Here is a 121,896-nt window from a genome sequence, read left to right as displayed (position 1 = left end):
TAACTGACAGATTGCAGTTCAGAGGGCAATAAGAAGTGGGACCTGGGGGCTTGGAGGAGACAGCTATTTATCTGTTTGTTCTCTCTCCTACCTCCTCCTGTTCGTTCTCTGATTGGCTCACTTGTGGATCAGCTAGCACTCTTGGATCAGTGGACATGTGCTTTGCCTCCTTGGAATTCAGGATTTAGGAAATCCACAAGAGATCACGTGCTAGAGTGATATAAAGCAGTGGCCTTATTTGTGAGAATGCTATTAGGTTAGAAGTTTGATTTAGGAGACCATCATGTTGAAACGTTTGGGAGAATGACCTACTGGCTGTTTCTCTCAATTTCCATTAAAACCTCCCAGGCCTCTATTCCCTCTCAAGGATTTTCACTCCTTCCCAGTTAAAAATACCATGTTTTGAGGGAACAGGGAGTAAGTGGTGCTGACTTCCTCATTTTCTCTGCATCCATCTCACCCACTTAAATACACCTCGGCATGCCTACTCTCTTCTCACATGTAAAATCTCCTCTAGTCCCCAATCCCAGGAAAAGCAGTCTTGTGTAGCTCTAGCATTGAACCCACCTATTTTCCACGGTGCCCACAACAGCGTTGTGACAGTGTGCTCCCTGCACTCTATCTAGCCTCTATGAAGGTCAGGCTTTTGTCTAAACTCTGTATTCCACCTGACTTGGCGCCATGGTGTCTGGTCCACACACAGGGGCTCACCAAGGAGCTGTTGTGTGAATGTACACCAGCACAAAGAACTAAACAATAAAACAAAAGAAATTTATCACTTTAGTTTGCTTGAAAATGCTCAGCGTCTCTTACCTTTGTTGTATGACCTATTATAGCTTTTGACAACTCTCAAACCCTGTCTGGGATGTTATAGTTCTCTTAAATAACAGACAAAACTGTAATTTTATGAATATTTAATGGGACAATATCATCCAGCTGACTTTATCACAATGGGCATTTAATAAAAGTTTTGTCAATATTGTCTTTAATTTGTTTAAATATTTATGAACATTACTTTTTTTTTTTTTTTGGTGATGCTGGGGACTGAACCCAGGGCCTTGTGCATGCAAGGCCAGCACTCTACCAACTGAGCTATATCCCCAGCCCCATGGACATGACTTTCAAGAGAACCCATGTCTGGAGTTATTGTGGACAGCTCGTGTTGGTGTGGTTTTAGCTGCGTGGTGGTTTATCTTGTTTTGATAAATTCCTCCAGAACTGTCTGCAGATGCTCTGGAATCTGAGTAGGAGTTCTCTGGAACTCTTTTCTGCTCTCTCCACCTTCCAGTAACCCAGATGAGATTGAAGTATCAGCCGCGGTGACCTGGGAACTTTCAGGTCTGCAGTCGGGGTCACAGTTCGTCATCTTCTGATATGGAATCCAGGTAATCCGTGTCAACGTAGAGGAGGAATCCAGAGAATAAGCTGTCTGCCCAGCCTGGGTCTGAGAAGAGGCCATTCTGGTCTGTGAAGAAGATCTCCAGCCAGACTTCATCTTCTGGCTGCAGGTAGATGACGGTGGACCCTGAAGCCACGTCGTGGTTCCCGGTGTTGGCATCGAAGGTCTTTATCCGGTATTGCCCATTGTGCACCAGCCCGATTGCCAGGTGCTTATTGGCCAAAGTGATGTCATAAGAAAAGTAGTAGATGCCTGGGAAAGCACAGATGAACTTTCCTGTCGCAGGGTTGTAGTGCTCGCCCTCGTTGAAGAGCACCTTGTTAAATATGATAGGTATCCTTTCTTCGGGGTAGCTGGTGGTGATGCCGACAGAAAAGGCGGATTTGAGCACGAGGCTGCCACATCTGCACACCCCAGGCAGCCCTGGGTCCCCTTGGTCTCCTCGGTCTCCCTTTGGTCCAGGAGGCCCAACTGGACCTACTTCTCCTTTCTCTCCCTCTGGTCCCATGGGTCCTTTCTTCCCAGTCTCTCCTTGGTCCCCTTTTTCGCCAGCAAGACCCAGGGGTCCCGTCTTACCTCTCAGACCTTCAAAGAGAGTTTATAGTTGAATTAATAGTTCTTCTAAAGAGTCATGAACAGCATTATCTACATGGTCCCAGCACACCAACTTTGTCTTTTCAGTCAACCTTTTAGTTAGTTAGTATTACTAACTAAAAAAATCCTCTAAAAAAATCACTGATACACTGAAAATGAAAACAGAAAAATTTCATCAGAATTTCAAGTCTGTTTTCCTGAGAATGTTACACCTCATTTAAGACCTGTCTAATTTTAAAATAATTAACTACTATTTTGATGATGATGGATCACCTGTCATTCAATTATTCCAATCCAGGTACCGGTCACTGTCTGAAGAATTCAGTGAGCACAATGATATTTTTCTCCAGAGTAGACTCATAGGGACAAATAATTCTTATAATCTATTTAGTCTCATGCCCCATACTATTTCAGTTAGTTTTTTTAACAAAATAATGAAAGTTAAATTTGCTTATGTTTATGAACCATTTATCATGTGCCAAGAATAGCATTAAGAATTTTATTTGCTGTATTATCTCATTTAAATATCATACAACTCTATGAACTAAGAATAATTAATACTTCAATTTCAGATGAGAAAGCTGAGCTATGGAAAAATTATTTTGCTCAAGAGATAGAGCTAATGAGTGATAGAGCTGTGATCAGAATGGCATGCATCCTGCCTGACTCTGGAGACTGAGTATCCCCCAGGGGCAGTGGCTAGAGTATGAACTGGTATGTAGTGTTAATATGATACAATAACCAGAAAACTATGACTGCCACCACCTTGCATTAGTTCCTTTGTGGAGAGAAAACTGATGCTTGGAGCTGTGACGAAACTTGCTTCTGTGGCAAGGCCAGGGCTAGAGTCCAACCTTAATAGCCTGATGATGTTTCCCGGTCCTCAGAATGCTTCTTCCCTTTAGGGTTGTACTCAAGAATCCTAATTCTGTTTGGCTCTGCTCCTATATGGCTGTTTTCTCTTAGGGAAGCCCATTAATTTAACTGGGAAGGACATAATAACTATGAAAAAGTTCTCAACAAATTTGAAGTTACCGTACAAGATTATTTTCTCTATGTCCAAATTGCTGTATCTACAGATCAGCTACAGGTTAAGTGCAGAGACATGGTGATCATGGCTTAAATAAGCAAAATACACTTAATTTTAAAGCTGTGAAGACTTAATATTATAAAAAGATGTTATTCAATTTGTTCAAAAAGCTCACATGTGAGACAATTCAAGAAGGCTCAGAGGTGAAATGATCAGAGTATGAAAGGCTTAAACCCATCAGTGGATTAATCCATTGATGGATTAATTGGGCAGTAACTCTAGGCAAGTACAGTTACTGGGTGTGACTGGATTAACAGGCCACTGAGGCCATGTCTTTGGGGTTCATGTTTGGTCCCTGGTCAGCAGAGCTCTCTCTGCTTTCTGCCTGTCAGGTTCTGAGCTGCTTTCTACCACGCCTATCCACCATGAAGTTCTGCTTCACCTTGAAGCCCAGAGCTACGAAGCTGGCTATCTATGAACTGAATCCCTAAAACCATGAGCCAAAATAAACTTTTTCTCTTCTATGTTGTTCTTGTTAGGTCTTTTGATCAGTGCCCTGCAAAAGCAGACTAAAACACAATTGTATGGCCAAATCCATTTTATAAGTAGTTCTCATATCATGATATTTTCCCCAAATTTCCAAAATATCCAAATTATCAGGATATCTGCAATGTACTTTTGTAGTCAGAGAAAATATATTGTTGACATATAGTTTTACTTTTAACTGTGATTCTGTTCTTGAGAACTTTTATGAATGTAAATCTTTTTATCTTTTTAAAATTTTATTTATTTATTTGTTTGTTTTATTTTTATGTGGTGCTAAGATTGAACCCAGTACCCCACACATGCTAGGCAGTGTTCTACTATTGAGCTGCAGCCCCAACCCTTTTTTAAATCTTGGTAGTGCTTTGACATCATTTATTTGGATGTTATAAGTACATCAATGTGTGAGTTTTGATTTGTTTTTCAAACAAATTAAGGCAAAGTTAACAATGAAGCATTCTGGGTAATGCAAATTGGAGAAGAATTAAAGCTTTGCCTTTAATATATCAACTATTGTGATTTAATAATTTTGAAAAGTGGCTGTTGGCAATTTATGCTGCACAGGATGCAAACAGTGAATATGACCTGTACTTGGTGGGTAGGACCAGCGTTCTTCCTGATCCAGTCCTGCCTCCAGCTGAAGATGGTTTTTCTTGTTAAGTTGAAACTCTAGTCCCAGCCAGAGCACTCTGATATTTATTTCTTTGAACAAGGTCAGAATAGTCTGATCTTTCTATGTTTGATTTTTTTTTGGTAGAGATGGAACATGAACATGATTTTATTGTTAAATTTACTTTAGACTCAAATAACTTCTAAATTGCTATTTTATTTTCAACAGGAGCTTAACTTTTTCTGTCTTCATCATTGATTTTTTTTTATGTATTAGTAAAAATTTTTTTGGTCTCAATAACAATTTTAACCATACGATTTCATTAAGAACTCAAATCCCCCTTCTTCTATGATTTTGGGTACATCACTCTCGATTTTAAATGCTGCATGTTAAAAAAAAAAAAAAAAAGCAGACCTAAATCTACTTCAAACTTAGTGAGCAAAGGAGTCAAACTCAACAGATCTGGGATAAAACCCACTTTAGCCATGGATTAGTTAGGTGCATTTGCTCTCTGGCTCCATTTTCCTAGTAGTTGAAGTGAAGGTTTGGACTGGATTGCTTAAGTCTCATCCTCTTGAAAATTCAATGAGGCCAGATCGTAGAGACTGGGATGTCATTTCACAATGCTGCACATGAAAAGATCTCCACCACCTCCATGCCCGGATGTCCTATAATAATATTGAGTTAATGTGCTGAGCTGTTGGGGTGATGACCTTCATGGACTAATCATAATAATTTATAGTAATTCTTTTTTTGTGAATGAAGAATTTGTCCATGTGCCAGAGGTCTACACACTAAGAGCAGAAAGAAGGGCTGAATCATTCTCCCTCTTCCTATTGAATCAGATATATGCTCAGATAAAGAGAATTATGGAGTAAGGGTTAGTCTATGCTTAGGTACTGAAGCTTGGACAGAAGCAATTTCTTTTTATTTCTCCATGAAATGTACTTACCTTGATTTCCTCTTCAGGGCCATTTTATCCATCCATCCATCCATCATCCATGGATTTATGCATGTACGCACACATCCATCTAAAACATTCAATATTGGTTGACCATCCACTATCTGCCAGTCATTGTGACAAGGGCTGGGTGTGACATTGGCACAAAAATCACGTGCCCCATTCTCAAATTAGCTGTTATTATCTTAAAATCTTTAAATGCAGGTCATAGATAAGCTAAATGATACCTTAAACCCATACAGTAAACTAGAATGAGGAATCTGTTTCATGAGTTAGTTCTAGGGCTATTTGAAAATGTTTTTTTTTATGGATTTGCATTCAAATTAAATGAAATGTGAATATGTTACAGTAATTATTTCTATAGACCAGTGAGAGAGACAGCTACTTTTTTACAGATAATTTATGATTTAGTATAATCAGCTCTGTGTTTCTAATTTAGGGTAGAGAAGTTGAACAACAACAACAAAATACCCTGGTTCCACCTGGACTTGGTTGGGGTGGATGTGGTGGGTGTTCACTAAGAGTGACCAATGAGAAGAGACTTGTGGTGTCATTAAAGGAGAACCAGGGAGCAGAAACCCCCTATGCCAGTTTCAGCTACATTAATCCTCAAAGTCCAAGGGTGTGCTCCCATAGTTTCTACGGGGAATGCCTCTCTTTCTTGCCTTTCCTTTTGGAAGTGTTACATAGCCATTGCTCATTATCATCATTGCAAATTATAATGGTGGACATCAAATACTAGATTTAGAGTTCTAGATGAGTAGTAAATTCTTAATGAAAGGTCATTATTTAGACACAGTATAATTACGTGTTCACATATTGGCCTCCCCTACAAACATGTCTGCTTTTCAGAACATCAACAATGTATTATTCATGATTTTGTTCCAAGGGTCCTCAAACAGATGCAATTTTGCACTGTCCACCTCCTACCCAAGGGGACAGTTGGTGGTGTCTGCAGATATTCCGGTTGTTGCAGTTGAGGGCATTCAGGTGATACTGCCCAAAGGCCTACAGTGCACAGGACAGCCACCCGTACAAATAAACACTGATCCCCAAATGTCATTAATGCAGAGGCTGGGAAACACTGTCTGGAAAAATATTGTATACTAACAGGTGCATAAAAATTTCTGAGTGAATTACTCATGGGGACATGGAAGAATAGATGGATTGATGCATTTGGGTAGATAGCTAGCCTCACAGAAGGTTGAACTTGTAGCAATTATGAACATTTAATTTAATTTGAAATAACATTAGAACTACCTCATGAAGGAGATTAAGCATTTCTAGCTTATTATATGGCTTTGGATAGTCACAGTTTCTCTGGTCCCATATTTGCAGATCAAAATGTAATAAATAATAACAGTTAACATTTACTCTGTTTGACCCACATGGCAGTTATCCTGTGGAGTGTTTTGATTGCTTCATTGTCCTAAACTTCACAGTTACTATTACCAGTTCACAAATGAGGAAACTGAGGCTCCAAGAGTTTATTTGCCTAAGGGTATTAAGTCATTGAAGGAGCCAAGATTTGAGTGTAAGTCCTTCTGGCTCCAGTGCTTGATGGTTTAGCCACTACATGGTTAGTCGGAGACAGAGTACACCAAAAGGGTCACTGACACGAAACTGCAATCCTGTTGTTACTGCAGGATTTCAAGGACACTCATAATCTTGGCTCAGTGATAACTTAGATTCATGCGTTTCCTATGGAAGCCTTTGAAAAATTCTACTTGAGCTTGACATTCAAAGTTCTTTATTTGATGTTGAACCTTTACTAAAGTTTTTTGTCTAATCCTGAACCTCGCTCATAGGTCTGACAGTATTGATTTGCCAAGTATTTTTTACATGGGAAATTCAGAAATGAATTATTAGGCAATAACTGGAATATACATTATGGTTCTATTTCATAGAACTCCAGTAAATCAGATGCGGTGATTAGATAGAGGCATATATCTTAAATCCATTGACTTTTTCCTTCCTCTTTTTGGTCCTGACTTTTACACTCAGAAACTTGTTTTCAAAGATTGATTCTGAATCCTTTGGAGTTAACAGAGTCTCTCTAGAATTTCAATTTGGTTGACTTGGAAGGACTGAAGAGTCTGGCAAGTTTCCCGGACCAACTTATTTCATGGGGGGAAAAAAGTGAAAATTACCGAAGGACTAGGGGACAATTGTGTTGCTGCAAAGTGCTACAAGAAATCTATGCTTTAACTGCTACAGGACAGGTGGGAAAGCGATGAGCTAGGAAAGGCTACTGCCCTTTTGGTATCTCCATCAGTGGTCAGCAAGATGGCACCTGTGTGTCTGGCTCTGATTTCTGCCTCTACTTAGTTTGTGCTTCTCCCCTCCTGTCCATCTGTCTGTCTATCCATCCATGACCTGTGCATCCAGACATCATCTGGAGCTGGAATAGCCAGGTGGTTCCAGGTATCGGATGTCTGAGTCCACCCCATGAGCAGTGCCTGTCCATCTCCACTGTTCCACTCAGCCTTGGTGTGGCTCAGTTTCCTCACATGCACGATGTGATAACGTCTACCTGAAATAGTCGTCATTACCATAAAGCAAGGATGCAGGTGAAGATTTGAGGGCAGCACCTGAAGCATGATAAGAGCTCAGTGCATTGTTAGGACTAATGAAGTTGAAGTAGAGAGGGGGACTTTAGGGGCAATTCCCATGAGACGAAGCAACAGAGAAGGTGGGGGGCGGTAAAGTGGGTGAGGGGAGTGGAGTGTGTGACATAGCTTCACCGTCCGTTACCTGCGGTGCCCTTTTCACCTTTCTCTCCTTTCCGGCCATCTCTACCATCTCTTCCTGGAAGGCCGATGCGACCGTGGGGCCCCGGGGATCCGTTGGCTCCAGGGGGGCCTGGTGGCCCAGGTAAGCCAGGGATGCTGCAGATGTATCTTGGGGAGTAGCTGTCTCCTTTGACCTGATTGCCCCGAGGTTGTCCACTTGCACAGATGGCAAAACTTGTGACGTAGAGCAAGACAAACATCTTTGGCTCTGGAAGAGAAAGACACACATCAGTGACCCCTTCCAGGAGGGGGTTTGGTGTGGCTGACTGTGCTGGAGCAGGGGAACTGGAACTGACAGCTCTCACCTTTTCACACGTGTGTCCCCTCATAGTTCCATTGAAAATGACATTATTGATGTGGAATCTCAGTGTCCCACACAGGGGTTGGTGTAGAGAAAGGCTGGATTAAAAGGTTTTCCCAAAATACATCACTACATTGCGTTTATTCTACAGAGTCAGGGATAGACTTTGAAAAATGATGCTTTCATTTTGCCAAAGAAAAGCATTTTTTAAAAATGGAAAATTAGAGATGCAAATGAATAAGATAAATATTGGCACTATTCTCATCACTTAGAGATAATTACCTTTTACTCTCCAATATATACATGATTCTAGTATTTTTTTGTCTATGCCATCGATAAAAGCAATAGGGTATCACTCCTATAATTCTTCAACCTTTTTTACTTTACATATGAACATCTTCTTATGTCAAAGGTTATTCACAGCATTAGCCAGGTGCAGTGGCACATGCCTGCAATCCCAAGGCTTGGGAGGCAGAGGCAGGTGGATCACAAATTCAAAGCCAGCCTCAGCAAAAGTGAGGCACTAAGCAACTCAGTGAGACCCTGTCTCTAAATAAAATACAAAATAGGTCTGGGGATATGGTTCAGTGGTCGAGTGCCCTGAGTTCAATTCTTGGTACTTCCCCAGCCCCCGATAAAAAGTTACAACTTTAAAAAATATTGCTTTTGTCTCTACTATTTTATATATATGTACAGATGCACATATATACCCCCCACATATATACACATAGGCATGTATACATGTATATATATATATATATATATATATATATATATATATATATATATATATATATATACACATACACACACACACACACACACATATGTATGCAATTCCCCATATAGACATTTGTTTCCAGTGTTCTGCTAATGTAAACAGCATATCAGACATGTTCTAACTAATCTTTGCATATATCCATGATCATTTTTTTGTAAAAGTTAAAGCAGGAGCAAGGAAGAGGCATTTGCAGGAAAACCATGTTTTTCACTTGATAATCATGCCTAATGCCAATTAGTGTTAATTGGGGTACTGTGCATGTCCTGAGGGGAGTCTCAAACTTTAATTTAGAATCTGCAGGATATAATGTCTTGGTGTCCTATTAAGCTGTTAGTACTGGGGGTCAATTAAATAGCTATGTGAAGATCACCATTAAACAGGGACAAGAGTGGGGAGGGAAAGGGAGAGAGAAGGGAAATTGCGTGGTAAAGGAAGGAGACCATCATTGTTATACAAAATTACATATAAGAGGAAGTGAGGGGAAAAGGGAAAAAAAACAAGAGAGAGAAATGAATTACAGTAGAGGGGGTAGAGAGAGAAGATGGGAGGGGAGGGGAAGGGAGGGGAGGGGGGATAGTAGAGGATAGGAAAGGCAGCAGAATACAACAGACACTAGGATGGCAGTATGTAAAAAAGTGGATGTGTAACCAATGTGAATCTGCAGTATGTATAAGGGGTAAAAATGGGAGTTCATAATCCACGTGAATCAAATGTATGAAATATGATATGTCAAGAGCTTTGTAATGTTTTGAACAACTAATAATTAAAAAAAATTTTAAAAAAAGCTACTAGGGGAAAGCTCCAAAATAAATAAATAAATAAATGGCTATGTGAAATTAGACCACGCATGTGCCACATGCTCTGAGTGAAGCGAGCGGAGGTCTCTTTGGCTCCAGTGTGGTAGGATGTGGGTTTCCCTACATAAGGCCTGAGAACGGAGCAGTTATTAGCATGGACCCTGGCACACAGGTTGAGGGTTGGGGAGGGGCGATGCAGGCTATGGAGACCTGAAGTTTTAGGCCAAATGATCCTCACAATAAACAGTTTCTTGAGAGGTGGTTCTGGTTTTGTGTAAATGGGGAGTACGTGGATGGTTGAACATGATATTTTTTTTGTACTTCTGATTATACAAAAGAATGGGTTTCCTAGTGGCATACTTGTATAGGCAGAAAACATGTTCTATCCCATCCATCCCCCTACTGGCTTTTCTATTTTCCCTTCACCTTCCTCCTAATCCCTTTCCTGTTCTCTGATGGTCTCTCTGGACCTGGGCTTTAGCAGGAAATCTGTACAGTGCTTGATCTGGACTCTACTCTCCCAAAGGAAATAATCATGAAACCTGAGATAAGCAATTACATAGTTGTTTTTTTTTTTTTTTTTTTTTTTTGTACCAGATGTTGAACCCAGGGACGCTTAACCACTGAGCCATATCCTTAGCCCTTTTTATTTTTTGAGACAGGGTCTCCCTAAGTTGCTTAGGGCCTTGCAAAGTTGCTGAGTCTGGCTTTGAATTTGTGATGCTCCTGCCTCAGCCTCCCAAGCTGCTGGAATTATGTATGTGCCACTGTGCCCAGCTTGTTATTTTTAGACAGCCACCTCAGAGAATTTAACCATATACACCATGCCACTTTTATGGTACTTGGGGGTAAATTGCAACATCCAAAGGCTAGATTTAGAAATTTTCCAGAGCATAGGAATGACAAACTGAGAAAAACACAAAATGCTCCTGAGATTTTGAATTAAGACAGATTCCTAGAAATCTTATTACTGAAAAGCCAAAGTCACTTATCCAAATAGAGACTCCATATTCTTAAACAAATCTCAGTGTTATCAGCCTTCATTCTTCCCTAACAAATTAGAGAGAATGTCTTTGCCGTGTTCTGTCTGCTAGGCTTGACATACCACACTGTCTTAATCTGATTTTTGCTACTATAATGAAATACCCAAGATTGGGTACTTACAAAGAAAAGAGGTTTATTTAACCCATAGTTATGGAGGCTGAATGTCCAAAATGCATAGTGCCGGTTCTGGCGAGGACCCTCTCAGCTGCATCACTTCAAGAAAAGATGGTATCGTGGTGGGAATGCAAGTGAAAGGGAGAGATCAGTTGGCAGGACAGGAAGCCAGAGTAACAGGGAGTGGCCTGTCTTGTGACTGTGCACTGAGCCCCTCCCCTTAAAACTCCCACCACCATTCAGGACATAGCTGCCAACACATGGACCCTGGAGACACACATCTAAACCATATCCACATCATGGCAAGCACTATCCTATGGCTCAAATGGTTTTACAGTTGTTTCTGACAGCCCCAGGGTTCCGATAAAGACACCAGCACTTCCAAGCAAGCTGCAGATGAAGGAAAATTGTGAGAACATTCTAGGCACAATCCTTGCTATAGTCAAAACTAGACACATTGATTAAGTGGCCTGTTCCTCTCTCTTGTAAATGACTGATCATGGAGTGTCGCAGTCCGGCTGCAGCAAAATAACCAATAACAGGGGGGGGGGGGAGTGACGAGCAACTTGTGTAGATTGATACATCAGGACGAGCAACTTGTGTAGATTGATACAGCAGGAGTGGGAGCCGTTTATTGTAGGACAACAGAGGTATTTATACATTCCACACAGCTTATCTAATTAACATAAACTAGATACAGCAGTCAACCACTAAGGAATCTCCACACTTAATGGCTCGATGGCGTTACTTCACAAACCACTCCCCCTGGCATTTTGCCAGGCGCCATCCAGACTTGTTTACAGACTCTAACATTTTCCCTTTTTGTTTAATTTAAATAACGACCACAGTGGTTTTTACACAAACACCACAAACAATCTGCTGCAAGCAGAAGGGGAGGATACAAAATGCCACAATATCAAGCCAATTGATGACTCTATGTAAGAAGCCCTTGGAAAAATTATACCAGCAATGACACCATTAGCAAAGATACCGAGTTACAATTTGTTGTAGATTACAGTTTGTTGTCTCAGTCCAGGTAAAGCAGTGTCTCAATAGATTAACTCACAGTCCAGGTAAATCACAGTCCAGGTAAGTTCACAGTCCAAGTTCTGCAGGCAGCTAGCTTGATCCGAAGTCTCCTCTGGTTCTCAGCAACACTGGAAATTCTTCCACCTTCATCTTCACCGGCACTGGGACAAGGCATGAACTCCGGCAATGATGCTAAAGAAAATCCTGTAGTATTCCAGCAGGCGCTAAGAAAACAACCTTCTGAACAATTTAGTACATTATCTCAAGGTTTTTTACATTTGAAATAAGCTTTAATAGTACTCATTACTCATTAGCTTTCAGGTGTGGGAGAACCATTGTAGTTACTGGCCTTGCAAATGATCAAACTTCAGGGACGCTGGTAGCGTCCTTTGTTGGCTGTAGCATCCTGTCCCGGGCAGCCCCAGATGGCCCCGGGGAGAGTCTCGGACTCAAACTGCTTCCCGGCACAGGGAGCAAGAGCCCAGAGACTGTGCCTCCAGGTCAGGTCTAGATTTGGGCTCCTGGCACTGGAAGAGCCGGCTTTCACCGCTTGGAAAGTCCTTGCTGCGCCATGACCGGCTCCTGCAAGTGGCAACCACCGCCCCATTCTGATTCACGCACCCTCCGGTAATGAAAAGTATTTAGTAATAGCCTTTTGCTGCAACTTTTTTCCTGATAATCCTTCTTCTTCTGAACTTTTTTTTTCTTTCTGACTAGAGTTCCTGGGCTCTTATCAACACATGCCCTAACTGCTCTTGGTTCCTCTGGGGTGCCTCCTTCCCTTAGTAATTTACCTCTCACCCCTTCCATATTTTTATCACAAAGACAATATAATACATCAAGACAAAACAAGACATAAACATACTGTATCAATCCTCTCCATTTTCTCGAAATGGCCATTTTTTCTCTCGCCCTATTTGTCTAGGGACGAGCAGATTTGCTCCTGTCCTATCTATGGACGGGCAACTTTTTTTTTTTTTTGTCACTTACCCCCAAGGGTCCCGGGGCTCCCTGTATGGGCCACCATCTGCCGCAGTCCGGCTGCAGCAAAATAGCGGGGGGGGGGGGGGGGTGGGGGGGTGGGGGGGGTGACGAACAACTTGTGTAGATTGATACAGCAGGAGTAGGAGCCGTTTATTGTAGGACAGGAGCAGTATTTATACATTTCACACAGCTTATCTAATTAACATAAACTAGATACAGCAGTCAACCACACTTAATGGCTCCCTGGCTCCACCTCACAAACCACTCCCCCTGGCAAAATGCCAGGCGCCATCCAGACTTGTTTACAGACCTTAACAATGAGGGGGCTCCAGAAGGAATGTGAAGGTAGAGAACTTCTGAGGCCTTATGGAACAGATGGCTATAGGCCGAGGCCAGGAAGTGGTTTGAAGAAAGACTGGGAATGATCTGGAGGAAGGTGCCCTGGGCAGTGATAGAGAATACAACAAGGCCAATAGTTGTGTGTGGGGGGGGTGTCTGGAAGAAAATCTCAGTAACATCTAGTTGATAATGGACAGAGGAAGCAGAAACCTAAAAGATATGCTTACAGGAAAGAATATTGAACATCACCAATAGCCAGGCAATAGGTGCTCAAAGACGGATAAATAAGAGCAACTGAAATGAACCTTGAACCAATGGGTTGCTTTTCTTTGAGAAATGCCCTGGTAAACTGTCGGCACCAGTCTAAAAGCACGTCCCCATTAGGACTTTCTGAAAGGCTCTCCCGATGATTATCCACTAACAGTCCTTATCTGACGCAGAGGCACAATGTGTCGTGAGGCCTGACGGGCAACGATGGCCTGATGATGAGTGTCAGTCCATTCTTGGGACTCAGTTCACGCAGAAGGAAAAAGGATGCGGGTCATGATGGAAAGCCACAGTGGCCTCTCCCACGATGGCTGTCCACTTCACTTAGGAGCCAACAGCTTCGTGTTCCCTGGTAGCACGGTGTGTGAGGCCCCCTAACTCCCCTCTCACTCTCCAGTTCCAGTCACAGTGGATAACCTGGGGCTCCCAAGGACACCGGTGCCTCTGCCTCAGGCCTCCACATGTTTCTTCCCTCTGTGTAAAGCCCTCTTCACCAAGATGTCCATACGGGGCTCCCTCCCTCCCCTCCTTCTGCAAGTCTTGCTCAAATGCCACCTTTTCATGGAGCCCAATGGTTTGCACCTTGTTCACGATGCAATCTGCCCCCCACCCCAGCCTCCCTCTTTCTGCTCTATTTTTCTGTCTCCATTGTGCCCACCATCGAGGACTCCTGTCTTTATTTTACACTGCGCATTCTGTCTGAGGGAATGGAAGCTCCCCGAGGGCAGAGCTCTTTGTCTTAGTCATTAATATGTCTACCCGCCTAGAACAGTGCTTAGTACAATAAACCCCAGCCGGAGGAAGTGAAGACTTTTTGTGGGGATGGTGTGAGTTTTGTTGAATAAAAAGTAGTGAGGAATTACGGAGGAGTATGAAATATTATAAGAGAAAGAGAGAAAAGAAGATTTCAAGAAGGCTTTCTGGGGTCTAGTGTCCCCTTTCACAGTATTTGAGGAATAAAGGACTTGAGTTGTTTTGCCTTTAAGTCTATGGTGTTTAAAAATATACAAAAAGCTCTTTTTTTTGGTATTTATAATATGGGCACTCTAAAATTCAAAAGAAAAGGGGTATGAAATGACAAGTAAATCTCCTCTTATTTTTCTGTCTTCTCAAAAGTTTCCTCCCTGAAGGTGGCGACTGTTGTCAGTTTCTTGTGTCTTCTCCTTCCCCGTGTTTGCATCCTCTGTACCATGTTCTGCACTTGGCCTTTTTGCTGAGCTTCTGTATGGGTATGCAGAATCATCCCTTGGTGTCCATGGGGGATTGAGTCCATACTGTCCAGCCCCCATGTATACCACAGTACAAGATGTTGGTATATTTACCTATGACCTATGCACCTCCTCCTGTGTACTTAAGTGTCTCTGAATTACCTATAATACTTAACACAATGTAAATGTTATGTAAGTAGTTGTCACTGTATTGCCTAGAGAATAATAAGAAAAAAGTCTGTATGGGTTCAGTACACAGTTTTCTAAAATATTTCTGATATGTGATTAATTGAATCCACAGATGTGGAAATTGTGGATGTGCGAGGCCGACTGCGTGTATCTGTACTGGGTAGACAGCGCTACCTTAGACCCTGTTATTTTGGTGTCCATAGAATATCCAAAATATGTTATATTTAAGTAGTTGATGGACAGGTAGAATATTTGTTTTCTTCTGTTATTCTAAACAACAGTGCACTGAATATTTATATTTATCTGTCTGTACATGGTTCGTGACACACAACAAGAAATTTTCCCCAGTTTGTCTTTTCACTTTTTTCATGTAATTAAAAAAACATTTTTATTGTAAAAACATTTTTTGAAGTCAAATTTATTGTGTTTAGAAAGCTTCCCCCACTCTAAGGTACTAAAAGAGTCTTTCTCTTTCTCTAGGGCTGGGGGTATAACTCCTATTGTAGAGCACTTGCCTAGCATGTATGAAGCCCCGGGTTCAGTCCCCAGTACTGTGGAAAACAAGCAAAATATGCTTTTCTTTCAATGCTCATCTCATTTTAAATTTTTTTTTTAGTTGTTTGTAGACCTTTATTCTATTTATTTGTATGTGGTGCTGAGAATTAAAACCAGTGCCTCACACATGCTAGGTGAGAACTCTTTCACTGAGCTACAACCCCAGCCTTCTTGTTTCATTTTGTCACCTTCAAAAAATTTTACTTGTTAGAATTTTTTGATTAAAAACTCAGAGGTAGGGATCCAGGTTTATGTTTCCAACACCTTGTCTGGAACAATCCATCCTTCATGGAACGTCCACTGCTCTGCAGTCAACTTGATTATTTTGGCTGGAAAGGAACCATGTGTGTCACAGCTTTATAAGCATTATAATAACTTTAACAGCTTTACAGAGAGATAATTTGCACAACGTAAAATTAACTGACGTATACGATCAATGCACACCATAATCTAACTTTAGAATATTTTCAAAATCCGCAGAAGAAAGCAATACCCATGAGCAATCACTTCTCATACAGTAAGCTTTAAAGCGTTCAATTGAATTATGCAAATTTATGCAGAATATGTGCTACATAGTTAAAGTACAATATTTCCACTTTCATGCTCCTTTGGAGTTAGAAAATCGAAGTTCTGGAAATAATGCTAATCTAGAACAGATCTGTCCTGGAAGCTAATTGTAAATGACTCTCTGTCCGATTTTTCTGTAGGGATAATAAAGTAACAAGTTTTTAAAACTTTAAACACATATTTGAAACACACATACATGTATACATACCAGAGCTTTCATGTTAATGGGTGTTCTGAATCTTTAAGACAGGGATATAGCATATCGTGTTTTGTAAACTTTTGTAAGTAATAGAATCTTTTGTTCTTGCTAAACTAGCCATGAAAAACTCTTGAAGAAAAAAATACTGATTAAATCAATGCAAAAATTGAACTCCCCGAAAGAGTGTTCAGAGATTGGAGTCCCTTTATAAATAGCCCATGTCTTTTTTCTTCTAAAAATAAAAGATGCTGTTTATGGAAATGTAAAATGGTGCTACTTTGGTGAAAAACAGTGCAGTGAATCCCCAACAAAATTAAGTATAGGATTAACAAATGTCCAAAATTTCTCTTCTGGATATGTATGTGTACATATATCCAAAAGAAGTAAAAGCAAGGACTCAAACAGATATTTGCACACCCACGTCCACGACAGCACTCTTTACAACATCCCAAAGGTAGGAGCAACCCAGTGTCCATTGATTGACACAGCATGATGTATTCACAGAATGAAATATTATTCAGACTTAACAAAGGAAGGGAATTTCAATACATGTGACAACATGGATGGACCTGGAGACATCGTGCTATGTGAAATAAGCTATGCGAAATGACCAACACCACATGATTCTTCTCACATGATGATCCCAGGCCAGCCACATTCACAGGGTCAAACATTTACAATGCTCTGTGGTCCTATCTAAGGTCATAAAATGGCACAGCCAGGATTTGAACTCAGTTCTTTTGTCTCCAAACATGAACTTTCTTCTACATCATGTGAAGGAGACTATAGCAGATTACTGCAAGACAAAGGTCCGGACTTGATTATGAATTCAAGCTGAAATGTGCTTTGCGTGGAAGTCAGAGGAAGAGGTAGGCCACCGAGGAGGGCCGAAACAGGATGTCTCCTTGGCCTCTGACCCAGAGATTTCAGGAGATCAGGCCTGGCCTTCTCTGCCTGCCTGACAGGAGCACTGAGCTGGGGACAATGCTGGGAACCTCCGCTGTTTATGCCTCCGCTCCTTCTGTATTGCGACCCCTCAGCTTCTTTGGGGCTGCAAGTTTCCCCGCAGAACTGCCTTTCCCGTTTGAATGAGCTCCCTCCTCCTCCTGGCACTACTCGGGTCCCCCAGGGCCACACAATTGCCTTTGCGTTATGACCATTTCCTGCTCATTTTCCCAGCAAAATGTAAGCTCCGTATCATTGACAGAGAAGACTGAGCATGGCCCACAGGAGAGGCTCTACAGGGCTGGATGAAGAACATACACATCCATCAGCCTTTCTTATCAACAGTTCATGATTTATAAAGTCTTGGCTATCTCCTGATAAGTGCTCTGATGTACCGCAGTAAAACACTCTGACACCTGCCAACAGTTTATGATCTACAGAGCAAGGCTAAGATCGTCCCATTCTCCCAGAGACATCCGGGGGCAGGTTGGACTGGGAACCAGGATCCAGAGACCACCGTCTATGGTCATGAAGCGAGCTGCTGACCAGAGATTTGGAACCAGAACTTCAGCTTCCTGGATTCTCCTAACAAAACCACCTGTTTAATAAACTAAAAAGCTACCACTATGAAAAAGGCCATTGTACCCACATTCACCAAAATCCTATAAAAGAATAAACACCATACCGTGCTCTTGGCTGGGGAGCGGCTGCAGGGTGCTCAGAACACTGGGACAGAGGATTCTTCATGAGAGCTCGGTGAAAAGCTTGCTTTGGTACCAGACAGAATAACAGGTCCAAGTTCTCAAAGATTTCCAAATAGTTGTGCTAAAAATAACCTTCCCGCTTAGTCCCAAAGAGCCAAAGGCCCTGGAAGTCATTCATCCAGCGAGGCTCAACTGAAGGACCAGTTAAAATTATGGTTTTGTTTGGGACAAACCCTAAGTTCCTGCTCCCCATGACTGGTAAGTTTGCAGGCTTCCTTCTCCATCTCTGGGTGTAGTGGCCTCTTTTTCAGATCTGTTTACTTCATTTTTCCCTTTTCATTTGTTTTCCGTTGAGTGGATGGTTCAGGAAAAAAAATTACTCACTGCCTGGAAATTATTTTTTTTAACTTAGAGAAAAAAAAGTCATTTCCTATTCGAGAGTGTTTGAGGGGGAATCTTTAGATTCTGGACATAGGATGGGGTTTCATAGAATAACAGGGAGCACTGTCCCTAATCTTGATAAATGTGGCAGGAAAATGGCCCTTCAATTCTATGTGCTGCAGAAAGAAAGAGGGTTGAGCGCTGCGTGATGTTTTCTTTGTTCTTTGCTGAATGGAGACAATGATTGAGTATTTTTAGATGACTAATATGTCTTTGTTCCTACCGAGAATTGATCATAACAACTCAAAAGGCAAAATGATTCTCCAAAGCCTAAGCCTAGTCATCTTTGGTGCAATCAATTTCTTTGTTTCCTTCTGATATGTATTTCTTATATTGCCTTGGCAACCGCAATTCATAATTCATGATGTCATTTAAGGAAATTAAGTGACTGAAAAAAGCCTCATTTTTATCTTGCTTTCTCACTCATTCTTCTCCAGCAGTGAGATCTCCAAAGGAAAGAAATGTTCAGAGAAAGGGAAGTGAACACTGATCACAAATCTGAACAAGAATTTTAATGGGCTCTCTGTTCCGATCAGCTTTATCCTGCCCTAGGTATTCACCCTCCAATCTAGAGGAAATGGTCTTTTTGAATTTATTGGCTCTCAGAATCTGAATGCCAGCACGGCATGTAAGACAGTATCTTGAGCATAAGAGCCAGTCATATATGCATTTTTTCTAAATTAGAATCTTCATCTTGCAGAGTACTTGGTTGGTTTGTCTCATCCTCAAAATAAAATGGTGACTCTTACTTATTCTAAGCCTCCTAAGAGTGCTTAAATCTCTCTAACAAAAGTTCTGGTGACAAATGTCAGCTACAGGCAAGCTTGATCTCAGACGGCCCAGCCTATTTATTTATTTGTTCATAATTGATGACTTTAATGGACTGTCCTCATTTTATCTCTAGGATAGCACAACATCTGTCCAGGACCCCAGATGATTATTGACCAACAGAAAGCAGATGTGCCCCATCTTGCTACCTTTGCTTGGCTAAGTGTTGATGCAACTGATGGGTTCGCATTTGCTTTTTTTGTGTTATTCACAACGTCCACAATTTCCCCCTCATGTTGCTTACCACATTTTAAAGTTATTTTTGTTAACATGTATGAATTGTGCATACTAGCGGGGTTTGCTGTGACTCTTGATACCACACACGCTGACCAAATCCGATTTTCCTTTATCACCTTCCCCTGCCCCACCCTTCCCAGCATCCTTACTCACTATCCTACATACATGTCAACACACTTCTGGTGATAAGATCTCTTGTGTTGTTCAAGTATCGCGGTATTTTGTTCTGCAGTACTTGATATTTTCCTTGAGATGAAAATTATTTTTCACCTCAGCTAACCTGATATAATGTATGTCTTCCCAAATGGGCTTTTCTTTCCAGAGAGAATGAACCTCTGGACTGGTCTTTTAGAGCATTCGGCTTGAACTGGTCAGTGTTCACGTCATTTGGTTATTTTCACACTCACTCTAGACGTGGAGGTAAGAAGCGTGGGTAGGACAGCTAGTCCAGAAACACGGGCTTGGGGTCAGTCTCTGTTCTCACCTGCTACTGGCCCCGAAGTCAAAGTCTCATTTTCTCTTTCTTGAGAAGGTTTTCCTTTTGAGTTTGTGATCTAAGTTTGGTGGCCCTTACTTGGATTCTTATAGTTTTCCTATAACTTTACTGACTTTTCAATTGAATCTAGTTTAAGTCATTTTGATGCAGTCAACATTCCCAGAGTATCTAACAAGTGTGCAGGGAAACCAGCAAGAGAGAGAGAGAGAGAGAGAGAGAGAGAGAGAGAGAGAGAGAGAGAAGAGGGGAGGGGAGGGGAGGGGAGGGGAGGGGAGGGAGAAGGGGGGAGATTTTTCAATGTCTTTGGTGTAAATACTACACTATGGTCACTTTCAAGTTTTCAGCCTCAAATTACCAGCCTGACATCTACTGAATGCAAAGATGGGAAGCTATGTGCAGAACTGGCCCTTACTAACTGGTTTTAGTTGGGCCAGTAAATTACTGATCTCTCTCTCTCTCTCTCTCTCTCTCTCTCTCTCTCACACACACACACACACACACACACACACACACGCCACTTTGAAAAGCACGATATTATTTTATAAAGATGATTCTAGCTGACCTATAATAAGCACATACAATGTGCCAAGATGTTACAACCATTACTTTCTTTAATCCTCACCACGACCTGTGGAGGTGTGTGATCTTCTACCCTCCTTTCCCGGATGAGTACTTCAGGCCTCCGAGCGGGTTCTGTATTTATTTCCTCCCTAGGGTGTTGTTGACTTTCCAATTTCCTGCACCGAGACAGCCTGCCACTAGTTGGGCTGCCCCACTCTCTCCCCCTTAGGAGGTTCACTGGGTTCTCTTAGGAATCAAAGCTCTTCTTTCTAGTCTCAGAGCCTCGCCTGTATCTTCTCCTGGGCTTCAAGTCCTTGCTGAGCATGTGCACCCCACACCCCTTTCTCCATCTGTTTATATTTATCTTCCTTTTGTATCATTTCCTCCAGGAAATGTCCTTGCTACTCTTGGGCAGGTATGAGGCTTCCCTTAAGTCCTCCTCAGTGTGATCTTGACCTCTCCTATGCACTCTGGCTCACTGCTTCTTAACTAGATCTACTGAATTTCCACACCAGTGGAGTAAGTCTAGGCATTTACATCTCTTAAAAGCCCAGGGGGTGATTCTGATGGGAATCCAGGCTTTGGGGGAATCTGAGTCCCATCTACTCTGTTTTTGTTTGTTTGTTTGTTTTTTAAGAGCGAGAGCGAGAGCAAGAGAGAGAGAGAGAGAGAATGTTTTAATATTTATTTTTCAGTTTTCAGTGGACACAACATCTTTATTTTATTTGTATGTGGTGCTGAGGATTGAACCCAGCGCCTCGCGAATGCCAGGCAAGCGCGTTACCGCTTGAGCCACATCCCCAGCCCCCTACTCTGGTTTTAATGGTGTCCTGCTTGTTAGTCTTTCCCAACCAAGGAGTTTCACGGATATGAATCTAGTCTTCTTTGTCTCTCATTCTGTTATTTTATTCATCGACTTATCATACATTGATTGGGTTGCTGCCAAATACCAGAGGTTGAATGCTTGGTCTTAGAGCAAAGAGAGAGCCCTTGTAGAAATAGAAATAAAATCTAGAGGGTAAGACAGGCATGCATCAAATAATCACAGAGCCATGTTTGATAGGATATTAACTGGGAATTCCCATCATCTTGGAATTTCAATTGAGGAACCAAAGCAGAGAAAAATGAGCAATCAATGCCACCCATCTGCTTAGAACTTATGAAAAATCAACTGGATTTGACATTGAACATTATCCACTTTTTTTTTTTTTTTTGGTACCAGGGATTGAATCCAGGGGTGCTTGATCACTGAGCCACATCCCCAGCCCCTTTTTATTTTTTGTAGGGACAGGATCTCACTGAGTCGCTTAGGGTCTTGCTAAGTTGCTGAGCCTGGCTTTGAGCTCACGTTCTTCTTGCCTCAGCCTCCTGAGCTGCTGGGATTACAGGCATGTGCCACTGCACCTGGCAACCACCATCCATTTTTAAACTACATTAAAAAAAACCCCCAAAACTAGAAATTCCAAAAGGATGAGCAGAGAGTTGTTGGCTGATGAAGGAGTGTTGAAGCGTTTCTCCTTTACGTCCCAAGTGACAAGGACTGCAAGGGAAGTCACTGAAAAGATTGGGGGTGCCTTCAAGAAGAGAACTGCTTATCTCCTTGCCTCGCAGTGTGGGACGCGAGCTGCACTGTGAAGCTGAGGGCCTTGAGAGCCTGTGGCTGTCGCAGGATCAGCGCAATGTGATGAAGAAGTGCTGGGGAGCTGGGACCCACCCCCAACCTCTTCTGTGGTCATGCCAACTCAAGTGTTGTGAAGGCAGAGGCTGACTGGAGGAGAGAGCAGGGCAGGGGTAGCTGTCGGAGAGCCAAGTTTCCCAGGAGTTAGATGGTTCTGAGGAAGGAGACTGAGAATGGCCCATCCAGACAGAGCCCCTTGAGCCAACAAGAAGCCCTCCCTGAGGGAGGAGGCCACTGAGTACGTCACTGAGCACAGAAGTCACGGCCATTGTGGGGCCAAGCAGGCTATCAATCAAACAGTCTGTCACTCACATCAGGGAAGTGTGCCACATGGGGGCCACCTAGGAAGCCTCTGGAGCCCTGTGAAAAGGCACATCCTGAGAGAGCCAGCAGTTCAGTACCTGGGCAGCCAGGGGAGGACCATGCAGGTGGCATTTAGTGAGGAATCTGGTCACTTTTTTCTAGTTCTCCTGTGCTCTGATCTGAGTTGCCAAAGGTAGGAGAGGGAGGAGGGCAGGAGGTGAGGGGGGAGTGAGGGGGGAGCAGCGCACATCCAGGCTGCAGCCACAGAGCGGGCGGCTTTTGTATTAGATGTGCAGTAGGAGTTTTGATTTAAATCTGTCTTTTTAATATCTGAAAATTGTCCTTGTAACTGAGAGTTACCAGACAGCTAAAGAATTTGCCTGAGATGTCATGGAAGGGCAGGGCAGGGCAAAGAGATCTAACAGAGTTTGACTAGGACAACTGATGGGAGAAAGATGAAGCTGCTTCTTATTTCTATCATATGAAGGATGGGGAAGGTCATCTGATCGCTGGAGAATCTTTGGAGAGTGCTGTGAAGGAGAAGTGCAGGGCGTTCCAGAGTGTTCAGCAGGGAAACCCAGTTGAACCTATAGCTAAGAGAACACTTGCTTAAAGAAATGACATCTGACCTAAAATATCAAACAGGAGTGGCATTGATCAGGCCAAGAAGCAGAACGATGCCTCCAGGTTGAGAGAATGTCCCCGTGCAAAGGCCCTGAGGTGGAAGAGGAGGTGTGGAGTGGCGGCCTCTGGGAAGGAGCAAAGAACACGAGCCCGGAGAGAAAGTGTGCCTGTACCTGGTCAGCTTTGCTGGACGCAGAAGGTTCTGGTCTTATCTTGGGGTGGGTAAGAGCCCTTGAAGGACTGTGAGTGGGTTTTATGGGTCAGACTGTGCCTTTCCCTTAGTGCTGATTTATAATAATGAGGATGATATAAGCGCAGGTAGTGGCAGCTGCCACCCTCCTGTCTTTCCGGGATGACTTCAGCCAGCTAAACAGAATTGTTTTGGCTTCTGAACCTGCTTTCATTGTAGGGAAACAGGCAGGTTCTCGTGTGGAAAGGAGTTTGTCTATTAAGAATGGGGCAGTGAACCCACTCACGGAATGTGCAAACATCCCCATACTGTGTTCCAGGTGCCATCCCGAGTCCTGGACTTGCAGCCTTGAGGAAGGAAGACAGGAGCCCTGTCTGAATCCAGACATTAAGGAAGGAAGGGCCTTTCAAGACCTCTGCCTGCTCTTCCCAGTTCACAGATGGTGAGAAGTGACTTGCCTCATGTTGTATTTACCTGCTAAGCCAGAACTGGAACTCAGGTCCTTGCATGATGCCCAAGACTCTCTCCTCCATTCAGCACAACCTCCCATCAAACCTGATTCCTAGCTTCACACATAGAAGACACTTCAGAGTTTCTAATATGCATAGATCTCCATTATTATGAATAACTGAGAATTAACGTCATCCCAGATCATAATACTTGATCCTTGTCCAAAATATCACTTTTCATATCTTAAAACACAAGAAACTTCAACAAATCACAGGCAATTTCAAACACAGAGAGAAACGGACATAAATAGATGAGTTCGCACGAGCCCCGTCTCCAGCTTCAGTGGTTTCCCAAGCATGACACTATTCCACTGACACCCTGAATGTGTTAGTCCGGTTGTCTCCTTACACTTGCATCTTGTATATTTTCAAGGAAATTCCAGACATTGTGTCACTTAGCCCATAACTATTTCTATAAAAACTAGAAATTTTTATCATCCTGGATAATAATAGAGTGATTGACACCATACAGCTTCCTTGGCCCTTCCTTTTAAGCAAAAATGAAACGTTTGTGTTAGATACTCAATAGGAGTTTTGATTTAGATTTGTCTTTTTAATATCTGAAAATGAGTCACAATAGACCAATGAAATTGGTCTGAGAGTTACCAGAAAGCAAAAGAATTTGCCTGAGATGTCATGGAAGGGTAGGGCAGAGAGATCTATCAGAATTTGATTAGAACAATGGATGGGAGAAAAATGGAACTGCTTCTTATTTATATCATATGCAAGATGGGGAAGGTCATTTGATCAACTGGATGATCTTTGGAGAGTGCTCTGGAGGAGAAGCACAGGATGTTAATGGAGTGTTCTGCAGGGAAACCCAGTTGAACCTATGGCTGAGAGAATACTTGTGCACTCAAAGTTCTGAGATAGGATTTTATGTAGTTGTCAAGACTTTTCCGTGATGTTTTCAGAGTGCAGGGAGAATTCTCTGATGACTTGTTATAGAAATTCCAAGAGGAATCGAGTGCATTACAGGCCTATCTGTGCACGGTGGATTTTGGGGAAAGGACGTGGGTGGAGCTAATCTTCAATTCCCCAACACATTGAGGACTGGTGATGTGACTGTCAGGGTTTCCAATTTTTGTTTTTACTAATAAAACCTGTCATGAGTGTCTTAAGATTGCTTAAGAAGCACTAGAGAACTGGCGCTGTTTTTAAAATGTTAGGTCATCCCAGAACCTTGGAATACAAGGGCTAAGGGAGACCCGAATTGCCTTCAGAGGTGATGGCCAGGGAATCAGGTCCTGGGGTGTGGGCAGAAAGCGGGCATTGCTACTCCCACCTCCCTGCTGCACAGCCACAGAAAATAGGGGCAGAGCGAGCACCGTGCAGGAAAGCCAGGAAGGCAGACCACGAGGAACAGCACCCCTCAACTATGCTAGCTTCAATTTGCCCACTTTCAGGAGAAATATTTGGTGTTGTTTTTTTTCCATATTGATGGATTTAATATAAAAATAGATGATGGTCAGACATCAAAACAGAACTCTGACCCATCATTTTCCCAGCAAAACAAGCCCTTATTTATAATAACAAACTCAGAAGGCCAGCCTGCTGTAAGTTAGACTTGCAGAACATCAGATTGCCACCTCCCATAACAATCCAGGAAGCCAAGCAATAGCTTCTGGAACGATTCTTCCCAAACAGCCAGGAATTGATTGTCAACTGACCATTTCTCTAATTTTTATCCCCACTTCCAACTCAAGTTCAACTGGAGAAAACCAAATATGTCCCCCTCACCAGTCACCCAAGGGCCCCACTTCTGGTTTGCCACCTCCGGCTTCCCCACATCAACAGCCTCCAACCAGGGCATGGTGGAAGCCTCCCTTTTTTTTCCCCACGACATTTCCCCCACTCCTCTGTCATCTTTGAGTCTCAGTGGCCAACTCCCTTGCACAGAAAGCTCTAAATAAAGAGCTTTTCCTCATTTGGTTGATCTTTGCAACACAGGTATCAGCATGTCCTTTACTTCATTTCTCTATTTGTGTTAATCTCCAGCAAGGAAGATGAAAACTATTTATTGGGGACCCTAATCCATGTGAGAAAGCCAAGCTCTCCTTTTCTAGGGTTTGGAAACTGGTAGGGGAAGCCAGACTTTTGTACACGAATTACACCTGACAGAGACCCAGGTACAAGCATGTGGACCATACAGTGAGCTCCTCTGAGCAGTAATCCCATCTGATTTATCTGTATGTCACCCGTATGGTGCCAGAGACTGGAATCAGCAATGCTCAATCCAAACTCTAATCTAATTCTAATGCTCCTCTAATTCGAATTAGGTGCCAAAACACAAGCAAGAAAATTAGTCTGTAATGCTGAGTGGATTCTGGAGGCAACCATTGAGGAGTACGTATCAACAACCAAGTGATAACACCCTGGATTTTCCATCCCGTTGTCTCTTGGCTGACATCTTGTGATGGCCTCTTTACTCTCTTTTCTGAACTTGGAGAGTTTTTTTGCCTTCAAGTTCAACCTCTAGTTTGTTGTTAAGGTGAACTCAAATAGCAGGCATTTGATAAATGAATATATGCTAAATGAATTAATAATTATAATTAATAATCACTTCCACATTTGAAATTATTCCAATAATTAAATACATGCTGATTTTATTTGATCAAGAGGAAAAAAAATAAATCTATGGTGACAAAGAATATGTTTAAGCAAATATGTGCAAATCTATTTGCCAGATTTTATAAATAGATCACTTAAGGTTTGTGTTGAATTTAACCTCCTTTATAGGTAGCTCCCATGTTAAAGTGTTCACAGATGCCTGATTTGAAGATTTCTGACGGAATTTTCAACTGTATTCTAAATAAATGAAATCATTCACAACCGTAGTGATCATCATCAAAATGTGGACATTGGAGATGACAGCTGACTTGTATTTAATGCTATTGCCCTTCAGGCGCTATGCTTCTGTTTTCCTAGGGGCTGTTCATACGCTAGCCTGGGAATCCTGGCCACTTAGTGAAGTAGGTCTATCGTCTTCTTACTGCAGCGAGGCCTCCAATGTGAGCTCCATGAGGACAAGATCCTGAGCAGCTCCTCAAAAGAAGGACTTGTTCACCACGAGATCAGTGCAGGGATCCCAGGAAGCTCTCCTCAGTAACCACTGGATGATTTTTTTTTACTCCCTTTGCACCTCTACATAAATCACAGCTTCAGGAGGGTAAGGAATGTGTCCCAAGGCACACAGCTGGTCACTGTTGGAGCAGAGATGCCAAGTGGAACTTTCTAGGGTCCCAAGTTTCCATCATAGTTGCTTCTCCTGAAGTGTCCAGCTGAGCTGTGGGTGGGTCTGAACAGCCAAGAGATCCTTCTGGGGTGTTCATTCTGGCCAGGGTCCAGCGAACGGACTTGGGTGAGACAAAGAGAAAGGAGGGGAGCTTCAGGGGGCCAGCCGCTCAACTCTGGGTGATGTCCCTTCATGAGAGAAAAGAGAGACACTAAAAGCAAAGGATGACTTGAGATCTTATCCGCGCCTGGAGAGGAAGTAGGCAGCTTCTGGCAGCCAGCTAACAATAACCTTCAGCTTGTTAAGAATAACAGGGAGCTGGCTCCAGGGCATCTCATTATGCAGAACTTGGCCTGGGGCGAGTGCAAGGGGAAATCATAGAAGGTGCAAAGGGAAAGAGGGCTCTTGGCCAGCACGTGGGTGGCATTGGTTGAAATGGTGAGACTCACCTTCCTCCTGGGTCGCCACAGCACCTTGGCGGCCAAGAAACCTTCTCTGACTTCCAGCTGGCCATGGGCTGCTCCTTCTCTGGTGGGCAGGTGTGGTCACCACAGTGCCCACATCTGGCTTCCTAGGACATTTTATTTGCTAGTGGGCCAGGACCAGGATCTATCTGAAGGGCTGAAGCTGGCAGCCCAGGAGTCTTTAGGAGCTGATGGTAGACACCGTCTGCCAGGACTTCTAATTTGAAGGACTTCTAATACGAGGGTGTCCATTTATTAAGCACTTCCCATACGCTAGCCTGTGAATCCTGACCACTTAGTGAAGTAGGTCTATCATCTTCTTATTGCAGCGAGGCTTCCAAGTGAGAAAAGTTGCTCAGGGTCATGCAGCTGTGGAGTAAGAGATTTGGCCTTCAAACATGGATTTGCCTGACCACCTACAATAAACCCTTAGTTTGAAAGAGGACAGTGACAGGATTTAACTCCTTGGACTGTTGTAAAGATTAATTGAAATAATTCACAGAAAATGGGTTACATGTTGCCAGGCACATAGTAGGTGCCCAGTGAGTCTTGGGTGAGTTAACAGTGCTGTCATAACCACAGATTTGGCTGTTTTTCTTTCTAAGGGCCATTGTCTTGCATTTTTCTTGCTTCTCATTTTGGCTCTTGCAAAACATTCAGAGCATCATTGTTGGCTGCAGAGAGCGCAGAGGCCTTGAAGTACCACGGCCATTTAATGTTGCACCCTCTCCACGTGAGGCTTGTGTGACGTTTTGTGTGCATAATGGTAGTGATGATAATACTGATAATAGTTCAGATTCATTATTTACTAGAAAACCCCCTGAAGCGCACTTCCTTTTAGGCATCTCAGTTCTATTCAAGTGGTTCTAAACGTCTGCCCAGATAGTGGCAAACCCATGTCCTCTGCTTTGCTTCTTGCAGAAAACATGTGGGGCATTCTGTCAAGGAGGCCTGTAGACATGAGCCAAGCCAAGGTCAAGAGTCACCCAGCTCAACAAAGGCAGATTTGGAGCAGGTGGTACCTCTCGCACACGCATCCCTTTCCGGCCCAGTGTCCTCAGCGGACTCTGTTGTAGTGGAGAGAGAAGTGGAAAATCCAGCAATGAGTCACAGCATGCTGGCGAGGAAAGTTGAGCATCGCGGTTTGGCAAAAATAGACAAAAGCAATGGAATGTTATTCTAGAGTCTAAATGAGCCGGCCCTCCACATCCTCTCTCTCCTACTGACATCCCTTGGTGGTGGCTGGTGGAGTAGCACCTCTGGCTTTGATGGCCAGAGCTATCATTGTCCAGCCACGTGACCTCGGGCCAATTGCTGTGATCAAATGAGCCTGGTGTTACTCCTCTGGAGCCTTAGTGTTCTCTTCCATAAAATGAACTTTTAAAAATGCCCAAATCAATGAAGACTGGTATAGTTCAGTGAAGTTTTCATCTCATTAGCTGACATAGCCGTGCCACTCAATGAATGCTGATTTCTGGTATTAGGGTGAGGATCAGGGGCATTTATATATCTCTTGCTGGGGCTAGGACATGCAGGTCCCTGGACACACTTCCCTTGGGTTCTAGATGTGTGATTTCAGGTCAGTCTTATCTCTAAGACCAGGATAACTCTCCCCAAGGAGACAATTCCTAAGCAATTTCTGTAGACCCAAAGGATGACTAGGAGGTGTCTGAGAAAAGAGGTTCCAGGGAGGGGTGGAGTAGGTTCTCCAGAAAGAACTAATGGCGTTGAGAGAAACTGAGTACTTTGGAGAAAGTGAGAAGAAGCTGGTGAGGTTGGAGGAAGAGAAGGGGAGGAAGGAACGGTGGAGAAAGTTGGAGGCCATGGCAGAGGCTGACTAAGTGTGTTTGAAGTCTGCTGGGCATCCTGGGCACCACCTTAGGAGCCAGTGAGGGGCACGTGTGGAAGTAAGGAGACCATACATGCAATTTAGAAAGCTCGCCTGGATCTTGATCTGGAGCAGGGATTGGAGGATGCGAGAATTAAGGGGCTCTGGCAGATAGCACCGTTGGGGAAAGATGAGTCACAAAACCACCCAAACATCAGCCATGACTCTAATAGGATTCTCCCAGGCCAGTCACAGCTTTGGTTTATTTATGTTTTGTTGGCCTTAAATGTGGTGTGTGTGTGTGTGTGTGTGTGTGTGTGTGTGTGTGTGTGTGTGAGATTTACTCCTAATATTTTTCCTATTATTTGCAAAGTTTTCAATTAAAATACATATATTGCTTATTTTCTATGCCTATATAATTGCCATAGGAAACAACATTGCCATTTTATTTTGAATGTATGCTTATTAAAACAAAATTTGTAATAAAAAAGGTTGAAAATAAATGTAAGATTTTTTATAGTTCTCTCTTTCAGATAGCCATGTTACCATTGGAGTTTATTTTCATCCTCTGTGCATGTGTATGCACAGATCTTTTAGTCAAAGACTTTGAATATTACCTATACAGGTTGCTGCTTGCCTTTTCCTTAACCCAATAGTATGTCATAAGCATTTCCTTGATTACTGTTTGGAGCCAGGAATGGCCAAATAATATCCATGAAGTGGTTGTTTTATAATTTATTTAATTGCTTTCCCTCTTACTATTGGACAATTAAGCTGTTTCCATTTTTTTTCTCTTCTAAATGAGATTACATTGTGCACAAGCCCTTATCCCTAGTTAGGATTATTTTCCTAGGATAGGTTCCCAGAAATGGAATTACTGGGTCAGAAGGTTTGCATGTTTTATGTCCCTCTTGATGTGTGCTGCCAAACTGCTTTCCAAAAGGCTGTGTGAATTTATACCACACCATCCCTGTATGAAAACACAGTCCAGGGGAATGTGCATTCCTCAGCAATCAGGCACCTTTTGTCCCTGGAACACGGACAGCGCCTCAGAGACTCAGATCCGGAAGTCACTCTCAAGGCCGGCAAAGCTGATACCCACTGTGGAGACGGCATCGAGGCTATTTCACAGTGGTATTGGTGATGGTACGTCTCCGGGTTGGGTGGCATCTCAGGAATCATTCTGCACAAAAGCCCCAAATTCTATACAGCTGCAACCAGGACCTGGGCCGTTGACCTGTCATCTCTCAGAACTAGCAGGGTGCCTAGCTGGTTGCAGAGCTCCATCTATATGGCAGAACTGGATGTAGGTGGCGAGACAATGGCCTGGGTTGAAGCTATCCTCTCAGTGTCTTTGTGGGTTGACGGCTCTGGCAGGAACAGAATAGTCTCCTTCTGATGTGGCCAGGGCTCAAGGACACCAGAGGCCCTCATCTCCCAGGGCACCTTTTTTGGGAGGTACCAGGAATTAAAACTCAGAGGTACCCAACCACTGAGCCACATCCCCAGCCCTATTTTGTATTTTATTTAGAGACAGGGTCTCACTGAGTTGCTCAGCGCCTCGTTCTTGCTGAGGCTGGATTTGAACTCGAGATCCTCTTTACTCAGCCTCCTGAGCCACTGGGATCACAGGTGTGGGCCCAGCGCCTGGCCCCAGGGCACCGTTTTATGCAGGGTTTTAAAGTATAGACAGGTCTTGAAAGTTCCCTGGGGCTCTTACTGGGCAATGGGATCAGGAGTCATGTGATCAGGGAAGCAGTCACCTGGCCAGGGAGGCAGGATCCATTTCTAAGTCTCCCCCACTCAGGGTGTCGCTGACCCAGTCCTACCTGTGACCTCTGCATGGGCACCGCTTTCCTAGTCCTAGGCAAAAGCTGGCCTTGGCAACCCCAGACAGTTGGTTCACTCCATGGAAGTTCATTGGGCACCTCCTGTGTGCCAGTGCCCGCTGTTTTCTGGGGGTGCGAGTTGGACAAGCTCATGCTTGTGTGCCATTCCCCTGGTTCTCGCAGAGCCCTGGGTTTCTGTCCCATTACCCTTTTTCAAGCTGCAAGGTTTTCTTTCCATTTCTTCCCTTGGTCCAACCCTCTAATCATTAAAAAGCCCTTTATTAATCTTCAGCTACACACTCAGGCGCTGGTCATGCACAGGGCATCGGCAATGTAGCCCATGTGTCGTGGGCTGGCGGCACAGACCCTTGCTGACCTGCTGTGGCCGAGGTCAGTGTTTTTGCTCTTCCTGTAACTGTGCCAGGAGGTTGGGCCTGCAGTGGGGTTATTTCCATGGTTTGGATGGCATAAAGGGTAAGTCACTTTCTTGAGGCCAGGTGGTCTTGGGACACCTCTGTGTCTTTCCATCTCTTTTCAATAAGTAACTGTACAAACTAAAGAGAGTCAATCGAGCACTATGAAAAAAAAGAGGGATTGGAGCTAGAGATTGAAATGGGGGGATCCTGTTTAGAGGATGAGGAAGGTCACTCTAAGGGGCTCTTAAGGGTTCACTCAAAGATGATTTAGCCAGGGAAGGGTGGAATGAGGCTTCTGGGACCCTGTGACAGGGTCCTAGGGCAGGAAAGGACACTGGAGATTCTACGAACTGAGGGACAAGGGAGTGGAGCTTATAGGACAAAGTAGCCTAGAGGAGAGGAAGTCAGAGAAATAGGTGAGGTCAAATCAGCCGGGGCCTGAAGAGTTTTTGTTTTAAGAGCAATGGTGATGGCAACCATGCTTGTGATGTTTAGAATGATTGTCCAGGTGCTCTGTGGAGACAGAATCAGAGACGGCTGGTGAGGAGGGGAGGGTAACCAGCAGGTTGGTCACTGTGGCGCCAGGGGGTGGAGAGAGAAATGGAGATTTTTTTTTAAATAAATGGAACAAGGACCTGGACATTTATTTATTTTTATGTGGTGCTGAGGATCAAACCCAGTGCCTCATTCTTATGAGGCAAGCGCTCTGCCACTGAGCCACGATCTCAGCCCTGAAATGGAGAGATTTTAAACCCATTTTTGTTTGAGTCCTATCGGGCCAGACACAGGGTCCTGTGGAGCCTCTTTAATTCTTATCTCTCTGGCTGGCCTGGAGCACCTTCTCTGTGCTCCCCTAGCATCCTGACCCTGTGTCACACGAGTCCCACTTTATTTCGCCAGCTTCCTGTCTGGACTGTGAGCTGTCTATTTTGTTTATTGTTTTGCTCATTTCTATACCGAGGGGATGGCTGTTGCTGTAGAGGAGGTGCTTGATGGGTGTTTTTAAAATTTGTCAATCACTTACTGTGGACGGGTCTCTACATGGAGGTTTTGGCAATACGAGTGCGTCCTCTCCTGTACTATGCTCCACCCCATGAGAGGTGGTTACGACTCCATCCCCATTTTACAGATGAGGAAACAAAGGCACAGTAAGGCCCATTGTGTTTCATACATGCATGAAGTGCTATGAGCCATGTCTCCAATCCAGCTGTACCAGTGGAGACCACCTGTGTGAGCAAGGCTGCATTACAGGTGCCCTTGCTTATGTCATCTTCAAGATGGGAACCTGGCCACAAGGCCCCAGGTGGCAAACCGGTGTGCATGGAACCCAGTCAAATTCGGTCTGTGTATGCGTATTACTGGTTCTAATTTGACTGCAAAAAGTGATGGACTACCCATACGTGCTGCATGGATGAATCTCAGAAACATGGGGCTGAGAGACACAAAAAGTCATGTTAGCTGGGTGTGGTGGCACATGCCTATAATTTCAGCAATGCAGGGAGCTGAGGCAGGAAGATGGCAAGTTTGAGCAACAAAGTGAGACCCTGTCTCATGCCCAAAAATAAAAAGGAAGCTGGGCACAGTGGAACATGCCTATAATCCCAGCAGCTCAGGAGGCTGAGACAGGAGGATCACGAGTTCAAAGCCAGCCTCAGCAAGGACGAGGCACTAAGCAACTCAGTGAGACCCTGTCTCTAAATAAAATACAAAATAGGGCTGGGGATATGGCTCAGTGGTCGAGTGCCCCTGAGCTCAATCCACAGTACCAAATAAATAAATAAGTAAATAAGTAAATATAAGCAAATTAAAAGGACTGAGGATATAGCTCAGTGGTAAAGAACCTCTGGGTTAAACCCAAGTACCAAAAAAAAAAAAAAAAAGTCACATACTGGGTGGGTGAATCCATTTCTATGAATGCTCAGAGCAAAGCCTGGCACGTAGAAGGTGTTGGATAAATAGTTGAATAAAAACCAGCTATGGGGCATGGAGATTGCAGAATTATAAAGTAGCACTGTATAATCTTTTAGGAGTGCAGAATTTATATTGACAACTACATACAGAGCCTTAAAATTGTTCATGTCCCTGATTTAATCTTAAGAAAACAATAAAATCATAGTCAAAGGTACAAAGCTGCTGCTCCTGGTGAAATCCATATTTTTTTTAACTGTTATAATTGATTTTGTCTAAAATTAGATTTTGAAAACATCAGTGGCACATCAACAAAAGGACTGTTTTTCAACCATTAAAATCTATGTTCTATGAGAACATTTAATGACAAAAGCAAATATTCATAATATATTTCTTAGGCTACCAAATAGTATATCTAGTTTGAAACATTCATTCTTATTTAAAAATAATATACACATTAGATAAAAAGATGAGATGGCTCAATAACAAAATATGAATGTGGCTACATGGCTGTGTGGGAGGGTTATGATTATTTCTTCTACTTTCATTTCTATTGTATTTTTCAAATTTCCTGCAAGAGGCAATCATCATATTCCAGTTTTAGAAACAAGTTGATAAGTGTTGCATAAAATCAAAGCAAGCCCTCTTTACCCACTCAATGGACAATATGCTCTGTGGATGAAATACACCTTTTCTAAAAGAAATAAACAACCAATAATAGAAAAAAAATATTTTTGGACATTTCTTCTAGTGTATTTTCTCTTTCTCTTCCCATCCCCCAACCTTTTTCTCTTTTGGTTCTTCAATATACAACTCTAGCTCCTTCTCTGGTTGGTGCCACACTTCAACATTTGGTTAACATCATAAATTCTCTTCTTCTCCTACGTCTTCTCATTGAGGAATTTTAAAGCAAAGAGTTTTGGATTTTGGACATCTGGGAATGGCCAAGATCTTGGACTTGTTCTGAGGGGGATGTATTTGTTCAGTTGAGCGAGTGTGAAACAAATGCTTTCAGTGTGTCAATTAATCTTAGCAGCCTGAGTGATGTAAGGGTTCTCTCACTCATGTTTTATGATGTTTGGTTTCATAAAAAATATGTTTGGTTTCAAGGCATTGGCCCCTGTTCTCTGTTGAGGAACAAATTTGGAGTATGGAAAGCATTTTGAATTTTATCCCAAGCCTCGTTTGTTTTTTAATCATCCACTGGAACTCTCTGATAGCTATGACTAAAACATTTTGTGAGTTCATGAAAACATTTATTTTGGTAGGAAAAAATAGAACAGCAATGGAATCAGAGTGATTGACACCTTGTTTTGCCAAAGGACTCTCAATGGAGGGTTTTGTTGGTGGGTTTAGAAGGCTGTTACTGCTTATCAGAGAGAGGAGAAATGGAGAGAACCTAAATTTAGGTCACAGAGTATAAAATGTAACAGAGGCAAAACAAAAGGATTTTCTAGTCAAGTTGGGGAACTGTGGTCTGATTTGTAACAGCTGGGATGCAGCCGAGTTCTCTTTTGATCACACCAGAGTTGAAGTTAATAATGCGCTCAATGGCCTGAAATTCGTCTGTACCCACCAAAGCCATATCAGAACATTCTTCAGCTTTAATCAAGCTTAAGGGCTACAAGCTGCCATGGGGCAATGCTTATGTTATAAAGTCTAGTACAAGAGTCCAACGTTGAAATGTGTGCATATGATTTTTAAGGAGAAAAAGGGAAAGAAAAAAAACTCCTTATATTACAAACAACAACAGCAAGGCCAGAAAGAAATATAACAAGATGTTACTTGCTTTTTGTTATGATCTTGGAACTGCTGGCTCCCCTCTCCTTTACTCTATTTTCTGAAACTCTTAATGATCTCACCTTATCTTTATAATAAAAGATTCATCCACTCTTCCAACATACAGGTGCCCATCTCTAAGTTTAGAGATTCAAAGATGGTTCAACCCCATCACTGCCCTGAGGAAGTGTGTGGTGCTCTAGGAGAGAGAGAAAGAGAGAAGAAGAGAGTAGTTGCCATGAGACAGGTGGACTTGAGGTCCAAGTGTGAACTAAAATGGCAGTGGCCATTCAACTGTGTGCAGAGAGTCAAAGTTTAAAAGCAGTTAAATGCACAGGACTATGATGACCACACCTCACATGCATGAGAGGAAGAACAGCGGGTCTCAGACTTAGGATATTTTCTGCAGTTCCATGTTTTGAGAGGATGGAATCTAAAAACTGCGATGAACTATTGTGGCTTTGCAATGAGTCAATTTGAGAAGCACAGTGATTCCACTCTCTGAATCCTTAGCTCTACCAACAGAGGCTGGAACTTGATGTGGCTCTGAATTCCTTTATATTGCTGTGTGGTTCACTTGCTCCCCCGGCTCCCTCAAATAGATAATCTTCCTTTTAAATTTTAACTATAACCGAAGCACATCTCTTTTAGGAGAATTTGAGCAGTAAAGAGCTCAACAGATGGGTTAGAAATCATTTTTTTTTTTTTAAAGAAAACAGGCCCTGGAGTAGGTCTCGTGGGCTTTTCCAAAGGGACTGTGCATTCACTTGGACTCGGAGCTGTTTGTGTTGGCTGTTGAGAAGTCTTTTTGGAGTGCTCATTATTTTTTAGCATCCCATCCATGATGCACGTGGTTGGGTTTGCTCACCACAGTTATTTCTGGATCAAAGAAGAGTTATTCGATTATTATACAAAGATTTATTTAGTGCCTATGATGTGCCTGTCCTGTACTGAGCTGGTGTGACAAGAGTTGGCAATAGACAAGAGCCTAACCTCTGTGAGGCAACAGGAAACAGGTAAATAAGAGATAGGTGCTGAGCTGTATTAGTTTTCTCTTGCTGCTGTAACAAGTTATTACAAAGTTAGTGGCCTAAAGCAGCACAGTTATTATTTAACAGTGATTGAGATCAGAAATCCAGAATGGGTTGCACGTGCTGAGTGGAGGACAGAGGTGGATCCTGGTTCAGAGAGCTGCCTCAAGCTATTGTAGATCTCCTCTGCTTGGTGGTGTTAAAGGGTGCTGTTCGTTTTGATCGCAGTTAGTATCAGTCATCTTTTAGGGAGTACCCACCTGGTCCTAATTGCAGAGCTGGTGAACCTCAGGAGAAATGCATAACTACTCTAAGCCTTAGCTTTCCCTTCCTTATTTTGGTGACAGGCTGCTTCTGTTAGGGTTGTTAAGGTAAATGAAGTATGTGGAACTCACTAGAGGCTTGAAGACTGAGCGTTGGTACATGGTCTTTTTTTTTTTTTTAAAGAGAGAGTGAGAGAGGGAGAGAGAGAGAGAGAGAGAGAGAGAGAGAGAGAGAGAGAGAGAGAGAGAGATTGATTCAATATTTATTTTTTAGTTATTGGAGGACACAACATCTTTGTTTGTATGTGGTGCTGAGGATCGAACCCGGGCCGCACGCATGCCAGGCGAGCGCGCTACCGCTTGAGCCACATCCCCAGCCCTGGTACATGGTCTTTTAATGCTCACTCTCTCTCTTCTACTGCTGGCTCTGTTGGGATTGATAGAATTCTAAATAGTTTTCCATTTCTGCAAGATCTCAGGAGGGTCAGAGCTATAGGGAAAAAGTGATGGAGGACAGAAGCAGAGGGAAGCAGCACGAGAGAGAAGATGCTGCTTGTCTTTGATAGATCAATGGCTTTGAGGATGGAGAAAGGGCCCATGCACCCAGAAATGCAGGCAGCCTCTGGAAGATAGAAAAGAAGGAACTGGCATCTTCTCTAGAGCCTCAAATAGGAACATAGTCCTGTGAATCCATTTTAAACTTCTGACCTCAAGGACTGTTAGATAATGACTGTGCTGCTTTAGGTCACTGACTTTGTGGTATTTTGTTATAGCAGCAAGAGAAAACTAATACAGAATGTGAAAACAGGATATCCTGCAGGAGCTGTATGCAACAATAAGATTTGTAGAGGTTTGGGGGCTGGTTAATGATTTATGAAGCCTACGAATTTGAAGAACAATTTCACCGTCTACTAACTGTGGTCAATTATGATAAAATGACAGACTCTCTATGTCACAATGTGTCTGATGTAAAACAGCATTTAATGTAGGATAGGGTTAGGATTTCTAAGGACATTAGCACATAGTAGGTGCACAATAAATGCCAATTGTCATTAATGTAAATGAATTCTTATTGGAATGGACTTAGTGTTTTCCTGGAATAATGGAAGATGAATGAACGATTGCTGCCAAGGCCCAGCTGTTGAATAATACCAAAGGATCATTTGAGTTGTATACATACTCCTTTGCACATTGGGGCCAGTGGCAGTTTATTTTCCTTCCTGTTACATGTGGAACAAGAGATTCAATTTGGATGACAGGCACTGATGCTTTTCAAAACTCTGTTTTGTTTCTTGGTTGTAACTTTCAATTGATGTTGAAGCTTTAGCAGATAAATAGAGTGAAGCCCTTTGACCCTTGTGCAATTCTTCTTGTCTTTGATAGATCATAGGCTGCCTTGTGGCTGTTTTGTGACAGTTAGTCCCCTGGTAGTTCTGAAAACCAAGGAAGAAGCACAGGCATATGGAGCACTTTGTGTTTTTTCTAAGTTTACCTAGTTAGGGTAATACTGTTCTCTGGTGAGATTTTCTAAAATAGAAGACTTGCTGCTTGTATAAATCTAACCCAAGGAATTGATTCTGAATTCACTAAAAATAAATGCATACAAAGTTGTTCATAGCAGCATTCTTTTTTTCTTTAATTTTTTAAGATGTTGATGAGCCTTTATTTTATTCATTTATTTATATGAGGTGCCGAGAATTGAACTCAGTACCTCACACATACTAGGCAAGTGCTCTACCTCTGAGCCACAACCCAGCCCCATAGCAGCATTCTTAAAAGCAGAAAAAGATAGGAATAATCTGAAATGCTAGACAAGAATGCAATTGCTAAACAATACAGTGGTCTTGCCACTCTGTGGAATATTATACAACTAGTTCAAAGTGTGGTTATAATGACTTGGCCATAATAAGGTCTGTATTGCAGAATATACTGTTAAGAGAAAAGCTGGGAGACAAAATTGTCTTCAGTGTGATTATAGTGATTATGGTTCATGCACTAACAGCTTAGTGGAAAATATACCAAAATATCAATAGCCACTGTGCTAAGGTGGCAGAATTGTGAATTAGTTTTTCTTTATATTTTTAAAATATTTAGGAATATAGTTATTTACATCTTTAAGCAAAAATTAGTTAAATGAAAACATAAAACAATAAACCAAAGCTTTAAAATAATGTGGAAGATGTCCAAGAAAGTTGTACATGCTCATGCTAATAACTCTAAGTTAAAATGCAGAGGGATTTCTGATTTCCTTAATTGTTTCTGATGGTTGGAAATCTGTGTGAGGAATTTTGGCCATTAACACTTAGCAGGGCTGCGGAAACTGTTTGGCTCATACACTTTCTGCCTTTAAAGGAACTGATTTGGTTTCTTACGAGAAAGAAGAGTCTCTACCCCAAATAACTCTGGTCATGTCAGTAACCCCCATTCCAGCACTGGGGCATGGAGCTAATAAAAAGAAAAATTCTACATATGATTTATTAAGAGCTGACTGTGTGCCTCGCTCTGTGTAGAATTCTTACATGAATTATCTTAGTTTAGCCTCCCAACTCTGCTAGGGGGCTCTGTCTTCTACAGATTTCACAGATGAGATGCTCAGGAAAGTGAACAAAACATGCACAGGGTTGTGTGTTGACTGAGAAAGAAAGGGGGTTCAGACTCAGGCTTGTCGGATTCTGCAGCTCACTATGTTACCTAGGAACCCCAGGTACTGAGGCTGCCCCAAAAGCCCCTAGGTGATTCTGTACAACACTCTATTATGAGGTTCAACAGCATCTCAAGGGGTTCTTACTTCCCAACCATGATTCCCTATTCACACTCACAGAGACTTTTGAAAGATTCAGACAATAAAAAGCATATACACTGAAAATAAGTCTGTCTTCCATATCGTCTCTCATTCCCTGGTTTTTCTTCCCTGAGACCACCATTGAAAATGGAGAGCACTAAATAACTGCATGTAGACATCAGGGACCCATTCTAATGACTCAGAATCTCCAAGGTCTGTCCAGAATGTGGACATCCAACAAGCATCCCTGATAGTCTGGGTGCAGGGCCTGGGACTGATGCCTACCTCTCCAGTGATACAGGGATGCCCCAATGAATCAGCAAAACAGTACATTAACTTTGTGTATGTCAACAATACTTCAGTTGCACACAGTCTTTCAGGAATATAAAAGAGATAATTTTTATATTGATAAAAAGAGATAAAAAGAGATATTATTTGATAAAAAGAGATAATTTTTTTCTTGGCTTTGTCAAATTCAACAATTAAAAGAGTGGTACCTTGTAGATGGAGAAGCAGAAGTGAAATTGAAAATTGACCAGAAAATTCCATCTATCCTTGGGCCCCAGATGGTGTATTGGAAGAAGTATGAGCTGGAGGAAGATTTGATGTTTTAGTGAGCTTGGGATGCCCTAATAAAACACCATATATTGATTTCTCACAGTTCTAGAGTCTGGAAGTCCAAGATCAAGGTTCTGGAAGACTTGGTTCCTGGTAAGGGTCTACTTCTGCTTGCAAACAGCTGTTCTCGAATTGCAGAGAGAGGGAGGGAGAGAGGGGGAGAGGGAGGGAGCAAGTGCACCAGGGTTCCTCTTCCTCTTTTTAGAAGGACACAAATCCTATCATAGGGCTCCACCTTCATGCCACATCTAAACCGAAACACCTTCCAAAGTTCCAACCTCTAGAAACCACCATACTGAAGTGTAAGAATTCAACCCTTAACCCTGGGCTTCTGGACCACTCTGCCAATGACAGTCTGGTGCAGTGGGAGGTTTTAGATAAGCCTGCTGGACCAGCTCAGGGTAGCCAAAGTGCTCCTGCGGGAGCCCAGAGCTGCCTTTGGGGCTGAGGTGGGGAGGGTGTCAAAGACTGAGCAGACAGGTTTCTAGCCCACTAGCCCTGCCCTTCCCCACAGCATTCCACAAGAGCAGCTCCCCTCTGCGTATGCTTACGGTTAGACTCCAGGCTGTTCATATTTCATCGTTTTTTTTCACTAATGCTCTTTGGCTTTCCAGGATCCAATCTAGGATATCACAATGTAGTCAGTGTCTTATTTTGTATGATTAAGATTTTTGGTCAAATCAGTGTCTCCAGAACAACTGTCAAAGGAGCTGTTTGATGAGCACCAGATTAGCTGCTCATGGGGGTCTTCCTCCTGTAGAGGCTTGAGGCTGAGGTTACAAAAGAGGATTCACCACCACGCAGGCGAAACTGCAAAGTCCTTGGGGTCAAGCAGAGTGGGTCATATTTAGACTCTCTAGAGAATACCAGACAAGTCCCTGAGCCCCTAATCTTCAGGATTCTTATCTCTAAAACATGAGAACCAAATCTAATTTTGCAAGTTATGAGGATAAAGTGGGTTTGGCACAGGGGACAACTCTAAGTGGCATTCCAGCTGTGGTGGCTGTTTCCCCAGGTCCATATGGTCCATTGTCTCTCAAGTTAAGGGCTGTCTAGATCTTGTCATGGCTGCACTATTGGTGCTACCTACTGGGCATTCTTGTCCCATGCCCAGCTGGTGTTCTGAAACATTTTTTATGTGTCTGGAAGAATGTTTGGTTGTAGCCTGCTCTGACTCCAAGTACAACGTCTGATAGCTAGTGTTTTAATCATTCTATTGAGATGGGATTTAAAACATGTACCCGGATTAAGTTCTTCCAAAACAGAAAAAAATTTACACAATTAATGCATATTAATCATAGAAAATTAGAGTATACAGATAACAAAAGGAAGAAAATAGAAATCAGTTCTAATTAGACCACCCAGAAATAACCTTGTTATCATTTGGGGATTAGCAACTGGAAAATCATTTTCTCTCTCTCCTTTTCTTTTTTAAAAATCACACTGTTTTGTGCTTTACTTTTCACACATCCTTTTGTCCCTTAGTATATGATCAATTTCCATGTAATAGAATGTAATTTTGCAACATAATTGTTCAATTATACTATGTGGATATATTGGAGTTTCTTTCACTAATTCCCTATTGTTGGATGGTATGGTTGTTTTCAATTTTTGTTTTTGCCAATAATATTACAGTAAGCATCCCTTCAGTGAAATCTTTGCATAACACTTTCCAATGAAGATGTTTGAAGCTGGCAGCCATCAGACTCAGCCCCACCCTCTTTTCCTCCTACTTCCTTTACAGAATCCCTTGCGCTGTTGCTTCATGCAGTGTCTTCCCAGTGGACCATATGTTCCTTTAGAGACAGTGAACACATGGATCCTGTCTTCATTTGTTCCTCTGTAATACTTAGCCCCACGGAGGGGCCTTAGTGTGTTTCTACTCTCAGTCTATCATCCTAAATTTGTGTTGTCATTGTTGGTTCCGTTTGGACATTTGCTATCTATGTTCTGGGCTCTGGTCCACACCCTCACTCTTTTGACAGAGAGCTACTGAACACCTGCTATGTGCAAAAACCAGATCTAGGTGCTGGGAAAACAGCAGAAAATAAGGCAGAAGAAAAGTCCTGCCCTCAGGGAGTGGCATTACATAGTGGCAGACAGACATCCAACAAGTGCAAACGCAGTGGTCATTTTGAAGAGCATAAGTTCTGCAAAGACTAGAAAGTCATTAGCTGGAGGGGGGATCATGGGGGAGACGATGGACAGCTAGTTTAGGAGGGGATCAAAGGTTTCTTTGAGGATGCATCTAAATGATGACAGTTGTGACCAGAGGATATGGAGGGATGAGAGGTCCCTGCAGATGGGGCACACAGTAGGCGCAATTGGAAGGAAGGAAAGTGAGATGGTGGAGAAGAGATGGAGGGTGAAGGTGTTGGAGACTGGAGGGGCTGGACAGGGATCAGGTCATGTGGGGTCCCTGGGGAGGAATTTAATTTTATTTGAAAGTCAATGGGAACTTCTTGAAGGAGTAAAAGGGACATGGCCTGGTTTTTATTTTTAAGAGCTCCCTCTGCTCACATTTCATCTTGAACTAACTAAGCCCTTGGCAGGGAGGAGGACAGCTCTAAGCAGGTGATGGTGAGGAGGAAGGCTTCTGAATATGAGTTTCCTGATCTTTCTCTTTTTGCAGCACCTACAGTTATCACATCGATACACCTTTGCTACCAGAATCTTGATTTGTTGGGTGGCAACCTTTGCCCATCTGCATTCTTATTTCCCAGCCTCCTTTGGAATGTGGGCTTTGGAGTCACCTTACACACGTCTGCCAATAAGATCTGAGCAGACATCTCAGGGGAATTCTGAAAAGTTTTGCCTCCTTTGAAAAGATACAGACCCAACTGGCACACCGCCTCTCTCTTCTGCCTGCCTCTAGCGCAGATGTGACAGCTGAATTGAGGTGCCATCTTGCTATCATTTGATAACAAGCATGAAAGGTAACAAGTCCAGGGCAGAGAGTGGGAAGAGAGAAGCAGCCTGGGTTCCTAAGGGCTTTAATGAGGATCTGAATCAATGCTGGTGACCACCTGACATCTTGTTCTGTGGGCAATAAAAACCCTCCTAGTTTTAGTGACTGTTACTCAGGTACCCTGCTGCTTACATTCAGAGTGTTCCTAATGGATACACTTATAGGAGGAAAAGTGGGAATCGATTAAATTAGAGATTCCACAGGAGATTACGCAAATCCTTGGAGTTCTGACCATCACAGTGCATATTAAGATTGAAACAATTATTGAGTCCAATGTATGGAGACTGTGTGCTGTGGAATTAGGGTTCCTGATCTCAGATGCTATGGGGAGGTGCCAAGAAACATCACATAATAGAAAGTGTTTTCCATAGTGCTATTCAGGTGCCCTTTTCCAAAGAGGTGAGCCATGCCAAAGGTTTTGATGCAAAGGGTTTTCCTTTCTGCTCAGGCTGCTTGGTTCCCTTGATCTGTTCCCATTAAGAATGAAATGATGCTCTGACTCCTGTCAGCCCTGCTCTATCCATGCCACTCGGAAGTCCCAAGTACACACACAAAAAATCAAAGGACCTAAAATTTAGTGATGCCGGTCGTGTATGGACTTAACGCAAATACCTTTGGATTTGACTGATCTCCTCTTCTATGGTGAGATGATTGAGATGGGTCTGTCTGACAAAATCTCTCTGAAGTATGATTCATAACGCTAACATAATAAACACCTATCATATTCTAGACACTTCACGAAGCAATTTAATCTCTAATCCTCACCTAATCTGCATTATGATTTTTCGACTAGAGATTATTTTCCTGGTGGAAATCAAGACTCAGAAAAGTCAAGTGATTTCCCCAAAGTCAGATAATTAAGTAAGAAGAGGTGACACTCTCATATACCTGGTTCCCAAACTATCTGTGCTCTTCTGGGATCCTTGGACCCCATGTGTTGAGTGAAACTTTCAACTAGCCTACAGCTCACTGCTCCCATGCAGGGACTGCATGGGGTGTACAGATGACAGTTCTGGTTTTTAAGCTCTTCAGAAAGCACTTGCAGCATGTCGAATGGCAGTCTTCCCAGAGACAGATTCACCCCAAACCTGTGACCGTGATCGTATTTGGAAATAGGTTTATACAGACGAACTTAAAGATGTTGAGCTGAGATTGTCCTTGATTAATGCACACCCTAAAGTTGACTGTCCCTAGAAGAGCATAAAAGGGGGAAAGACACAGAAGAAGAGGCAACATGAAGATCAGTTGGAGACAGATATGATGCATCTACAGTCTAAGGACCCCCAACGATTGCTGGCAGCCCTGGAGGCTGTGAGAGAGGCTGCTTCTGGCCTCCAGAACTGTGAGAAAGAATAATTTGCCATGGTGGTAATGTGTAACGGCAGCCCTAGGACACTAACATCACATGCCTCCTGTAAGAGGATGAGGGAGGAGGAGACCCACGTGCTAAGGTCTGAGAACCCTGAGAAACAGCTCAGCATACTGCTCACTGGCCACATGCACCCCCACCCCACCCGGATGAGCAGGGCCCTGGACTTGCAACAGGGCTTGGGGGAACGTGGAGATCAGGGACAGGCAGAACTCTAGGGTCCTGCAGTGATATTATCTGAGAGTGATTATTTCAGGGAGTCTGTGTTGATCATGTTTATGGAAATGCAGTTGCTTATAAAACTATTAGAGTTTCGGGAAAGAGCAAAGAAAAAAATCAAGCAGAACAGGCATCCACCTTGCAGAAATCATTTTGTTAACATTTGATGAGCATCTGGATTTTCTCTAGGCATAGTTTAGCCAGAGGCCTTGGTGAATTTAATTTAACAAAAAATAGATTCATACCATACATTCTTTTTTTTATAAAAATTGGTAAACATAAGACTACTTGAATGTGCCAGGAGCAAAATAAACTAAAATCAAACTGAAGGAATGAGTGAACCTCAGACAACTAATGTTCATAACAAGCATGTGAGTTTCAGAAAGGTACTTTTCAGGTTAAGATGCAATTATTAAAGAAAAAAAAGTTGAGAGTTTTAAAAATAGAATTTTGCTCTTTAAAAAACTCAGTATATTTTAGCTTTAACCAACATTTATCTACTTTCTTTTAGGCAAGAGCAGCCTTCTTTTTTCCTTCTACCAGTCTCCCAATTTTTGTTCCTAAGATTATTTTTGAATTGTCTGGAATTATAACATTTCTATTCTGCTCTGTCAACTAATTTCCATTATTGTTTAGTTTTGATTTTATGTTTAGACAGATCAAATACTTGCTCTTATCCTTTTATGGTGGCTTCTCTGTTGCTGATTGTTTAATTTTGATGCATGTGTTGTTGGGCTGGATTTCATCATCAAACGTTTTCAAGAAGGGCTTTGTTAATACAGTCCCTGACTTCTTGCGTGAGTAAGAATGATGACCTGTTTCTTTTATGGTTGCAGTACACGTCGGCTGACAGCAAACCTCTGGGGTCATCCTTTTCTGTTTTAGGACTTGGAGGATGCTGCTCTGTTATTTGCTAGTGTTGAATGTCATAGCAGAGATGGAGGGAAGCTGCCAGTCCCTCTTTGTAATTCACATTCTCTGAACAACTCGTACCGAACGTTTTCCTTTGAGCATCAGAATCTTCAGAGTACCAATCGTGATATCACCAGCTTTGCTTGACTTTCCTGGGACACGGCGTGTTCTTCAAATTTAAGGATGCCTTGTTCTCTTTGCTTCAAGAAACATTTTTTTGAATTTGAGTGATTTTCCCTATTTCTTTTTTTTTCTGTTTAGAATACCAATTTGAGTATGTTAACCTCCCTTTTTCTTCCATTTAAATGGTCTTGTCTGTGATCGTTTAAATCTCATTGTTCCTTTCTGTTTCTTTGCGTGTCATTTCTTAAGTTTGTCCAGTGCTTTCGGTGGTATTTATTGATTTTCTGTTGCTAAGTTGATGTCTCTCTTAATAATTGTTTTACATTTGTCTTTCAGCGATTTTCTGAGCTCTTCCAGTATACTTTTCAGTGGGTCTTCGTCTTCATTTCTCTTTTGATCACATCTGTTTCTTTGGTGAAGTTATTTTTGTTTTTTCTTTTTGGAATACTATGCTGTTAACTCATTTAAGACTGATGAGAACCAACCTCTGTGCTCTCTGGGGGTAGATTATGTATGATGCATATAATTTTTTATCTGCCTTCTGTGTTTGCTTTTATTCCTGTCCCCACCGCCCGATTTTTGCAATACCCATGCCAGGTCCCTTGTCTGGTTTCTGTCTGGTGTTACTCAGGCATGAATAAGTACATCCAGCCGTTTTGTCGACAACAGCACCGAGGAGGCTTGGAGGCCCTGGTTAACCCAGATCCATGTTAGATTTGTGATCTCCCCCTGTGCCTTCTACTCAGCCTGTCTTGGTAAAATGCCTCCCCTACATTTTAGCATTCAGGAATCAGTGTGGTTCAGAAGGAAGCCCTCAAAGGTGCAGATTTGTTGTGACTCCAGGATTGGGCCCCCCGCACCCTCTCTCTCTCCTTTCTGTCCCAGGCAGGTGTTCCCAACCAGAGCTGATTTCTGAACAACAAAAATGGCATCTTTTCCTGGTTTCTCCTCATTTAGCAGCCTTTCCCTTCCTCCTGGCTCATCTGCAAAGTGAAAATAGATGTTTATGGGAATATTCTGTCTTCTTCATGTGTGGTGTGCAGCACTGGGTATATGCTCACCAGTATTTCTCCTTCTGCCCTCTTCTGAGACCTATAGCAGGGTCAGACCTTTTCTCCTCCTCCCAAATTAGGCCAATCAGACCTGACAAATGGCTTGGGCAGCAAAATCTGAGCTGAAGTAACTGCTTTCTTTCCCTTCCATGGTGAGCTCGGAAGCCTCATGCTATGATGGTTTTGTTGGAAGAGGGTGAAGTTGGCAGGTCCCTGTGTTCCTGCTGTGAACAGAAGTCCTAGCTGGTTCACCATAAATGTGTAGCAACATCAATTCACAAATTTTTGCTGTTGAAGCCACCAAGATTTAGAATTTGTTGTTTATTTCTGCAAAACCTATCTTCCTTGACTAATGCAGGAAAACAAAAGCCAATAATTTCCACAGCAAACAAAAGGAAGCCTGGGAATTGAGGTGGTCACACGGGTGGCTAGAAGGTAGGGATCAGAGCCGACCATCCATCACTGGCCCAGTACTCTGACTAGCTGTAATGGTGTTGTTGAGTGTTGGGGGAAAATGTAGTGTTGGGGGGAAATCTCTAAATTTTGGGTCCAGTGCTGCAGAGGGTTTGAGATTTAGCTTGTGTTCACTGTGAACAAACCAATGGAACCTAAGCCTTTTCTGTTCCTCTCTGCTTCCTTTCATATAAATATATCTTCCTGTGCACTGAATTGAATGCTGTTGACAGGATTATTTATACCCTTGAACAAACTTGGCTGATTTATGGTGGATTAGAGGGATCATCTATATCCCTCAAAGGGCCATGGGAGCTGCTGCCTTGGGGTCTTGTTGCAATTTATAGTCTATAAATGTTTTCTCCTTTTCCTTTCTTCAATTTTTTTTGTCTTTACAATTAGAAAAAATGTGTGTACAATCCAAGATATATTTGAAGAACAGAACTGCACATCTCTGTGTTACTATTGGGCCTAGTGACAATGGAAGATGTCATAGCTCCAGTTTCATTTTCCTAAAATTCAGCCACATATTAGAAACATGGTGTCATCTCATCTCCAGAACTGTAGAAGGCAGGCTTCAATCCCTGTCCTGCCATTCACTAAGGTCTGGTCTTGTAAAATATCACATAATCTTTCTCACCAATGAAAATACAAGAATAGCTTTTTAATCCCACAGGAATATTGGAAATAGCAGATGAACTCTAATGTGGGAAAGGCCCTGGGAACAGAGCCTAGTTCCAAGTGAACACTTAGAATATACAGCTTGAAAGCATCCTGTGAATTCTTCAAGTGTCATCTAGTTCATTCATTCTTGCACTTAATATCAATTTGCCAGGCATTCTGCAGGACAGTTGGATTTAAAGTTATATAGGACATAGGTGAGAGTTGAGTTAAACTAACAGTTAAAGTGAGATTCACTTCTGAGATTACATAATTCTGAGATTACAATAGCTGACATTTGGGGCTTACACCATGAGCTCAAGGGCTTGGCTGAGTCTTTACAGGAATCATCATTTCTTTTAACCTGTGCCTATTCACTATTGCAGACATTGCTATTATTATCTCCATTATAGACAGGAGGAAAACAAGGCTCCGATATGTGAAGGAACTGGCCCAGGCTGCATGGCAATGGGAGAGACCCTGAAGTTGGTACCACTCTGAGTGCACGGGCTTAGCTCTGACTGTGACACACCCTGACACTCACAGCTCCTAAGGAAGGCTGCAATGTTAAGGTGGAGAGCTATGCAAGGCACATCAGAGAAAGGGATGCCTGAGCTCAGCTTGAGATGAGGGTAGGGGATGCCTACTCAGTCAGAGGAGTCCTAACCCTATTCCCAGATGCTCACCCAAGAGGAATGCTGGGTAACTACCAACAGTTCACAGTGAAAGTACAGAGTCTGAAGGTTCACCTTGGAGGACGAGACTTGAATGAATAGTAAGCAGGCAGGAATCTGATCCAGGTGCTTAGACAACCAAATATAGGAGCTTGGACATGGAAAGGCAATGATAGATATTAAGCATGAGTCTAATATGATTAGCTTTGCCATTTGTGTTAGATGAATGGATTCTAGCTGGTTTCATGAGAACCTGTGGCAACCCCCAGGTGCTTTTAAAGTTGTCAGTTGAGCACAGAATAAAATTTCAATAATCTTTATGACCTGTCAGATCTTTTTCACTTGGGGTCGTATCTCATTCATGGTTGCATCGAACAAATCAAGTACTACATGTGACTCATGATCATAAGCACTGAGTAAATTGTTGGATGAGTGGATGAATAAATGAATGAAGACCTAGATTAGTGATAGTAATCAAAGTGGGGAAAAAGTAGAAAAGAGCAGAATTGTGGGTGTGTCCATCTGTTGGCTAGTTGAGGATGGACTTGCAGGGACAGAAGTGAGGGTAGTAGGACTCTATCCCCTTCTGGATGGTACCACTCATGCAACTTCAAAAGTAACCTGGATATTTTGGGGATTCTTAGAAGTAGATGTAGGTAGTCACCAGCAACCATGGAGAGATGTTCATGTGATTTGTTAGTAAAACTCTCTGACTGTGGGTGGGGCTTTTGTAGCTGAACTATTAGATATCCTGTATTAATTTTGGAGCTAGAGTGAAGCTGATTCCATAGAGGTTGCTTGTGTTTTCATTTCTTAGAAGACATGTTACCAAACAAAGTCTTGAGGACTCTTGGGAGTGTTCACAGTCTAGGGGGTATTGAGGTTCTCTTGTTCTTCAGAAATTAAATTCTTGAAGATAAGTGCCATGACTTACTATCTTCAAGACCAGTGGGGCTCAGAGCACCTGTGTTCAATCACTAACTATGGTGTCTTTACAGATATCCCTGGGTACTGGAAGAAGATGCTGCTTCAGGTTGGATAGTCATGAAAGACATTTCAGAAAAGCTTTGCTCATGCTCAGCCATGAATTTGAGTAAGAGATTCCCACACAGAGGAACCTGACCCTTGGCCAAGATGGTTGCAGAGTGGGTGGATAACTACAAATAATTCACCATGGAAGAACAGTCTGCTCTTGGTATATTGGGATCTTGATGTATTAGGAACTGCGGCTGCCCTGCTCCACGGTCTTAGACCCAACTCGGAATCTATTTGGAGCTGCAGAGGAAAGTCCTGTCCACACTGACTGCTTGAGTGTGAATTGAGTTCCCTTGAGCTCACCTGGGACTTTCCCTTTCTTCCCTGTCTGGGGCTTCCTTGGGAACTATAGGAGCCTGTCCAGCCGTTCTGGGCTGCCAGGAAGTGCTGGTGATGTGAGGTCCCGGGGCAATTCCAAACAATCATCTAGCTTGCAGCTGCTTCTATAGCAGTTCCTCGCATCATTTCCCAGAAATGAAACCCCCTACCCCCGAGGGGACAACTCTGAGGTGTGCTCTGCACAGTCCTTGGAGTCTCCAGAAGGACAGTGTCCCTGTGGCTCACAGAGTTAATCCACTTTTTGGCTTCATTATCCTTTCTCTGTCTCACTTTCCTACTCCCTGCTTTAGACATATAAATGATATTCTCGCAAGTCTTAGTCTTAGGGCTTGATTTAGGGAAAAATAAAATATGATACTCTGGTTGGTGCTCAATAAATACTGGCTGAATATATAAATCTGGTCAACTCCCCAGATCAGGATTAACCCAAGGACCTGGAGGACACAATGTTCAATTGCACTATTTCCCTTGACCTCCAGATAGGGTTTCTCCTGCCCTGGAGATACTTTTCATGGTCCTCTGAGTCAGTGCCTGTCAAACTCCTGCCCCTGCCCCTGGGAGGCACTGCTCCCCTCCCATCCACAGCCAGGGCCTCTCTCTCCATTTCCATTATCTTCATCTCCATCTCCATCTCCTCCATCTCCATCTCCATTTCTATCTCCATCTATCTCCATCTCCATTTCCATCTTGTAGCCAACCCTTACTATGGCTGGCTCAGGACCACCTTGGTGAGAATCTGGATATTGGGGCCCAGGATGTGGTGCAAGTAGCTTAGTCTTCATATTTGAGTGCACTCAGGCTGTTCCTGCTGTCTGGCCAGTGTGGAATGAATATGCCTTGAGATCCCTGTGAAGGTCTCAGCCACACTAACCTACTTAGAGATTCCACTTGTAATTATCATGCAGCTATGCTCCAACCAGAAGCCACCACTGCTTAGAGCCCTCTTCATACCTTCCCCCATACCAGAACCAATTTCTTTAGAGATCACCATCTACCTAGGATCAGTTCCAAATTTCTGAGGAATGAGACTTTAAAGTAAAATGTTTTGTTTTGGGATTGAAATGAACTAAATTTTAAATCTTATTTCCCCCACTTTATGGCTAGATGATATTGAGCATACTTATTATAAATATAATAATATTTACAATAAATACTTATTCCCCTCCGAGCCTCATTTTTCTCAAATGTAAAATGATAGTATAACTTGTGGTCCAAAGTGTTGTCACGGATAATATATGTAGGGTTCCCTGCATTTACTCAGTAATGATAGGTCTTCTATTCTACTGCTTTTTCAGTATCATTTGGATTATTGGACCCGCTCTCAGTCCTGGTACTGCCCCCCTCTATTTTATCCACACTTCCCGACACCATTCCATTGAGCCTCCTGGCAGAGAATGTCTGAGATAAGAACCAGGCTGCTGGGCCTCTTCTAATTAAATTGTGGTAACCATGCTTTCTTAGAGTCTGAATTTGTCTCTTTGGTATCCATTCATTGGAGGCCAATCGGAATAACTACATTTTCTTATTTTCTATATTTTCAGTGCTCTGAAGTCTGACTAGAGAAAGAATGACCCACTCAGGGCTATCCATTTTTTTGGAGATGATAAAGGGCTTGCCCAGGGGCTCTCCTGTCCTGTGCAAACCAACCAATGAAAGCCCATGCCACAGTCATCTCCTTCATTGAACTCCAAGTACCAAGCCAATATTCCCCTGCTCTAAAGGGCCCAAGGACCAGGTAATGGTCAACTAAATGCAGTCCCTCTGCCCCAAAGCCCGTCAGAATTACTCCAGCTGGGAAATCCTAAGCTGCTGGCTCTATGGCAGCTCCATTTTCCTGTGGAAAACACAGTCACAGCTTGGTCCCAGGCTTCGTCCTCGCTCCATACTCCTCCCACCCAAACAAAACCATGCTTCCCCATGGGGCCCTGGGGCACGGTGCCCCTCCTCCTCCTCTTGGGAAATATAAGTCATAAAAATATTTTTTTTTCATAGCATCAACCTGTGTTGTCACTTAGTCACCTCCACAAATTAAAATCTCTGGGACTATTTAGAGACAGTCCTCAAATCCTTTAGAGAAAATGTGAGGTGTTCACTTATTAGTAATTAGAATCCAGTCGGGTACAGCGTTCTTATCTAAGGCACGTAGGGAAGATGGCTTAGGAAATGAAGTGCCAGAGCCAAGCCTCAGGGCTCAGGACCCCTCTTAGCGTCTCTTCTATAATCCCAAAATGGGAATAGTAGAGAGTCCGGTTTAATTTGGATCCAACATGTAATTTTTGAAATTTACAGAAGGAATGTATCTCTCAAAAAATTAAAAATGATGTGACATAAAATGGAAGAGCCCTAACATGCAGATTTCTCCTCTGAAGTTGGTTCCCTCACGTTCCCTGTTAATAGTCTTGTGTGTGTGTGTGTGTGTGTGTGAGAGAGAGAGAGAGAGAGAGAGAGAGAGAGAGAGAGAGAGAGAGTATGTGTATTCTTCCACATTCTTTTATTCTGCACAAACGTGTATACATATTGAGGTAAATTTCTTGAAATAAATCAACTCTCAACATACCTATTTTATTTCTCTTTTTAAACTATTTTTCTCCACATTTTGTTCTTGGTGCATTGTAATTTACTTAATGATGGGGGCTATCATTGTTACATATTCTTTACATGGTCACAACGTGACATTTGGCCAATATCACTCCCCAGAATGTTTCCCTTCCCTTCCCATTCCTCATCCCTGGTCTCAATCCTCTACTGATCTCCCTTTGATTTCCATGTAACTCCTCCTCCCTACCTTTCTTTTCCTTTTTCCTGTCTGGCTTCCACATATGAGGGAAACTTGACCTTCTGAGTTTGGCTTATTTCACTTAACATAATAGTCTCTCGTTCCATCCATTTTTCTGCAAATGGAATGATTTCATTTTTCTTTATGACTGAGTATAGCTCCCCTGTGTATACCACATTTTCTTTATCCATTTATCTATTGGTGGACATCAGGTGTTCGCATGGTTTGGCTATTGCTAATTGTGCTGCTATAAACATACCTATTTTCCAAACATGCTTTTTTCCCTCAACACCTGGTGCTGATTGTCCGTCTCTGGCCAGGGTTCTGAAATAGGAGTAGGCTAACTTATTTAGACATTTTCCTACTGCTGTGCAGCTAGGTTGTCCTTCACTCTGTCAATTCAATTACTATTTCTTGAGCTCATGCTGTGCAACTATAGTAGCCAGCAAGGCCCTCTATGATCTGCCCTTGGGTTTCTTTCCAGCATCCTCTTTAGAATCTCTCTTCCCAGCCACACTGCCTGGCTTTCCTGAACACACCTATCATAGGGCCTTTGGATGGGAATGCTGGATCCTCACAGGCTCATGGCCTCAGCTCCCTCAGGACCTTGCTGAGATGCCAGCATTTGTGAGCATCTCCCTGCCCTTCTACATGGAGGAGAAGGCTCCCAGCTTGGCCCGGCCCATCCCCTGCCCTGTTCTTTCTCTTTGGTGCAGTCATTGCTGATATAGGAGAGAGCTGCTGGGAATAACGTGGAGCCAGTGCTGCATGTCTTCCCCCAGGCCATTCTGCAGGACTCTTGCACTGTACCTCCCAGGCCAACTGGCCCTCTGTCCTAGGCTTCTATTGCAACTGTGTGGGAGAGCAGCAGGCTCCCAGCCTTTGTTGTCCTGCTTACTCTCACCTCTGCACTCTCCCTCCACCAACATTCCTCTTGGAAACTCCCCACTCCTTCCTTTTACATTGTAATTACTGGTATTTATTGCTTGGACATGGAGGAAGGAAACAGGCCAACAGAGAGGTAGAGCAGGTTCGGGAGGAATTCCTGGCTCAGTGCTTCCCCATCGGTCTTCACATCCTGCTGGAGCCTTGTGGCATGAATCCATGAGACACAGGCTGCACCCTGGGTATCCTGGAGAGGCTGAGCTGGGAACCTGAAGGATGTGGATGTGCCCAGGGCTTTAGGGAACGTGTAAGGTGGGGCCCATGCACTGGCCAGCAGCTGCTCTCTTGTACAGGTGTCTGTGGTGGGCTAGGGGGCCACTGGCCTTGGGACAAGAGGCCTGGTTCATACACTGGCTGCCACTCCCTCCTCTCTGTACTGGGGGTCTGGGATGAAGGTCATGTCTACTCACTTCAGGGCTTTGGAGGACAGTGAATGAGGGAATGTATATAAATGCCTCCTAGAGGTACCCAGCTGTGGGCCATGGCTCCAGGGAATGGAATTTCAGTCTCCTGGCACGACAGGGAGTTGCATTTCTCCACGCCTGGAGGGATTGAAGGGTTTAGGAATCCTCAATTTTTAAATTCAGCTTGGTATCTATGTCACATTCCTAAAATTTCAGTTTCTTTTGCCCTCATTAAAATGTTCTCTAACAAATCCATTCAAATTAGTACCAATCTAAGACTAATGGAATATGCTAGAATACTTTGCTTCTTTCCATTCCTCCATACCTACTGCCATTTCTGCCTGTATTTCTGAGGCTTGGATTACCATGCTGTGCAAAGAACACAGGTTAAAATCAGGCCACTTTCAAGTCTCAGGTTGTCTACTTGATTCCTTATGCACCAATTTTTTAATCAGAAAATGGAGATGAGGATACCCACCCCTCCAGGTGAGTTTGAAGGCCAATAGCAATAGTTTATATTTACAAAACATTTAGGATATACTCAGCACTTTACCTATATCAACATGTTGAATCCTCATAATAATCCTGTAAGGTGGGTACTATTATTATCGCCCTGCACAGATGAGGAAACCAGGGATTAAATAACTTCCTGAAGTCACATAGCTAGGGAGGAACAAATCTATGACTCTCAGTACTACAGTTTTAATTCTTCTTTGCAAATGGGACCTCTGAATACAAAGCCTTGCCTGTTTTGGCTACATTAACAAAACAGAACAAAGCCCTCTTTACCTGTGTCACTAACTACCCAAACAGGCATTTCTTCTTGCTCATTCTCTTCCTTCCTGATTCTGCCTTTTCCATCCAAACTGAAATCCTGCCTCATCCAGGAAGCTGTCACCACACCTTACTTATATATAATGCTTATTGCTTATGGGCAGGTTTGCATGTGTTAACTCATTTGATTTTTAAAATCCTTGTAGCTATGATACATACTAAGGGTGCTTGTTACTCTCCATTTAGAGATGGGCAACAGCCGCTCAGTTAGGACAAGAACCTTGGTGGGACCCTCAGCTCTGTCCTGACTTGTGCTGGTGTCTGGGGCTTGAGTTGTCATGTCTGGGTGGAGGATATTGACTTTCACCATTTACCTAATATCCGATCCATTCCCTCTTCTGGAATAGACTCTGGACTTGCCTTTGGAGACCTTTCCTTCTGCTTCCATAAGAACTTGTGGTTTGGTGTGGTCCCACGCTCTAGCATCTCCATGCTACTCCAACGCTCTGGTCACAGTGGTCCATGGGTGAGAGGGCAGGTATCAGAGAGAAACCATCGAGACTCGGCCTGGGAGTCTGCCCCACCCTAGAACCTGGCAGTCTTCCGGCCTGGGGTTGCTGAGCTCCAAGGAGGTAGCCTGGAGTTGCTGGTGATGCTCCCTCTTATTACCAGGAGGGGCCTTGCCAATGGCGAAGCAGATCAGGGAAAAGAGGGACTGAGAGACGAGGAAAGACAGTGCAGTCCATGTGCTTAGAGCACTTGGAGGCAACAGAAATCGAAGGGGGAAGGTCTCCCCACAACTTTGTTATATGTATTTAGACCCCACCACACCCGACTCTTATCTTGCTTGGAAGCATTTGCACTGGGTGTTCTGTCGCTTTCAATTGAAAGAATGCTAACAAATGGAGTCCCCAGACAGAATGCCCCTTGGGCAAGGGGGTTGGTAGGAACTATGGACAGTTTTTTCCACATTTTCATGAGAGTGCTGGGCACTGATTAGGTACCCTAAAATGCTCATTAATTTGTTAATTGTGAATTTGACAGAAGATTGGATGGTCATTGGGAATTTGATCTGTTACTTAAAAATCCTTACACACTAGACAATAATTTCTTTCTTGAGATGTCCAGGGAAATTTGGAATAACTTTTCTTTGGGGTTCTTCCCAACTTGCCTTGTTTCCCACTGAGAACAACTATAATTCACATGGATTTGCACCGGACAAAGTCATATTTTATTTTTAGTACTGTTTGTTCAAATTCTTTGCTAAGAATTCTTACCACTTAAGCATGAAGATTTAATCTTTCTGAACTAGAAGGTGGACACACTTCTCCTACCATGCTACACAAACTTTCTTCTGTATTCTTAGCCATGGATCTATAGGTTTTAGGGAAAACACTGACATCCTGATCAGTTTTAGGTATCACTTGGCTAGCCTTCAGTCCCCAGTCACTATCAAACACTAGGTTTTGCTGGGAAGGATTTCATACTTGGGATTAAATCCCATGCTCTGTTGACTTTAAAGACAGTTTCCTAGGTGATCTCAGTGGCTTGATTCAATCAGCTAAAAGGACTTGTTCCATTTTGTCCCATTGTTCTAGATATGGTACACCTACAGAAACCTAAATTGAGCAACCAATATACTACTTATTTTAACTTGAAATAATATTTGAATATTGATTATGTTCATAGAATTGAAAACCTGGTACTTAATGGGTTACGAGGAGAAGTGAGGCTTCCCTGATGGAGCAGAAATTCCACCTGTTAACCACAGCACAGCTCTTGCCTGGCAGTTGCAGTCTACCCTTCCTGGAGGCCTCCCTGCCCTACAGATTTAAGACTTTCAGCCAATCCCCACATTTGTAGAACCCAAATCTATGTGCATCTGAGTTGAAGACATTCTTGAAGATTTCAGCTCTTGTCTCTATCTCAAATATTACTGTTGAAATTCTCAGCGATTTCAGTACCTACTTGGAAGACTTGTCTCATACTCTGGTCCTACAGTTCCTTGTCTTCCACTCAACAGCAGCCTTTTATTCCCATGATCACCTCCCTGAGATTTTCATGATCAAGAGCTACAAGTTATAAACTCTAGTTCAACCACTTCCTGTCTTTCCTGCCTACTCACTCATCCATCTAGTATGTAAAAGCCAATGGCTTTTTAACCTCACGTGGACACTTCCACCTCTGAACTATTCTTTATTCATCTTCTTTTTCCTTATCCTGCTTAGATCCTATGATGATTACTCTTTGAAACATATTCTCGATCCCTCTTTTCCTTTTTTATACCTGCTTGACTAGTGCATCCATCACATCAGCTAGATGCATTGGAGAAAAACACACAATCATGCTGCATGCTGTCCGTCTCAGGACCTGTTGATGCTCATCTCCAAGGTGTCCTTGATGAATGCTGCCCATCAACGATACTGTATTTTCCTATTGCATTGGAACCCACTCTTTTTTAGAACTATTTTATACCTTTTCCTTTATCTCTTCTCCCTGTGGTCACTCTCAGCAAATGACCCTATTTCCCATCTGACTGAGAGAAGTAGAAGTGATCAGAAAAGACAAGCTGTTACCACCACACAGATGCTGTACACCTCATCGTGTGCCGTGTGCTGTGCTTTCCTCTTGTCACTAAGAATGAACAGTCAGTGCCTCATGCAGGGTCCTATTGCCTCCCCTGCACCTACACACAATCCCCCTCTCTTATGTGTGTAAGTTTTCTTCTTTTTAAAGGATAATTTGATGTGTGCGTATAGATATGTATATTGATGTGTATATATATATATATCATGGTAATAAGTATGTACATATATAGTAATGTTGATGACATATTTATAATTATAAAGTAAATAATGTATTAATAGATGCATACAGCAATAATGTGTGTAGAAATAAGACATATAAGTAATTACATATGGAGTAATATATACGTAACATATATTTTCCCTATATATACTATATGTGTTATTTTTAATATATATTCCCATTTCTCTTTTCAGACAGTGTCTCATTACTCCTGCTTATAGTAAAAACTCCTTGAATAAACCGCCTCTGCTCACTGTTCAGGATTTCATTCCTCTCCTCTCTCTCAAGCTCACCCATGGCGCTTCTGCCTCACTGTGTGCTGAATCGCCCTTGTCAAGGTCATGCACAGTCTCCCCGGGTCTACTCATGCGTCAGCCTTCAGTCTCTTAGTACTTGATGTGCTGTTCCTCCTTCTTCACTCTTCCTTGAGAAGCCTTTGTCCCTGGGTTTCCCTCTTGCCCTTAGCCTCCATTGCTGCCCTTCTCCAGGTCCTTGTCCTTTCCCAGATGACCAGACTCAGGGTCATCACCAGTAGGCATCTTCAAGTACACATGCAATGGGCACCATGAACCTTGTATATCCAGCACCCGGCTCCTGATCCCTCACCCTACTGCCTATACTTTCTCATCTCAGTAATCATAACAAATCCTCTCAGATGCTCAGGCCAAATTCCTTGAAGTGTCCCTCGATTCTCCTCTTTCCTGCAAACCCACATGGACAAATCCTTTCAGTTGACCTTAGACATCTCAAGCATCTTGCCCTTTCTCACCACCTCTACGGTTGCCACTTTTTCTCTTTCCAAATCATCTCCGGCCTAATTTAGCCACAGTCTCCATGTGGTCTTCCTGCTTCTGCCTTTGAGGAAGCCACCCAGCAGACATGCTGTCCTGTCAGGACTATCCAATGGCAGCTCTTCTTATTCTGAGTAAAGACTGAAGGCTTAGAATGAGCCCTGAGGTCTCATATTCTGCTTCTTGCTCCTTTGCTCATCCAGCTCTGACCACATTGTTTCATGTTCCTGCCACAGGACATTGGCACACAGAGTTCTTCCTGCCTGGAAACAGTTCTCTTAGGTGTGCACTTATATTGGTGTTTATACAGCAATCTACATCATCTATATCATCTATATCTGTACCCAACTTTTAACTTGATCTATATTCTCATCCTTCTCTCCACCATATTTCATGTTTTTGCTCAAATTTCTCTTTCCCAGTGAAGCCTCTCTGGCCATTCCTCTTTAATTGCAACCACTGTCTGTCTCTTCCTCTCTTTCTTTTCTCTACTGTGTGGATCATTATCCAACATACTTCTTATTGTACTTATTTCCTTTTGAATCATCTGTCTTTTCCCAAGACAGATTTCCTGGAAGATTCAAAAAGGCAAAAAGGTAGACATTGTTGTCTGTGCTCTTTGCAGCTGTGTCCTGAGCATCGAGAACAGGGCCAAGTGCAAACTGGGGGCATGCATTTGAGCCAAATCATGAAACAAAGGCTGAAAGGTATCTGACTGGGAACAATGACCTCTCACCTCGCAGAATTCAATTGGCTAGCTTCTCTGTTAGACCCTTCCACAGGTTGCCAAAAAAGACCCCTGCATAGGAGGCCAGGCCACATATGGAGCTCTGCCCACAAGCCCCTGAGCAGGACCTCAGAACCCTGGTGAACCTGAAGGACTTGGATATCCTCCCTGCTCTCTGGGGGTGGGGGGTGGGAGGCATATCCCTCTGATTGCCAGGAGAGCCTCATCCAAGGAAAAGGAGTGTGGATAGAGAGCTTTTTTCTTTTGGCTTCCTTGTCTGGTTTTGAACACAACAGTCTGGTATTTGAGCTTTCTGGCTGGTGAAATAAAATACTACAAATAGAATAGTCCTTAGTCAAATTAAATATCATTTTATTACCATGCTATGATGTAATTTGTCTGTCCTCAAACACAGCAATCTAACGTAGAGAATCAACTGTAAGGTAGATGGTTGTCACACTTTTTATGTGGGTCCATTTTAATCGGACCTGTGAATCCCTCATGGAGTGAGCTGGCAGCTATTGAACTTGCCCATCCAGCCTGCTGAGAATGGAGCAGGATGCTAGGCTCCACCTTGCCTCCCCTCCTGAGAGGCGACATTCCAAACAGCAGACAGAAGGGAATTTCAGATTTCCTGTTAGAACCTGTCAGTCCCTCAGCGGCTGCAAAACCTGCAAGAGCTTGCCACCGCCCCCCTGCATGAAGACCAACCTTTGAAAGACCTTGCTCTCCCACTTCCTTCTGACCTGCCTTCCTCATTCCAGGCACAATAGACAGGCAATGCAACCCAGCTGCCTGGTATCTGAGCTTTTCCCTGGAACCAGTCACACACCATCCATCCCGCCTGTGACTCTTCAGCCCAGAGCTCTGCGCCTGGAGGCTGATCTCAGGGTTCTCTCTGCTCAGTGTTGCCCTTCAGTGGCTCCAGCCCACCTGTCGCAGGCAGAGCACCTGTCCTTTTCTGTCCCTGGATCCACTTGCTTTTCCATGCTCTTCCCATCCTGAATGTCTTTGATTTTTGTTTTCTATCAGCCAACAGGACTGGAAAGGCCTGGAGAAACGGAGTTTGTTGGTTTTGATCACAACTCTGTCTCAAGAATCTTCAATGAGGTCAGGCACCCTTGTAAGTCCTGGATCCTGGTTCTGTATTATCATACCAGTCATGGTGGGTACTAGAATTTTTAAAAGATAAGCCAGAGACCAGTATTTAATTACAAGAAATTGGAGAGCGGCAAGGGTGAGAAGAGGCGGGGGAGGGGAAGAGAGAGAGGGAGAGAAAGAGAGAAAGGGAGAGAAGGAGTTTTCCAGAAATCCCCAGCTCCAACCCTTGTTTTCACAAGAGAATTCTCCTCTTGGGGTGACACTGGCTCCATCTGGGCCTCGTTCACCCACATTATTTTGCCCTCCCCCTCCCCCCGTCCGAGGGAGCGTTAATAGGGCAAAATGAAGAAGACTTCCGAGCACCCACCCCTGAAAGCCTCTACCTGCAAGGTCTGTCTGCCAGCTGCCCTCAAGTCTGAGCATGCGCCCCCCCCCCCCCCCAGACCAGGCTGTGATTTCAAATAATCAAAGGAAGACAGTCCAAATCTGAAACAGTTGAAGCCAAGAACCTGATTTGGCTGAGGAGCGCTCGTGCTTATTAAAATCTTCAAAGGCCCAACCCCAAAATGGCTCATGTTTTCGATTATCTCCCTCTCATTTGTCATGTCTGGAACCATTTTTACAACACAAAACACAGAAAGTTTGGAGTTTAGTTCTCTTCCCACACACACCTCTCTTGCTGGAGAGGTACCAGAACTCTCCAGGCTCATGGGTCATGGAATAGAGTATGTGTGGTCAAAGGGCTTCTCTGAGAGTGTGTATCAGGGCTGAGTTATTTTATTTAGAGAGGTCATTATAGTTCAGAGTTTAAAATAAGTTTCAGGAAGGTTCATGTGTTTCATGTAAAAAGCAAAATGTGTGGGTGGTGTTGTGGGCTATTTTTACATGAAGTCTTTTGCAGATAAACATTTGCTATGAATTTCAGTCTTCTTTTTCTAGCACTTACTCTATGTTCAGTCCTGGACCCAGTGATCTCTGCACATTTAATCAGCTCAGTGTCCTTTTCTTAAACAATTATTCCAATTCCAACACCCGAAAGAACAGAGAGCATCCTCATAGTGCCGTCAGTTTCCCTACTATCCCTAATTTATTTTATTATTTTTTTTTAAAGAGAGAGTGAGAGAGGGAGAGAGAGAGAGAGAGAAGTTTAATATTTATTTTTTAGTTATTGGCAGACACAACATCTTTGTTTGTATGTGGTGCTGAGGATCGAACCCGGGCCACACGCATGCCAGGCGAGCGCGCTACCACTTGAGCCACATCCCCAGCCCTACTATCCCTAATTTAGTCACATTCCTATCCTAGCCATCCTCACTGGCTTCCCTCCTGTCTCAGTGGAAAAGGGATGGGTCAGGATACTTGGATGTTCAACCCCAGGCCCTCCACCTACCTAGTTGTTTTCATGTACCTTCTGTTTCTCCAAGTTCACCTGACCCAGTCGCTTCTCATTCTCTGTTATCTTCAACTTCTAACTCTGGTGGGTCATTCTCAACCAGTAGAAATGTTCAGATCTCTTCCATTCTGGAATAACCTTGACTCAGCTTTATTGACCTATCACTAACCACCATCTGTCTTTCCAAGGGAAATGGACCTGGTATGTAAAAGGCATTCTGTAGGATCAGTAAGGTCCTATAGAAAGGTCCTAAGAAAGCAAACCTGAAAGCATTTAGATGTGCATGGTCAACAATCTCTGCCTTCAATTTGTGCCTTCAAATTGGTTCTGTTTGGAAATAGTTGGTACTGCTGAGCGTCCTTGGAGTATATGGTAATGACCATTTTCAAACTATACCAATTTGAAGGCACAAAGCTTTAGGTAGATTTTCCAGATTTCATTGGTTTCTGGAGTGTTCTGGCTAAGACCACTAGAAGTTGGAGACTGACCATTGACGGTGAGAGGGTTGGGGAATGTGCAAGTATCTGAATAGGAAGGCAATATATTAAGACAATAGAAGATATAAATTATTTCTGTTCTCTTCCCAGTGACTGTTTTTTAGGATTTATGGAAATAGTTGTTATTGTCAGACACTGAAAGCCATGTTTCTAGTAGGGCTTTTCAGGATGACATTTGCACTGAGGACTTGAGTCTTGGGGCACAAGCATAACTACTTTGAGAATCAGTGACTCAACCTGGGGAGACAGCTTCCTTTCTGCCTCTGCCCAGAAGTTAGCAAATCTGGCTGCATGGAGATTACCAATGTAGGGGAAGACAGGTGATTACATCCTTCACATGTTGTTTTCTCAAGATGGGTACCCTCGGGTCCATGATTGACATCCTCTGCTATGATGTGCATAACAACGGTTAGCATGGAGTTTATGAGCACATGTGGGCACAGCACAGAAACACCAAGACGTGTTTGGGGCATGTTGCTCAGTGAGTGGAGCAAGTATGACATTGGACTGAGGTTTCTCATGAGGCCAGAGGAATGCTTTCTCCAGGAAGGCAGCAAGTGTTGTCTATTTTGGTCAGACCTGAGTAGGTAGGTACTATTAAATATTTTTTTCAATGAACTTGATAAAATGAATCAGGCTGCAGAAAGAAGGACCCTCAGTCTGGACTGCTGGAATCAAGTAGAACCCAAGAAGAATCAGCTATGTTCAGATTAAGGGTTTGCGTTTGTTTTGTATGGTGCTCCTATTCATTACAATGGAAAGAGGATCTCCATTATTTTCATAGGTGAAATGGGTGGGTTAGGGATGGTCATTCCTCTTTCTAGGTGAAAAGCGAGGGAAGGATGCTAAATGGTGGCTTGTGAATGGTCTCAGCATCCGCAGGAGAACAGGAACCTGTGACTTAAAAGAATGCGCTAGAATTTCCACTTTGCCATATTGCAGAAGAGATTTTTGGTTCATGGATAGATCTTGACTACATGCAAATCTGTGGGCTCTTTTTGGTTTGTTTCATCTTTTAGATATTGTGGTGGTGTCTATGAGGTGAAAAACTTCAAGCGTTCCCTCTTTGACTGAAAAGATCAGAATAGCATGGGGAGAAAATTAAAATGAAAAAAAAAAACAGTTGAAAACCAGGCTTCATGGTTTAAGATGAGGATAATGTTACTGAAACAGCTGGGAGCCCCTGTGAAGGCTGTATTTCACATCTCAACAACACAGAACAAATTGCACAAATTCTAGGAATTACAGCTTCATAACAAACACTGGAGTCCCTTTCTAAAATGTCACCAAATGTCTCTGTTGACTCTGTTTTGTAACTAGTCACAAGCAGATGGCACTTTGAAGCATACAACCCATTTTGGAAAACAAAATCACTTAGACATTTTTGTCTGGTTTGCTAAGATAATGTGATAAAGCCCCAAATGAAAGAATCTTGGCGTGCATTGATGAGAAGGGCGACACACCATTGAGTGGGTTTGCTCTAATTTCTTGGGAAAGTTGATTCTTCAATTGTCTTCTCTGTCTGAGTTTGGTTTCATGAAAGGTTATGAACTTGCTGAATAAAAGAAGCAAGGCAAGGGGAGGTGAAAGCTACCATCGCCTGAGTGCTTACTGCATGTGAGATGCTTCATCTAGTATATAGAACATCTACATAGTTTATTTAATTCTAAAATGATTCTGGGGGTACCTATTTTTTCTCTCATTTTAAATATTAAGAAATCGAGGCATCCCACACCCAGTTAGTTAAAGGTCTGAATTCCACCTGTACCTGTTAGCCAAATCCATATTCTTCCCATTTCATCTACTTCAGGTAGGATTCTCTCTATCTGCCTTTATTGCTCACTCTACAAATATTTTCATGTTCACAAGAATTGTTAAATATTGGAGATGCAGCTAGTGAATGTTTGTGCAATGTAGTTTTATTTATGCATAAAATCTCAAATTTATTGTTTTCATAAATAGGTATTTTTAGCATATATTGACAGGTAGGTACACATTCAAAACCCATTTTAATTCACTTTCCCTTAATTTTTTTTTCTAAATCAAATACTAAAAAGCAAAATGTACAGATGTCCATTGTTACCAGGGATGACCATTGTTATGGTTTAGATGTTAAGTGTCCCCAAAAAGCTCATGTGTGAGACAGTGCAAGAGGTTTAGAGGTAATGATTGGGTGATGAGAGTCTTAACCTATAACCAGTGCATTAATCCTCTGACAGGGATAAACTGGGTGGTGCTGGAGGCAGATAGGGTGTGGCTGGAGGACGTGGTCACTGGGGGTGTGCCATAGGGGTAGTTATTTGCCCATGATGAAGGGCATCTCTCTCTCTCTCTGCTTCCTGGTGGCCATGTCCTGAGTCACTTTCCTCCACCATGTATTCTTACACCATGTCCTGCCACACCTTGGGCCCAGAGCAATGGAGTCAGCTGTCTATGAACTGAGACCTCTGAATCCATGAATGACAAATAAACTCTTCCTCCTCTAAAATTATTCTTTCCAGGTTTTTTTTTTTTTTTGGTCAGAGTGGCATAAAAGCTGACTAAAATAGCCATGTTACACACACAGTTTGGCTAATAAGATGCCCATGGCATGTCTTGGAATAGGGCTTCCTCTCCCAAATTAAACAGCAAAGTTTGACAGGCGAAGTCTTTGCTGAATATAAACTCAACATTAAAAATACAATGGCTATGTCACCACCATAAGAATGAAAGCCACATGCTAACATTGGTGGAGCAGGAACACGGCAGGAGACGGGTTTCTTGATGACTTCCTGAATAGCTATACCACCCCTGGACCACCTACTCTGAGCTTCTTATATGAGGGAAAAATAAACCTTTAGATATTAAAGGAAGTGGGTTTTCTCAGACAGACAAACCCTAACTGATAGAATAGAATTTTAAAAGACCTTCCTATTTTCCTACATAGTTTCATTTTCACACTAGTTTTCGTCCTGATCTGTATTCCCCAAACTTTGGAAAGTAGACAATAGATTCTTTGGCATAGGGTTCCTTTTGTTGGGCACAAGTTGGAACAGAGTCTCATCCCCTCTCTGGCTGTGGGAAAAGGGTCAGCACGGCTGTGATCCAGGAGACTGTGGCCCTTCCAGATCATCTGCACATCACTAGCCAAACCATCAGATGGGGTGGGAGAGGGGGTCAAGGGCTGGGCGGTACATGTCCTCACCATTTTGCTTTGTAGGGATGTAGACTTGGCCTTTGCCTGGAAAGCTGAGCAAGGAACTTGAGGAAACACTTTGTCTATCTTTCACCTTGGGGAAGACCACACTGAAGTCATACCAGACATACATGATAACCAATCTGGTTTTAATAGACCTCCAAGGAAGTCAGTTCCTCAGCCTCTTCCCTCAGGAGGCCATTTCAACATTTAAAAACTTGCAGTAAATTCTTCTTTTACTTAAATAGAACGTGTACTGCATGTTTGAAGGAAGTGTCTTTTCGATCTCTAAAGCAGAGCGGTGGGGCAGAAAGACGTGCAGTCAGGCAGTCCTGGGTTAAACTGTAGCTCCTCTACTTATGAGCTGGGGCACTTCCTTGTGACTTCAATTCCTTGAGCCTCGGCTCCTTATCTATAAAATGAGGGGGCAATAGCTACACTAAGCCTCCGAGGGTCACAGTGGGGAATGTATGTACTAAACACTGGAAATAACCATTTGCCAGGATGGTACCTAGCTGCAACGCCCATCAGCCCCTGCCACACACTCTGTGTGAGAGTTCTGTAGAGCCCTTAGGAATACCATGGGATTTCTCTACAACATTCCCTACCATGGGCTCATTAACTCCATTTTCCTAATCTTACCCTCTTTGCTCTTACTTTTTAGTCCTTGAATCTGAACTTGGAAACTCTTTTTCCAACAATTTTTTTTTTTAAATATGTGTTTTTCAATTGGAAGTGATTGCATTTTTACAAAGTAGGCAAAAACAACAACAGCAAAAAAGAAATGAGAACTTGAAAATTGGAAACATCGACCTGTATAGTTTATGTGGCTGGGCACCCCAAATTCTCATTCTAGGTTGTGACTCCATAATTGAGGTTTGCGCTGTGGTGACAAAAGCAAAAATATAGCAATAAGACAATTGTCTGGATCGTGACAGCCAAGAATATTCTGGCTGCCATTTTTTTGGTTCATTGAAAGACAGTCTCCTCTGGTGCAAATTTTCTGCTTTGTTGACCTTCCTTTTGGGTAGACGGTGTCTCAGACTCAAGTGAGGTCGGCTGCACCATTTTAAGAAAGGAAACGTGTCAGACCATGGCCTGTTTTTAAAAGCTGTACACATGACTCTTGGCTGCAAGAGCACTGGATCTTCTGGCTTCTGGCAGCTCCGTATGTTGGCTCCACAAGCATATGTACGATTTCAGACTTGCAGCCACACATGAAGTAATCGTGAAGCCACACAATTCATCCCTAAAAATATGCCATACAGTGGTTCTTGTCTTCTCCGACTATGTAATCCCTAGAAATTGTGATGATTTAAAATTTTTAAAAAATCATCAATTAAATCTTCATTCACTAAAGACCTACTAATAGATCTTTGATGGGGAAGAACTTTTTTAAGAAGTTCAGAAACTGAAATGAAAGAATAAAGCAACTACTGTAGTGGAGTTGGGTTCAGAGATTTTTTTTTCCCCCTTCTTCTTTTTTGTACCATTACTCAAAGCACATGATACTAAAAATGAGAAAGAAAATTCAATACAGAGTTTCAGGACTGAAGGAAGCCCCAGAGGTGCTTTGCTCTAGCTCTGGAGTGTGCAGGTGATGAAATAGACCTAGAAAGAGTCGCAATGACATGTTTAGTGTCACATGGTTAGAAGCTTAACTGTGGCTTTGTGTCATCGTGTTTTTCTTATGATTCAAGACTGCACTAGGAGCCATTTCCCTAATGAGGGGTCCTGGGCCTCTGGGCTAAAGATGTGTCCTCCTCCTGGCACTGCTAGTCATTGTATCCACTGCATATTTTGAGTTTCTCATAGCACTTAGTCTTGCTGTTACTTTCTTGTTAATGATTTTGTCATTTGTCACTTCCTCTAAAGTGCAAACTCCAAGAAGCCAGGGACTTTGGTTCTTGTTCGCTGTTATGTCTTGAATAAGGTGCAGCACATGCTAAGTGCTCAGTGGAGACTTCTGGACTGAATGGGCCAGAGCTGGAGAAGGAAGGATGTCCTGTTGGTTAGGTACCTGTCGTGCTGGGTGCTGTGCTCAGTTATGTCTGCTATACAAACTTACGAAGTAAGCGACGTGCTTGGAGTCCTGAAGTTGAAAAGTGGTAAGAGAGTATGTAAAGCCAGTGATATTTCCCTTCAGGTTCTGACATCTGCCATGACACCATGGGAGATTATTTCCAGTGTTCAATACTTTCTGTCCCATGACATCTAAAGCTCCCAGGTTCCAAGTACATGCTTTGGCAATCTCCCTCTTGGTTTGTACCTATCTGTGCTGCAGTAGTCTTCAGAGAAATCAACTGGAATAAATTTTATTCAGCTCAGTAAATATTCTTTGTTTCTGACTTTTCGGTAATGAGCTTATTGAGTATATTTCTCAGGTTATAGATGTAATATTTTACTCTCTCCTAATTTGTTGATGGATTCTATTGCGTTGACCCAGTTTGCAACAAAGCCTAGAAAAGGAAGAAAGCTACCCATCTGCTGATTAATGGAGGCTGATGCAATCGAAGGGATTGATGGCAAAAAGTTCAGATGGTCACAGGGCTCAGAAAGTGACATGTGCCAAAAGATGAAGCAAGCCCTGGAATATAGACAAGACAGTAAATAACCCCGAGGTGCTATTGACTCTGATCCGCAATTCTGAGTGGAGAGGAAATGCCAAATACCTGTACTTAACAGAATTTTCTACCTTCTCCAGGTGAAGGTCCCATCAGACATGACAATCTTTGCTTCTTCCCAGATCACAGAACTCGCTGAGGACAGCAATCGTCAAAGTTTGATGTACATGTGAAACATCTGGAGAAGTCCCTCACAGAGGGTCATGGGGACCTGCATTAGTTGATGAAGCAGGCAGTGAGGGTCTAAGTGATGTGTCCTTGTCACCACTGTCTGGCTTACTGTTCTCCACAGGGCACGTATGCAACTGACCCGGTCACAGATTCGCAAGACAAGGAAGGAACATGGGTCGTTAAAAGAGCACAGGATTTGGAATTTGGAGACCTGTGTTTGGATCCCAGCCCCTGTAAATTGCTAGGGGTGTGACTGTGGGCGAGATCCTTCATGTCTCTGAACTTCAGTCTGTTTGTCTGAAATCATCAAGGTTAGCAATGTTTAAGTAGAGGGCATTGTGGGAGCCGGGAAAGGAATGTGAAGGAACCCAGCGCCAACGGGAAGGAGGCAGCAGTTAGAGAGCAGACTGTCTCCATTAGGATCAAAGCAGATTGATTCCTTCCACATCCCAGCCTGCCCTTATCTCTCTGTGTGGCCAGGAGTGAGTTAACCTCCCTAGTTTTAGTTTCTTCATATACGAAAGAGACAAAAACAACACCTACCTGAACTCTCACCCTTTTCCTGAATCCTGCTGTTATAACCTCTATTTTATAGGAAGGAAACTGAGGCACAGAGGATCACACCGAGCCAGTCTGGTCTGTGCTTCTGACCTCTATCCCTTGGTAGAGATCCTCCAGCTCCACAGAGCAGGTAGGACAGGGCCAGTCAAGGGCCTGGAAATTGGCAAGCACTCAGAAAATATTTCCCAATACTTGAATGATTTCCTTTTCTGCCACGCCACCAGCGCGGGCTTCATGAAATAAGGTTTGGTTCATAAGAAATAATTAGGGAGTTTTAAATTAAAGAGACAGACTCTCATTTACCTTTAACCCCAGCTCCCAGACAGCTTCTCCTAGCTCCCGCCTCCAGCCACCTAAAGTGGTGGTGAGGTTTACAGAAGAGACTAGTGAGAGAGAGAGAGAGAGCACGACAGGGAGTGAGCTTTTATTGGGGAACAAAAAATTCCAGGGAAAATCCCATCCAATGAAGGTTAAGGGGGGCAGCATCCTAAGGTTAAGGACGACAACTGGGTCTTCAGGGCAGTGGCCAGGCACGCCTCTGCACGGACAAGCCCTCGGACCTGGGAAAGGGTGGGGAAGGCTCAGACACAGCTGTGTCTAAGCGCCTCTCACCCAGCCAGGGAGGTAACTCAAATCACGTGCGAGGATGGCCTCCCACATCCTTTCACTTTCCAAACTTGTATCCCTCCATTTTATGACATGGCCCACCATACAACTCAAACAGCAGCCACCTTTTGCAGTGACCCATGAAAATGGAAGCTCACTTGGGCTCAGCTATAGCCATGTATCCAAGAAGTGGGGGTGCTATGGCGCACTTGCTCTGTGTTGCTGTCACACGCCAGGCACATAGTCTCTATTTACTAGGTAAAGGTGAAAGGTTAGCTATCAATTCAGGCTGATGTGGAGACGACTTGCTTGCTAAAGGGCTGTTACAAGTTCCAGTAATTATGAGGCCTCTTTCTGCCGGGAGCCTCTTGAACCTTGCAAGCCCCTTAAGCTTGTGTTGACATTGCTGACACACTGAGAGCGGAACCAGTCTCCTGTCTCAGGACATCCACGTGAGAGCCCAAGTAACTCAGACAGAAGAACAAAGTCTGATACTATCAACCAGAGTCAAAGAGGTATTCGTGCAAATTTGGGAGCATTCTAGGGAGTTGGGAGTGGGAGGGTAAGGGGCTTGAATATTTAAATCAAGAATATGGACAACCGGGAGGTGCAGTCTGTTGATGGGGCAGAGGGTGACATCTGGGGACATATATTCTGTGCAGCACAGAACACAGGACAAAGAAACCTGAAAAAAGACCCTTAATTTCCTGGGAAGGTGGAGGGTCTCATGGAACAAGGATTGATCAAAAAACACAATTATTTCCCTTAAGAATGTTATACTTCCTCAATTACTTCCTGGTCATCAACCACAGTCTGATTTAAGACGCCTGTAAAAGAATCACAAACTAATACAATGCATTGTTTATGATATGCAATCCACTCATATAATTCCTGTTAATAAGAACCCATAGTTTTATCAGCCAATGAAGAGGCTTATGCTAATATATTGCAATGATTACTTTATCCTCCCATAGCCGTGGGGAGCTATGAGCACATTTGTTTAATCATAAAATAGACAGTAAATAAATCAGCACCCTTAACCAAAAATAAATCGAGCACAGGATTTATACCACTACAAAGAAACCTCTACAGAACAATATTAGCTTTAATGTTTCCTTTTTCCTCCGTTAAGACCCTGCAGTATATCAAAACAAAGGAGGCATCCTAAACTTGAATTATATAGAGACTCGATGACAAATCTGTTCTGGGCAGGAAGCACCGAGCCACTCCTGCTGGTTCCTGCCGTCTGGGTCGGCCTCCTGCTCCTACCGAGTGGATCTATAGCTCCAGAGGAGCAACGCCAGGTCCAGGGCTGGGCAAAACCAAGGCCGATCAGGCCACTTTCGCTTTCCCTCTGTGGCTCAGCAGAAGCATCCCTTTGAGATGCTTTATTGACTGAGCCTTGGTCAGTAAACACCCCCGTACATCACAGAAGAACAGGGGGAGTAATGCCGACATGAGCCAAAGAATACTTCTCTCGGAGGAAAAACGCCTGAAGGAGCCTCATGGATGGGAGAGAGGGCTATTTACTTACAGAGCTCGCAGGGCTGTCCAGCAGCTGGATTCTTTGAACTCAGCGCGCACAGATGTGGAGTCTTCGCTCAAAATCCCCTTCTCTTTGGCAGCAAGGAGCACTCATAACTCTTTGCGGCTTCAGCTTGATAAGCTAGTTCTTGATTTGCTTTCAAAATTGTCCTCCTAGGCTTTCAACGGTGGCAGAGAGAGGCAGCGTACAAAGCTGCCGGGGTGCAATGACACTGTGGCCTCCACGGACCTCCCAATTGTTTGATGGAGCCTCACAAACAAAAATAAATATCTTCTTTATCTGTTGGCTCAGTCCTCAAGTCATATTTGGGAAACAGCACAACGAGTCTGGACAACGTTTGTTCTGAACACGTAATACTCAAGTTGAATGGCTTCTTTTTCACACTGGGGAAAAGGGGGCACCTCTGTCCAGCTGTCAGGAGGATTTCTTACCAGCTCCTTATGGGGATGTTCTTGGAGGTGGTGAAATTTGTCTCCTCTAGTTGGCAGTCAAGGGGGATGCAGCGCAGGGCTGGAGGGACCTGGCCAGGCTCACACAGTTAGTGGAAGGACTAGAACCCGGGGCCTCTTGATTGTCCACCCAGAGCTCTCTGCACCAACTGGCAGGCAGAGGTGGAGGCCAGGGTTTGAGATATGGCTCTTGGCCTTTAGGATTCACGCCACTGGACTAGGTCCTTGTGCTTCTGAGTCTCTATTCTCACAGCTGCACAATTGCATTTGTGGTAATGGTGATCCTTGCTTGGTCCCACAGCGTGGTGACTGTTGTGAAGGAGCTTCATGGAGAATGGAAGCAGTTGTACACACTATGGAGTTATGTCACACGGTCCCATCCATGAGCTGCTTTTCTCCTTTCCATTTGATATTCCACTCGATGTTACGTCCCATGTTGAAAGGAGCCACAGAGTGACTTTTGGGTAAAGGATAATACAGACTGGGAAATGGAATAGTACTGAGAGCCATAGCCGAGTCGGAATGACGCATGGCATTTTTGCCAGAACGGAGTGGTTGAGAGGTGACACCAGCAAGCCATTGAGATGATAATGGTTATATTAAGCTGTGTATATGAGACCCCTGAGGTCCGCCTCGGCCTGCTACTTTGGAGTTCTCCCGGGGATTCCCGGAGAGTTCCCATTGGTTGGGGAAGTGCTGAAGGAGGGATTTCCGGTTGGTGTGGTGTGTCCCGGGAGAAGGCAGCGTGCATGGCGTTTGGGAGAGTTCCTGGGGAGCGTGTGTGGAGTGTGCTGGTGGAGTTCAGAAATAAAGTTTGTTCCTGCTTCAGTGGCTCGTGATTTGTGCCCAGCCAGACTGCGGCAGAATAGGATACGGAGAAAACTTTTGACCTTGGGTAACCAGGTCAAGATCAGAAGGAAGGGTGTAGAGCTTGTTGAGGCATCTGCTGAAGGAAGAACTGGATCCGAAGACTGAACACTCCGGGCTCCGGCACTGCCCAGAGGACTTGTCAGTTTAAACATGGGGTCATTTAAACCTTCCAGACCACTCCAGGACACAGACCCTCACCTTGTTTGGTTGTGGAGAGGGCATTTTGGGGGTGGTTAAATCATGAGAATGATACACACATGGGTGGAATTGAGGACCTTATTAAAGGACTGGAAGGCCGTTTTTGCCTTCTGCCCCTTTGTCATGTGAGGACACAGCATTCGACCTCTCCGGAGGATGCAGCAACCATAGGCCATCTTGGAAGCAAAGACCTGGCCCTCACCAGACACTCAACCTGCTTTCACCTGGATCTTGGGCCTCACAGCTTCCAGAGCTGTAAATTTCTATACTTTATGAATTAGCCCATGTGGCATTTACTGGCCTTTACTGTAGCATTACTATGGGACTAAGAGTAATTTATCTATTTTTAGGAAATGATACAGAGAAAATGCTGTTGCTGGGAGCGTATGGCTTCCATGCCCCCTTCCATCACGGCATTGACCACACCCTTGGTGCCAGTGCTCCTGGGTTCCATCTTGACCTTCTTTTCTTTTCTTTTAAAGAGCAAATTTCACTTTCCTTCCTCTGTCATCTGCCTCTTTTCATATGTCCTTCTCTGCTGGCCCTTATGGATTTTCTTTGTTTTTGTTCAAATTGTCCTCTTTTCTCATACAATAGTAAGAGTGAAAAATAAAAAGAAATATGGCGCTCAACTGCAGAGAAAAGCATACACAGGGTCTTGATATGTCGGGGAGGGGTCATCTTTATCCTTGAAGTAGTCACAAATACCAGATGAATCTAGACCAGCTAGCCTTTCAAAAATGTTCAAGCCCCAAATCCAACTCATATTTACTTATTCCATTCACCTCCTTTGCCCTTTCACAAACTCACCCCTTAAATGTCATTTCAGTTAAGAGTTGCACTCTATCATCTGTAAGAGCAATTTTCTAATTGAGCCTTGTCTTAGCTTGGGCTGCCACATGAATTCTTTAGGGGACACAATTCAGTCCATATATAGCAAGCCTGGAGAAATTAAGAGAGCTAACATTGATTAAGGCTCCTGGTTTCTTCCCTCATTGAATCCTTAAAACAACTTTGAGAGGTTGGTGGTCATGTTTCCAAGGTCACAAAGCTAATAAGTGGCAGTTTCCAAAGTAAACTGGGATGGCCAGAGTCCTGATCTTTGCATGACACATCTGGCCTCCCTCTGTCCTTCCCTCTTAGATTCTGAGCCACGACCTTCAGTTTTTCCTTCTTAATTCCTGATTTAGTGGCCTTGAGGGTAGGACATTGTTATTCAAAGTATTGTGAGAAGGAAAAGGGAGCAGGGGAAGTTAGGGTCTGTGCTGAGGGGAGGCTGATGGCTGTGACATCAGCTATGACATGTCCTCCCTGCCTCCTTTCTGTTGATAGATCCTTCTCATTGGTTTGAACTCAGCTCACATGTTACTTCTTTAGGGAAGCTTTCTTTGACCTGCCACTCACCCACATTGCTCTATTCTCTCATACTCTCCCATAATTCACCTTCGTAACTTTTCTCCTTTTATAATACTTCATAAATGTTTTGTCACTATAGTGGTCAGAGTAGTGTTTACCTACTGCTAAGATAATGTGTGCAGTCTCTGTCTCCCCCACTACTCTGTGAGGTTCCTTGCTCACTAAGGTGTCCGCAGTCATCAGGGCAGTGGTGTGAGAGTCTTCAGGGGAAGAAGGGGGATTAGGTTAAGATAAATAGTAGTAGAACTGCACTGTGAGGTTCACCTGAAGCAGCAAAGAATTACAAACATGTCTGAGAGCACCATCTAATGGGGCCCCTTTATTCAGTCATCTATGGACCACCAAATGTATGCTTCTCCTTTCTATTTGGCACGAGGATGCCCGAATTGGCTAATTGAGGACGAGTTTCTCTGAGGAAGGAGAGGCAGCTGAGATCCTGGGTCACATCTGCTGGCTTGCCAGTCACTGTCTGGATTCCTGCAGGGGCAGCACAGCTCATTCATATCCCATCAGCCTCAGTCTCTTGGTAGAAAGAGAGGAAGCAGGACTCTGATGAAATAGGGGATAGGAACTGCTACCAGAGAAGGGTATTTTAACTGAAGGGAACACATGGGTGAAGACATGGAATGATAGCATGTTGGGCTTAGAGAACTAAGGAGCATATTTTGATCCTGGACTGCAGGGAAATGTGATAATGGAAATGCAAGTGCCAGATAAGTGTTATGTGTTTTCATGATTATTTTTTTTTCTCAGCACTGTTTGGAGGGCCAATGGGAAAGTACATGTGGAACTGTTTTACAAACTGGGAAAAATCCCTTGAAAATATTTTTATTATAAATTCTTTTGGATGAAGATAGCTAGAATATTAGAGAACCATGTTGGGAAAGTGAATTATGTATGAATTTCTTCTATTTATAAACTGAGATTTTTGATTATCTTTCTTCTAATCTTCTTTCAAAGTCTAGATCATAAGTTTACAGAATCTGTTAAATATCGGTGAGTCAAGATGTATGCTTTCAATTCAACATCATCCCTGGTCCTTTTCTGTGTGTCTGTCTGTCTCCTCCCTCCCCCAATGTGGACTGGAAGAGTCTGGGACTACATTTCCCAGAATCCTTTGAAAGCAGAGGCCCCACATGAGAGCACCCACAGGATGTGTGAGACAGAAAGGAAGTGGGAACATTATTCTTTGATGGTGGTTGCAGACAGAGCAAGAATAATGAGCTGATGTGAGGTTTGCAGGAGCTCCAGGGTGAGATTCTTAAATCACACATTTAACAGCAATCTTGTGCTTCTGGGTTTGCAGTAAAACAGCACTGTTTCTACAATTGTTGTTTCCACCATCCCCTTTTAAGAAAGCTTTTTATTTAGAAATAATTATAGAATTCTGGAAAGTTAGAAAACAAAAACAAACAACAACAACAAAACAAATTAGCTTCCCTCTATAGAGACATCTCTGGAGCCCTTAATCAGCTCAACTTGTCTGCAGAGATGTACAAAATCTTGGTAAAACAGAGTAGTTTTTTTCCTCACTCTTCCCTCTGACTTTCTAACCACAAGTGATCATTGTTATTTCACATTTAAGACACATTTCCTCTTAAAGTGCCCTGGTTTGTAGAGATGCCACTGGCTCCAACTTAAAAAAAATGATTTTAAGCATTATTTCCTCCAAGGCAGTATAACAGCTTGAAATCACATGTTTCAGAAGGTGATCTTGGCTATACATTCACCATTTAGTTTGCTTTTCCAGAATAAATAAACGGTCTGCCCTAAAGAACTAAAGAACAGTACACATCTTCCCCTCTACAGGACCAAGAGCAGAATCGTGGCTGACAATTGTTATGGCCTAGCACAGGTCACTGATTTTCCTGGGCATTATCTTAATGAATCCTTACCAGTATATTGGCAGAAAATTTAAGTCATGTTATTTAAAATCTCAAGGTAATGAAAGATGGGATGGAAATAAGAACCATGTGGGGCAGCTCCAACCCCTTCCTCAATGCACTAAATTGCTTTTCTTGAAGATGACAATATTTTTCTTCTTAATGAGATTTCAAAAACATTAGTGTCTGAAAATCAGCCTGAGCCCTGTGGACATTGATATGCATGAGCCCCAATTAGGCGCACTGGCTGCTCAGTCTGTCTGATAAAAAAAAATCAATTTATAGAAAAATGCCAGTGAACAAGTGGCATAGGTGGTCCTGTATAGTGACAAATATCGTGAAAGTGATTTGGGAATGCTGACTTATCCTTGGAAACCTTGTTGTGAGGAAGAATTTGGTTCATGTCTAAAGTGGAGTTAATTCTTAGAACTTCACACTTTAACAAAGGTAACAAAATTCACAACATTCTAAAAATATATAATTTAGTACACTATTTTCTCCAGCAGTGATTCTCTTCTGAAGACTGGAAATTGCTTCCCTTCTAATCTTAATATTTTGATTGAAGTCATTCAAATACAGAACTGGCTTCAAAGCATAGTTTGTGGCCAAGAAGTATTTCCTGGTTTACATTGCTTAATGAATGATAATATTCATGCAAAAGAAGAAAGGCACTGCAAATCCTAGCTATTGACATTATTCATGGATACATCTTCTATAAACAGTTATACCAAAAAACTGTCTCACAATCCTCACCAACTGTTTTTCATCTCTTCCCCCCAATTCTTCCAATCCCTCCACTTGGCCATCATGACCACAGTATCTAGAACACCTACAGAAACAGTACCTACCCATCTTGTCTTAACAGTGAAGCTTCCACTTATGGGGTAGGTTCTGCAGGATAAGTGAGGCTGGCTTATTTTAGTCAAGTCTCATATAACAGCAACTTGGGAGAATGCAAGCAAAGTCTCAGTCACATGTTCCTTTAAAGGTAAATATGGGGAAATAAGAGAGAAAAAGCAAGGAAAGGAATGACGGAAGGATCATCTGAAAGGGAGGAAGGAAAAGAAAAAAGAAAAAGAGAGAAAGTGATAGAAAAAGAAATAAAAAGCAGCCGAGGAGGAAGGACGGACCCTGAGACTCCAAATGAAGCAGACAGTCTGTCCCTGTGCCCCTGGGACCGTCTACTACAGCACACATTTTTCCACGGGTGAAGCAATTCATAAACAGACCTCAGACCTCAACCTACACTAGGATTTCCACTCAGGAGTACCATTTTGAGGCTGGGTGGTCAGCTGTCCTGGTTTTTCCTACAGGCTGAGAGGTGGGAGTTTCAGATTTGAAACTGGGATTATTGAGACAACTCAGGGCTGTTTGCCTGGGACTGAGGAGTCCATAGCATGGGATATTTGGTGCTGAGCCGGGAAAGTCCCTGGCAAAATGGGAAAAGTTGGTTTCCTGGTCTTTGGGCAAAGTAGTTCATCTTATCTCATATGTCCTTTGAGCATCGTGTGCTTTTTAGCTACTAGTGGTCCATCTTCCATGTGCATTAAGTGCTCTCTGCTCCCTATAGTGGACATTTTCTCTTCCTGCATGCCTAGTGCTCCATAGCCCATTTTCTATCTTAAGCTTATGGCTTAAGCTGGGATGTCATTTGTAGCATCCTTCATGTCCCCTGCCTTACCCACGGTGAGCAAGTACAAGCTGAGGTAGGCACAGCAGACCATCTAAAGTGCCAGGCTACAGTGAGTAGTTGAGCCTTGATGTAACCCAGTTAATACAGCCTTTGGGAGAGAAGTATTTTTGCTTCTGGTGGAGACTATCATAGTGTATCTTCTCCACCATGTATGATGATGATGATGGTGATGATGATGATGATGATGATGAGAAAGAGAGAGAGAGAGAGAGAGAGAGAGAGAGGAAGGATATCCAGAACACCTGGTTCCCACCATCCATGAAGCTAACTCTATTCCAAGGTTGCCTAATTACATAAGTTAACGTTTCCCCTTTTTTCTTAACCTAGTTTTAGGTGGGTGCCTGTCATGTGTAACCAATAGTTGTGACTAATAGACGCACAACTCTTTTGTTCTGGACTCTGTCCTCTGAGACAGGTTTAGGATAAACCATGTGAAATGGTCAATATTCAAATTCCTTTGGCTGCAAAAGTGGAAATTTCATCTGGCTCAATTTAAGTATTATTATTTCTATTTTACAGATGAGGAGATAAGTAACAGGCTCAAGGTTTACATTTATTAGATGGCAGACCTGGGAATCCAATCCAGATCTGCTTAATTCTAGGGTACACAGCATATTTTTAGTATTTATGCTGCTTGAAAAAAAAAATCTCTCAAGAGATCTCCTAGCTCACGTTAGGTTTTGACTTAGCCTATGTGTAAATTAGTATATGTTGCCAAACACCTGCTTGTTTGCTTCCTAAATCCTTGTTTGACCAGCTGTTTCATGATGAGGAGTCAGATACATGAATGTGGAAAGCAAGATAGGAAACAGTATCTAGCTCTGGTGTGAATTTACATTTTGCAGAGAGGAAGCTCCAGGAGATGATATGTCAGATTTCTAAATTCATTGCAGCTTTGGTTTTCACCAACAATCCAGAGGTACTATTCTTGCCTCATAAAGGAGAGATTTTTACATTCGACTCTGTCTGGCAAGACTGCTTAACCATTTCCCATAACTCAAACCCAATGTATGTACAACACAGCTGTGTCAGTGAGATAAGAATTCTGGGTACTTGCTTTTATCATCCTTGTCCCATATGCTTGGCTACTGATGTAACAGAAGGATGCTTGCCCAGGAAGTATTTGTTTTTCATGGTGTGTTCTATACATGCTATAAAAAATTTCAGAGTATGATTTTGAAAAGCTTATGGGTCATTTCTTTAGTATTTTTCATATGTGAGGTTACTGCCTTTCAGGATTGTCTGATAATTTTAATTAATGGTAGAGGGACAATGTTCTTGTGACATTGTGGGTAATAGTCTATGTAAATGCCTTTGGCATAATACAATGAGCATCTCTTTCCAGTGAATTTCCTTCCCCAGTCTCCATGTGGCAGGTTCTAGTGATTAGCTGTTGCTGCTACAGTGCGGCAGTGTGATAACTCCAAAATTCCAGCAGCTCATAATACTCTTTGGAGATATAAAGCTTGCCCAAGATGGCACAGCTGGTCAATGATGAAGCTGATATTTGTTTTTTTCATTAGATATCATTGAGTACCTACTCAGTGCCAAGAAGAGGCTGATAACCACCAAAGACTATTTATGTCTTAGCTGATACTGTTATAAGTGAACACATTATCATTACAGCTCTGGAGAGTCAACCAAAGTGAAAGAACATAAAGCAGGAAAAATTTGACATGCTCTAATAAGTCTGTAAGGCTTTGTTTGCCAGGGGCTGGGGGATATGGAAAACATTGGCCAGAAGCATAGCCATAGTTGGATCACAGGATTAATTAGACAATGCAAATATAATGGCATTCCAATGTTACATCTCTAATTTCATTTGAAAGAGAGATGAAAAAGAAAGAAATATTTGAAACCATTTTTTAATGTTTTCTCTCTGTCAGGCATTATCTTATGAAAAAATTTTATATAGCAATGTTCTGAGACATGTGCATCCTATTTCACATTGTATGTCTCTCTGGATGTCACTTTTTAAAGATCTAATGCAAGGACAGCATTCTTTCTTTTTTAGCACTGTCTTAGCTTGTGCCTACCACGTTTCAGACCCTTGTTGAATGGACGTTTTCCTGGCAGATTCCTCTAGTAGTTGCACAGTGTCTACTTGCCCACTCTTTTTTTATTAATGGAGAGCTTTTTGTATGGAAAAGCAATGTGACACCTTTCTAGACTTTCCTGTGGCTAGCCCGGGCTAGGGGACCCACCCATCTGGGACAATCATTAGTAAGAAGAGGTTGTTGGAACAGGTTGCTGAGTAAGAAGAAAGTCTCAGATGGTGCCGTCTGCTCGGATTTTGTTCTTTGTACTGAGTTGATAAAACAATGCAGCCATGACATTGAGGTAAACATCTTGTGTTCATAATAGAGGGACCTGCAGGCCAAGACAGAGGAACGGAGAAGTAGAAAGAAATTGGATCTCTGAAGACAGTAGGAAGCTGAATGTTTTGGCTCACCCCCCCCCCCCTACTTTAAATGCTGGAATCCTTGTCCCCAGTATGATGGTATTTGAAGGTGGGACCCTTGGGGAGGTAATTGAAGGTGGTGCCTTCATGAATAGAATTATTGCTCTTGTAAGAAAAGACATGAGAGAGAGAGATGATTTCTCTCTCCCTTTGCCATGTGAGGATACCGTTAGAAAGTGGCTGTCTGCATCCAGCAAGTGGAGCCTCACCAGACATGAGGTCGGCTGGCTCCCTGATCTCAGACTTGCCAGTTTCCCAAACTGGGAAATAAATGTTTGTTGTTTAAGTCATCCGCTTGATGGTTTTTTGTTATGGTAGCTCCAACTGAGACAGAGCCATTGCACCAACCCTTGGATGCATATCTCCAAACCTGTTTCTTTTTAGAGGAGAAAAACAAACTCCTATTTGAGCAGGCTGCTGAAGTTGATTCTGTTGCATGAAGTCAAACAAATTCCCTAACACACACATCTCTCCTCATTTCTGTCCTAGACTCATTATGGAACTCTTTCAGATTTGTGTATAATACTTCCTTGTTGCAAAAGATTTGGCTTCTTTTTGAGCAAATTTTCTGGAATAGTTCATATTTCCTTTTAGATGAGGCATCATTTGGCCACAGAATAACAAGATCCTGCTTGAACAAAACACCAATTAAAAATACCTTTTTTTTTTTTTTCCCCTCTGAAAACCGACAGTCCAATACACAGTCATAATAGCCTACAGACACAGCTCCACCTGGCTGACAGACTCTGCCAAGCTTAATCTTGCCAACCATGGTAAAATCAGACAAAGGAGAAAAATCAGAACTCAAAATAAAAAATTTATGCATCCAAAGGAAGAGATGCAACCAAGGAATTAATGAGGCTTCTTCTAAGGTTTGCATTTTCTAATCCTACAACTAAGCAGTGGATTTTGAAAGGGAAAAAAGTACAAAATTTTAAGTCAGGGAATGCAGGTTCAAATTCCCACTGCGCCTTTTACTAGCTGAGCGGTTTGGGGGCAAGTCTTTTCACTTTCCCAGGTTTTAATTTTGCATCCTGCAAGATGATGGGGATGATGATGGTAGTGATGGTGATGATGATGGTTATGTACTTGTGTGTTGATGGAGAGAGTAAGTAAGTAATATATGTGAAAGTGCTTGTTGAACAAGAAAATATTCCACAATGATGCTAGCTTTTGTTATTATTGGGAGGTGAAAAGGTATGCTGTGTGTGAAATAGTGCCAAAGCTTGTCCAGCTGCCACCTGGCACTGATGCATGGTCAGAGATTGTGGGGGATGTATGGGCTGCAAATGCTATGTTGAAGGTGAGTAATGAAGGTCGTTTATGGCAATCATTACGTTTTTCTTGCAAACATAGATGCCAGTCATTAATGGGGGCTTGAGGGAAAGAAGAAGGGAAGCCATATTTTTTTTTGATTACTATTATGAGCATGTTGGTGTTCTACAGAGTTGATCTTTAACTGGAGAAGTGAAGCCACCTCCACAAATCCTTTACTTCTACCAGCATGAGTTGGGCTGCGTGAAAAGACATGGTGACACAGGTAAGGAAGTTAAGTCTGGGCCAGGCTTAGGGGAAGGGTCTGTGATTTCAAGTTACTCACAAAAGGAGGGGTATCTTGGTAATCAAAGACTAGGAGACTCAGGCCTGTTTAACTGCAGGGAAGGAAAGGAAGGGACTTTCCTGGCCATTGAGGACCTCCCACGCCCTATACTTCTTGGAGAATGTTGAGAGTAGGTGTTTTGCAGTGTGGCTGGTACTGTGCTCAATTATTACCTTGTTAATCTCCACTGCAACCTTATGAGATGTGGGTATCAGGCTTACCCCCATTTTACAAGTGAGAGAGTTGAGGAATAGACAGGGTAAGTGACGTGTGCCCAATCATTCAGCTGAGTTGGAACCCAGACAGCCTGGCATCTGTGCCCTGAACTTTATCATGAGGCTGTTGCCTCCTGGGTCGGGGGAGAAAGAAAGCACAGCAGATGTCAGACAGCTGGGCTGTGAATCCTGAGAACTCTGCTTCTTAAGACTCAAGAGAGCGCACATATTTTCTTTTTTTTAAAATATTTTTAGTTGTAATTGGACATAATAACTTTATTTTATTTTTTTAATGTGGTGCTGAGAATTGAACTTAGTTGCCTCACACATGGTAGGCAAGAGCTCTACCACTGAGCCACAAGCCCAGCCCTTCACATATTTTCTTATTAGGAGGCTGTAGAATTGCCGAAGATCTTTTTGGATTCTCAGGGAACTAAATGTAACCATTCACTTGCATATAGCAATGTCTCTTTTTTAGGCTAATGTGAGATTTAGAGATTTGGGAAGACATCTGGAATTTATTTATGCCATGTGGGTTTTGAAATTCAATATTAGATTCTTTTAATGAAAGAGGCAAAGAAGTCCGAGTAGACCATATTTGCGAGATCTGACAACACAGGGCATCTGCTTGCAAACTGGGCTTTAATGTCTGGCTAAAATATTGCTTTGAATAGTCTGGGTCATTCCTTTCAAAAGAGGAAAACACATTGACCTTCTGTACACATGGCAATGGAGGTGACTTTACTTCAGGGTTTTTCTTCCCTTAGATAATGTCATAAAAAAGTGATTAAGTTGCCCTTGCTGAGATTGTAGCACAAAGATCATTAGAACAAAATGGGACCTTGACAGTCCTGGTTTTTAATTTTGATCCTGGGAAAACAGCATGAGCTTCAGAGGTGGACAGCCTTTGACTGGTCTTGACACTTCATTAGTTATGTAATGGACACCCCCCGCTGAGTCAGCTTCTTAACTTAGAGGATATTCCAAGCAGAGAAGGTGGCAGGTAGTAAATGGGTACAGATTTGGGGAATTATAGGAGGTTCGTTGGGGCCAAAGTGGAAAGTGCTTGTGAAGATTGAAAGGAGATGACAGTTGAGGGGTAACATCACAGAAGGTCTCTGTCCCCAAGCTGGGGTTACATCATGGACTACCTTCTGCCCCAAGCTGGGAGTTTTTATTTCATTCTGAGAGCAATGGAAAAACTACTGAGAAGTTTCTTGATTTTACTCTTTCTAAACACTAAATAGAACTGATTTTTCCTTATTATAACCAGAGTAGCTTATTATCGAAAACAAGAGATAGAGAAGAGAAATACTTTAAATTGAACCAACCTTAGATAGTGGATGTTAAACTGTGGGTAATATTTTTCTCTATGCATCACAGATGGATGTTTTAATCAAAATCTAATTAGGTCACACTCATTCTTTTGATCTTCTAATATGATCATATGAATACCTATGGAAGTCAATATAGATTTGTTTACATTGTTGTTTAATGGCTGCATAGAAATTAAAGGCTAGATGGACATGTCATGATTTCTTAAGTGTGGTTCTAATTTTGGTGTTTAAGCTGTTTTCACATGTTGGTGTAACAAAGAAACCTGTAACGAACATCCTTGGAACAAGTGTTAGCACGAGTCCATGAATATTTCCTTAAAGTAGAATTTTAAGACCTGGAAAGAGAGGATCATTTTAAAGAGTTTTTTATATATTGCCAGATTACTCCCCAGAAAATTTGTACAAATCAAGTATCCTACCAGCAGAGTTTGAGACCACTTATTTAATTCTGGAACCCAAGCAGGGGTTGGCAATCAGATTGTGGAAGATTAGTCCCTTGTCCCAAGTGACCGAAATGGTAACACGGAGGAATTGCAAAGAACAGCCAGGTGGGATGTCAGAAGAGGAAGTTGCAGGCTTAGAAGAGAGAGCTGGTCGTGTCTTTGGGTACTTGAAAGACTCCCTAGTGAAGGAGGGGCCATGTTTTGTGCCATTTCTGAGGACAGAACTAAGATCCACCAGGTTCCAGAAAGTCTGACTGACATGGGAGGGTCTGGAGGACATTATGAAATGAGCCAGAAGCAGGCAGACATGTACCACACTTTCTCACTCATACACAGAAGATAAAAACGCTGATGTCCTAGAAGTGGAGTGGGGTAGTGGTTACCAGGGGCTGGGAAAGGTAGGGAGGAGAGGGTAAGGAGCCCAGTTGGCTAATGGGTAAAAACACAGTAGATAAAACAATAAGCTCTAGTGTGCTTTGACCGAGTGAGTGGGATGAATATAATTAATAATTTATTGTATATTTCAAAATAGCTAGATAAGAGGACTTTGAATCTAATTCAAAGAAATGATAAATGTTTGGGCTGGGGTTATGGCTCAGCAGTACAGCACTTGCCTCGTACCTGAAAGACCCTGGGTTCGATCCTCAGCACCACATATAAATAAATAAAATTATAAAAAAAGAGAAATGATAAATGTTCAAAGTGATGGATATGCTAATTATTCTCTGATAATCAATACACATCATATGCCTATGTCAAAACATCACCCCATGATTATGTACAATTACTATGTGGCAATTAAAAACAATGAAAAAATTTAGTTAGAAAAAGGAAAAAAAAAGAAAGAAAAGGAAAGAGTTTGCCTTAACAGGAAGACCTTCTCAATTTAATGCTAAAATGTGCAAGTGGCTTATGTAATATCTTGGAAAGATGTGTTATGAATACGTTTGGGGGTCCTTTTTATTTCAGAGAAAAAGTGCTTTTCAACAGAACAATTTATTTTCATTTGAAACCCTGGTGTCCCTTAGGTCAGTTAACACTTGGAGGGCTTTAATATAAACATAGCTATGACTTCACTGGAGACCTAGGCTGCGATCAAGTGCAAACATAATGCCCAAGTGTGTGAGTAAATTTTAGATAGTTCTCACTGTTCACAGATTTTATAAATGCAGACTCACCTATGTGCTAAAATTTATTTGTATTTTCCAAGAAATAATTGTGCTTTGATGGTTATTTACAATTAGGCATAGCTGAGATCAAATAGCTGAGATGGAGACCTTCTGCTTTCAGCCCTCACATTATACGCAAGTGTCTTTTTTTTGCAGTATAGTTCATGACATCTTTCTTATTTTTTTGTGATTTTCTGGGTGATTTTGCAGATTAAAATGACATCAGGCATAGAAAATGCTGTCTAGTGGTTCTGAGTGCAAGAAGGCTGTCAGATGTATCACAGAGAAAATGCCTGTGTTAGGTGAGCTTCATTCATGTGTGAGTTACAGTGCTGCTGATCTGAGCTCATGGTTTGTGGATGAGCAATATATATAAAATAAGCATACATAAAATGAGGTTATGTAATGATCAATTGCTGAAGATCAGGTCCTAAGGCTACCAGGTACCTAACCCTAAAAACACAGATTCAGCACTTGCTAATTCAACATTCATGGTGAATTTGTATAACCTAGGTACTACAAATAATGAGAACTGACTGTGTGTGCTTTTATGGCTGATGGGTTACTTTTTGCCTTCTAAACCCAGCCCTCAAATGCCTGGTTAGCCAACACAACCCCAAAGCCCTGGCTTCTCAGAGGGCTGCTTGCTGTCCTCATTAAGGCCTTTGAAGGCCTTTTCTGTGAACAGGCCATTGCTGTTATACCTGCCAGACCCTTCATAGACAAGTCCAAACCTGAGTACAGTAGGGCCCACAGACTGCAGGGTTAGACCCATGTCTAACCCTGTGTGCACAGGTGAAGGGCTGTAGCCTGGCCTCCCGCCTCTGGCTGAGTCTGGGAGGCTGGGCGTAGGTATGGAGGCCTGCTTGTATTTATCATGCACTGGGAAGACTTATCTTTGGTCAAAGAGCCATTCTTTGGAAGGGAAAGAAACCCATTCCAGCTGTGTCCCTGCAACTGTAAATCAGACTCTCTTGGAGTGGACAGGTCACAGGAATTCCCAATGAGATTCTAGGTGGTCTGTCAAGAGCTTCAGAGATTTGATCAACAGCCCCCAAGGTTTCTTTAATGTTGAGGTTTTTAAAAATTTTGATTTTTCAATCTAATTCTTATTCTACCATTCATTTTGCCAACCTTGATTTTCTCCCTCTCTGTGGGTTTAGCATAGGTGTGGGTGTGGCACCACACCCCTTGGGAGGTATTTGGGATTGGCACTTTTAGTTGGGAGGCAGGAGTGCTGGGATGCCAAGTGTCCCACAATGCCCTGGACACTTCTAGATGAGGTAGGATTGGGTCACTCCCACATGCTAGTAGCGTGAATCAACTGTCATCCACCTCTCCCTGTCAGATTCCCAGAGATTCTTCTCATCTTCAGTTTCACTTCCAGAGTCAGCAACAAAATGTATGAGCTTGGTACATCATGAAAATGTGAGACCCCTTGTTGGAAACTCCAGTGAAATCTTTTGCCTTTTTTCCCTAGTGTCTCTCTTGACTCATCAGAGTGTTTTCTGATTGCTATTTCACGTGGCCCTCTGGCCTGGGGATGCTGGGTGGTGGGCCATACCACTGATAGATGACTGCTCACTGCCATGTCAACACCTGATGTGCCCTGACTGAAGCTTTAGCCTCCCAGAGGAGATCCAGCTCCTGTCTCCCAGGGTTAGTGAGCCAGGGCCTTTAGATTCAGTGTGTGATGAGATCCTTCTCCTTCTCCTTCCTCCTTCCTCCTTCCTCCTTCCTCCTTTCTTCCTCTCCTTCTCCTCCTCCTCCTCCTCCTCCTCCTCCTCCTCCTCCTCCTCCTTCCTTCTCCTTCCTTCTCCTTCCTTCTTCTTCCTTCTGAGATTTGTTCATCCATTGATTCGAACAAATTTTGGACAGAATTTCAATCTGGTTTTCCACCTTGGATTTACCCCCTCCCCCCACCAGTCATGCTTTTCAGCTTCTGCATCTTCCTCGGCTCCTTTTTCCTTTTTGGGGGGGAAATGGGAATAACATCCACTTAAAGGGAGTAACTGGGAGGCCCACATGAGGCGATGTTCGTCCAGGGCCTAGTCAGGACTGAGGACACAAGCCTGACCCACAGTAGGCCCTCAGCCTGCTCGTTCCTTCCTTCCGGTGATGTTGTGATCAGTGAGGGCCATCATGGACAGCAGCCTTGGCCAAAACCCCACAAGCTCCCTGGGACAACTTTCTGTGAGACACAAGCCCTGGATGAGGTGTTTGTATATTATGGGTGTCTCATATCTTCTCTCAAATTTTAAAATCTGAAAATATGAGCTGAAAAAGAAATTCTTAGCCAATCCTCCCTTTTATGGGCATTTTTGGCATTTTTTCTCGTCCAAACTAAACAGTCTCTGTTATGGTCTTACCCAACTTTATTCTCAAAGAATTTAAATTTGTCCTGGAATGAACCTGAAAGCCAGCTTTTTTTAAAATATAAAATTATTATTATTTTTTTAGCTTTAGAAAGGCAATATGAAATGTCACTGACTCCTTCAAGTGAACATTGCACCAGCAATTCTTGAATTTGAGGTCTTTTTCATTGGAAAGGAAGCAATATTTTTCTCATTCCCCTGTCTCGTTACAAAGGATAACTAATACTTATATTTACACTCTGAAGACCAAATGGGAATCATCTCATTGACACAGATTATGCTGCTATTTGGAGCTAATATATTTATATTAGATTTCATTATCTTCTAAGTTAATATTCCAGAAACCAAACAGCCCTGTGGATCATATATACCTGGATATAACAGGAGGAAGATGTTACAAATGGACTCTAATCAGTTTTCAGGGGTAATTAAGGGCTATGGAGATTGGGTTTCCGCAAGAGAAGATGAGAAGATGACCCATTAAGCTGACACGTACGGGATGATTCAGCAGGTGGAAATGGGCAAGAGCTTTGTGCAGGACAGGAGGCAGGAGTGGGCAGATGGTGGGCATGAGTGGAGTTGGGATGATCATTCCTGTCCAGACTCATCTGCCCTTAGCTCAGAAGGCTGCACATCCCCTTAGTGTCCTTGTGGGCAATCCTGATTCTGGCTCTTCTCCACTACCTTCCTAGGCATCTGTGCCAATGTTGGCAAAGATCTGGCTCTTCTCCACTACCTTCCTAGGCATCTGTGCCAATGTTGCCAGGGTTCTTGCCCTCTCGGAAATCAAGCCCTTCTGCAACTTGAAGGTTTAGCTGCATGCAGCCTTGGAGACTTTCACTTCTCACCAATTTTGTTCAGAAGCTATTGATGTATCTTTCAGGACACAGTTTTTGGTTGTTGTTGTTGTATGTGTGTGTGTGTGTGTGTGTGTGTGTGTGTGTGTGTAAATGTGTGTGTCATTTTGCAGGTTTTGAAGGAAGTATGCAGTTCTTCTAGAATTAAATTTTTTCTTTACACCCAGAGTGGCAGTGTCGAAAGACTGAACTCTGGGGTCACGCAAACCCAGGCTTGAGTCTTAGTTTTGCCACTTACTGACTTCAGGCAAACTCTCCGAGTTTGATTACTCATCTGAGAAATTTCTTGTCTGTGAGATGAGATGCGGTCACTTTACAGGGTTTTTGAGGGTGAAGAGAAGTGATCAAGTGACATATTTGACACAGCAGGAAATTAAATAAATGGCAATTAAAATGGCGAGGTGTGAAGCAGGAGAAATGCTTGGTTGTTTAGGAGCCTCTGATGAATCAACTGGGTCAAAGCAGATATTTTTTCCTTTTTACCATTTTCCAAAATTTAAATTTTAAGCTTACAAAAATGTGGTAGACTTGTTTTAGCTTAAATATGCTTAGGTTTCCCATATTCAAAAAATGAGTTTCGTTCTAAAAAGAGTCATGCTGCCTTTGTTAACTCCTCCACTGTCTCCCCTGGGTCCCCTCGTTCTACCATGTCTGTTGAAGGCACAAGGGCCACTCTAGATCTTTCCTAGCCACTCTCTCCTTCCTTTCACACCAGGATGACTGTTTCTTCAAGTCTCCTGAAAGGGCTCTGTGGTGTCTAGAAGGTTATCGATGTCTCCACACCTGAGCACACCATGCAGCCCTGGGGTGGGCAGCTCTCCACACCATAGGCCATCCCCTCCAACCATGGCTCTCAACTTTGGCAATGCATTCAGGAGCTTTAAACAATCATAAATGCCAGGGTTCTGCCCCCAGAGACCCTGATGTCCTGGTGTTGGGTGCAGCCTGGACTTTTTCCAACCTCCCTCATTGGTTGGTTGGGTGCAACCAAGGTTGAGGACACCAGCCAGGACTCCTGCCCTACTTACGCCATGTTGTTACGCTCGCTCGTTCCTCCCACTTGCCAAGCACGTCTGGATCTCTTTCAGGATCTCATTCAAATCCAATTTAGAATATCTTTTTGTGAAGTAAAGGACACAAATCTTATAATTAAGGCCATTTATAGCTGGAGTTGTTGTATAAAGAAATCTGCAATTTTTGTTTAATTAGAAAGCTTATTGAATGCATGCTCACGCTGGGTAGCTTTGAAGAGAGAAAAAGGGAGGAAGAAGGGATGGAAAAATGGAAGAAAGAAAAAAGGAAGGGAGGGAGAAAGGAAGGAAGAGAGGGAAGAAGATTTGGTGCTTCATGATTCAGTCTCCACCCTGCCTGCCTGAACGTTTCTCTTCTGTTTCATTCCCATGGTAGAAACAGGAATTTTAGTATTAGCTGTAATTTATAGGGCACCATATTATCTCATATAATCCTCACAATGAAACTAAAGAAATGGGTACTCTCATTCTCAATTTTTGCAACAAGGAGGTGGTGAGAAGTTAATCGACCTGTGGTGCCCATCCAGAAAATCAAAACTTCCCCAAAGTCTGTTCCAGCTTCACAGCCAACCTACCTTGTGCTGCCTTTTTGGATTAAAATATTAAGTAATTAGCATTCAATCTTGGAAAATTACTCTGGAATTCCTACTGGAGGGAAATATTCAGAACCTGAAATCTGTCTCAGAAGGAAAGTGATGGTAACGCGGGCAAGGAAGGATGGCGAAATGAGTGTCTTAAAGGAAAAAAACAGCTTTCAGGAGAGCTTTTCCTTTCTTCGTTTATCTGATACTTTCCTTCCATCTATCTCCCAGCTGCAGCTGGCCCTGGTGTTCCGTAGGCTTGCAGATTAACCAGGAGTGACAGGTTTCCGCTAGCAACGCCATAGCAACCACTTCAACTGTGAATTGCCTTCACTATAAGACGCGCATTCTCCACCGCACAAAACAACATTCCAAACAGCATCAGAGTGAGGCTTCACCAGCACACAGCGTGACTGCTCCGTGAGAGATTAGTGGGTTGCTGAAAATAAAACCAAGTACAGGGAAAAACCCCAGGCGGGGTCTGGGTCAGGGCAGAAGGCAGGGCGCTCAGTGCCCTGCTTTGGCCCTCTGCCCCCTTGAGCACACCCGAGAATACACGGGTCACTTTTTGTCTGAAAAGACTCGGGTTTGGCTGCCAGGAAGTGAAATTTCACACTCCATCACAGTAACCAGATTGGTCCTGTGGTTCACATATTTGTCCTTCCTCCTCTTCATGACTTTGATTTTCTGTTTCCATTTAAATTGCTTTATTTTGCACATTTCTTTCAATTGACCTCAAATCGTGTGTGTAAGCTGCCAACTTTTGTTTAGAGGGTTTTTACCACGTACCAGGCTCTGGGCTAGGCACTTTATTTATGGGGGGCTTGTAAGCTACAGGAAATGAAGCATAAATACAAAGAAAGCAATAGAACTTAGACTTGAGGGTGGAGAAGAGAGCAGGGAGAAAATAAAGAAAGAGGAAGGAACCTTGGAGAAGGCGGGCAGAAGGAGAGAGAAGGGTGGGAAGCTGAAGTGGAGAAAATAGGAAGAGAATGTGGGTGACGGAAAGAGAGACCTGAGACATGGTGTGAAAGGAAAGAAACACAGGGCACAAAGAATGGGGTGAGAAGAGGGTGAGACAGAGTGAAGCAGGCCAGGTGAGAAGAGGACTAAGTTAAGGAGTAGAAAAGGAGAAATGGGGGACGTGCAGGAGAGGCCAGTTCTCCACAGAAGGGGTAGAAGGCCAGGGAGATTGGGGCCAAGAGAGGACAGGGAATCATGGCTCACTCTGTGTCCACCACTGGAGGAGTGAACAGCAGTAACATTTCACATTACCTCCCCTGGTCCTGTGCGACAAAGGCCGTAGGACTCCAGCACTGGACCAGCAGATTTTGTGCTCATTTACGTTTGTGTCCCTGCTGACCGATGGTGAGGTGTGGGTCTCATTTGCAAAACAGGGCCAGTCACCTTCTCAGCCTCCGAAGAGTGTTGAGAGATAAACTGAGGGCTCGTCCACGGGGCCGCCTTTGCTGCAGTGGGAAGCTCTGCTTTCCAGCCTGACTGGCAGGTAATGTGCACGTGTGTATGTGTTTATTCAGGACATGTTTGCAGAATGGCAAAGGCTCTTGAGATTTCTCGCACAGTGGGAAAAAAAAAATGGGAACTCATTCTGTCTCTAAATTACAGTGAGTTCAACTCTATGAAAATGCCATTTCATAGGTCAAACACACAGCAAGCATTTAAAAATAGGAATATTTCACATAAAAGCATCCAGATATATGGATTTTATCGAACATAAAACAACTGGCACTTGCTGGGCCAAGTTCTCCTTGGATTCCATTCATCAGATAGTGTCCACCTGCTGCTGCTAGAGCAGGCAGTTCTGGCTTTCAAGGGTCTCCCTGTGCTTACCCACTAGTGTGCATTTTCTGCTTGGCCCTGTAGATTAAGGGTTGTGGTCCCTGAATTAGCATGTTACATAGAGTTACACGAATGTCTTACTGATGATGTATCCCTGAGAAACGCTTATATGTTTGTGGACCAAAGAATTGGAGCAGCAATGTTGAAATGTGTTAACAAATGGCAAGCACAAATCATTCCAAACCACACGTTCAAAGCCTTGTTACAGTAGTTCCCCCTTATCAGTGAGACCTCCAGGGGATGCCTGAAATTCAGATAGTATAGACTTTTCTATAAATTGTGTTTTTTTCCTACTCATACATACCTTTATATACATCTTTATAAAATTTAATTTATAAATCAGGTGTAGCAAGAGACTGACAACTCAAATAGTATTTAAGGAAATAGGACAGTTATAACAACATACTGTAATGCAGGTTTGTACCTTGGGGCCATAATTAAGTAAAATAAAAGCTTATTTGAACATATGCACTGTTATGCCATGACAGTTGATATGACAACTAGAAGGACTACTCAGCGACCAACAGGTGAGTAGCATATACAGCATGGATACACTGGACAAAAGGCTAATTTATGTCCCTGGCACCATAGAACAGGATGGTGTAAGATTTCATTATGTTACTGAGAATGATGCAGGTGCATAATTTAAAACTTGTGAATTATTTATTTCTGGAATTTTCTATTTAAAAATTTTGGATCATGATCGGTCAAAGAATGTGGCTAGACTGCAGTGAAACTGGAAATCGAAACCACAATTCAGGGGACATGACTGTCATCAAAGAAAGCCAGGCAAAGCTGCCTGGGTTTTGCTTGTCACTGCTTTGACCACATCCTGGAGACATTTCCATCTTGGCTGAAATTCTCTGCCTTGGCATGGGTGCACCCACATGCAAGTCCACTCACCAAGTCCCTCGCATGTTTGCATCCCTGTTGCTTGTGCTTTTGTTGTTAACGTCCAACTAGGTGCCAGTTTGTCCAGAGAGAAGGATGCCACCATAACAAAGAGGCCAAAGGGAAATCAAGTTGGCCAGTTAGAAGAAATCAGGCTCCTAACGATAACCAGCATTTAAATTTCACCTTAGAGCCTTATGTTTTTCTTACATAGTATCTCACTTCATACTCCCAGCGAGTCCAGTGGAGTAGGTAAATGCTATTCCCATTTTCAATGATCTACAAAGACTGAGTATTCACATGACTTGCCATCAACACACAGCCCTGAGGAAGAGCTGAAACTGAAAGAGATCATGATTCCAGATTCTTTCTTATTTTTTAGTTCAGTAAGAAGAAAAGTGGCACCTTAACAAGGGTGAAAACAAGCTGTGCCATAACTAAGTTTAAGAAATAATCTGAATGTCTTATTCAATATTTTCATGAGATGGGCTTATTAGCAAATAACTGATACAAAACTAGCATTAAGGAAAACAAAGAATTTGAGTAACAGTTTCTTTATACTCTGGGAGGTCAGATAATATCCAGAATAGTAGTTAGAACAGTTCTGGAAAATATCTGATTTTTCTGTTTGACATCACTAATTGGTTTCTTGCTGACTCCAGATGGGGTTCTGATTCTTTCTCAATACAGGGCCTCAGGGAGCCACGTGCCATCCCAGGTCATCAAGATGAAGTTGGCTGGAATTGTGAAAGTCATTTGGAATCTGCTGGTCAAGTCCCGATGTCTGTTTTAAGAGGGCCGCACAAATCTTAGGTGAGTCCCAGGTGTCTGGGACAGTTCTCCCTTGTGTGTTCTGGGGAAGAGTGGGTAGGCATTTAAAATGCCAGAGGAAAGAAGACTTTTCCTTGTTACATCTAAAAGCAAAACAAAGACCAATCGTGAGATGTTTAAAAAAAAAAAAAAAAAAAACAGATTCGGGCATGACAAAGAACATGTTGGTGACCAGTGGTGTTTTAATGGAAGGGGTAGCTCTATTAAGGACGAGTGTTTTGCTACTGCTAGCAGGAGACCTGAAGGGAGGCCTGCAGCTTGGATGAATTTTAAAAGTCTTGTTTAGATACCGTTCTATCCCAGGTTCAGGGACAGAGGATGATCAACACATTTTTTGTTGTATGTAAGAGCTGGCATGTAAATTAACTTTAAGAAGGGAGTGTTTGTCTTTTACCTTTCTAGATTATATTGGAGTCCTATGAAATTATAATTTTTTTTTGTAGGTAATAAAATGATTGAGGACCAGAAATTTCATAGTTTTAACATAGTTTATACAAAGGTAAGATGTGGACTCAGATTATTTAGAATGATATCAGGTAGACAAGAGGGCTGCCCCAGAAACCAAGGAGCTCACTGTATGTAGAAAATGGATTTCTGGAGGAGAGTGGCAGGAGTGTCCTTGAGTGGACAAGGAGTGGACAAGAAGGGCAGTCAATAGATAGGTTTTCCGAGGGCCAGGGATGTAGTTCTCTGGTGGAGTAATCACCTAGTGTGCATGAGGCTCTGGGTTCAACCCCACAACACTGAGAGAGAGAGAGAGAGAGAGAGAGAGAGAGAGAGAGAGAGAGAGAGATTTTAAAGACTCCTGTCTTCATCTGTTTCATGCTCTGTAACAGAATATCTACAACTAGGTAATTTACAAAGAACAGATTCATTTCATTTCTGGAGGATAGGAGCCTTAGATCAAGGGGCCTATGTCTGGCAAAGGCCTTCCTACCATGTCATCCCCTGATGGAAGGCAAAATGGTAAGAGAGCATGTGCCATAAAACTCACAGCCTTCTCAGTAGGCATCAACCCATTCCTGAGGCTGGACCCCTCATAGCCTAAACACCTCCCATTAGGCCCTACCTCCCAACCCATTGTTGCACTGAGCATTGTTTCTAACACATGCTTTTTGGGGTGGCATTCAATCCAAAGCAGGCCCTCAGGCCACACCGAGGAGCATGATTTTTACTGTGAAGGGAAAGAGGAATTGTGAATGATCCTGGCAGCTGATAGAGATACCTGTGATAAAGTGGGTTGGCAAGGCAGATACATTCCAAGAATCCTTTAAGATTCCAGTGGTGTTCAATTCGATTTCAAGTGAATGAGATAAAAATCACTTCGTAAAGGTCTTTTCTAAATAAATCAATGCTTCAAAAAGGAAGCTGAACAAAGATCGCTTATCGATCTAAGAAAATCTTCTGTTGTCAGCCATGAGCAAGGACACAGTGTTTTAACAACAGCTCTCAAATCTTCTCGGAATCCATCTGTTAGGATGAGTTTTAAGGCACCTAGATTAGTGCTGTTCCTATGTTATTCGCAGCCCACAAAGGCCCTGAAACTGCACATACTTAACACTGTTTTATAAATAGCTTTTCATTAGTTAAAACTGACTTCCTTCCCTTGACTTTGAGGCAGAAGAAAGACAAATCTATGCTGGAGTTTGAGCCTTCTTCTAACCGTGCCTTAGACAAAGCGTTCAACCTTGCTGTCTTCTCAAATTCCCGACCCTGACACCTGACCATGAGTTGCATGTAAAACATACTTTAGAGTTATCACTGTATCCAGCAGAATTACACTGTATATGGTGGAAAAAAAAAACTCCATTTAAAATAAATTTTAGTTGGAAATGGTTACTGACAGATTAGTCAAAAGCAGAGCTCCAAATCACTAAATAGAAAATCAGGAGTCCTTTCTGGGATTTGGTGTGGTAGTGTGAAAGGGGTGTAGGTTTTGGAGACTGGTACAAAATCAGTTTAAAATACTAGCTCCAACTCTTATTCTCCAAAGGTCTATAGATAAACTATTCACCCTCCTAGTCTAAGAAATGGGGTCATGGAAAGAATATATATGCAGTACTGGCATAGAGTAGGCACTCAATAAAAAGACACTATGAGTCTGATCATAATAAATTCCTTTTCTGGAAGCAAACAGTGAGTTCGAGGAAGTCATGATATTATCTAGAGGGGTACATATTTTATTGATGATAATTGAGTAAATATGTGACAGAATCACATGCACATACCAAAATGTTAATTAGTGTGTCTTTCTCCATTTCTGCCTTCTTATTTCAAAATCATCGCCTGGCTCTTTGCATTTCCTTATTTCAAGGGTTTTGCAGAGCAAGAAGCAAAAGGCAAAAGTTTCTTGAAAACAACTTCCTTTCCCCCGCCCCCCACCAAGAGTCCCTGCCTCAAAGTATATGGTGGAGCGGGAAAGTGAGAGATTTTTGATGGGAGATTTTTCCAAACTTAGGAAGACAGGGGGAAAGGGACATCAAGTGGACACGCTGGCCCTGTGTGGCTGACCAGACCTCAGATTGCAGGGCTGCCCCGACTGTTCAGACACTGAGATCCGAACCTTTGCAGTGATTCCCAGTCCCCCATGAGGGTTTGAAAGTAGAATCCACAGAAATCAAAAGTATCAGCAAGAACTTGATGCAGGCAGCGCCATTTTCGAACCTATTTTCCAACTTAGAACAAGAGTCACCTTGGGGTCATTATAACTCAGTCTGACCTAAACCCCAGACCATACTCCATCACCATGCAAAAGAAGGAAATTGTTACCTGGAAATGGAATTCTTAAACACCTGGTTTAACATGGAACAGTGGCCACCTCAAAGAATGGAGGTGACGACCACAAGGACCCTCCCCTAGCAATGGCCTACCCGCAAAAATTCCCCCACTCCTTCATGCCCCTGTATCTACCCAGGCTGTAAACAGAAGATGGGGCTCCGTCTCAACTGGGCCCCCCTCTGCAGGTTTGTCCCAAATAACCTGCTCCTGTTGAGTTGTCTCTCCTCTCTATTTCCTTCATTAGATTCTTTCCTTACAGAAAGGACAAAAAGACTAGGTAGAATTGACGTGGCAGAGGATGTTCCAGAATCTGTGCCTGACCCAAATGCTGGGGATTGTGTAGTTAGGAGCACCAATAATTTCTGGAACTAAAGTTCTTACTGGCACAAATTCTTGGAATCGGATTTAAGTTGAATTAAGAAAAATAAAGAAATGTGACGTCTCTTGCAAACCTGTTTGTCAGTTAAGATTCAGACCTGCTACAGGTATAAGGCATTGCAGAATTAACAGGAACTCTTCCCTGTTTCCCGAAAGCTTATCACCGATTTGCAAGCTGCAGGAGGTCATAAGACACCTAGGTAGAATAATTTTCATTCGAGACACTGTGAAATTCTGATATGGTACACGCTGCAGGGAGAGTTCTTAATCACTGAGATAGACAGTTGAGTTTTGCAAGAGGCAGAGGCCAGGAAGATGGACAAAAGTATTCCCTGAGGGGGTATATTAAAATGCACCCTCCCCCAGTCCTTGCGTGCCAATACCATTATTATGTAATTGCTATAGCTGTAAACTCATAAAACTTTTGTAGACCCTGAAGTTGTTTTGGAAACATGCCTGCTTGATATGAAGGAGAAGTCTGGAACCTGGTGATCGAATAGGGAACTGTGCAGTTAATGATTTCCATAAAAATATTTAGGATGTTATCTTTATGGCTTGAAAGCCGGGAGAGCCCTCAAAGGTCAACTAGTCCCTTCGGCACTCTACATTCTCCACCCTTTCTCTCCCAATAGACAGGATGGAAACTGAGCCCCCTGTGGACTGTGGACTCAGGGAGGCCTCAGGGTTGTTGTTTGGAAAGACCCTGGTGTTGGTGAAGGCCTTGGAGACTGGGCCAACTGTGCCCCACCTCCCCTCACTGCCCTGAGAGCCGCAGCTGCTGCTGTCTCTTGCCGGCACCAATCTAGCTCCCCACTGAAGTTCAGCCTCTGTCCTTGCTGCGAACAGATTAATCATCCCTTCTCATCATGTTACTTTCTTGTTTACAAACCTTTAATGATAATTCCATGAAAGAAGTCCAAACCCTGTGGTTTGGCATTCAAGGCTTTCACCATTCCAACCGAGTTTCTCCAGCTCGCCCTTCCCCACTCTCTGAACTCGTGCTTTGTCCTGCCAGGCTGCTCTCCTGTCTCCCTGGGCTCTTCTCTCTGGTGCCTGTGCCTCTCTCTCTGCACCTTCCACCAACCCTTTCTCATCTTCAAAGCCAGTTGGCACATTCCCTCTTTGGAGGAGTCTTCCCTTGGTGGTGGACGCAGAGCATCAGAGGGACCTAAGCTTGAGAACTTGCTTCCCCTTTGGTTTGGACAGACTACAGGCAGGTTACTCAATGTCTCTGGGGCTCAGGTTTTCTCAACTGTGAAATGAACTAATCCACTCCCAACCTATGGTCTGGTTGTAAGGTTTCAATGGATGGATCACATGGTAAAGGACTCAGCCCAGTTCCTTGCACATGATAGATGTCAAAGAATGTGACTGATTTTTCCGATAATTGGAGTCTCTTCTTTCAATTTCCATTCACATCGTGTACACCGTGTCTTGTGATATCTAAAGTCACATTTTGGCTATTGGAAGGTGTGCTTTATTTTCCCCATTCAATCAACAGCTCCTTGAAAGCAGGACCACATTTCCTTCTGGTATCTATCTTTTGCATTGAGGACAGTAGGTCCTCAAACCAGAGACAAAGGCTAACTTTTCATGTGCAAAATCACAGACTAAAATTTACTTTGCTGTCACCTCTTCCTTCTAAAAGTTGAAAATGGTTTTAAGACAGTCAGTTTCCTAGGGGGCTCTGGAGCTTAGAAACATGAAAAATAATTTGTGAAGTGGCTGGTAAAGACTGGTACGTTTCAGATAAGATCTTGGGAAACTTTGTGCTCTTTAAGGACATTTGGCCTCAATGCACTGGACCCATTTGATCTCACCATTTTCCAGCACACATCACGGTCTGTGTGATGCTACTTGGAAAAAAATAAAATTCCTGGTGAAATGAATTGGAAAATATTAGATTCTAATGACCCACTCATGGAGAGTCATTGGGCCCATTAGCCAACTAAAATGTGTGAGAGATCCTGCAACAAAGAAACGAGCACTAAATCCAAAAAAACAGCTAACATCCATTAAGCTCTCATATGCCAGGTACTTGATAATAGGCTCTTACAGGGATTCTCTAAGTTAATCCTTAAAATGCCACTAAAAGATGGAAATGTTCACTAGTAGATGGAGAAATTGAAGCTAGAATGGGTCTGAGTTTACATGGCAGTTAAGACGGGGGCACTGGATTTGAATTCAGGCATTTTGAACCCAGAACCAGGGCTCTGGTCCACTGTGGTGCAGTTTTCTACATTCCCATATTGGCCTAACCAGAAAATACTTATAAAAACCCATGAAAGCGTGGGCCCTGGCGCTCACTTTGGGAAACAGAGCCTTGCCACTCCATGCAATTTGGCTTTTGGAGCGGCTATGATTTTCACACCTCTGAGCCTTTGCATACCAGCCTCTTCCTGGATGCCCTGGCTCCTCATGGCTCTCTATGAGGAGGCGCTCAACCCCAAGATCTAGCTCAAGTACAACTCCATGAGAAGCTCCCTGATGTCAGCAGGCTGACATGCCCAGCACTTGTTGGTGTCCTCGGGTGCTTTGTGCACTGCTGTAGAGGTCTAATTTGTCTGGGCTGAGACTCATGTTCAAAGAATCTTGCTAAGGTCTCTCCTACAGAGTGGACACCCGGGTAGGATTGCTGAAGTAAGTGCATGTCTCTCTCCTATCCCCCAGCGTGGATCTCTGCAGCCCACAGCTGGGGCAAAGCCTGGTTCATATCCAAAGCAGGTCAGAGGCCTGGCCACGGCCTGGCAGTTCAGTAGTTAACAACACCCCGTGCCCCTCGTAGGCGCTGCTCCCTCTTCCTGTCTCTCTGAGGCCAGAGGAGGGTGCAGTTAGGTCACTTGGGCCTCTGTCACTAGCACCCTTTGGGGGAGAACCCTGACCTGTCCTTTCCAGGGCGCTGTCCAGGTTTCATCACAGCCCCCGTGACTCCGATGAGTCAGCTGGCTTGGGGCTTCCTTAGTAACCCTAACCGCCTTTTGTTTTTGTCCTCGTGGGGCCTTTTCGGGCTCAGGGGTGGGGCCTGGCGGGTTTGTCTTCCAGAGATGCCGCCAGCCTCCACCGGAGCCCGTGATGGGAAGCCACGTCATGCCACACGGTGCGTTTCTCGGCCACACCCGTCCCCAGGGTGCGCTCAGGCGCCATGCAACCGCTGGCCATCCCGGCTCTCCGGCTGCCTGCGATGAGGTCATGGGTGGGGCCCTGAAGACCCCCTTCCAGAGAGGGTGGGGGCTTCCCCGACTGGCCTGGGGATGGGCTAAAGGACCAGGGAAGGAGGCGAGGGTAATAATCTTGTCTGTGCAACCCGGATCCCTCTCTGTGGGTCGGTAGGGATAGGAACGGTGGGAGGACACGAGAGGAAATTCAGAGGAGCAGGGCGACAGATCGCAGCAGCGGGTCCCTTACTTCATTCACTAAAACCACGGATAGAGAGAAGCTTAATGGAGGGTGTCCCCTGACCACCGGCAACAAGCTGGTGGAACTGCCTTCTTTTTTACAGAATGTCCTTCCTCTGACCTTAATCTCTGAGCCGCAAGGCAGGGAAGCCACCGTAATCCACCTTACGTAACCAGAACTTGACACAGAAGGAAAACATATTCCAGAAACACAGCAGCCACGGGCACAGCAGGAAGGTAGAGCCTTTCACAGCCCAAGAGCAGTGGCCCTGGGCGGCCCCCACATTCCCCCCGCAGGCCAGGACCTTGACTGGGAACATTTCTACACCAGTTGGGTTTTGCCAACTGAGGCGACCTCCCAAACCACTGGAGCTCAGTCAGACCCACAGGGCTTTTTAACCTCTGCCTGTGAGCACATGTGTATGTGTGCGTAATCAATGAGGGGCTCTGTTAAAAATCTCAGCCTGCAGAAGAATTTGTAGATCTCAGTGGGTATCTGGTTTTTACACCTGGAATTCTGCCTTGGGAAGATGGGAACCCTGATAACAGTGTTTCTGGGGCAAGTAGAAACAGCACACTCCATAATTAATGCCCCTGCACCTCAAATCACCAGATGCTGCTTCTATGACGGATGCACAGAAAGACAAGGAAATGTCTGAGGCTGTCTGCTCCCTACCTGTTTACAAGGCACAATTGGCCAGGCAAAGTCACCCTACAGAGATAACAACATTGTCGGCCCACTGTGACTTGAATTAACGATTATTGAATCTAAATATGTTTTTCTTTGTTCCTTTTTCCTCCAAGGATGTGTAATATCTGTAACATCTTCCCGTGTCATTACAAGGAAAATTCAAATGATTTATTTAACTTCAAAAGACATAGGCTACAAAACAAGTTTATAATAAGTCATTACAACCACAGTTAAGAGAAGTTTAGGAATGATATTAAAATCCACGGGAAAGTTTTTTGACTTATAGGAATCAGCTCCAGAAGTTGAGCTGCACATAATGGGATAAGAAAACATAGATGCTCTGACCTCAACCTAAATCAGCCCATCGCTGCACTGACCAACACTAGGTCTATCAGATGGGAGACTTTGGAGACCCTCTCCCAGCATTTTCTAAAAGAAGTGGCATTTCCAAATAGTCAAAGATATTTCACAGAGATTCACGCATCAAGCAGAATAGAAAGTAGGAGAAAGCTTCGCTGCTGAGGTTTTCCGACCTCTGATTTATCATTTGTTGACATTCTTTCTTCAAGTTCCCTCACTTCTTTACAAGTAGCTATTTCAAGTCCTTCCAGTAAATATTTCGACAAAACCCAAAGAGGAGGGAAAATAAAATTTTTAAAAAAAGAGAGAGAGAGAAAGAGAGAGAGAAAAGCTATAATGCAAATGGTAGCTTACCTCTTCTGGGCATTGCTGGTATCAAACTTTTCCCCCAAACATGAGGATTTCTTGCGTTGGTTGTCCCATGAATTTAGAAACCATTAAAAAAATGCAAAGCAGAAATATGCTGATTACTCGGAGCTGCTCCAAAACAACCCCCAAAACGACTTGATGAAAAATAAAGTGCTCTTCTGAGCAGGGGAAGGCGTTTGAAGCGTGGCGCTCATGCTGGTGTACAGCGTTTCCAACTGTCTTCCTCAGTTTAAACAGCCTCCCACTCCTTCTCCCAGGCACTTGCCAACTCCTATAATTTAAAGCAACTGCGATCCTTCCCATAATACTCACATTTCAAAGAGCTCAATCTATACACTCGTTAGGAAGGAGCAGGAGCAAGCACCATGTGCAGACCCCAGGCAGAGGCAAATCAAAAGCCAGGGTCTCAGGTATCTAAACACTGCGCACTCTTTCTCCCACGAGTGGCTCTATGCGCCCCAATGCTCCACATTGCTTTTGCCTTTTAAAGTGTTACCTAAGGACCCAATGGCATCATTTTGCTGGAAGAAGAAAAGAAATAAAGCACTTAAGAAAGTTTTTGCCTCAACTCACAAACTGAGATACCAGTGAAACTGTGTTTATATCTTCTTTGTGCTGAGTTATTTCTGTGCATCGTGTCCCTAATTTATCTGTTTGAAAATGTCAAATAATTGTACCTGATGTTTTTATAAAACAGGAAAGTACTTGAGATGATGTTATGGTTAAGTTTCATTCCATATGTGAATCATAATTCTAGGAAGGATGCTTATTTTGCAAGTTTTGTCTCTGTGCGGGTCGAATAAAACTTCTGACATTTCAGTCTCTAATCAGAATAAATCTTCCGACATTTCAGTCTGTAAATGTATTACAAATGTTGCTATTTCCATCCTTTCTTTGACTGCCTTACTCCCACAAGCGTTTGTGAATTCAGATTATAAACAATGTGAAGTGTGGTCAATAAACACAGTTAATTAAAAAAAAATAGTATATCCCCAAACATATCTTGCTCAGTATCTGCTACACAATAGGTACTCAATAAATATTGAATGAATGAAGTATTGCCTATGTTCAGACCAGTCAACAGTTTTTGACAATTTTGGCTTGCATATATGTAGATGCAATAGAGGTGGTTACTATGTCAAAACTTGCACAGAAATAATCATAGGACAATGTATGCCTGTGCTGGACTTAATAAATAGCTAGTAATAAAATTCCCTAAGTGAATAGAAACATTGGCTAAATAAACAGACCATTCAGTAGAGATTAGAAATATTGACATGGGCTCAAATCATTAAATATACTCACTGCACAAAGTTACACAAACAAGTTTCAGGCCAAACCCTCATTATTTCAAAAACTATAGATTCTTTCCCACTATATTTTTTTGAGTCACCTAAAATAACTACTATGCAATGTATAGTGGGAAATATAATATTTCTGACTGAAATCATTGAAGGAGAGAAAGGATGTAAAACTACAGGGAGATGGTCAGGCTTTAGGATTTCTTTGTTGTAAATACAGAGAATAAGATAGAATCTACCTTTGCTCTGATTGCTACTGAGGAGAGAATTGTAGGCTCAAGCAACTGTCATGGGTTTGGATCTAGATCCTGGATCTACAGTATATGGCTTTCTATGTGTGAATTTATTCTTTGAAGCTTGATTTTGTTAACAGTAACAGATTAAATATATTAAAACAACCTATTTGCTTATATATCATAAAGCATTTCTTCAGCAAATTTTAATTAGGCATCTTTCTATGTATTAAGTACTTAGCGAGACCTATTTTATGAATCACTGACATTGAGGAATGTTTGTCACAGCAGCTAACATGCCTTTTCCTGACTAATACCAATATTGATAATGGGTATGAATGCTGCTCTAACAAAACCTCACTCAGTGGCCTTGGCCCAATAGTCATAGATGAGTGGCCAGGGAGCTGATCCAGAGGCTGGAAAGGTGGAGTTCCACATTTCACAGAGGTATAACACTGGGTGGCTTTGACAGTCATGACAGCTCAAAAGAAGATATGTGCTGAGTAACTCAGTAGCTCCATGGCAGGGGCTGGGGAAAACATGAGCTGTGTGTGTTGCCTATGGTGACTGCATTTGTCAAGGTGTTTCCAGGGTGAGACAAGCCCAGGAAAGAAATGGTTACATCATAAACAGGAATGGAAATAGGGAGAGAGGGCATTTGATGACTTATAGGAACCTACCAATTCCTTGAGGGGCTGAACATCTACATTGATAAAACTGCATTGCTCACATTTCCTATAAGCCTATACTCAAAATGTCTTTCAAGACCCCAAACCGCTTTTTCCACCAACAGGAGGTGTGTTGTGGGAATGTGGAGGATGCTCCCGGACATGCCTGTTCTTAGTGGCCAAGGGGAGCAGTGCATGGGTCTTCCAGGGGAACTGGAAGCTGCAGAGAACAACCTTCAAGAGAGTTTCCCTCGAGAGCAAGCCCAGGCCTAGGACCTTCTCCACCCACAGGAGCAGGCCTTCACTCTGCCTGGACAGTCAGGGGTCAGTGGCTGCCATGTATTTCCCATTCTGAATGGGAATATTTATTGTGATTTTCTTGTTACACCCGTTGGAGGGAGGAAGGAGGGGAGCGGGGAGGGGGAGGGAGAGGAAGGTGGCTTGCCTGATTTGTTCATAGATCATTTCTCTTTCAGTTTATAGGTCAATGGACCAAGAGCTGGTCACATTTGGACCATGCAGAGACCTTTGCAACCCAGAAGCCCTTGCCTGGGGGATGAATGCTGTGATCAAATGGCATTAGGGGATGTTTTAGACTTGCTCTGTGTCGGGGAAGAGAGAAGAAAATGGACCCTTGGTGGCCAGAGGGTAAACTGTGCAAATGCTTTAGCATTGGCTTAGATCTACATTTCCCAACTTTCCTTCCAGGGAGGTTGGTGGATAAAGTTGATTTCTGGCTAATGCCATTCAAGCAGAAGTAGTGAGGTACATCTGGGTTGAAGTAGCTCAGATCTGGGGTACCTGCTCCCTGTTCTTTCTGTCTCCTCTATCCACCTGGAAGGAAGAAAAGGACTCAGAAGAGGTGTAGAAGGAACCTCCAAATTGAGGCATTCCTTAGCAGATTGCTGCCTGGGGAGCCGCCTCCCCACCTCGGACATTGTTGGACACTATATAAGCTCATATTGGGCCCCTCCACTGGATTTTGGGATACCTTTGTCAGAGTTAAAAGTGCCAATCGGTCTTACTAATAGAGCCACCTAAAAAGATTCTTAGATGAGTAAAGGAGGTCAGTCAGATATAGACATAGATACCTAGAATCAGAACAGGGCCCGACACCATCATAAGTATTCCATAAATGATAGATAGTTTAAAAACCAGCTTTTTAAGGTATCAGTGACATACAAAAAGCTATGCATATTTAATGTATACAACTTGATGAGTTTAGAGGTCAAGTACAAACGTGTGAAACCTTCAGCACATTCTATGTCATAAACATCTCCTTCTCCTCCAAAGCCTTACTCTCACCTGCTTTGTTCATTACTATTTTGTGACAAAAACACTTAAGATCTATACTCGTGGCAATTCTTTAAATGGGTAGCAAAGTTGTCTGCATGTGCTCTGCTGTGTAGTGGATCTCCAGGGCTTGCCCTTCTTGTGTGACTGTAGCTCCGTACCCTTCGATAGCTACTTTTTGATTACTACCAATCTCCTTCCTCTTGCTCTTACAAAGATAACACAGCCGTGTGCCAAATGTGAATCCTTACACAAAGTTTATAAATTGTTTACTACTAGGCTAAGCAAACTGAAAACCCTGGAAAGATTAGTGAGAGAAACAGATGTGGAACATAAAATTTACTCCCCATATTTTAAACATATATAAAGGTATGCAAGACCACCTCAGGAATTACCATCGGGTTTCATAAGCCATCTTCAAATCAAGGGCTAAAGGGAGCTGGAAACTCCAAGGTGTGCATTAAGTTTGCTCCTTTGCATTTAGCTCTTGTGACCCCCCTAGCCCAAACATTTGTTTTACTGTGTCCTGACATTGACTATTACAGGCTGCTCTTCAGTGGAAATAGGGTAAATTCCCTAGTAATACTCTTGAGAGATATGTTTTCTAAAAATGCCCTCCACTCTGTCCACGTGTCTTTTGCACTGGCTTTGAGCTCTTGGAACAGAGGGACAGAGGGTCCAATTCAGACATTTTTGTTTTCACCTCAGTTATTTGGAACATTTCCACTGGAAAGTGGCTTTCTTCATTCCACAAACCCAAAGGGCAGGGCTTAATTCTTTTCTAGCATTTTAAAGCAAAAGAGACAATAACTGCAACCATTCACCAAGTATTCACTACGCACTATGCATGGTTTTATGTGGTAACAAGCATATTAACTCATTTTATTCTCTCAACAGTCTCGTAGAGCAGATGCTAACATCACCCTCATTTTACAGATAAGTCACCTGAAGCCCAGAGAGTTTCAGTGATGAGCTTATTATCACAGTTAGTAAGAAGCTAATCCTATGCTGTCTGGTTCCAGTAATCCAAGCTTTTAAATGCGGGTGAAAACACATACTACATGCCAAGTGAAGAGAAGGTTCTCAAAATAAGCACTTTCCTCAGCGTTGATGGCCAGATGGACATTTGAGATGACTATGGATTACTTCTGAGAGATGTTCTACATTGCTGCAGGTTGTTATTCTTGGAAAGCGTGCATGCTCCTATCTGAATGTAATTATAAAGCTTGAACATCTTTCTATATTAAACTTTTGTTCTCTTATGGTTAATATTATATTTTCTCCTTGGCTCACAGGCAGCAGCCAAGTTTCAAATTGTATCTTGAGACCCAGGTGGCTTCATCTGGATTTTATAAGAGAGTCTTTGCTACATTCTATCAAACATGTGAAGACATCAAAGCAGAGGCCCAGAGAGAAACAATCCTTGTGGAGAAACTTCATCTTCATCTTGGAAGGCATTTTGTAGGTTTGGAGATTGGAGATTCACAGAAATGATCTCCACTTAGAAAGGTGGGATGTACCAACCAGCTGCAAGGTGAGGCCACTTAGAAGATGCTGCCCCTGCTCCACGTCAGCAGATGCACGATGCCCCTGTGTGCTTGTCGCTGTGGGGTATTGAGGACACAGAAGAGGCAGAAGTTGATTCTCTCTTTGTAGTTTCTGACTCATCCTTCATGGATACTGGTCATGGTGAATGCTATTGTTTGGATCTTGAATTCCCCCAACCCAACATGTTGCAAGCTTGGGCCCCAATTTGGCACTTTTAGTAGGTGGTGGAACCTGTAAGGGGTGGGGCCAAGTGTGAAGTCTTAAGGTCTCTGGAGATACGGCTTCAAAGGCAATTGTGGGAACCCAGACATTTCCTTTTCCCTTTCTTGGCTTCCTGGCCACAAGGTGAGAGGTTTTGCCCTACCACATTCCCCCACCTTGCCATCGCCCCCCCCCCCCCCCCCCCGCAACCAGGACTGAAACCTCCCAAACTGGGATCCAAAATAACTTTTTATCTCGATAAGTTGATGATCTCAAGTGTTTTGTTGGAGTAATGGAAAACTGACTGATATAGTGAGCAAATATAAAGGTATCTTTTTACCTTCTTGATGACTTAAGGCAGCAGATCAGTTCATTGCAGATACTAAAAACTAGAAAAAGAGAGTAGAGAAGATCTATTTGTAGATTTGGGACCATATATTTGGAAGAAGACTTGAGAGTGTTCTAATTCATATTCTCACTCTGTTCACGATCATCTGCACAGCCTTGACACAGGGCTACGTCACTTCTGCTTGACTGTTCCCAGGGAAAGGGAGCCACGACTTCACAAGGCATTAAAATAGTTCTCTGGGCATCAGTGAATGTGCCTGCTCTATTTTCCGGATGTCAGAGCCTTTCAAATACCCAAGGGCAACTTTCAGCCTCTCCCCTCCCTACAAACTTTGTCTTCCTTTCTTCAAGTTCAGTGATTCTGACTTTTTCAACTGTTCTTCATGCAGCATGATTTCAATTAAGTTACCAACTTGGTTGGCTGCACTCCAGTGAACTGATACCCAGTTCATGGTGAAATGACTCATGAGCAGGGTGGTAAGGTGACCGGGACCAGCCATCTGAGTTACCATCTCCACTGTGCTACCAGCCCTGAGAAGTCACTTTTCCACTCTTGGCCTCTGAGTATGTGGCCACCTTCACCAGCATCTCCCTGCAGGACCTCCTCTCGTGAGTCAGCCATTCCCCATTTAGCACCAAGAGGACAATCCAGCCTCTCCCCTGGCATGATCCTTTTTAAATGCCTCTTAGCTCTCGCTTTCTGGAATAGTGCATTCCCTTCGTGTTTAATATCCCTAAAGCAAAATTAATTTCCCTCAAATCTACTCTTCCTGAGCTGCCTAGTTTCGTCATTAATACCACAATTCTCTCAAGTGCTTAGGATTTTGAACATATGTTATTGGTTTTATTTCCTCTTCTTTCCCAAGATATTCCATCATCAAATCTTGTATGTCCTTTCTTTATTATATCTTTAAAATTGGCATCCTGGGGCATTTCTATTTATTACAATTATTTTTAAACCTCAGTATTTCCCTGGGGTATTTTCTGTGGAATTATATCTTGGAAATGTTCTATGGAAAGGGCACATGGTAAAATAAGTTTGAATGATACTAGCTCTATATGGAAATCTCCAGGAAAGGTGTAACAATTAACTATTTCTATGTTTAAAAATTCCCTCAAAGTTAGTGTCTTATGACAGTGACAATTTTTTATTCCTAACAAATCTGTGGGCTCTGTGACAGTCTGCTGCCTTGGCCATGCTGGGCTGGGCAGTTCTGGTCTTCTGGAGACTGACTCAGTCTTCCCACTGGTCAGTGGATCTGTGATGGCATTGGTCAGGGCAACTGGCTCTCTTCCATGTTGTCTCATCTTCTCGCAGGATAATCTGGACATGCCCTTAGGCAGTTGTAAGAGTCCAGGAGAAGAGGTAGAAATATGCAAGTGGTCTTTCAAGTCTTTGCTTCTAACAAGTTTTCTGTTGACTGGCCAACCAAGTCTATGCTCCTGTCCAGAGTCAGGGTGGAAGAGTCTACCGGAAGACATGGTGTCTACTCTCTTCTCTGTTACCGTAACAGAACACTTCGTATTTTTATAAAGTAAAAAGGCTGAGGGCTTTATAAAGTAAACAGGTTCATCTGCTACATGATTCTGGTGGTTGCAGGGTCCAAAGAGCAGGACACCTTCCTATTTCTCTCATGGAAATGTCCTGATGAGGGCTCCCTGGCTGTATCACAACATGGTGGAGAAACAAAAGGGGAGTGGGTGCCAAGCATGTGGGCTGGGGTCTCTTTGTGACAACCCATTTTCATGAGAACTGAGGAGGGTCCTGTGAGAACTCCATGAATCTGTTCTAAGGGTGCTGTCTCCCACTGGGCTTCACCTTTTGCAGATATCACCACCTCTTCATCACCACACTGGCCCCAAGGTTCTAACATCTGAACTTTACGGGGACAGACTTAAACTTTAGGACACAGGTACAGGAAGGCATGAGAAATTAGTTCCCTGGAAACATTCAGTCTTCTGCTAAGGAACAGCCCATGTTTTCCAAAAGACTTTTTTTCTTTTTTCTTTTTGGAAAGCACATCATACAAACATTGTGCATGACTAGAAGGAGGGTCTCTAAGGTAAAGAAACTCATGGGAGAGGGAAGATTTCCCTATCTCCCTCTCACATCTCATCTTCAGCCACAGGAAAGTAAGATGGTAAACCCTCCCCCCTTTTTTTTGGTACCAGGAAGTGAACCTGGGGGTGCTTAACCCCTGAGTCACACCCCCAGCTCTTTTTATCTTTTATTTTGAGACGTGGTCCCACTCAGCTGCTCAGGCTGGCTTTGAACTTGTGACCCCTCTGCCTCAGCCTCCTGGGCTGCTGGGATTGAAGGCATGCACTACCACACATGGGTACTGCCTCCATTTTTCATGATTCTCTTTCCTTTGTGTAGTTTTCCTCTAAAAGAGGAGTTAGAATTTGCTTGATCCAAACCCGGAATTCACTGGCCACAGAAAGTTCATGCTTTCCCTGATTGACTTCTCTTCCTCTTCTGTAGTAGACCAAGAAGTGATCTGTCTTCTCGGGCTGGACCTTCCTCTCATCTGCATTTCCACTCTTGTTTTCTAATGTGGCGAGTTTTCCATTTTCTGCTTTCATACAGGAAGAGGCAGACCCTCTCCCCACAGGGTGAGTTCACAATCCTTTAATTCTGCTTCAGGATTTGGGTCTATAGAGTTGATGAATGGCAATCATCAAGAATACAAATAACAGTAAGTGTTGGCAAAGATGTGGGGGGAAAGAAACACTCATGTTGTTGGTGGGATTATGGATTAGTTCGACAACTCAGGAAAGCAGTATGGAGATTCCTCAAAACACTAGGAATGGAACCACCAAGTGATCTAGCTATCCCAGTCCTTGGTGTATATCAAAAAGATCTAAAATCAGCAACTATAGTGACACAGCCACATCAATGTTTATAGCAGCACAATTCACAATAGCCAACCAAGGTGCCCTTCAATAGATGAATGGGTAAATACAATGTGGTATATACACATAATGGAGTATTACTCAGACACAAAGAAGAATGACATTGTGGCATTTGCCAGTAAATGGATGGAACTGGAGGCTATTTTGCTAAGTGAAATAAGCTAGATGCAGAAAGCCAAAATCTGATGTTTTCTCTGATATGTGGAAACTAGACCAAAATAAGGAGGGGGCGGGGATAGGGAGAAAGGAAAGAATAAAGGCGGTGGGGGGCGTCCATTAAAATAGAAGATCAGTGGACTAGTGGACTAGGTGAAGGGGATTAGGGGAAGGGAGATGGGTGGGATAAGGGAAGAACAGTGGAATGAATCTGATCTAACTTTTCTATGCACATTGAATCTCACCATGATGCACAAGACACTGACTATATAAAAAAGGATAAGAGTAAATAGCAGAAAGATAGATCAGTAGAGTATACGGAAGGGAACAAGGAGAGGGATAGGGAAGGGAAAGGGAAATATTGGGGAACAAATTAGAGCCAACTATATTCTGTGCTTTTATAATTATGTCAGAATGAACCCTAATGTTATGTATGGCTAAAATAATCAAAAAAGAAAATTGAAAAAGAAATGAAATAAAGAAAGAAAGGAGGAAGAAAAGAAAAGAAAGAAGTAAAGAAAGAAAAAATGAAAGGAAGAAAGAACCTGGGTTCTGCATTGGCTTTACAGATCTGGGGATGGACAGCTGAGGTGGCCATGCTTACTTCTATTTTGAAGCATGAGCTTTGTGTTTCCACACTATTCTCAGAGACTAGCTCTTCCCCACATCCAGAGGGTAGTATTAATGGGCACTCTCTCAGCTATTAACAAAAGCATGACTTTATTCCTCACTTGGCTACTAATTCTCGTTTGCATAGCTCTCTTGGCAGAGTGAAGCATTGCTTACAAGGACATTCAATTCTTTCAGGCTGCAGTCATTTATCTCACTCACAGGGTACTTACCGTTTTCTGCTTTATGTCATATTTCTTCATGCATGAGACTTTTTTTTCCCTGTCCTAAAGTATAAGTTTCTCAAGAGCTGGAATCATGTCTTGAACTTCCTCATAGCTTTCTAATACCCGTGGTGCCTCCCATAGGATCTTGTGTTTATATACCTACTTAAAAAATAACCAAACGAAGCTGCAAAAGTTATGTTGTGAAAATGCGGTCAAACTTCAGCAAATTGAAGGCATGCATGCAGGTTTTTATCCACTTTCAAACAATCATTAAATGCTACCAGATACAGTGCTTGGGACAGGATGTTGTATATCATGAATCCTAACAAGGAAAGAGATAGACCAGGAGAGATTGAAATGATTGCATTTTGATGGTAGTTTATTGCCAGAATGAAAGAGGAAATGGGAAGAAAGTCAAGAAAACATTGTTGCTTGGATTTGGTTTCAGGGATGGACGAATCCTTGGCTTAACTTTTGTTTTGCTTTCACAGATAAACTTAGACTTGATTATGGAGTGTGATTCTTTCAATTCACAAAGGGTCAAAATAAAATGTTACACAAATGTGTGAGAGGATAAATCTTCAAACTTATTTTAGGGTTAGCCAGGCCTTGGTATAATATATTCTCACTTATAACAGAGGTTCTTTAAATTTGCATCATATTTTATGGTACAAGCTTCATTTTTTAAACCAAAGTCCTCGACTGTATTTAGGAGAAAGCCAATTATTCAACAATACAAAGCATACAATAATGCACCCTTTTTAATGTTATCCACTTGTAGTGTGAATATGATGAATTCTTGTTGGGTAAATTCTGCTCTTGGAACTTAAGTTATTAATTAAAATCCAGCTTCGAGCATATTGACAAGAAAGGTACGTTTATGAAAAGTTTTGAGGGTAAATGTTGGCAAAGGCTGCATCACACAGGGCCATGGTTTGGATATGGATTGGGAGTCCTCCAATAACACCACCCTGCAGGATGCGTGGTCCTCAGGGTGGTGTTATTGGGCAGTGGCAGGACTTTAAGAGGCAGGGCCTTTGGGGCATTCATAAGTCACTGGGAGCCTGTCCTTGGAAAAGATCAAGGTATTTCTTGAGCAGCCTCTTTACAAGAGAGGATGGTTATAAAAGGAGCAAACTTGGCCTCTGCCCCTCTCTTCTTCCTACCTCACCATATGATCCTTTTTTCCCACACAAATTCCACCATCTGCCACAAAGTCCTCCCTAGAGTCAATTTGAGGCTGCTACCATGCCCTCGAATCTCTAGAACTCTGAGCTAAAGATAACTTCTTTTCCCCATAAGTTAACTTGTCTCGGGTATTTTGCTATGATAAGGAATAGCTGACCAAGGCACACACTAAAGAACAAAATTTAATCCAAGTTTGCCATTACAAGCCTGCAATCAATTCAATTGTGTTCATTCCTCAAATTCTATGCTGAAGCCTGCACCCCCACTGTGATGGCATTTGGAGATGGGATCTTTGTGGGGTGATTGGGTTCAGATGAGGTCGTGAGGATGGCCTCATGATGGGATTAGTGCCCATGTAAAAGGAAGCACTGGAATTGCTTGCTTCCTCTTTTTGACAGGCAAGGACACAGAGAGGAGGCAGCTATCTGCAAGCAGGAAGACAGCTCTCATTAGGGGCACGAATCAGCTGGTAGCTTGACCTTGAACCTCTCTGCTTCAGAAATATGGAAAATACATTCCTGTTGCTGAAGTCACTCAGTCTATGGTATTTTGTTATGGCAGCCCACTCTGATTAATATAGGATGCTGTTGGTAATAACACCAGGCCACTAGGTATAAACTAGGACTGCTCTGGACACATTGGAGTATGGAAACTCTACCCACTCAGCTTCTCTCTTTGTGAGACTCCAGGTCTCCCCTCTTCCAATCTTGGAAAATGTATTGAATGTTCATGCCATCATGGAAATGCAAATTAAAAATATTGTGAAGGTAACACTACACACCTCCTTTCATGGTAAAATGTCAAAGACTGTGCAGTGGCAGGACTTTAAGAGGTCTTTTCCCTAGCTCATAATAGCAAAAACAAAAACTGGAAATAAAAATATCCTTCTTTAAGTGAATAAATGATTTGTAATACATTCATATTATAGCTGTACGAAAGAACACTGTTAGGCAATAAAATTAGAAAAAAAAACCCACAAATATTCATTAATAGGTGAATGGATAAGCAAATTAAGGCCAATCCCTACAATGGACTAGTACTAAGAAAAAAAAAAAAAAAGAAAGCTGATATTTGCTGTATGTTACTTGGATGAATTAAAACCACTAGGAAGCCAGACACAAAAGAATATGATGTAATGACTCAATTACATGAAATTCTGGAACTGGTCAAACAGGTCCCTACTGACACAGGGGTCAGTGGTTGTCTGGAGTAGGTTGGGGTGGAGGTGAAGGTCAGGGGCTCTAGGAAGGTTCTGGAGTTGTGGGAGCACTCCACGTCTTGACATTGGTTGGAGTTATCATGGTAGACGTTGTTACAGCTCATGGATCTGTACATGTGAAATGGCCGTGTTTTATCATGTGTGAAATAAAATTGATTTAGAAAGAAAAAAAACCCAATTCTTGGGGATAATTTCTGCAATAATCTTGAGAATTCTCACCTTTCTCATCAGCTTGCCTATGCTCTCCTGAACAGGGAAGGCTACGATTGTTGGCAAAAACTGTAACTATGTATTGATCTCCAAACATGACTTGGGGTGCCCTCGGTTCATTTTACCACAAACATATGTCTGAAAAATGTTAGAAAGTCTTGAATTGTGCCATTGCAAGCTGTTTTGAATTATTACCTGTAAGATGGTCTCATTTTATATATTTAATGTGTGTACTTGCCTAGGCACAATGTTTAATACTGAAAATTCCAAAACTTTTGTTGCGTCCTGTCACCTTGTCCTTGGGACTATTTTTCTGATCACCTTTATCCTTTTTTTAAAAGCTTTCACTTGTCTTGGATTTAAATGCCACATAACAGTAAAAGTGCAGCCTCGAAGTAACTAAGCACCAAATTCTGTGAGGATTGGTCATTAAATTATCCCAACTATAAGCTGCCAACATAACTCAGAGGGTGGAGACTGGCATCTGGTGACCAGCTGCTCAGATTCCATTAAAAAAAAAAAAGACTTTAAAAGTCTTCCAGATGAAACAAAGTATGCAGGTGGCATCATTTAGCTTCATGACGTGACTCACCAGGCTTCAGAAACTGGGTCCCCACGAGCTTTCCATTCGAGCTGTTAAAATGTCGAAAGAGAAAGTAGCTGATGGCGGAGTGAAGGATCGGCTTCCCTTTTCTCAGCGGGACTTGAGTCTGAAGCTGGGAGGGGTCCAGTCCATTACTGAGCCCAGTTGCCCTCCAGGCAGGAGGTGGGACTGTGTAGAAAGTTGTCAACACAGAGTTCATCCTGGCCACCTCTTCCTGGCCGACACTGATGCCACCAGCCTTTGCCCAGTGCTCGGGTCCAGCTCTCACCCAGCCCTGTGGATCGCCCCACAGGCCCCAGTTCCCAGAGCTGAGCCTTCCTGCTACGAGATGGCTTCCGGCTCTCTGGACTCCCCTTCCGTGAGTTCCCTCTCACCTCTCACTGCGGTTTCTCTGGCTGCATCCTTGAACCAAAGGGCCATCGTTATTTCACTCCAACGAGGTTTCCCAAAATCTGAGGCTCAGAAGTGGTACGTGACATTCCCAGTGATGGCACTGAGGCCAGGTCTGGAGTCCGTGTTTCCTGCCCACGTCGCCCTAGGGTGTGGTTTGAGGCCTTTCTGCAGAAAGGTTCCTGATCCAAGAATATCTCCTCAAAAGTCATTTAAATGCCAGCTGTGCCTATTTGCTCCTGTGAATGGCACACCCCTCTGGAAGGGTTTCCTGGACCTCTAGACCAGCCACAGTCACGTGTTCCATCAGCGCCTGGAGTGTCCAGCTGCCACCTGACTGTTGACATGCCACCCCAGTGTAGACAGTGATTTCAGTTCATCTCATTCATTAGGAGAAGCCTGTCCCACAGCAAGTCACCCCCTAATTACTGAAAAAATTTATAGGTTATTCTTCCAGTCACTTGTGCTTCAATAAAAATGAACTTAATACCTCTAGATTATGTAGAAATGATATTTGGAGGAAAGAGAAAGGGAGAAAATACGCTTGATTTTTAATCCGGGGTTTTGGTTTAAATACCAGCTGTTCTGTGCACAGCCAGGTAACCTTGGGCACAACTTGGAGCACTTAATGAGATGGTACACACAAATTCAGTCTTTGCACTGCATTGGTAACCTGTTTTGTGATGGCTTCTTGTGCCATGCGGTTTAAGAACTGACAGTGTGGATGAATCAATGATTCTAAACACTGTAAAATAGCTCATCTCAAGCTTTCATGAGAATTATGGATGTGGTCGATGGAATTCAAAGGTAACCTTCCAGACTCCCAGGGAATTAGGGTAGGACATCTTTTGGGGAGTCCAGAAGGGCTGCCCCTTAATCCCAGGAGCCTGTGAATTATCACCAGGGATGTCTTATTATATATGCTACCATTGGTTTCACAGGAGGGAAAAGACACGGGGTGGGGATGACACACTCACATGAGCCTCTACAAGCAGAGAGCTTCCCCCAGCTGCTGGTGACACAGGCTGTCCCAGAGATGTGAAGCAGAGGATTCGAGGCAAGTGTACCTAGTGTGCGTTGTGATTTTGAACCTGGAGGGGTCCACATGAGAAGGAACGTGGGCAGTCTCTAGGAGACAAGTGAGCCGGCTCCCAGCCAGCGGAGAAGGAAGCATCTCAGTTCTGCAATGTGAGGCAGTAAAAATAAATTCTGCCAGCAACCTCAATGGGCCTGATACTGATTTCTCTGCAAGGCCTTCAGACGAGAGCCCAGCTTGGCCAACACCCTGATTTCATATTTGTAAGATTCTTGAGAACAGAATCCAGCCAACTCTGAATCCATACTGCTCCCAACACTGACCTACTGAACCGCAAGCTAATAAATAGTGTTGTATCCAAACACTATGTTTAGGGTAATTTGTTACACAGATAAAGAAAATGAATACACTTGAGGCTCTTGCCAGGAAGGCGGATCTGACTCAGTAGGTGTAGATGGGGTCTGGGATTCAGCATTTCTTACAACCTCCAAGGTGGTACCAATGCTGCTCAGCAGCAAGACTGAAGACATGCATTACAGTGGAGTCAGTTGCTATGGCGTGGATAGATGTCTACCGAGGTCCAGATGTGAAGGCTTGGTTCTCAGGGTGGGACTTTGGGGAGGTCGTGGAACTGTTATGAGACCTCCTGGGAGGTCCTGAGGGGATTGTGGGACCCTGGTCTCTTTCTCTTCCTGTTTTTTCTTTGCTTCCTGGCTCAGGAGGTTGAGCAGTCTGCTCTGTCTCTCTGCTCTTCACCCCACTATGTGCCACTTCACTACAGAACCAATGAAATGGGGCCACTTGATCTTGGATTGCAACCTCCAAAGCCTTGAGTCTAAATAACCCTTTTCTCAGCTATTTTGTTATAGTGATGAAAGCTGACTAATACATTAGTCAAACTCTTTTCTTTCCACTAATAATATTTTATGTAGAAAATAAGTATTATCTTTTCCTAATAACCTTTTTTTCCCTAGGAACATTTTATATTTATATTATTTAACAAATTCAGTTGTCTCTCCAGAACATAATATGATGGAGTGGAGAGAGCAAGGGCTTTAATGTCCTTCACCTGGGGCCAAATTCCATCTCCTATTGGATAAATTATCTAAATTTTGGGAGTCTCAATGTCCTCATATAAATGGGCTTACAAAAGCCTTTCCCAGGATGTGATGGTAAATTTTATGTGTCCATGTGGCTAGGATACGTTGCCCAGTTGTTTGGTCAAACACTAATCTAAATATTGCTGGGAGTGTATTTTGCAGATTGATTCAAGATCTATAATCAGTTGACTCTAAGCATACGTAGCAGATTAGCTTTGATAATGTGAATGAGCCTCTTTCAGTCAGTTGAAGGTTTTAGAAGGAGAGACTGAATATTTTCCAGGAAAGAAGGAATTCAGTCATAAGATAGTAAGATAGAAATCCTGCTCTTGCGTCTAGCCTGCTGGCCCAAGCCAGAGAATCTGGACTTGCCAGACTCACAGTCATCTGAGCCAATTCCTCAAGTTCTCTCTCCCTTCTCTCCCTCTTTCTGCCTCCCACCCTCCCTCTTCTTCCCTCCCTCTCCTAGGTTGTTTCTCTGGAGAACTCTGATTGTTTCACAGAAGTTAAAGAGAATATTGGCATGCGCTGGAAGTTCCTTTGAGAGCCCTTTATCTGAAGTGCGAGGGACCAGGAGTGTTTTAGATTTCAGATTTTGGGATCCTTGCATATGTATAATGAGATAACTTGGGAATGAGACCCAAGTCTAAATACAAATTCATGTTTCCTATACTTCTTACATATACACAGCTTGAAAGTAATTTTACACAATACTTAGTGTGTCTTCTTTTTGATGACACCTGTCATGTTAGTTCAGGTGTGAATTTTTTACTGGTGTCATGCCAACCCTCAAAAAGATTCTAGATTTGGAGCATTTGGTTATAGAATTTTGGGTTAGGGATACTTATTCTGTGTTAATAGATATTCATTATTATTTTTAATTAGTATTTTCCATGTCCAATAAAATGATAGGAATTCCTAATGGATTCCAGTATTTCATGCCACATATCTGGTCACATCTGTTGGTGATGCACTCAATTCCTTTCCCTATTCAAAGGGTGAGTGTGGTGGAGGTTCGACAGGCTTCCCAAATTATAGCTGGTGGAGATGATTATCTTTGGCATGCAGCCAAATTGGGGATCAGGTTATAATCATTCATTAAGGGGACCTGAAAGCAATTGTTGAGGAAGGATGGTCAGGAAGGAAGTGCGTCTCCTGAAATTATGCCAAGCATCATCATGATAATGGTGCTGGCTGTCCACTTTGAAGTCCTTGTTCTGATTGTCCACATCTGCCTTCCAATGGGCTTGTCAACAGCTTTGCAAACCAAAGAAACCAAGGGTGGGTTGGCAGTGCTGGATGCAGATAGAACAATTGCTTCATGTAGGAAGAAATTGGAAGTGCCCACGTTGAAAAACAGCAGCAATCTTGTGTATTTGTATAGCTTTTGCAGTGTAAGAAGTTTTTCATTATCTCATCTAGCTTTTCCCAGTACAGCATTGCTATCTCCGTTTGTAATCAGGGCATGGGGGCATCCTTTCTGCAAGTTTACTCAGCAAGACAAATGGAGACCTTAGATTGAGCCCAGTTCTGTCTGGTTTGGGGACCAGCCCTTTTCCTCTGTAACATCTTGTAGCCATCTTGTTATGCTATCACCATATCCCAGGGGTTTACCAAAATCATTGGCATCCAGGGATGACAGACATTTTCCTTTGATCTTCCTTTCTAGGGTAAGTGAAGAAACCTATGATCAGGGAGAAACTAGAAGGGCACCTGGCTTTTGGTTGTTGGAGGCATTGTTTTATGACCAGGGCAGGAAGCAGGAGGAGGGGAGGGTGTGGAGGATGGGGACTAGGAAATGCCTGACAAGGCTGAGGTTATTAGTGCTCCAGAAACGAGGTTAGTTATGTTAAAGAGAGGATTAGGGATTTTTAATATAGACCAAACAAGAATTCTCAAAAAGAAATAAATCTTCTTGGTGATGAGATACATACACAAATGTTGGAGAAGCTCAAACTCATATTTTTAGGCCAGGGGTGAGGATGGCAGGAAAATGGTGAATTCTCTTTCTTTATGTACAGGTCAAGACAGAGTCAAGGTCATTCTGGAGAAATGAGGAATCTGGCCAAACAAGACATGTTCAGGGCAAGTTCTTGAGGACACTAGTCTCCTATTCCTATTTCTAGGACAAAACAGTAATATCCTCCCTAATCAGAAAGTAAAAGTTCATGTTCCCTCTACCTGGGAACCTGGAAGAACAGAAGCTACAGCCCTGCACTCCCTTCTAAGTTGGAGGAGAGAGAAGCCCTTGATATCAAGTAGAAGCTCATTGCTAGAAAATTGTGCTCCATGCAAGAAAGGGTTAAAGTGGAAGAGGTCTGAGCAGTGCCAGCTTGTCACCTGCAGGCCACCAAAGAATGGACAGATCAACCAAGCCAAAGGCTCAGCTCTCGATTCTTCCCCCTGATTTATGTTGTAGCCTCCTACCCATGATATCTAAGTTTGCATAGCTATTAAGTACTTTTCTGAACTATTTTGCAGTTCAAAATATTATTAGCTCCAGAACCACCATCTTAATTATTGAGGACTTCTGTAACAAAGTGTCCCACACTGGGTGTCTTATAAATGACGAATTTAGTTCTAGAGGCTGAGAGCCTGAGATCAGGGAGCCAGCGTATCTGGGCTCTTGTGAGGGCTTTCTTTTGAGTTACAGGCTGCTGACTTCTCCCTATGTCCTCATGGAGTAGAAGAGAGCAAGAGAGTCATCAGGGTTCCTCTTATCAGGGCACTGATTTTTATTCATGTGAGTTTCTTCCATATTATCTAATTATCTGCAAAATTCCCCACCTCCTAGGACTGGGGTTGTAGCTCAGTGGTAGAGCGCTTGCTTCCTATACATGAGACACTGGGTCTGATCCTTAGCACCACATCAAAATAAATAAATAAAACAAAGATATGTGTCCATCTACAACTAAAAAATATACTAAAAAAAAAAAAATCCCCACCTCCTAATATCATCACTTTGGGGGCTGGGTGAATTGGAGGGGGTGTGCACAACATGTAGCCGGACATTGGAACAGGACTTATGTCTGGGAAACTCTGTAAAGGCAGTGTTCTGGGTAGGCGTCTGACAGTCTCCTCCTGTACTGGGCTGAATAGTCATCCAAAATTTCATGTCCACTGGGAACCAGAGAATCGGACCTTTTTTTGTAAATAGGTCGTAAATTTGATTACAAATGTAATCAAATCAAGGATCGTGACACAAGGGGATCATCTTGGATTATCCAGTGAGTCCTAAATCATAGAGAAGGAGATGAGGAGAAGACTGACGGAGACAGAGTGGAGGGATGTGACTAGGAGCCCAAGAGTTCTGGAGCCACCAGAAGCTGGGAAAGGCAAGGAAGTGACCATCCCTGTGGCCTTCAACACCTTGACTTTGAACTTATGGCCTCCAGAACTGAGGGGATACACATCTGTTGTTTAAAGCCATCTGGTTTGTGGTGACTTGTTACAGCGGCCCTGGAACACTAACACATGCCCCGTGGTCCTCAGAGGAGGCAGCACTGGCTGCCTGGGCAGTGGGAGCGTCATCTGTGGGGCGGTAGCCCTGTGAAAGAAGAGGGAGGCTTACTCCCTCCCTGGCCACCTGGGTCTATGCTGGCCCCACTGCTCACTACTGTGTGCCTGTGGGCACAGAGTTAACATGCCCGTTTTCTCAAGTGCAAAAAGGAGGGGATAAGAGCCCAAGGGTAAGAAGGTCAACTGCTTCTTAATGGAGAAGCCAGCATGTGAATGTTGCTGGTGCCCACGGTGGAGGCAAAAGAGAACTTGGAGGGCCTGGCAATCAACCGCTCAGCCTGGAAGTCACCTAGAACATTCTGATCACAAACCACTGGTCAGAAGTAGTCATGTGACCTTGCCCCACTCCAGGAATTACCTGGAAGGTGGAGACCTAGAAATATTTGGAGGCTGTAATTAATGACTAACTTAGAGGGCTTTTATGAGAACCGAGTGAGTTAATGCTCAGAACACCTACTACAGTGCCCACTCCTGCTACGGTGCCCGACACAGCGAGTGATCAGAGGATGCACTCCAAGAGTCCACCCTGCACTGCTTCCCCAGGTCTCATGATCCTGATGGAGGCTCTCATGCTCAGTGACTTGAAATTTCTCCATATTCCTTTTCTTTTCTAAGCCCCATGGTTCTTTTTTTTTTTTGAACAGTAAACATTTTTTTATTAGAGCATGATAGTTATAAATAGTAGTTGGGTTTATTTTGACAAAATCACACATGCATGGAATGTGATGTACTCCGTTGCAATCACATTTTCCTCCTCTTAGCCCCATGGTTCTTTCCAAGGACAGTGAGGGAGTGAGGGAGCGTGGCATCTGGAGCCCTTCTCAAATAGAAGCAGTTCAGGGTCCTGGATGTGGATGAACTCTTCAACCTTTTGGAGGAGATTCAGGATTTGGAAGGATTTGCAAAGAAAGCAGCAGAAGGAAATCAGAGGTCAGAGCTATGCTCAGACAGGAAGGCGCTGAGCACCACTTGTCCATAGACCCCTTGCTTCGAGAAGGTTGCAGCCTGAATTCCTAAGTAGATGGTGGACCACAGCATCACAGGGTGGGCACTCTGTATCACTGACCCAGAAGGCTCTCCAGGAATAATCTCTCTGGTTTAAAAAATGTTATTACTAATGACGTGGTTTGAGTAATTGGATTCTTCACTTTCGCTCCTGAGAATAACTTCCTTCAATTCTTTTGAAGTCACATGGCTGTCAAGGAAGGAAGGGTGACTCTGTGCGTGAATGCTGATGAGAGGAGAGAGGTGCTGATCCAAGAGGGAAAGAGGTTCATTTCATTTCCTGTAGAATAGCTGCCAGAAGAAATCCCATTTCATCCATCAAGACACGACTATATGCCAGGCAGCAATCTAGGAAGTGAGCAGAATAGCCCTTTGTACCTCTGTCTTCCTGGAGGGGGAGGTCAGCTTCCAGCCCAGTGTTGAAGCCAGACCGTGGCTCTCTAGTCACATGCTGGACAGAGCAGTCTGTTAAACCCAAACTGGTTATACTTTGGGATTGTTTGGTTGGCTCATCCTGACTTGACTATGATAAATCAGGAATCTTTGATTTATCTATGATAAGTCTTTAAACTTTTAAATGAGAATGGTCAATCATACATTTGTCCTTTTGTGAAAGGTTACCACCCACCCACCTTGGGGAAGGCTGGGTTCCAGGCGCTAGACACAGTGATGCTCAAGATAAGGAAGGTCCCACTCTTCCCTTGCCTCCCCCAGACAGACCATAAAGGAGAAGGGAACATAGACCAGATTCCGCCAATTCTTAGATGTGCATCTTTAAAACTTTCAATTTGGAAATAACTTTAAACTCAGAAAGGTTGCAATCAGAGTAGAACGAGAAAATGCAGATACAGACACTTGTACATGAGACATTCTGACACATGCTTAACAGCCAGATTCTTGGTGAAAAGACCTTTGTCTTGCTTTGCAGCATTTACTGATTTCCAGTGTGTAGGTATAAATATTCGTGATTTTGTGGAACAATCAGCTCACAAATTCTGCAAAATATAAAAATAGGCTCCAACGAGCCAGTGCAGCTATCTGTAGCTCACTGCTGACACGCACACATGTGTGAGCCAAGCACACACATGTTCATAGACACGTAAGCGCACTTTTGGAAATCATGAGTTGATGGTGACTGAAACCTCCAACTCCTATCTGGACAACAATTCCTTGCCTTCCTCATTGTGTATCTCAATGATCTTTCTTCGTCAGAGGGAGCTCTGGACCCCAGCAACATCACCAGCACGGTGCTCATTTACTCAGCCCCGTTACACATGCCATTTGCTCCAGCCAAACACTTATAAGAGCAAACGTGCAGG

The 121,896-nt window shown here is 43.0% G+C and overlaps 1 protein-coding gene across 5 annotated transcripts; it reads right to left on the bottom strand.

Moving 5' to 3' along the window:
- Positions 1-804: 804 nt before the first annotated feature.
- C1qtnf7 (C1q and TNF related 7) lies at positions 805-101,018 on the bottom strand. Of its 5 annotated transcripts, none has more exons than XM_076864553.2 (3): positions 100,792-101,018; positions 7,892-8,137; positions 805-1,984 (listed from the first exon to the last, which is right to left on the bottom strand). In XM_076864553.2, exons 1-3 carry the CDS (start codon positions 100,802-100,804, stop codon positions 1,353-1,355), a joined length of 891 nt encoding a protein of 296 aa, XP_076720668.2. In that variant the 5' UTR covers positions 100,805-101,018; the 3' UTR covers positions 805-1,352. The 5 variants fall into 5 exon arrangements, with proteins under 5 accessions (XP_076720668.2, XP_076720670.2, XP_076720672.2 ...); XM_076864555.2 differs by lacking the exon at positions 100,792-101,018 and adding an exon at positions 70,664-70,943; XM_076864557.2 differs by lacking the exon at positions 100,792-101,018 and adding an exon at positions 68,506-68,519.
- Between the last annotated feature and the right edge of the window lie 20,878 nt (positions 101,019-121,896).

This window comes from Callospermophilus lateralis, chromosome 8 (assembly GCF_048772815.1).
Source record: "Callospermophilus lateralis isolate mCalLat2 chromosome 8, mCalLat2.hap1, whole genome shotgun sequence".
NCBI lineage: Eukaryota > Metazoa > Chordata > Mammalia > Rodentia > Sciuridae > Callospermophilus > Callospermophilus lateralis.
The sequence above is the reverse complement of the archived record's forward strand: the minus strand, read 5'-3'. Positions and strand labels throughout refer to the sequence as shown.

Excerpts from the sequence above, each read along its gene's own strand:
- C1qtnf7 (XM_076864553.2), bottom strand. Across the intron at positions 1,985-7,891 it reads AGGTGAAAAGGGCACCGCAG|GTCTGAGAGGTAAGACGGGA; the intron begins GTAACGGACGGT and ends CTCTCTTTGAAG.